Source organism: Aythya ferina (assembly GCF_964211825.1).
Source record: "Aythya ferina genome assembly, chromosome: Z".
In the NCBI taxonomy this organism is placed as follows: domain Eukaryota; kingdom Metazoa; phylum Chordata; class Aves; order Anseriformes; family Anatidae; genus Aythya; species Aythya ferina.
Window position 1 is genome coordinate 66312531 of NC_140299.1, and position 124694 is coordinate 66437224.

Below are 124694 nucleotides of genomic sequence, written 5' to 3' on the forward strand. Positions count from 1 at the left end.
ATAAATTCTCATCGGACTCCATGTTGAATGCTACAAAGGAGAAAAATATATACAATTTAATAGTCTTATCTCTTTACATTTGAGGAAAAGTAGATGTAGACTTGATATAAATATTAATGTAGCACCTTCAGGCAAAGACAGTGCACTTTAGAAACCTTAATTATAATCTCAGAGAGATTTTTTTTCCAATAAACTGTCTGGTATTGCTGTGTGAATGACTTCAGATAGTGAATTTTCCCTCAGTTTCACTAGTAAATTAAAATAGCTAAGCAGCAAAACAGGGACAAGACTTCATAGTAGTTTTAGAAGTAAACCTCACTTTAAGGTTGGTGACAGAATAGCTTTGTATAATAACAAGGGAGCATATCCCCAGCAAACCTGAAAACATTTTTTATGTATAGGAGTGAGTTGAAATTTAAGACAAGTCATATGAATAAAAAGAAAAATCCCCCCCCCCCCCCTAAATTTTAGCTAAATTCTCTTATTCATTGAAACTAAATCAAAGCAGCTTATTCCAGAATCTTGATCTGACTGATAAAGTTCCATTTTTTTTTTTTTTTTTTTTTTCCTGTTATTGATTTGAATTAGGCTATTACTTTGGGAATTTCACTCTAGGAGAGTCTCTCAGAAAGCTATAGTGATATTTCAGCTTTAGAGAATGATGTTAAAAAACAAACAGTTCTGAGATTACATCCATCTGGATTTAAGTGAGAAAGTCTGATAATGGAGAGAGACAAAATCCTGTATCTGGAAATCAATGGTAGAAATATAAACCTTGAAATAAAGGGTTGATAATGTATCTTTTTCCAACATAGATATTCAATTCCATCATATGCACTCGGTATCCTTCTAGCAGATTAGGCCACCAGTAACTCCATTTCAGGGTTACTGGAAGGAGTGTTGTAATCAGCAATACAGAGGAGATCATGTTGGACCTGAAAGTTCTTCTGTTCCTTAATTTCATGATTCTGTCTGAAGTTAAAGATAAGTATGTATTTTCATTATGTATGAATTATTATTACATTATTATGTAAGCTTAAGCTGCTTGGACATAGTTACTTAGTGGATAAGCAGTATGTTTTATCCACTTTATTTGCCCAGAGAGGTTGTGGATGCCCCATCCCTAGATATTCAAGACCAGGTTAGATGAGGCCCTGGGCAACCTGATGTAGATGGCATCCCTGTCTATGGTGGGGGGGTTGGAGCCATTTAGTTAAAGTCATTTCGTTAAAGTTTACCAGTTAAATTGGAAAATAAGCTTACTGGATTTTGGTAAACATTTCAGTGAAGAGGCAAATTTAAGACTGAATCACATATACTTCTGTTTCCGTATTAGGTACATTTTGAAGTGGGGCTTCACAGTGTTGTTATTTCACCACACATTGTCCAGTGTGTTCTTCATATATTCTGCAACTGATTATCAAATTCACCTATCAATGGTAATATCCGACACTTCTGTATTTATATATTTTCTCTAACAATATATACTTTCTAAAATTTTCACCTGTATTTTATTTCTTACATTAATTCTTGTGGAAATACAAATTATACATCTATTTATAAAATATGGGGAGTTTATAACAGAAGTTCAAATAGTTTTGTCAAGTTGCCTGTACTGGAACCCTCAGTCCCAAGTACCACAAAATAATTGCAAGCTTCAGAGAAACGTCTGATTGCTTTAAAATGCTGGAGGTTTTAAAAAATAGAAATGCTGATCTGCCAATGTTTTATGTTAAATTTTGAAGAATTCTGGGGAATATATTCCTTGATGTTATATATTTTTATAACAACCATTATAATTGGAAGATGATGATGATGATGATGATGATTATATTACTGGACTGGTAATATTCAGTATCTAAGGGTTTGTAAAAAAGTTTGAGAATATTTCAATATTCTTCAAAGACAGAAGAAAAAAATCAGGTTGAATAGTCTTGATGCTACTAATCATTCCAAGTACTGATGTGGATCTGCCAATGTGGGGAATGTTCATATTTGTCTAAATACCTCTACTATATTTTTAACTTCCTGGAGGTTTTGGCAAAAGCAGAATATACTGCTTTAAAGAGGAAGTGCATATGTAAACTTAAATGATAAAAGATTATGAATGATGTCTATTACTGTCCCCAAAGGACATTTTTTTTTTTTTTTTTAAGAAAGAAAAAATGTAAGAATATTCCAAGTATAAAACCATTAACTGTTTTGATTGGTCTTCTATGATTTTCTAGATTTTCTAGAGATATTTAAATTTACCTTTTTTGGAAATGAAAGGAATGGAACTGGAGCTTTGTAGGAAGAAGGAGATATTTATGACTATCGCAGTTTCGGTTATATTTTAGCAAACTTTTTAATTAAAATTTTCTTTTTCTTTTTAACCTCCCTCCCCTCCTCTTTTATTCCTTAAGACTTTGACAGAAGTTCTGCTATTTTAGTGTGTGCAACTGAAGGCTTCTTCTACATAAAATACCACTATTTTAAATAAAATTATATCTTATGGTCAGCTTTAGAAAACTGCAGATTTTTTGAGTGGTTCTTACTTAACTAGGGATAGCAGCATTGAAGACATAAGAATATAGATGTGACCATCACAGAGTCATAATAACATGGATTAAAAAAAAACGCAAAGGCATGAGTTTAGGCTTGGAGTGGTCCTTATTTAATGAATAGCTCCAGTCTCTTTTACTCCTTAGTCATAACCTCTTTCTCTTTTGTGCACGTGTCTAATTCTTGTTTTTCATTGCATTTTTGTTTCTAGTACAGTCATTAGAGTAGGATTATTAAAAACCATGTGTGATATAGATCTCATTGACATTGTGGGCTGTGTGTCAGAGCCAAGAAAGGGGCTACATATGTAACCAAAAAAACCCCACCAAAACCCAACAAACAAACAAACAAACAAACAAAAAAAAAAACAATAAAAAAACGATAACCTGCCAATATCACTCTCAGCAATTGCTTTACCTTTTAAATAATCAAACTATGATGATGCTTACACTTTCATATCTCTGCAGCATGAGGTCTCTGGATCTCACCCAAAACTGCTCCTATTATTTCTCCATAAAGGGTCTCCTTGCCTTTTGTAAGGACTAAGCTGAAATATAGACATTCACTCCCAAGTTTTCCACATTAGAAATTCTCTTCCTAACACTGACTGTGGAAATTATTCTGAAGTCTTTTGGGTGGAATGACCAATTAAACTTGTTTGAGTGGCAGGCACTGGACCTTTTTTACATAAATACAAGTTACAAGTGAGGTAGGTGGAGAATCAATGAATTTAATTTTAATGAAAATTCCTGTGGAGAGTTATTTGAAATCATATTTCATCTCTTAAATGGAAGATTAACTGTTTTCCTGTTGCTCTTAATGTTTATAGGATATGAGTCAATACACAGAATAAGATCTTTTCTGGGGGAAAAAGACACCAATACAGTTTGGGAAAGAATAAAGAATGAGAAGAATTATTTCACCCTCAGTGTCTTAGACAGCAGTTCTTCAAGCCAATTTCCCACCTGTGGCAGGATGCAACTTTTTAACTGGATGATCCCTGCTCACTCTCACCAGCTCCTTGTGGAGGTGCAGAATGCAAGCAGTATACTTAGAAGGGTTTGCTGCAAGCCTGAGGCTCTTCAGGAAACCTAGCTATAGTGAACTTGTCCTCCTGGTTCTGGAAACTTTGCTGATGTATATGTTGTTTACCTCTGCAGTTTCAGCAAGAGTCTGTAAAAGCCATTTCTCTTGTGCTTTGCCACCAAGAGGGCATTTCTGCAACGTTACCTCTGGATCATCTGTCAAAGTCACTGCTGTGCCACATCCTTATCATGATGAGTCAATACCACATAGCAGATAGCTTCCCCTTACCATGGGGTCAGTTTGATTTTGCTGCTTGGACAGAGCTGACTACTGGTATTCCTGTATCCCCTGCTGTACAATGTCAGTCTAAATATTTCCAAGGATACTAAACACATTTTCCAACTAGCTGATCCTCTATTTGTTGAGAAACATTGATGACAACTGTTTTCTCTAGAGAGTTTGTCCCTCTGAATTTTTGAACAATTTAATGGAGCATCTCCTTATTTCCTCCTTTTCCCCAGAAGATGCCAAAGAACTTTTCTTCCTATGTCTGTGCTTTCTTCCAGTACCCAGAAACAGTTGGTAACAAGATCTCTGCAATTTCTTTTGTTTAGAAGCACTGCTTTCTTTGTGTTTCATAATGGGGAAATGGCATACCCTTTTGACAGCCCGCGTGTGGGTGAACATGCAGAGCTGAGAGACATCCTTTTCTTTAGGCCTGATGAAATTTAAACATTTTGGTGATATTCTTCCAGTCTGGGAAGATCTGAATGATTTTGAATTGCTCTGATATTTGTTTGAAATGTATCACTGAATCACAAAACTGAACAATTCAAATAACATTGTACAGAATGGTTCATAACAATGAATGTTTACAGCTAGCACAGGCTACTGATTCTTACTGTCCCACTTTTTGTTTAATTAAGTCTTTTTACATTTCTTGAAGCTGAAGTTTCACAAATAAATAAATGCAAAATGATGTAAAGCAGTGTCTTTCCTCAAAATTTTGTGTCAGTTAAAGTATAAAAATGGTGGTTATTGCCACAGATAAATCCTAAAATCTTCTAATGAAATTTTATTTTTATATTGCTAATCTTTGCCACTGAAGTATCTCTCCTGTAAACTGTCCTATAAGATTCTCTCTTCTGTTTAAAATAAACAAAACAGTTTTTAACCAAAACATTTTCAAGAAAATAAATAATATAAGCATTATCAGACACTTCACAAGTAAATCATTTAACATTTTAAAAATGCTCTAAGAAAAAAGACACACTGCTATTGAATTTCCTAGAGTGGTGATAAAATCAACTCAAAAAGAGTGTGACCTATTTATGTGTATAGAGTCATTTCATTTTAGAATAATGGAACTGCTGCCTTTATTTAGCAGATTTATGCAAGATTGCAAGCTCAAAATCCAGGGATTCTATTACATTTATTTATCTTTTATCTTTTGAAGGACTGACTAGAAAAATCTTACTTGATCAGACTTACTTGTGTTCACTGTTAGATTATATTTTGAAATTAAAAAAAGTAGCATACTAGTTGAATGACTAGTAAGATAGTTGATAATTTTGATTGTATTAATACTAAGTTACAAACTACTTACATATATATTTTTATTATTTTTTTTTTCTGTAAGTTGTATACACCGGCTGTTTTTCACTATAGAAAATAAATACTTATTGGTTAAGCTTTCTGCCATTTTGCTCTGGTCACTATATCAAAGCAGTGCCATTCATATAATATGATGAGAAAATTGGAACAAAGCATTTTATTTCCTTGTTCTCATGGAATCTGTAAATATAGGTTGACTTTGATTTCTTTCTTAGCATGGGTTGTAATGGATTTCAAAAAACTACCCTCCAATCCTTGACTCATACATAAGTAAGAGCTAAAGACTTACAAGTACTTTGAAATTCTAAAGTACATTATATTGAAAATTAATGACATTTTTTTAAATGTGTTTGACAATATCTAGTGCAGTTTTTCTCCCTTCTCTCCTTAAAGTAGAATAGATGGATAAGTTCTCTGCCTCTCAAAATTAAATTTCTGGTCATGAAGACAGATAAAATACATGTCTGTTTGTAAATACTTTTATGTCTTTACTGTGATTCTTATAATTTAGTAACCTCATTTTGTATGATATACTAGCATAAAAGACTCTGCACTTCATAGTGGCAATGACTCTAGTCAACTTCTTGAAGTGAGAGTCTCTTAGGTTACCTTCCTTTTTTTTTTTTTTTTTTTTTTTTTTTTTTTTTTTTTTTTTTTTTTTTTGCTGTGTTACTGGTAACCTTTTTTCCAGGTTGGAAACAGATAGGAAATTGGAATGTGAAGGTGTTTATAAATGAAGTAAGAGAATGCTGACTTTAATAATAATTAAAATTGGCATTTATCTGAATTTATAAAGAAAAAAGTTTTGGTTAGGAGAAGCCCAATCAATAGGAAGAATCTTTACTCAGTGTGTGTTGCTGAATAAAATTTGTTGTGAATTCCCAAAATTGTAGTGAGAAAATTGGTCTATGCATAGAACATATAGATCTATATCTAGTCTGGGGCAAGTTCAATAATAATTTTATTGGCTAGCTGTGGGCTACATGGATATATGACTTACTCCCGGGCTTTTGAATTCCTGTAATCTGTTTGCTTGAACTTTATAGCACTTCAGAGATTAGCCAGTCCTCTAACTTTATGACAGAGTGGCTGAGGGAGCTGGGTTTGTTCAGCCTGGAGAAAAGGAGGCTCAAGGGTGACCTTATTGCTCTTTATAAGTACATTAAAGGAGGCTATAGCGAGGTGGGGAGTGGTCTATTCTCCCAAGTGCTTAGTGACAGGACAAGGGGGAACGGGCTAAAGTTGCACCAGGAGTGTTTTAGGTTCGATATTAGGAAGAACGTCTTTACTGAGAGGGTTGTTAGGCATTGGAATGGGCTGCCCAGGGAAGTGGTGGAGTCACCATCCCTGGAGGTCTTTAAAAGATGTTTAGATGTTGAACTTAGCAATATGGTTTAGTGGAGGACTTGTTAGTGTTAGGTCAGAGGTTGGACTTGATGATCTTGAGGTCTCTTCCAGACAATTCTGTGATTCCTCTTTAGTCCTTGCTAGGCTGAACAAACCTCATATTTTAACTCTTTCTTCATATGTTAAGTTTTTCAGTCCTCTAATCCTTTGGTATCTCTCCTCTGCTATACCCTCCAGTTTTTCAATATCTCTCTTGAACTAGGGGAGCGACAGTGGACATAGGACTTGAGATACACCCTGGAAAATGCCAAGCAGAATTAGATAACCATGGCCCTTGGTGTGTTGACTGTACTGCTGCTGATGTGGTCCAGGATAAGGCTGGTTGTTGATGTTGTCAGAATTCACTGCTAGATCAACTTCAGCTTGCTGTTGTCTGAGTAATTTATAAAGATATTTAAAAATGCTGAAACCAGTACTGACTCTGAGGAGCTATGCTTACCACCAGATGCCAGTTTGAATTTGAGCCACTGGTCACTACTTTTGCGCTCAGACATTCATCTTGTTTTCCATGCTTCTGGTGCTCCAAATCTCCAGTCAATATCTTATAATCATGTCATCAAGGATGTTGTGGAAGTCTCTGTGTCAAAAACCTTGTTAAAAGCAAGGTAAGTGATGCACGCAGTTCTCCTCTCACTCACTGATGTCTCATCCTGCTCAGCAGGAGAGGAAATGAATTTGTTTGTATCTCTGGACCAGAAGGCATGACAAATCTGTCAGGGTCTCAACAAGGTTAAACTTTTACAGATAATTTGTCGAGGAATCACTAGAGGCTTGGCAAAAAAACACCCATTCTACATAAAACAAAACAAAAATGATAGAGAGGAAGAGCAGAGAGATAGAAACAGGGGTGGAAATAGAGAGATATCACTACCAGTGGATGCTGTCTGGACTTGTTCACTTCGGGTTCTCGGGTGGCAGGTGTGAACCAGGGTGCTCTAGAATTTTAAAGCTTAGTCCCTGCCTCTTTGGGCAGGTCCTGGAGTCCTCTGCAACCTTACCCTTTCACAGGCATGCATGTTTCACATCAGGGAATGTTCAGGAAATGTGATAGTTCTCAGGGTCCACCGCGGTCTTCTGCATCCCTTCCTATTTCAGGCACAAAAATTGTCAAACGGCTTACTTTTGCTGATGTGGTGAAATGTGGAAATAAGTCGAGAGAGACAGTGCCCCACCTCCACGAGGCCCGCTCCCTCACCTTAGTTCCCTTTCAAGGTGGATAACACATAATAAAAACCGTGTTGTGTTTGCCTGGAGCTTTACTCCACAAAGGAGAAACTTCTTTCATTGTAGAAGACAATCAGGCTGACTACACATGATTTATACAAATTTATGCTGGTTATTCCCGCTTTCCTGTGTCTGGAAGCAGCTTCCATGAGGACCTGCATCATAATTTTTCCAGGGACAGAAGTTAGACTGAATTGCCTGTAGTTTCCCAGATCACCCTTTTTGAACCTTTTGTAGGTGGGTGTGATATTTGCATGTTTCATGTCACCCAGTACTTTCCCTGATCTCCATGACCTTTACAAGCTGATAGAAAGAAGATAGATTTTGAAAGATATCAGCTAATTGACATGTGATATTGTGATATACTGTAGTACTTTTCTGCAATGGTACTTAGTAGAAATGTTGGTCCATTGCCAAGAAGTGTGTAATTCAGTCAATTCAAATTTTGTCTGAATTACTGCATTCAGAATCATCTGTGTTTTTTTTTTTTTTTTCTTTTTTTTTCTTTTTTTTTCTTTTTTTTCCTTCTGGAACTTCAGAGGAAAAACACATTCTTGAGCACAGGTTTCTGGAGGCCCAGCAACAGGAGTCCAAACAAATGTCACACTTAACAAAACAGAAGTTATGTAGTCTACCTGGAACACATGTTCCTTCTAGAAAGACAGGCAGAAGATAACTTATAAAAAACTTATATTGATTTGTTTTCTATTGCTCTGTTTTTACTGTTAAAGAATGCTCTTTAACTCATAATTAGTAATGGTCTCGTCATTTCTTTATTCCTGAAATGTAGACAGTGAATTGATGTTGTGTCCTCCTCCAGTGGGACAGTCAAGTGTTTTAAGTTAATGCATTAATTAAAAAATGTCACTTCACTATATATCATGCATTTAGAAACTTTAGAATTTTTGTTTGTTTGTTCTCCCATCGTTTGATTAGGAAAGATTTAAATGTTTTTACTGTTGCAGATATTTCCCATGTCCATTACTCTCAATTATCAATCTTTGGCTTGTTAAAACTTTTTGATATGTTTGAGGTGTGGTTTAGTACACCAAAAATGCAGACTACTTTTTGTCATCTGCATATTTTTGTAATAATTTGACATGTATTAGAATACCTGAGAAATTTACCATAAACTGTTAAAGTTTTATAACATAATACATACAAGTTTACATATTTAACTGACCTACCAAATCATGAAGAAATGAGCTACATAGTTCAGCTAAGTTCTGATTACTCTAAGTCTCATATATTCTGATGGAGGGGAATTCTTTTACTCTTAATTGACTATAGAGATGGTACAATTTATTTCTTACTCTTAAGTCTGAAGATCAAGGATGAGAAAGTCATGTTACCCCTGTGGAGACTGAATCATGTGAAACTAGTTTCAAAGTAAGAGAAATATTACAGATATCTTGAAGGCCAAGTTTGTTTGATTTTCTCAACACTCCTGACTTAATTGTGTCTTTTTATTAACCCTGACAAAGTAAAGGCCTTGTTGGTTTCCTGTTGACAACTCACTCTCAACATGAAATGAAGTAGGTAAAACATATATAATATATCTGAAGATATATATATATTGCATGTATTAATGTTTTATTATTGATATAATATTATATATATATGTATCTACATCTATATATACATACACATATACAAACAAATTTACAGGCTATAAATATGAGCTTTTTACAGTGAAAAAGCTTATTTACCTTTTACTTCCATCTTCAAGACAGTTTCTAGAATATGTGGAAAGGATCCAGATACTGAAATATCTGACCCACGCTAGGGTGATTGTGGAATTCACTTCTGCCAGAGCGAAGAAGGAGATGGCTTATTTCTAACTGGTTAGGTACAATACAGAAAATCACTTAAAAAATTAAAGAAATGCATATGGATGTTAATGCGACAGTTGAACCTTTCAAATTCTTTGGCACTTTATTCTTCTGCTGCCTTTCGTTGCACTTGCTTTATTTTAAGAAGCAGACCTATAAGTGAATCATAAAGAGTAACATTAATTTGTCATAGGCATGTCAGGATATTTTATATAGTCTCATATATAGTTGGAATTACAGATTCAGAAAAAAAATATTTCTATTGGTTGATGGCTGGGACTATGACAGTACTGTAATGGCTTCTGTGCTTGTTACTGCTAAGCTTTGATTGTTTGCATATGTGAAGGTTTTTATTTTTTTTTCTTGATCATCATATGAAAGCTTTTATTATTGCACAGTTGAATGGAGGAAAAAGAGGCAGAGTGAAGCAGATTTACATGAACTAATAGAAGAATCTGGTCTGATAGTAAGTTCTGATCTACACTTTTGCAACTGTTTAGTACTGCTATACAGATGGACTTCTGTGTATCTATTAACCTACTTTTTTTTCTCCCTTTGGTGATGTCATTCTGTGTTCTTGCTCAGCATTCTTGCATAGTTTTACAGTTTTTAAGATATAGTCCAAAGTTACTTCTGGACTTGCTTGTACCAAATGATGGTTTTTAGTGCATTTTCTTTAAATTTTCATGAAATAGATAAGAAATTCTAAAATAGATGATTGATAATGGAAATTAATAGAAACAGTGAATACATTTTAAGGTAATACCAAGCCCTAATAGGAGGTACAGAGAGTTTCATCTGAAAATAAGATTACTGTATGCAGTTGTAAAAACATCTTATAAAATTATCTATGAAGAAGAAAACCAATATGCACTTCTCAGGTTTTCATACACCTCAAGTTAGTTTATTTGTAAGTCTCCTTTTGTATATGTTTTTAGAGAAAGTGAAGAAAATACCAGTCATGAAATTTTATCACATCTGTAGATGTTATCTGGATATTTTTAACTTGTAAAATGCATGTTAGGATTTCACAAGATATTTACCATATCACTTTTTTCAAATGATTTCTTCTGTTAGTAAGAAGGTTGCTTATAGAACAAGAAAAAATATGTGTGATCTTGATGTAAAGAAAGAAAGTTTCCTTGCAAAACTTTAAAGGAGAAAGATTAGGCTACAAATAAATGCCACAATATTTAGAGCATTTGAAACTGAAACTTTGGTGCGTACTATGGTACTTTCAATACAATCCCTCAACACAGTAGTTTTTCCTATACGAGAACTCTTAGAGCACATTGCAAAACCCAGCTAATTTTCCAGGCTTTGACAAGATAGGAGGCTTATGGGGGTGACTACTGGTGACAGAGAGGAGAGGATGAAAATTGTTTTACATTAGTTATTGCATGCTGGCACTCTGTAGGAGTTGTCAGAGCTGAAGTAACAATTGTACTTTTTAATTGAGATTAAGGGTGCCTAACGGCTTACAGATGAGCTGATGTAGCTTCAGATATGCAAACAAAAAGATATTTTTAGCATGTATTGGGTTTCTCAGGGAATTGTTCATGTAAAGAAAAAGGTTGCTTTTCTTATTGATATAGACAAAACCACAGGGTTTATTTGCAGAACAAGCTGTGTATGGGAGATGAATAAATTGCTTTTCTCACCATAGAGAAGCATGTAACACCAGAGAGGATTGCTTTCTTCTGTGCCAGGACAGAGGCACTAGGAAAAAGTAGCTTAATGCTTCACTTTTAATCTCTGAGATTTCTGTGCTGTGATTTAGCAAGGTGCTTGTGTTAAAACTGATGTTAAAACTGATGTTAAAACTGATGCAGGGCTGCCTCCAAGCCAGTTAAAGATCCTTCCGGGCAACCTACATGATATGTTCAGAATGGGTGATTACAGTATATCAGTGGAAGATTGTGGTATTGGGTCAGACCTGTGCTACCCCTGTCATAACTGTATTTCCAACAGATAGAGTCACAGACTCATAGAATGGGAATGAGAAGAGACCCACAGGGATTATTAAATCCAACTCTTGACTCCACTTAGGACAACCTGAGTTAAACTATATATCTCAGAGTATTGGCCAAATACATCTGGAACACCAACAGACTTGGGGCCATGACAACTTCCCTGGGAGCCTGTTCTAGTACCCAGCCACGCTCTCAATTGAAAAACTTTTTCCTACCATCCTATCTGAACTCATGTCACTTGCTCGTCTTAAATTGGTGGTGATTGTCCAGTGTTCTAAAATATCAAGACCTGTAAAGGCCTCTGTACCCACAAGGAGGTCAATGGATCCTCCTAATTTAGTATTTTCAACAAACTTACTTAGTGTGCTCTCAAACCCTGTTTTCAGTCTTTGATAAAATCGCTGAAATCGCCCTTGAGTTGAGCCTGCTGTATTAGTGAGGCTGCCAGCCTGATGTTACCTCATTTACTACAAAGTATATAAATAAACACCCAAAGAGTGAGCCTGAGCTTCAAGCAATCTTTTACCCATTGTATTTTGTACGTCTATACTTTTACAGAAGGATACTGTGAGAGAAAACATCAAAAGTTATGCCAAAATAGTAAGAATAAAAAACAACCACTTCCACTGCTTTCCCTTCATCCAGTAGGTAGGTAACTTTTGTCATAAAAGGAAATTAAGTTACAAAGGCAAGGAGGGTATGATTTAGGTCTTTGTGAACACAGATACACTAGTTTTTGTATCAAAACAGAATTTCTCTGCTTGCTACTTGCACTAGGACTTGTTGACCATTTTCTGCTTCTCAGTGTTGTCTGCATAAAGTGTAAAGGTTGTGTTGGTTTTGGTCATCATGTCAGGAAAATAATCAAGGAACAGTTTCCAGTCAGTTCTTTTCCCAAGTTATAAACAGTGGATACCTGAACTCACAGTAGGAGCACTTTTTCACCTTTTGAAGAAAATAAGTATGCTTTTTGATTCTTTTTGACTTTGGCCTTATTCTTTTGGAAACGCTAGCCATATCTAATGTTCTCATGTGCTCAGATTCTCTCTTTTTTTTTTTTTTTTTTTTTTTTGTAGGTTGACTGGATCCACCTGGTGTTTATAATGTGTATGTTGTTGTCTGTTACTAACTATGAGACAGAAAGATTTATCTGAGGCCATAAAGATAAAGATAAGTGGAGACATTTTAATAATAATTTTTCACATTCAAGCTGCTGAGTTGGGAGTAAGTACTGATGAGGGGACATATAATAGGATTAACATAAAACATTCTGAGTGCAATATATAAGAAGAACAGTCCTATTTTATGTGACATTATTGGTGACAGCTTTCCGGTGCATAAGTCATTGAGCTGTAGTTTTAAATTTACAGGCCCACTGTGAGATATGCATAGGATACCTCTTCTCCACATACCAATGGCAGTTAAAGAAGGAAAAAGTTTCAAGAGGTGGAAACATTTTTGATTGTGGCTTTTGAAAACCAAATGAAATAATAAAATATGTTTAATGATAATGACCACAAGTGATGTCCTCTGCTGGAAAGGTTTTTAAGGCCTAACTAGTCATTTGGAGTGGTCAGTTTCATAGAATCTGAGTTGGAAAGGGACCCACAAGGATCACTGAGTCCAACTCCTGGGTCTGCAAAGGACTACCAAAAAAATAAAAAAAAACAAAAAAATAAATCAGATCAGGTGTCTGACCAGAGTTCCTGAACTCCAGCAGGCATGGTGCCATGACCACCTCCCTGTGTAAGCTGTTCCAGTGCCTGAGTACTCTCTTGGTGAAAAATCTTTTTCTTGATATCCAGCCTGAATCTGTCATGACTTGAAGCCGTTCCCTTGGGTCCTATCCCTAGTCACCATAGAGAAGAGATCAGCAATTTGGTTACCAGAAGTGCCCTAAAGTCACAATAACAAGCCTTCAGATCGAGCTCCAGAATAGCATAAGATTCCTCTAGCTCCTCTGTCATATGGCTGCCCTATCAGAAACACCCTAGGACATGTCAAAAGGCACAAGATAATTACAAGTGGGTAAGCTAATCAATAACTAGTTTTGATTCAAGTTACCTTTTATTCATATTCATGCACTTTTGGAGCTTTCCAGAGTGCTACATGTTGAAAACATGAATCAATATAATGTAATCTCTTTTGCTTTAATAATTTTGCCTTCCCTTTCCTCTTTCCTTTTTCTTCTTTTCTCTTTCCTTCTTTCTCCTTTCTTTTATTTTTTTTTCCTTTCTCCTTTCTCCTTTCTCCTCCTTCCTTTTCCCTTTCATCTTTTCTCTCTCCCCTCCCCCCCCCCTTTTTTTCCCCCTTTCCTTTTCCCCTTTTCTATCAAATAATAAAAGAAAATAAACTATGTTCTGGAAAGTAAGTTTTCTTTTTAAATTTCAGAAGAAGTGAATACATGAACAATTTCATTCCATCTAAATATCATCCAGATTTATACCATACTCAATGGGAATAAGTCAAAATACTTATACATGCCATCAATAGACTAGCTGGCTTGAAAAATTTTGAAAATTGTTGCATAGGATTTTTGTTATTCCTGACTAGTAAATCTAACATGTGGGAAGGACACAGACTCCAGATGGCTCATGCAAACCAGGTAGATATGAAACCTGAAAATGAATAGAGAGAAATTTTTTAGTTTGTACTTTTTAATTAAAATAATCAAGAAAATACTTCTGGATACTTTTGTCCCACTGTGTCCAAATTCTGTTCTGTTGCGTTGCAGTCTTTAAAGTCATTCACAGAAGTGTAATCAAAATCCAGAGAGCAAAATCAAAATTGATCCAATATTAATTTGTTTATTAATATCAACTCAGTATTGCTCAATGTTTTCTCAATACTAGTATGATAAGCATTAGTTCACCTGATTTGAACAAAACATGAAATTTTTACCATCATTTACTGGTCTGGATTTTCATAGCGTTTGAGATTCTGACATGGATGAACAATAATAAGTTGGGGGAAAAAAAGACTGAAGTCAATAAGAAGGAAATAGAAATAATAATTTATTAAAGCAGTCTACTTCTGGAAGAAATATGATTCTAATTTGACTGTGCATTTCAGAACAGCACAATCACCTAAGTACTGGACTGCTGTTTAGCTCTTTTGGAGCAGTGCCAAGCCACTACATCACCTGTGCTTTACCTCAGACCTCCGTTCACACACAAAAATGCATTGGGATAGCTAAAGCATCAGAAAATTTGACTTTCCTATAAGAAGAGGCAAACATGAATGCCATTAATGATTGTTCTATTAAAAAAAAAAACAACACACTGCACTGTGTGTACTCTGCAGACCCATTCTTTTGTAGAAAGTCTGATTTGGAAATGAAAAAACATGTATATGTATATATGTTCTTCTTTTAGTATCAATTTAACAGTTTCTCTGGTTTCAGTAGGCAACTTCATCCTTTTTTTAAAATTATTATTATTTCATTATTATTCTTATTATTGTGAATATATAATTATTAGTTTTATTACTATTTGTTCACATGTGTTATAAAAGTAGCCTTATCTGTGTCTGGCATTTGCAACTTGTTTCAAGTCTTATATAAAAGGTAGAAAAATGAACATTTTGAATGCTTTTTTTTTTTTTTTTTTTTTTTCTTCTTATACAATGTTTCTATTCTAGTGTCTGAAAGGCAATGTTATTTAATGTACAGTTTAAAATGTTTTATATCAAGTTGAGCCTTATGTTGACACATTTCATTAAATCTGCAAGACTTTCCTTCTTGCCCCATTAAATACCATCATGGAAATTACCAGTCTGTGGCTTAAAGTCTTAAAGTTATATCACTAATAATTGAGCAGTTTCTTTCAATATCAAGTATAATTTAAAATGAAACATAGCAATTTTCTCTGCCAATTTCAAATCTTGTAGCTGGAAATGGTCCCAAAATTGCAAAATTCTTTTCCATCTGACAAACATTGATTTTCAATGATGTGATCCAGCTAAGAAATAAAACCAAAACCAAACAGAAGTAGCAAAATGCCAAGGAGTGAATGAATGATATTTAGAGGATTAAACCAAGACAAACAAAGCAATTCAGTCTGTTCACATAAGTGAATTAAAATATATCCTGGTTTGTTAAGTTTTCAGTCAGACAAAAGTATAATTGCAGTTTTGTCTGTATCAGACTTTCACGTTCAACTATACAGTCACAGAATAAATATAATCCATACAGAATTTAAGAAGCCACTCTCTGACATACTGAGTTTGGTTCCCAAAATATGAATGTGTTTACATCTTTTCAGCCATTGAGAAAAATGATTAATCCTCTTTCTAACAACGCACCCCCCACCCCCCACAAATTAGCTTGCTTTTCAACAACAAACAACCCATATGGTATTTCAAGATGAATTTTAAAATTTGTGTGAGCTGACTTATCCAAGTGGATAGTAACCGTCTGGTCTTCTCAATAAATCAATATGCATCAAGCAATGTAGATAGAATTCTAAAAGCAAAAGAAAGTACTTGCAGTTGCTAAGCTTCTTAGCCACTATTTAGTCAAAAGGCATTGAGCTCAAATAATGTCTTTTATACTTTCAATAAACCTGGTACTGAAATACACACTATTTGTGTGTATTTCATTTATTTCATTTATATCATTTCATTTATGATAGTCATGAAAGCTCCTTACAGTCAAACAAATTGGCCATCAGAGTCAGCATTTGTTATTATAAAATGATCTAAGTTATTATGTTATTGATTCTTATGCTGAAGTGAGAGTTTCCCTTGAGTGATACTGCAGCATCTAATGTTATAGCCTCAAAGCTGATATCTCTGAGGATGATAAACATGTCACATGCTTTACAGGTCCTCAAATTTACTCTTTAAAGAAGAACCACTGTTTCAGTATTGTCATGGTTGGAAGAAAAAATTGTCTCCCAAAGATGACATATCTAAGACATGATAAAATAAATCCAGTCAGAGGCCAGTCACTGACTGTGTACCCAGGGCTCAGTACTGTGGCAAGTTCTCTTCACAGAATCATAGAATAGAATCATAGAATCATTAAGGTTGGAAAAGACCTTCAAGATGGTTTGGTCCAACCATCACCCTGCTACCAATGTCACCCACTAAACATCAATATCTTTATCATTCATCTGGACAAGGGGATTGAGTGCAACCTCAGTAAGTTTGCAGATGTCTGTAGAGTAATTGCCTAAAGTAACTAGGAAAATTAAACTAATTAAACTAATATTCACATAATGTTCACAGAAAATGTACAACATTGAAGAAGCTTTTAGGGTAGGGCATAGCTGCATTACCTGAGCGTTCCCTAGGCTTCCAACCTTAGATGTTATTGCACTAGGGGGACCTGGTGTGCTGACTCTGAGGAACAGTACAGAACAGAGAGTGAAGTGGAGACACCACAGCTAGGCTCTGACAAGAGGAAGACTCGATTGTTCTTGTGCACACTGAGATTGATAAGGGCCAAAGACCTGTCATGTTTTTGACAAAATGCTGTACACTAGTGAACTTTTTCTCATTATAATATCATTATAATACCAAAACAAACTTTGATCCCAAAAATTACCTGCCTCCAAGGTGTGACAACACCTCATTGAGCATGGACTCTGAATTTCTCAGAGCCTATACCTTTAAACGAAAACAAGAAAACTTTTTACCAATCATAACCAAGATATGCTTGACTAGAGTCACTCAAGCTCCACCTAAAAGGTAGAAAATAATATAAATTGGCTTAAGAGAAAGGGGATGTTAGGGAAGATACCATTATGAGGGAAGATACTAACACGAAGGACACTTTCTGAATTCTGGGATCAGCCTATGGGCTCTTCCTCCCACATTGGGATGTCGTGGGGTAAGATTTGAACACTTGGTTATACCAGATGTCTCTGTGGAAACTTAGAAATCTCTAGAGTCTTTGTGCTTTTTGATATGTTAATAGCCAGGCTGTGTACCTGTGTATTTCATGCGTGCTAGCTTGCTTTTGCAGACAGTGAATTTATCCCTGGCAATCCAAAGAACCTATTTACCTGTTGCTGTAATAAATTGCACTTAATTGCATTATTCCTAGCTGTGATAGTTCTCATTGAAAGCAAATAGAGTGAGGGCAAGCTATGTTGTTGGTGATCCACGACGGTGATAGTTCACTACACTGAATCCTCCTTCCCCTCTCCTCCCCTCCTCTCTTCTCCCCTCTCCTTCCCTCTCCTTCTTCTCTCCCTTCTCTTTTTTTTATTATTTTCTTTTTCCTTTTTATTTTTTTAAAGGAAATGCAAAACCCTTTCGCTGCATATCTGAGTGAGAAACATGAATATGAAGGAACGTTTGGTCTCAGAATACAGTAAATATCTTGCAGTGAGTAGACCATAAAGTTCAATTTCCTGAGATGCTGCTTCTGGTTCAGTTCTGCACAGGAGAACCCTTTAAATTTTCATTGGTAGCTTTCACTTAAACAAAATCGAATATATTAGATAACACCTTCTTTAATTTCTTCCTGACCTGCCCTTCAGCTAACTTCTCATCTGTGGTCTCATCATTCTTCCTACTCAACTATTATATTGCTAATATTGCATTTTACCATAAGGGTCATTATGACTGAAAGAAAATGACACTTTATGTAGAGAAATGCAGCAGTGTTAGCCAACCAGTGAGAACTTCCCACCCTCAACCTCATGACAGTCAATTAAGCAACACAGAATTGCACATGCCTCTGGTAAATTATATGCATTTGATAAGGTGTTGTAAAAAAATCTGAAATAATGTATGAATGTAAAATTTTACTGTGGGAACTTTGTGATCTTTTAATATTTGAATCACAAGCTAAAGAAGAAAATTCCTTCTATAGCCTGGACAGGACTGAATACAAATGAATTATTTGCATTTGTCCACCTGGGCACAGAATAGCAGTTTTCTGAGCTATTTGTATTCCTTGTGTGTCTTGATAATGATGAATGTTCCAAGGGGTTTTATTTCCCATTCTTAGAATAAAATGTTCCTTTAGATCTTCTGTGGGATGTTACAGGCTCTTACCCATTACGTATTAAGAAAATGTTTAACTTGGTGATGAAAAGCTCTCAATTTAAAAAAAAATTAAATTCACTGTGGTAAAAGTTACATAATATAGCTATTTTATTTTTTTTTAATTGTTGTTATTTTCATAGCACTTCATTTGTACTAAGGAGCTTATTCCCAGTGATAACTAAGGATGAAATCTAGGTCAGACCCTGTACTGTTTGGCATCCTATATACACATATGTCCAATGTTTGATAATCATCACCTGAGTTGAATTCTAATATTATCTATGTGGTGAGTGTATGACTGGAGTGGGACCATGGAATTAACAAAATATCCACTTAGATTTTCTCTGAAAAGATGGGCTATGATAACAACAAAGACTGAAACTTGCAAAGAAGTCTCATGTCTGAGTTAGAAAACGATTTTGCATTGTAGGCTGTTGACATTGCATGCCATTTTTCAGCTTTGTGAGTGAAGTGATTTCTATAATTTATTAAACCATTCTGTATTAATACAAATAAACAAAACAAAACAAATTAACAAAAACAAAACCAAACCCAACCACCACCACCACCAAAATCAACCCCCCCCCCAAAAAAGAAACACCACAAACAAACAAACAAACAAAAAAACCTCAACAAATAGAAATTATAATTAAGGCACTACAGAGAAATCATTTTGGGACTAATTTTAATCAACTTTTCGACTATTGTGAATTTTTATTTTTAAATATTTCTGTTAGGGCTGTAAAAGTATGTTCCTTCTTCAGGTTTGGAGAATACAGGAGGATTCATTTCCACTGCTCCCTGAAATAGGTGTGTTTTAAAGGAAAATATTTTTTGTTTGTTTGTTTGTTTTTGAGAGTAAGGAAGTTGTGATACAAGCAACATTGGAAAGAGATGTGCTAATCCTAGTTTAGGTAAAGTGGTGGGGGATAGAGAGAATGATATTGACTAGAGAATTCAATTTTTTTTGGGCGGGATAATTAATAAAAGCTTTGATAATTCACAAAGTCTTTAAGCTGAAGCTGGGTGACTCCATATGATAGTGATTTGGAAGGCATACATGTGGGGTTATATCTGTTACTCCACCCACCAACTGGACAACTAGCAAATTGGTATATGCCATTCCCATTCTCTAATATTTTCTCTGGTATTTAAGTCAAAGTTGGACTACAACAGTTTTGGAAAGCAGTTTCATAGGGACTTAAAATCTGAAGTGAAATTCAAGTGAAATAGAGATCTGTTCAATAGTATGAGCTATATCCATGAAGGACCTTCTAGGTTAAAAGCAAATTTTTAACATCATTTATGACATTATGGGAAATCAGTTTAATGATTCACAAGAAATACATGAAATATGATAATGTTTTCTGTTGGTGACTAACCTTTTTTCCCCTTTGATCCAGGACAACTTCAGGAATATCATCTGGTATAGGTAATTATCTGTGAATAAAGGCCATGAAGGCATGAATAAGCAATGTCAGGAGGAGAAAGTAAGGATAATGGTCAGGTAATGCTTCACTGATGACAAAATATATCTTCTCTTTCTTATAGTCATATGTTTCAAAGAGAACTTGAGTTCTTCTGCTGATCTCTTCCTTGCCTTTTTCCTACTTAGTCCTGGGGCTCTAAGTAGAAATAATATTAAGTAATACTATTTTTTTTTTCTTTCAGATTGGGAGTATATATTGCTTTTAAGCAGCAGATTTCAGTTTATTTATTAGATTTTTAGATATATTTTTTTTTTCCACTTTACTCAAAGGGTTTTGTGATAATATCTTCAGAGTTTGCGAGATGATTTCAAATTATCTTTTCAACAGTTTTTCAGTTGACTTACTACTCTCTCTCTCTCCTCAAATAGAGTTCCTTACAAAAATATATCTAACCTTGCTACTTTTCAGGCAGGAAAAGCAGAAGCAGATGTAATGATGAGCAGCTTATAAAGTCCAAATTTAGTGATGGAAATAAGTACTCCCATTTATAGATCAATGCAAAATCAAACCAAACTGGACATCAGAAATATTGATGAAGGTATATGAATATATTATTTTGTTGTGGTTTAAACCATCAGGCAGCTAGGCACCACACAGTTCTTTGCGTATTCACCCCACTAGAATCACAGAGTCATAGAATGTTTTCAGTTGGAAGGGGCCTCAGATATTATCCAGTTCCACCCCCCTTGCCATGGGCAAGGACACCTTCCTCCAGACCAGGTTGCTCAAAGCCCTATCCAACCTGACCTTGAACACTTCCAGAGACACACCATCCACAGTTTCTCTGGGCAACCTGGTCGAATGCCTCACCACTCCCAGAGTAAAGAACTTCTTCTTAATGTCTAATCTAAATCTACCTTTTTTTAGTTTAAAGGTCCCGTCTCCCTCCCCCACCTCCCCCCCACCCGACACATACAAACACACAGTGGGATGGTGGAGAGAATCGGGAAAAAAAAATAGGTAAAAACTCATGAGTTGATAAAGACAGATTAATAGGACAGAAAAGAAGAGGAATAATAATATGTGAGTACACAAAGCAGGTGATGCTCAATGCAGTTGCTTTGTACCCAGTTGGTACCCAATTGCCTAGCAGAGCCTGAGCAGCAGCCTTCACCACCCAGACAATTTATTGTTCAGCATGACATCATATGATATGGAATATCACTTTGGACAATTTGGGTCACCTTTCCTGGCTCTATCATTTCCCAGCTTCTTCTGCACTTGCACTTGTGTCTCCTTGCTGATTTTTTCAGCACAAGAAGCTGAAAAAGTCTTGGGTCTATGTAAGCACTGCTCTGCAGCAACTGAAACGTCAGTGTCTTATCAGCATTATTCTCATCCTAAATTCAAAATGAAACACCATACCAGCTTCTCAGAAGAAAATCAACTCTATCCCACCTGAAACCATGTCATAGGGAATATTATTTGGTGCTCTGATACTCAATGACTCAATGAGAATGGCAGGTTCTCAGTAACTCCCTAGATTTGACTTTTACTCATTTGCCTTGCATCTGCGAATAACTTAAGGAAATTGATAAAAGTCCTTTTTCCCTTCCTTTGTATGGCCTGGATTGAATTAAAATCTCATTACAGATGAGATTGGCGTCTTTCTCTAATTCTCTCCAGATTTCAGAAGTTATTGCTAGTCAGCTAGAGTTTTGCCTCAGTTTGTATTACTGGGTGGGCTGGTGCAAAAGGCGGGTATCCACCTCTGAAAGAAGGCTCAAATTAGTGTAGCAAGAGTTCTGTTCTTTGTTCTATGTAATCTTTGTGTTAATGTGTTTGGCTTACAGCTGAAAGTGTGTTTCTTCTGACTGAGAGTTATCAAATGGAGCTGAGCCTCAGATTGGAGACAGTAAATAATATTTAATGCAATAAATAAAAACACTAAATAACTTTTTCTCATAGTATAGTTAGCTCCATGGGACAAGTTAAATAAAATAACTTGTGTGTCAGTGATATAAGTATACAGCTCTTGGTGGTCACAGGAAATATTCCCTAGAATGATAAAAGCGTATTTTCATTTGAGATTTTTGTGACAATCAGGTCCACCCTTTCTGTTGCCTGTCACATTGGCAGGTCTCAGTAAAATTCCCCTGATCAGATATGTCTTCAATTCTTCAATTATTTGGCGGGGACAGAGAAGGTAGTCCAGCATTTTGTATTTTCTGTCTTCCTTTTTGCTTAGGAGCCAATCAGACTTAGAACTATGAAAGAACTGATGAAAGAGAATGAAAAAAATGAAATGTCATGGGAAACTGTCATTCTTCTAATTCTAACTACTCTGAGACATGTCTCATGTGTTGTGCTGTAGGGAGGTGCCAGCCCATTTTTACAGAGTGGTCAGTGAACCATGGTTCTTAGAAAGCTTAATGCAAAGTAGGTCTGGCTACATTGCATAGTTACTCAGAACCTGGGCAAAATGGAAGGAAAGAAAAAGGCAAAAGCCAGGACGACTGTTTGTGTTCTTATGTACTGGTTACTGTTGCTGTTCAGCTCTCTTTCTGTTTGGTGTGAAATGTCTCTTACAAGTGACAAGAGCTGACAACAGTATGTAGGTGATCACTACACAGAATGTGCAAACACTGAAGATTGGTGAAAACAGTTATGTTGTTTTATATCTGACAGGTTAACCTTCTCTGAGTGCTTATACTGAGGGGCACAGCATAGTTCATTTTCACTCCCTAGCAGAAGACCTCCTGGCTGGTTGTCAGGAAAGTCAATGGGCCATAGAAGTTATTGTAGAAGAGCTTCACAGTAGGTGTGATGTCAAATACTATTGATTCGGTATCCATTAGACAGACTAACTGAAGTAAACAGAGGGAGGAATGGATGATTTTGTGTAAAAACTACAATGATAACTACTAATAACTACAATGATAACTACTAATGTCATGTTGAATTCATGTTAGGAAGATGGTGTTCATTTTAAAAGACTTAAATTTAGATGTCTAAATATACATGTGAGGTAAGGAAGTCTTAGAAGCCTTGTAAGCTGGTAGGCATTGCAGATGTGAGCTGAAGGTGCTCTCGATTGATTACGCAGATTGTATTGATTAGATGCCTGTCTTGACTATAATAAGAGCTAGGGAAGAGCAAGTCTAAGAGTAATTGTCTTAGTCTGGAGTTGTTATGTTAAGACTTCTATGGAGTACAGTGTCTCATATTATTCAGTTACCTGCAAGCTGACTAAATTAAATGGTTGAGGTCACTGCACTATTGCAAAAAGAAAGAATTTGGAGAATATTTTAGAAACAAAAACAGACCATCACACCTTTACCATGTTATGCAAAGAGACAAGTGTCAGTTGAGTTAAGGATGACTACATCACAAGGTGAGTCTTGCTAGGTGCAGATGGCATTTGTGCAGTGATGTTACTAGGGATGCAAAGGTTATGGAGACTAAGGAACATGTATCATTTTTCTTTTTGTTGATATGCACATTTTGAGGTTGGGTCACGGAACCTGAGAATACAGAAATGAATGAAGAATTTCAAGATGTTTTAGTTTTATTACAAGTACATGAAATTCATTTGAAAAGTATGGATCTTGAGCAGTCCCTGTGAGAAGTAAAAATAGGAAGAAACAGCCAAATGCAAATATCACCTTCTGTGTAAAAGGCTGTGATTTTGGACCACGCTTTTGAGCTGTACCATTTAACCAGCCAGCTGCAGTGATAATGACAGCCAAAAGTAAATGTTGTAAGAAACAGAAGTTAATTCTTAGGTAAAAAAGATCCTTGTTTTTTGTATTGCCCCCCTTGCCCCCCGCCCCCAATTCTAAACCTAGTGTAATTAGCAATACAGTATTGAAATATCAAATTAAAAAATTTAACTCCAATAATATATACAGTAGGAAAAATTTGTAAGTTTGCTTAAGACCCAAACTAAAAGACTCATCAAATGAAGCAAGATTTATTTTTTCTGCATCACATTTTTTCGTACAAGGTGAAATCTGTAAATAAGAAAAACAACCCTGAAAAAGTCTCTAAATATTACTTTTTGCAGCAAACTGTTTACACTATGGATTGTTTGGTGTCTGAATGTAGTCTTGAGAGTAAAATATTACTCATATTTAATACTAAAAATATCTATATGTCTAAATAAAAACTGAAAAGCACTTGCATTTTTAAAATTGATGTGGATTATAGATGAATTTAACTTTTAAAAAGAAACACATTGAGTGTACAAAACGGGCTCAGAGGATTTAAGAATTAACAAGGTCCTAGGAGTGAGAAAGAAGATACTGAGGGTAGGAAATCAACAAAAGAGATTGAACATTGATCAAAAACTCTGAAACTGAATCTCTTCTAACCTAACAAATACTGTTGACAAATGAAATATCCATAGATTATGTCATAATAAATACTCATTTAATTTTATATCACTATATAAGACCATATGGAAAGCTTCAATAACAGCTGTTTTCCAGTCATTACTCCATGTGAAAATGTTCCCTGAACATTTATAGAGTGTCTCGTGATTAGAGCTTTCAGGGCTTAGTTTTTATTTACTCAAATGCTTTCATTTGCCATTAAGAATACTCATTTTAAATGCAGCTACTCCCTTAATTATGGTGCCAACAATGTGACTGACAGAAGAATTAATTCTGACTGTGGTGAGTGGGTATGTGAGGTGAGTTGTAAAAAGGACAAGGGCAGGCACTATCCAAACCCTGCTCCTCACACACCATTTTCTTCTGTTTTTTATTTAGTCAAAATTGAGGTATTTTAAATGAAATGTTGGCTTTCTGGGATCTGTTTGGGGGCTATGTCTTGACTTGAAATTCTACTTGGAGAAAGAAAAAGATTGGAGTGTCAAAATGATTGAAATGGTCTGGTTTGACTTTGTGGACCAGAAATTTTCAATTTTTTGTTTCAAAGATTTTGTTTCTGTGCATCCTTCCCTTACTCCTCAGCCCTCCCACTGTGTTTTTTTCTTTTTTTTTTTTTTTCTTTCTTTTTTTTTTTTTAACTTTAGTGTATGTACCTGAATATTATGTACTTTAACTCCTTTATCCAGACTAAGCTCTGAACTATTTTGATAAATGTCTTTCTGACTAAATCTTAAGTATCTCCAGTGATAAGGATTTCACACCTGACCTGCATAGGTTATTCCAAAGGTTAATTGTGAATGGAAAGCTTTTCTTAACACCTAAAGTAAACCTTCCAAGCTTGTTACTTGAACTGTCAGTAGTGGAACTAAAAATGTTGTTGTCAGCCATTTCTTTTGGAGCTGTGAAGTGTATTGTTGTGTCCCTGTTCTTTCTATCTATCTTTTCGGGTGAAAGTAACATAAAATACAATTTAAAAACCCAAAGTTGGAGTAAAATATGATATTACATACAAGTGTATTCATTTATGTACCAGAGCAATTGCTCTGGAAGCATATGATAGGGCAACATTTTTTGTCCAGGAAAACAGTTCATATGTCTTTTCCTTTCTGTCAAGAAGGAACCTATGTATTTTTAAGTAGTTGACAGGCTTCCTTGCCAAAGTGGAAGCCTGGACTTAAACGATATGAATTTATCTGGGTCTGGTTTTCTCATCTCACTGCCATTTCAAGTGCAAGTTGTCTTCATTTTATCACAGCAAAAGGAAAACTTATATCAATTGTCCATTTCTTTTTTACTTCCAAAACAGTTCACAGTTAGGTCACTGAATCAGAAAAAAGTAATAACACTGCATTATTTAATTGACCAATGAATATCAAGTATTCAAATATTTAATGGAGTGTCTAGTTTACAGACATGCTCAGGTTAGGTTTGTTTCCTTGGTTTAAAAACCCTCTCTTCTCAAACAATTTCTGAGCATATTCTGAGTATATAATAATGATTGTGATAAGTTCCAATGACATGTTCTTAAGGCTAAATTTTATGGAGAAGTAGCTTGAACTTAATGATATGATCAGCACTGATTTTAGTGTTGATTTGGATGACATTTGGCAGACAAGCTCACCATACTCTTTAAAATTGCACTTTGTGCCATATGGGAGATTATAAATTCACATATATAGTAATTTAATGCTGCAGCTAATCATCTTTCACATTCAAGTAAAAAGAAATCATGGCAGGTTTTCAAATGTTTTACAAATTGTCTCTTTTCAAGGAAAGGGCAACATTATCTTTAGTAGTGTCACAACATTTTTATTGCTAAAACTGATGGATAATTTTATCTTCATTTTTGGATTTTATGTTATATTACTGAGATATTTAAAGGAGTAAACATGAATAGAAAGTTTTTATTTATTTTTATTTTTATTTTTGTCAGTAAAATGCAACGGTTAGTGTTTCACTGGTAACTGTATTTATAGTTCATATAAAGTCATCTGTGAATTCCTGCAACAAGGCCAGATCCAAACCCAGTATGATCCAAAGTACTTTTTCTGAACAAGTGAGCAGGTTGTAATGTTATTATATATCTGTCATCTGTTCTAAGTATTTACCTATCTGTTTTTGGGTGACTTTGTCTAATTGCAGCTTCTGAACATTTGAAGTATTTGTGTCCTAATTTGATAAATTAAATAATGTTCTGTGCCTTTTCTTTGTATAGAACCTTCTAGTTATATTATTACCTCATAGATAAATAAAGCAATAAAGCAGACTAGGCTCTTCTGATTGCATGAGAAGTCTGTATAATTTAAATGTTTGTTGTTGTTGTTGTTGTTGTTGGATCACCTTAACAATCTTATGCCTTTTCTACATCTCTGGATATTGACACCAGAACTGAATATGATATAGCTGTAATGACAGAAGACTTGGAGAGACAAGTCCAAGACAGAAGACTTGGAGAGATCAAAGTTATTCTCTGTGTTTTCTTGATCAAAGTTATTCTCTGTGTTTTCTTGTGTATGATGCAGAGAATGAGTAAGTTAAAAATGGAACCTTAATAGGGAATTTTCTGTGTTTTTTGAGCTTGCAAGTTGATGAAAAAAAGTCTGGATGAAATTTTAAGCTGGAGGATGACTTAGACCAGCTAATCAGTAAGCATGTTGAATTCTTATCACTGAAAGACACAGATGAAGAATAAAAGGTGTAACCATGCTGAAATTATGTATCACTGTGACAAAGGTATGCAAAAACTACATTTCAGTATAATTTACCTGACCAAGGAACTTTGTTTACTAAGGGTATTTGGTTCTATCTGCTGAGTGTTAAAGAAGAAGCAGTCAGATCATAGATCATTCTTCCAAATAGCACTTTCAGGCATTGAAAAAACGGTATTAGCCAAAGATCTTATAGAAAGCCTGCTGAAGTCTTTCCATTGATTTCTGATCAGATTAGAAGTGGAATCCTATGTTTGAGTGCTAAACAAAAATTATTGTGAGAAAAAAATTATGTGTCTTTGTATCCCACGTATCCAAACAATTTCAGGGAAATTATGGCTCTACAAATGTGTTGATATGTGTTGATTACTTGAAAGTAGTGTGAATCTAATGTTTACTTTAATAGTTTTATCAACCGACTTCATTACAGATTATTCTGAGTTGGCCTCAAGTGAAAACTAACCAAAAATTTATATTCAAGTCTCTGGACTTAAGTGCAGATATAACGTGGTGCCTATCAGAGGTAACTGAGAACATCTAAAGCATTGCCAGACCTAAAAACTCACAGAAAATTTAAGGAAGTTAAGATCGGTGTTTTTAAGTATTTTAAAGTTAAGGTTCAGTATTTCAGCAACAGAAAATAGTAGAGTCTGTTTGCAGATGATGTTTTAGAGTTTAACCTATTCTGATGAGAAGTTTTTAGCTTCCAGGTTTATTCAAAATATTATCAATTTTTTTTTTTTTTGATTGAACACAAGGATGCTACAAAAATTTGCTGTTTACCAATGATTGGCTATCACAGAGCACAATACTACAGAGAGTACATAATTATAGTAATTACAGAATGAAATATATTACAAACATTAAGTATGTATCACCCCCACCCTTTATTTTTTTTTTGCATTTTCTTTAACCTCCAGCTATCATGTAATTATTTGTGCTCTTGTGCAGTACAATTCTTAGCTCCTATGACTTTATCATAAGATGTTATTTCTATTCTATTCAGAAAGGATTCAATACCTCATGACTAACAGTAGTCCTTGTAGCTGCATTGACTTCATGAGAATTACACACATTTACACAAGCTTCTATCTCCATGTCCCAGTTTGTGTCAGTCTGATATAGACCAGACATTCATCATGTGTTTCAAGTATGGCTTTCAAGAATCTCCTACATGTTGTGTGAATTGTGAAGTACATACAAGGCAGAAGAGAGAACACTGGTGTTTTCCTCTCTGTTGAAGAAAAATAGCTTGTATCTGCATTGTCTTGAAAGTATGTGTTGCATTTATATTGCCTGAGTGTCTTGTATTTAATAAAAAAATAGAGTAAATGTTCTGTTTTAAAATATGTGTTACAAGCATGTCTTAGTCAAATGCAGGATCTGCGATATATGTACATATATATTTGGTTTCTTTTCAGGCAACATATGTATGCTATGTATTTGGTAATCCAATAGTTGTTATGGTTGTCTGACTCTTTGTGAAATATCAGTTGCAAGTTCAGCAGCTTTTGCAGTTGTGGTGCACAGTACTGATAGCTGATATTCTGGGTTGGGGCAGTAGCTGGCTACTGCCCTAGCTTGCCTTGCTCATTCATTTCCTCCTGCTTGGAGCTGCCAGATCTCTCCTTTCCTGTGAATTAATTTTGTAAAAAGTGGGCGGGCTTCCCGCCCACTTTTTTGTAAAAGTGCGGGCTTCCAAAAAAAGGTGAAATGTATTTCATATCCTATTACAGTTCAGAAGCAATAGAATGTATCCATGATTGAGTCTCAAAAATACACAAAATTACTTTTTTTTTTTTCTTCCCATACATGTGAGTGGTATACAAACCAGTGAAGATCTACGGCATTTCATGCTTGCAACAAAAACAATAACCCAGTTTAGGAACTCCCATCTGTCCCACATGTAATTAACATAAAACTTTTTTTTCAAATAACCAGGTGGCAAACAACAAGTGTATTGTGTACATATTGTCTTCCAAATATGTTGCTCCTATGTCTTGGCTGCCAGGGAATGCCAGTTGTAGCATAAATATGTCATTAATAATTTGTCAGCTTGCCCTACTAATGACAGAAACTGTGACTGTCAAAAATAATTTAAAAAGATTTCTTAACTAATATCTGTCACTTAGAAGTTCATCGAAGAGTCATTTTTAATAAGCAAAAAATACAGCACTGTTTGGAAGTAAGCTATGTAATACAATGTTGGAAATACTAGTGCATTTATTTGAACGAAACATCAGTGAATATAGCCCAGGTAAGTTGAATACCCTGCACAGAAATTCAGTTTAATTGAGCTTTACTATCCCTGCTCCCATCCCACTCCTCTACTGATTACACCTTGTACTATCAGAATGAAAGTCAGGATTTACATTAGAGATGAAACATATCACTATTTTCTGGTGCGGGAAGAGCACGTAGGCTCTATTTTCATTAAATAAAAGATGACTTACAATCTTTAAAAAACACTCCCCACTTTTTGAAGTTTGTTTTCATGTATTAAAATAAATGTCAAAGAAGGAAAAAAGAATGAGATGTGGGACTAGAGTCACCCTTGTTGTGGTTCAATTGGTCTCAGTTTGGTATGCTGATTATGATTATTTGGTATGCTGACTTATGCCTGAAGACTGTAGGATAAGGATAAAAACAGGCTGTATTACCTGTTCACTGACACATGCAGCATTGGGAATAAACATGATGAAAGAGAGATACGCAGATACTTGCAGGGCATCTGGGATTATGGAGAAGTGGTGGCGTGGTTCCCATGGCTAGAGAGTTTCAATGGAAGGATACAGGTCCTTTAGGAAGGACAGGCATGGGACATGAGGAAGGGATGTTTTCATCTGTGTCAATGACAGCTGGAGTGCATTGAGTTCTGCATCTGTCTTTTTCAGTTATGTTATAGTGGGTGATATTACCTTCTAAATATATTTACTACAGAGGAAGATTAGGTGAGTGTCTTAGACTAGATGGCTGGTTTGAAAAGACTAGCTGGATTGACTGTCAATTTAACTGCAATTTCTGGCTTAGATTTTAAGTTGGATTTTCTTTTCATATTGATTTATGGAGTGCTAGGAATAAAAAAGTAGGTAAGGACTTCTCCAATAGACTGGGCTCATCAATATACATTAATCAGGCAGAAATGATTCATCTCTTTCTTGTGTATAAAGTAAACTAAATGAAGATGTTGATGGCTTAGAAGTACACTGAGCTTTTCCTGTCCAGGGCTAGCAATATAAATTTGTTATGAAGGATCTCTCAATAAGGAATAAGACTTTTATTTATTTATTTATTTATTTGTGAATGGATCATGTATTAAATTTAAAAACAGACTGAGGGTGAGAATTTATTAGGGAAAAAACAGTACCTAGCAGCAATCTGGTTTGAATTGACTTAATTTGGAGGCAAAAAGTCTACCCACTTCTGTCAAATGCAAGTTTTCCTCTTCAGTTTATAAATAAAGTAAGAAGTTTTTTTTTCTAATTAAAGGGTGAATGTTGGAAAAAAAAATCACCGTGAAAACAACACCCTGATGTTTGTAAAACTTTTACTCATTGTGTAGCTATACATTTTGATAATTGTGTAAATATCTTATTTAACTCTGGAGCTAAGAAATACAGTTTCCTCCCTTTACTCCCCTGCACAGGCTTCATGTTGGAAATACAGGCAAAGAAAGAACAGCAAGGAAAATACGTCCATGAGTAAACACATCCAGACAAAAGAGAAAAAGAATGACTTATACATAACAAATGAAAGAAATGATAATTGCATGTATTTCCTGAGTCACTTTGAAGTGTAATTTGCCAGATAAAGTATAAAATGATATCTTTTGTCAAATTCATAGGAAAAAATATTCATATGATGTTCTGCACTTGTGTTTTTTTTTTTTGTTTTGTTTTTTGTTTTTTTTTCCTTCACATAAAAGCAAATTCATTAAATCCTGCTGATTTCAATAAAATGAAACAAGCAGGAAATAAAGTTGAAATATACCATACAGCTTGTTATAAATTTTCTGAATATTTGTTCCAGGGAAATAAAGTTACCTAGCTTCCTTCCCGTGCAAGGATGAGTAAGTTTACTTTGGAGGTTTTTGTGAAGGCAGACTGCTAAATGTGAAGGGAGTGATAATATAAGTTGAAAAGGAAAAAAAAACTCTAAAAGCAAGTGTAATATCTTAATGATTAGCTAATCATCATAATTTCTTTCTATGATAAATTGGAAGCAACACTATTGGGACTTAAAAGCTTGGTCATTTATTCATTTATTTGGTAAAGAAACATAGATAACATAGTTATGGGAATTTTCAGATAATAATTTACTGGCTATTTCCATTTTCAAAATTTAGTTTCTCACTTATCTAGTTTTTTTTTCTGTTTTTTTTTTTTTTTTTTTTTTTTTTTTTTTTTTTTTGGCAACTCGAAGTTTATTAAATATCTCTAGTGAGCTGTTTTGAGGATTGTTTCTGAGTGATTTTAAACTTTCTTTTGAACAGTAATGATAAGCATATATATAAGATATGATTTGTTCTATATAATGTAAATATCTTGAAATATTAGCCGTTTTGAGGAATCTCATCACTTACATCATATAAGTACACTGTTACTGCTGTTTAAGTAAACTTTTTTTTTTTTTTTTTTCCTTCAGAATTAGATTCATGAAAATTTTAGTACTGTACTAATATTCCTAGTTATGTACTAATATTCCTACATGATAGTATAAAGATATACAGAGAAACATCTGAATGGAGCCAGTGTAGTTTATCATAAGGTCTTTTCTGCTATTAAACATTAAAGAAATTAAAAAAAAAAAAAAACAATAGCTAGTTACTTGTAGGGCAAATTTATTATTATTATTGTTATTGTTATTATTATTGTTATTATTGTTATTATAAATTATATATACATATATAATGCTTCAAGTACCAATAACTATCACGTTTAATTCGGAGGTCATCTTCTTTGAACATCTGGAGACAGACTGAGACTCAAATTCATTAAGAATATCCAGTTACAGATCTTGTTGAAATTTGTAGTGCGGTGTGCTGTAACTTAACTCAACTTCGTATCTGCTCATTATTTAATGGCAGTTTTGGAGCTGTCCCTGAGGCAGTACAATTGCTGACCAAAGTAAAACATGAAATAATCTAAAAGGAAATTAAACTCTTTTATATAAAGCTTCAGAATCATGTGCAGAGCTCAGAATCACTGTGGGGAATTTCCCATGAGGCAAATGTCTTCCCCAGTTGATGAAAACAATTTTGACTACTGAAAGATGAAGAAAAAAGGTTTACTAAGAAAAAACAAAAAGTTAAGTAAAGGACTTAGTAAAGATATCTGATCTAAAATATGCACAAATATTTTAAAGCAGAAAGGTGTACTTTAACATTAAAAACTGTAGAGCACTTTTCTAAAATTCTTCTAGTCCTTTAAATTATTGATATTTTAATGCATTAAAAAGTCAAAGATATTTATGGCTGCTGGATTCTCCCAGAAAAATTCTCTAGAGAATTGAGAGATATGTTGAAGTACAGTAAGAATAAGCTTTCTGCTTAAAAATCAATGGCAAGTTAGACTTAATAACTGTAATAAAAATAAGAAAAATGCTCTGCAGGCAGAAAAAAAAAAAAAAAAAAAAAAAACAAAAACAAACAAAACAAACAAACAAACAAACAAAAAAAGCCAACAGTGTTTGCTACAAAACTCTGTTTGCTTCATTATTTTTTTCCTTACTCCAGAAATCAATAGATCCCTTCTTATTTGCAACCCATCTCATCAAAAAATATACGTCTCCATCTTTTATCAGTCTGCTGCAAATTCACCTATTCATGTGCTTTTTAGGACTTTGCTGTTGTTGCTGGGGGGTGTCTGTCACAATTTCCTTCTCAACAGTTATCCGCAGCATGGATAACTATCCATAGACCTATTGAGCCCAGCAGGAGGGCAGATATTATGGGCAGATATTATACTGGAGACATCTGTTTCATCTAGTCCTTGATGCCACCTTTCCTGATTTTGAAGGCCTTCAGTGGATTCATAGGATTAAAGAGATGCAGACAAAAAAGAATTACGTGCTTTCTCCTTCCCAGTTGCTGTGTATACAGGTGTACCTGAGATAGATATTTCTTACAGTCTTAAGATTGTCATGAATTTCCCATGGTGTCTTTCCAAAGACACCAAGAAATAACAGTATCTGGAAAGCTGTTAATGGTACTGACATGAGCCTTCCCTCAGCCTTTGCAAATGCTTCACTTCTTGGGCCATTTGATTTTTCTGTTAGGGAGAGCCATAAACTACAGTTGTGGCTATAGAATTTTATAGTGCTTTCTTTTAAAAATATGGTGGTTTGTAGTACTGGTCATTTCCTAATAAGGAAGGAAAATAGCTCATTAGAGTTAATATCTCGTTTTATACCCAAATCACAAAGCACAAACTACTCACGGATTTCACTTCCGCAGTGCAACTCTTTCCTGTTCTATGCAGTGCTTATCCAAGTGTGTTGTAGGACTGTTGATAAAGTAATTTGAAACTGGCTTGGTTAGGGGTAAAGCAGTTTCATAAAAATTAAGAAAAAATAAATGTGAGACCATAATATACATATTTTTTATTCTACATGTGTTTTCTGGGGACTGTACTGATGATAAAATGGACTCTTGGTGAAGTCACTGTTTGAACTGTGCAAGAGAAGTAGCCTTGACTCATTTTTTCACTGAGGCAAGCAGTGAAAAATGAACGATATCTTTGTCCATTAATAACATCCCCTCTGAACCATAAATATTTTGATATCTGGAAATTAAGCCATTAGAGACCCAGCATACCTGAATAGAATATATTTCTTCAAATATGCAAGGAAATATCGCACTGGGTTTTATTGGAGGTTGATTATAGAATCACAAAATGATAGAATGGCTTGAGTTGGAAGGGACCTTAAAGACCATCTAATTCCAACCCCCTTGCCAAGGGACATTTTCCACTGTATTAGGTTGCTCAAAGCTCCATCCAGCCTGACCTTGAACACTTTAAGGGATCCACAACTTCTCTGGACAAGCCTCACCCTTACTCAGGGTAAAGAATTTCATCTTTACATGTATATCTGATCTAAATGTACCCTCTTTTAGTTTAAAGCTGCTACCCCTTGTCCTGGCAAAAAGTCTCTTCCTATCTTTCCTGTAGGCTCCCTTTTTTTACTGAAAGATAATTGAAGGTCTCCTGGAGTCTTCTCTTATCCAGGCTAAACATCTCCATCTCTCTCAGCCTTTCTGTGTAGGAGAAACGTGTTCCAGCACTATGGTCAATTTCACGATCCTCCTCTGGACCTGCCTAATAGGTACATTTTTCTCTTGTGCTTGGTAATCTTATAATATTTTATTTGAATACCCAAAACGTGATTGTGAAGTTCCATTCACTTAATTTAAAACAAACAAATAAACAAACCACCCTAAATGGCCTTTCCTTGGACAAGGGCGTCTTAATTTGACACATTATTTCTTTCTCTTATACTTGGTCGTTGATGGGAAGTAGAGAATTTTTCTTTTTCCTTCTCTCTGTGCTTCCGTGCAGCCTTATTGTTTCTTTGGTTTCTTTTTCTCCCCATTCCCCTTCCCTTTCATTAAACCATTCTCATCTCCAACCTTGAGCTCTTTGTGCTGTAGTTTCTCCCCCATTTTAAAAGCCACTCCTCTGTGTTCACAAGAAGTGAAATAATTTGAATTCCTACCTTACTTTTTAAATGATTTTCAAATAGCTTCAGCAAGGTCTGTGGGACACCAGAACACCCAAATCATTGCCATCTCCCCTGGGTGATTTGTAGCACCCATGACATGAGTGTGATGTATTAGATACAAAATTTGTGGAAAGGTTTAGGTGAAGTGGTCGGACTTAAGTGTTTCCCCCTGCTATTTGTAGAGGTGCTGATATCTCTGAGAAAAGCAAACTCTTGGAGCTCAGGCAATTTCCCAGACAGACAGATGATGAGATCTTTGTCTCCAAAGAGCTTTTCCCCATAAAAAGAAAGCGGTTTGTGCCTTTTGCAAGGCATTGGCTTCTAGCCAATGAGCTGGTGAATGTGGAGGAGGATACGATAGTTGGGTTGGAAGTGACTGCAGAGGTTTCTGCTTGAAGCTCCCGCTCAAAGCAGAGTCAGACGCAGTGTTTGAGGGCTTTATCCCGTGCCATCTCCAAGCCCTGCCATGGATGAGGCTGCACGCTCTTTCTGGGGCCGATGGCGTATATGAATATGAACTTAATAATAAGAATTAATATTCTTAATATGAATAAGATATATTCATATGTGCTTGATCTATGAATATTTTTTCACTTTACAGAACATCTCATTTTCAGAATTGCACTTAGTTATTCTTTCCACTGGAAGTATATGCTTATGAAAACTTATGCAAGAAAACAGGAGCACTGTAGAAATTTTCAAAGGATATTGCTGAAAAAATAAATTTCATAAAGCCAGTAACATCTAGAAAAAGTTGCAAGAACCTTTACAGTGATCTCAGTAGATCATGACAAAAGCTGGAATCAGCTGACAGCGTTATAAAGAGTATATTACCTATAGTAAGTGTCTAATCTAAGCAGCAAATGTATTGACTAAAGTGATTCTATCCTTTTAAAACTTATTGTTATTGAAGTTGTAGTGTGCTTAACAGTTCTTTCACTGCTCTCATCTCTGATGGCAGGAGTGAATTTGCAGTCAAGGTTTATTGTGCATTATAACACCACATACTTCTGGTCTATTGGAGTTATATCATGATGTTAAAGAGTATTAGCTCATATAGTGGAAAACAAATTCTAAAAATGCAGGTATTGTAAGAGCTGAACTAAAATGAAACCTTTCTGTGTTACTTCTGTCTGTTTAAGGAAAATACTGTGATGTACTCTAACACAGGCAGACTTGCCCATGACTGTATGTGCAGCTATCTACTAATAAAATATATATTAAAATGCATTGCTGTTACTTAGAATTTTATGTTGGAGTAAATAAATACTTGCACTTTTCATGCCAACCACTCACTTTAGTCAATGGTGATAATATAGTACTACTCTTTAAAAAGAGTAGTACTATATTATCACCATTGACTAAAGTGAGTGGTTGGCATGAAAAGTGCCAACTTTTTTTTTTTTTTTTTTTTTTTTTTTTTTTTTTTTGGTATCTCTAAATACTAGTTATGGCTTTATGGAAAATTTTCAAATTTTCCTTTTCAGCTGTGTCTCAGAGCAGGGGTTTATTTTTCAAAGAACTCAAAGAACTCTCTAGCTACATAAATAGTTTCTATCATATATTGTTATTTTAAAGATATGTATACTTATATCTAGTACTTAGGTAACTAGGAATGTCAGTCTTAGACTATCTTAAGAAATTGCGTATAAAACGTTTATTGAGACTCTAGATTAGTCAGATTAGTTCATCTAGTTTTTAGAAACAAATAATCACCAAAGTGATTATTTCTTATATAGTGTGATTTAAGGTTAGAGGGAAAAAGTGGGTGGGTTGTCCCAGACTACACAAAGCAACAAGACCTTACCCCATCCGCTCATTGCCTTCAGGATACAAAGAGGGCTTGTGGCTAAAAAATTGGACACATATGAGGACACAAGGAAAATGAAAGAAGGTAGAGCTGCTATTCTCCTTAACAGCATTTTCTTTTCATTACTTGAAGAAAAATTGCTTGTCTGTATAAAGGGGAAAGAACAATGTCAGATTTACTTTGAGTATAAAATAAACATTCACAGGAGATTCATTTTTTTTTTTTTTTTAAGAAACTACAGAAAGAAAATAAGTATGAAATAGGTAAGTAAATTTTACTAAAGAGCAAAAAATCTATTTTATGATTGCATTTCTTTTTCTTTATACATCCCAGAACTCTTATTCCAGAAATAATATATCTTCTATATAAATATTATAATTATATATTAAAATATATTTATATACATTATATCTTATTATATTTATACATTATATATACATTATATTTAATACATGATATATTAAAGTATATTTGTATACATTATGTATTAAAGTATACATCTTTAAATAGTTTTGTTTTACCCACGTGTGTGTATTTTTTCCATATGTTAATCAAGTTTCTGCAACTCTTACATCTGAATGGTAGAAAATTTAAAAAAAAAAAGGTATTCTGGAATGTGAAATATGTGAAATCTTATGTAAAACTATGTTTAATTGTTATTGAAAAGGAAAAAAAAATACCACTCTATCTCATGCCCCTGAAAACATGTGAAACAACATGCAGAAAGGGGAGAATAACTGTATTACTATATTTTACATAATATCCCAATTATACTAATGCTTATCACAGAATCACAGAATTTTCTAGGTTGGAAGAGACCTCAAGGTCATCGAGTCCAACCTCCAACCTAACGCTAACAGCCCTCCACTAAACCATATCCCTAAGCTCTACATCTAAGCGTCTTTTGAAGACTTCCAGGGATGGTGACTCCACCACTTCCCTGGGCAGCCTGTTCCAATGCCTCACAACCCTTTCTGTAAAGAAGTTCTTCCTAACATCTAACCTAAAACTCCCCTGGCTCAACTTAAGCCCATTCCCCCTCGTCCTGTCACCAGGCACGTGGGAGAACAGGCCAACCCCCACCTCTCTACAGCCTCCTTTAAGGTATCTGTAAAGAGCAATAAGGTCACCCCTGAGCCTCCTCTTCTCCAGGCTGAACAAGCCCAGCTCCCTCAGCCGCTCCTCGTAGCACTTGTTCTCCAGGCCCCTCACCAGCTTCGTCGCCCTTCTCTGCACCCGCTCAAGCACCTCGATGTCCTTCTTGTAGCGAGGGGCCCAAAACTGAACACAGTACTCGAGGTGCGGCCTCACCAGAGCTGAGTACAGGGGGACGATCACCTCCCTAGCCCTGCTGGTCACGCTGTTCCTAATACAAGCCAGGATGCCGTTGGCCTTCTTGGCCACCTGAGCACACTGCTGGCTCATATTCAGCCGACTGTCCACCATCACTCCCAGGTCCTTCTCTGCCTGGCAGCTTTCCAACCATTCCTCTCCCAGCCTGTAGCTCTGCTCGGGGTTATTGCGCCCCAGGTGCAGGACCCGGCACTTGGCCTTGTTAAACTTCATGCAGTTGACCTCAGCCCATCGGTGCAGCCTATCCAGATCCTCCTGCAGAGCTTTCCTACCCTCAAGCAGATCGACACACGCACCTAACTTGGTGTCATCTGCGAACTTACTGAGGGTGCACTCGATGCCCTCGTCCAGATCATCGATGAAGATATTAAAGAGGACCGGCCCCAGCACCGAGCCCTGGGGGACGCCACTAGTGACCGGCCTCCAACTGGACTTGGCTCCATTCACCACGACTCTTTGGGCCCGGCTATCCAGCCAGTTTCTAACCCAACGAAGCGTGCGCCAGTCCAAGCCAAGAGCAGCCAGTTTCTTGAGGAGAATGCTGTGGGAGACGGTGTCAAAAGCCTTGCTGAAGTCAAGGTAGACCACATCCACAGCCTTTCCCTCATCCACCCAGCGCGTCACTCTGTCATAGAAGGAGATCAGGTTCGTCAAGCATGACCTGCCTTTCATAAAGCCATGCTGACTGGGCCTGATCGCCTGCTTCCCCTTCAAGTGCTGCATGATGACTCTCAGGAGGATCTGCTCCATGAGCTTTCCTGGCACTGAGGTCAAACTGACAGGCCTGTAGTTTCCTGGGTCTGCCCTCCGGCCCTTCTTGTAGATGGGCGTCACGTTTGCTAGCCGCCAGTCGATTGGGACCTCCCCCGATAGCCAGGACTGTTGATAAATGATGGACAGCGGCTTGGCCAGCTCCTCTGCCAGTTCCCTCAGTACCCTTGGGTGGATCCCATCTGGCCCCATCCACTTGTGCACATCTAAGTGCCGTAGCAGGTCACCAACCAGTTCTTCATGGATAATGAGGGCCACATCCTGCTCCCCATCCCCTTCCACCAGCTCAGGGTACTGGGTATCCAGAGAACATCCGGTATTGCCGCTAAAGACTGAGGCAAAGAAGGCATTGAGCACCTCCACCTTTTCCTCATCTCTTGTAACTAAGTTTCCCCCCGCATCCAGTAAAGGATGGAGATTCTCCTTAGTCCTCCTTTTTGTGTTGATGTATTTATAGAAACGTTTTTTGTTATCTTTAACGGCAGTAGCCAGATTGAGCTCCAGATGAGCTTTGGCCTTCCTAATTTTGTCCCTGCACAGCCTCGCTACTTCTTTAAAGTCCTCCTTAGTGGCCTGCCCACTTTTCCAAAGCTTATAAACCCTCTTTTTCCTCCTAAGATCAAGCCACAATTCTCTGTTGAGCCAGGCCGGTCTTCTTCCCCGCCAGCTCGTCTTTGGGCACGTGGGAACAGACCGTTCCTGCGCCATTAAGACTTCCCTCTTGAAGAGCGCCCAGCCTTCCTGGACCCCTCTGCCCTTCAGAACCGCCTCCCAAGGGACTCCACCAACCAATGTCCTGAGCAGCTCAAAGTCAGCCCTCCGAAAGTCCAATACAGCGGTTTTACTGGTCCCCTTCCTGGCCTCGCCAAGAATAGTGAACTCCACCATTGCGTGGTCACTCTGCCCTAGACAGCTCCCGACGATCACGTCCTCCACCAGTCCTCTGTTTGTGAAGAGAAGGTCTAGCGGGGCACCTCCCCTGGTAGGCTCACTAACCAGCTGCGTCAGGAAGCTATCTTCCACGCTCTCCAGAAACCTCCTAGACTGCTTTCTCAGGGCTGTGTTGTGCTTCCAGGATATGTCAGGGAAGTTGAAGTCCCCCACGAGTACAAGAGCTGATGATTTTGCAACCTCTGTCAGCTGCCTGTAGAATTCCTCATCCGTCTCCTCATCCTGGTTCGGCGGTCTATAGCAGACCCCGACCAGGACACTAGCCTTGTTGTCCCTGCCGATCCTAACCCAAAGGGACTCGACCTTGTCATTCCCAACCTCGAGTTCTACAGCCTCGAAAGACTCTCTAATATAGAGAGCCACACCACCACCCCTTCTATACTGCCTGTCCCTTCTATAGAGCTTATAGCCAGGCATTGCAGCACTCCAGTCATGAGACTGGTCCCACCACGTCTCCGTGATGGCAACCAAGTCGTAGCCTGCCTGCCGCACGATGGCTTCCAGCTCCTCCTGTTTGTTACCCATGCTGCGTGCATTGGTGTAGATGCACTTCAGCTGGGCCATTGCCTTATCCTCCGGCCTTGCCATTGTTCCCCCTGGCACAGCCCCAACAATCCTAGCCTCAGCCCCATCCCCCTTCCTACCTAGTTTAAAGCCCTCTCAATGAGCCCTGCCAGTTCCTGGCCCAGGATCCAGTGTGCTTTCTCTCTAACAGTACCTTTTATTCTGAAAGAAATTTTCTGTGTTGTCACCTGGAAAAGATGCAATAACCTAAAGATTCTTTGGTCCTGTAACTACAACTTTACCTCTTCTTGTAGTGTAAAAGGCTGGTAGTTACATCTAATTAGAAAACATTAAAATGCTGACTCAGAAAAATAATGAAACTTGATTACATTTTATATAAGGCATAATATCTCAGAACTACTTTCTACACTTCACATTGGTTTCTAACTTGATCAACAAGCAAAATGTTTTGAATGTTTAATGAAGTATTTGTTTTCCTAAGAGTATTTTAATTTCCTGAGACTGATTGTTAAAAATAAAACTTCCTTTATCAAACAGAAAGTTGAATTTTATTTTTATTACTTTAATTTACTTTTTAGTAAGTTTTATGGCTCACATTTTTGTGGTAGTAGATGTCAAATGGACTGTGTTAAGGTGAAGGATGAATATTAAAAAATAGCCTTTATAAATTAATATATATATATATATTAAGATTTACCCTCTAATAGCATATTTTAAACTTTAAGTCCTTTTCCACTTTTATTAACTCAACCATCAAGATGCTGTAATAAAGAACTTTTCCTCTTTATTACAGAATTAGCTTTTTCACATCTTTGTTCTGGAATAAATGTTAATTTCAGTTATGATCCAGTTCACAAAGATACTTGCTTTCTGCCAGCAGTTCACTCAAACATATGCAGTTTTATAGGAGAGCAGAGGGAGACATTACACACAAAGAGAAATGTATAGTAAACATCATACTGGCAGTAGGGATTTTGTAGATGAAGAGAAAATGCATGGCTTACATAAGAACGTGAGATAATTTGAAAAGTAGTAATTTTGTGGAATAAGTGCACTATTTATTTATTTATTTTTCCCAGAATACCAAAAAATTACATTTCAAAAGGTTTAATTTTAAAATTGCTTTATCACACAGCAATAATTCACACTAAAACACAGGTACTATGATTACTTCCTGACTCACCTACCTAAAACTCAAATACTACTGCCAAACAAGAGCCTGTTCTAGGCTGATGCACTACATATCAGCTGTAATGAGACCCAATCACTTGCAATGCAATTATTCAAACCATGAAAAAAAAAAGGTTAATTATGTAAAACCATCTTCTAGGATTCTTACGATCACCTGTTAGAAACTGCACAAAGTATAATACTTCAATTTTAAGATTACATTTCTATAAAATGTTTTTGTAATTATTCTTTTGAATAATTAATATGTATGAATATGATCTTAGTAATATGAATATATGGGAAGAATACACAACTTTGTGCACTGTTGACGGAGCCAGTTAATATTTTTATTTGCAGTGATTAATTTCCACTGGCATTTATATGCTTGTGTTTTCTCTAATTGGTATTCACACAACTCTACTGACAGTAAATTTTATGTACTGAAAGTGTAAGACTTGGAGACATTGAAGAAACTCTTGGTAGAGAAAACTCTTGGTAGAAAAAGGAAAATGTTTGGGTCCTAATTTTCCAAAAAGATTTTAAACCACATTTGAAACCACATTTTCAGGTGATCTGCTTTTCAAGTGTGTGCAGACTTTCTAATGGGTAGATACCGCTCACTGATGTAAAATTGAGTTCAACATTCACTGCATGGTGATCAAAGGAAAAATATAGACACTCATTGTGACTTGAGGATTTAAGAAAATCCTACCCGCATTCTATATATATGGATATAACTATATATTATTATATAATAATATAATTTGGATATATATATATATCCAAATAAATTACATTCATGCATAGAATACATGCAATAACTAACTTCATATCTCAGAAATTTTCTTCCAGACTGTGAAAGCATATATATATATGATGTTGTGTGAATACACAGTAAAACTCCACCTGCAGCATGTTCCCATTTTCCTTCAATTATCCTCTCCATGAAACCTCAGTATTGATCTGTTGTCACTTGAGGGAGTCGTTGTCAGGATCACCATGCTGCCCACAGTAATAGTGTAACTGCTATTATGCATCTGAGTACCCTTGCTCAGACAGTCTGAACAAGTGCTCAACAGGTCTGTGGTAAGACTCCTTGTCATTCAGTGGGTACTCTTCAACTGTCAGATATTCAACTGTCAGATATAGGAGTTATTCTGTGATTTGTACAATGTAAAATTACAAAAGTAGGTTTCAAAATAAATGAGTATTTATTTATGCATTTATTTCTTTATTGTGGGTAGATTCACAAGAATGATGGCTTGTGATCTTTTATTTTAATTTAATTTTTACTTACCTTCACAGTATCCTTTCCATACACATAAGTCACACTGTACTTGTGTAGGTTGGGCCATTTCCAGGAACTTATGTCTAAGAAATAATGTAGCATTTAAATCTTTCTTTGTTGAACAACTGTCTCTCCTATTTTACAATTAAAAACTTAAATAATCTGTGAAGAATCTTGTGCTTTTTCTCATGTCTACCAATCCTTACTAGCATGCAAAATCATTAATAACTTAGAGTATTCCCCATTGTTATGTGGCATTGAAAATAATAAATAGATATCTCTCCAATTTGACAAAAATTCAAATGAATTGCAAACAATTCAGAATAGGTCATGCCTGCATTTTAAATGAAGTCTTAACAGGGAATAATTTGTCTTCATAAATGCTTTTAAATTGTCACTGCTCTGAAGTGCTCCCAAGGGCTAGGAGCTTTGTCTCTTGAATGTTCTAGCTAATCTAAAAGCTGCAAAGGATTTTGTGTTATATAAAGCTCCCTTATATTTCCTGTTAATAAAGTGAAGAACAGTGGTGGATTTTAACAGCCATACTAGGTTAAAAGGCATCCATAAGATGTGATTACACAGCTTCAGTCTCCTTGGGTGTCAGTCTCCCTGCAGTTGTTGGACTAAACATGGTAGCTAGTATATGCCTCTTGATCTGTTGGGTTAGACCAAAGAAAAGTAAACAGTGTGAGAGAGACTTCTCTTGAATCAACAGGCTGAGATTGTTGCATGGGGAACAGATATTGAAACAGAGCTTTTCTCTGTAACTAACAGAAAATGAATGAGGAAAGTTAATTTAGCAATTATTTATAAAAAGGTATATATGCTTTTCCAGGAAAACCCCAGGAAAATGCACTGGTTTATATACGAGTACTGCAGTGCTCAGTAAACAAACTTCAAGATTTCTTCAGGTTTTGTGTTCAATCCAACAAGGTGCTGATCTCTCATCTGAAATGGATACCACTGGGAAAGACAGTCAATGCTTTTCAAGGTCACTCTTGTTTGGACTGTTTGTTACATTGACCCACAGTTGTTTGCATAATCATAGAATGGGTTGGTTTGGAAAGGACCTCAAAGATTCTTTCCTTTCCAAGATATAGCTTGGAACCCCCTGCTATAGGCAGGGATACCACCCACTCACTAACCAGATCAGCTTGGTCAAGGCCCCATCGAACCTGACCTTGAACACTTTCATTGATGGATCATCCACATCTTCTCTGGGCAACTTGTTCCAGTGCCTCACCACCCTCTAAGGAAAGACTTCCAAACATCTAGTTTAAATTTTAATTTAATAATTTTAATTAAAAAAAAATATTTTAATTTAAATCCATTCCCTCTTGTCCTGTCACTGTAAGAAGTTTATTACATGCCCAAGTAAGAAGTTTCTTGTTATCATTTTTAATAACACCTCCCTTTAAGTATTGAAAGGCTGCAAGGAGGTCTCCCTGGAGTATTCCTTTTTTCAGACTGAACATCCCAGGCTCTCTTAGTCATTCTTCATCAGAGAGGTGCTCCAGTCTTCTGACCATCTTTATGGCCTTCCTCTGGACCTTCTCAAAGTCTTTGGCTTAGTGGGCGGTATTTATACTACAATAAATATTCACAAAAACAATGAAGATTCAAATAGAAATTTTGCTTTAAAAACTATTTTTTCCCCAATAATAAGATGAAAAACTGTCTTTTACATATGTTGGAAATATTTATTCAGTTATTTCATTTCCATTCACATTCAATTCTTATTATCCTTTAACGAACATTTCACCTGAAATATGGTTTGTTTTCGTTTTTAAATGTATTAAATTAAACGCTTCTAAATGTACAGTTTAATTCATATCCATTGACTTTTAGCCACAAATTTATTCAAATAGTTTGAAAAATATGAAGTAGTGTTGTCACTTACAAAGCTTAAACTATTTTACTCTTTGTTTACAGGAGAAGACTGCTTTGAGATGAACGAACTGGCTTGTAACTAGAAAATATTTGCTTTTCCTGAAACCATTCCAGGCTCTTCTGATATGGAGAAAAGTGTTTTGAAGTAAAACCATATTCATATAAAACAGTCTGGGAATCTGCCACAACAACAACAAAAGATAGCAGAAACTTGTGACTTCTCATCAGGGTCTATGTACAATGGACTTTAGTACCTTAACTTTAAGCAATCCCACAGGAAAATTTAATCAAATAATTACAAATATCCTACAGATCTAATCACTGTTGATGTTTAGAACATCACATAAATAGAAAATCTGTATCACTTGCAATTTAAAATAATTTAGTGAAAAAAAGGAACATCGTGTGAAGAGAAACAAACTTTACATGTATGGCTTTCCCTACTGCTCGTTAAATACTTGCAGCATTTTCTTCAGATAGCTATTCCTTTTAGACAAGACGTCAGCATATCCTTATTCTGAAATACCATTGCATCTCTCAGGGAAGCATATTCCGTATTTCTCTTGTTGCCCCCTTATGTTGGACATACAGACACTGAAGTCTGAAAAACAACCAGAAAACACAAACAACAACAACAAAAAAGACAAACCAAACCAAACCAAAAAACACAGGCAGTACATTAAAGAAGTGCTTTTGACTCCTAAAAAAGCAACCTCCCACACCTACAAGATGTTTTCTTCTAAACACAAATAATTTGTTTCTTATTTGACAATGCAGCTGCTCCTGTCCTGCATTCATAGAAACATACATATCTATCTATCTATCTACCTATCTATCTGTCTATCTATCTATTCACATAAATATTCTTGATTTCTATATTACTGTGGTCAGTTATCACCCTTTTTGTCTCCTTTAATTAATTGAATGATTTTTCATTTTGAAGCACTCTTTTCTAGGGAGAAAGCATACTCTTAATGTAAGATTTAACATAATATCAAATAGATTACAATCTACTTATTTTCTGAGCTATACAATTAAAAGAGAATGAATAGTGCTATGGACTACATTTTCTGTCCTTATTATTCAGTCTCCGATCATGCAGTGTATTCACTGGAGGCCGTAGGGAGAGAGAAGCATAGCAGAGTAAGTCCTCAGATCTCAGGGAATGGTTGCCCTTAGTACATGCTATTCTATAATGGGATGAAAAAGAAACATAAAATAATGTCAAGCCAAAGAAAATGCGACAGATCCTTGGTTATTTAAGTCAAGAGATTACACATGACAAAATAATCTCTAGGAGTACGCTCATTTTTGATCTTTCTCAGACCCTATGATGCTTCTACATTTCTCTTGTTAAACTGTAAACAACTAAAATTGATGAACTTAATATCGGATCAGTTCCAGAATACAGTAATAAATGCTAAATTATTCCCAGCGCATACTTTGCTATGTTGACTGGAGGGAAAACTGTAGTTACAGTATTTTCCTCATGATCTTGTGGACAAAGGCTGATTGCTCAGTACATATTGGACCACTTTTAGAAACATATAGAAATGCAGAGTGGTGTTCCTATCCCCTCCCTCCTCCCTCCTCCTCCTTTCCCTCTCTTCCTCTCCTTCTCTCCCCTCCCTTCCCTCCCACCTCCATCTCCCCCCTCCCCCTTTCATTTCTTTAAGTCAAAATGGCTTCTGTGTTCTCTTCTGTGTTATGGGATTAGTTTAGGAAAACAAAATGCACCAAAATGCACCATGTAACTCCTCAGTTTGTTCCTAAGCATTACAGTTCAGAACTAAAATGAAGCAATACCCTTGAGTGCAATAAGATGCACTGGGAGAGAGAAAAACAAGCTGGGTTCTAAAACCCTTAAATCACAGAAGAATGTCTGGTGTTGAAAATCTTTCTTCATTATTTAAACAGTCATTAAGAGCATACATAATTTGTTTTTATTTATTTATTTGTTATTTTTTTCAGTAGGAATTTCTTTTTAGTTAGGCTAAAATAGAGTCTTCTGTACATGTTCACTAACTAATGATAGACAATATTTAGCAAACTAAATTTTACCAGTTTAATACTAACCTAGATTAATAAACATGTGTTATATATTACCTTAAAGACAATTGATGAGTAATAGCTCTAAGGAATACTAGTGAATGTAAAGACTGTTTTTCTGTTAATGATATTATATTATTAATAATAAATAAATCAATAGATCAATAGATCAAATCAAATAAAAACAAACCAACCAACCACCACCACCAAAAACAGACAGCCTCCCCAGGCAAACTCCAAAGGCACATGGTCTTGAAAATTACATCATTTTTTTTTGCTGTGTCCTTCACAAAAATAGAAAACATTGACTAATACAACAATTAGAATTACTGCTTTTCTCAGATGACTGAGATTTGTAGTTATGTCTTTTAGGGCTCCAATCCAACAAATCACTTAAGAGCATGGTGAAAGTTAGGCTTATGCTTAAGAGCTTTTCTGGATCGGGGCCTAAGTTAGGTATATTCACATTTCATGACTGAGAAATGGAAATTAATTTACTTAAGAGCTGTTAGGAAATTTTGTACCCTAGTACAGAAAAGAGTTGTACTAGGTTGATTGGCATGCAATACTCCATTTATTTTAAGCAGCAGTTACTGACTACTGTTGGAGAGAGGGTACTGTACTTGGTTGAATAAATAATTTGACATTGTGCTTCATATTCTATCCTGTTCATAAAAAATAAAATAAAATAAAATAAAATAAAATAAAATAAAATAAAATAAAATAAAATAAAATAAAATAAAATAAAATAAAATAAAATAAAATAAAATAAAAGTGTTCCTATGCAGTGTGACTCTCAATTGTTAACAGAATATCTCAACTGAGAGTAATTTTGACAAAGCATCGTGGCTGAGACATTTTCATTACATAACAATAATGTTAAGATGAATGTAAATATTAAAAGAATAAAAATTCTCACTGGTTTTCTAATCAAGCATTTATTAATCTGTTTTATGTGAATTTCTGTAAGCCTGAGGAAGTGCAGTTTGCTTCACTAGTAGCATAGTATTAAAACTTATTGTAACATTTCTGTGTTTACACAAACATTAACGGGAGCTTCAGGAGAAAAACTGTTTCTACTGAAGTGAAAAACAAACTCTGTCTGTATTTAATTGGGCATGACTTCACCTTTAGAAATTCTATTCTCAGCACACCTTTCCTAATTTAAAAACATAATAAAATGAGTAGCTCAAAGAGAACTACAGTGTGACAGTAACATCCAATATGGCACTGGTATTCCAGATGACTAAAAAAAAACCCTTTAATTTCTTTCTCCCCTTCATGACTTCACTATTCTTCAAATTCGTATTTTCAAAAGCCTGAAGGGAAAAGAAGAACTTAGCAGCATGAGATGGAATTCATCATAAATGCAAGCTAAGAAGGGAGGGATTTCAGAGCTCTATAGGCATTGCGGAAGAACTTTTGATCCTCTGTTATGTAGAGTTCAGTTTGAAGCATTTACTTTGGTGCCCAAAAGCTCGAAATATACAGTCCTAAATATTTGACAATACTAAAAATCAAAGCATTCAAGTAACACTCGCTCCACATCTGACAACAATTCCATGTACATAATTTGATGAAATTTTCTAGTAACATGCTTTATAATGTCCCTTTTGTAACCTTCATATTTATCACATTTAAATACATCATTCTGGAAAAGTCTTAAAATTAAGTTTAATTCCTACCTTTGCTTAAAGTTTCTCAAAACTGTATATATGAGGAGCTTGTAATACCTTCTGATAAATAACTGAACTGCTCTGGTGCTTAATTACTACAGATGTTTGTTCCTGAATTGCAACAAATCACTTTTTGCTGCTGTGTTATACAGAGCTGAACATAGTACTATAGGATATATTTATTTATTTATTTATTTATGTTTCTTTCTTGTTATTAAACCAAAGTGAAATACTTACTAGAATAATCTAGTTTTGGCTAACACTTGGAAATTTTTGTTTAAAAAAAACAAGAAAAAAAAAAAAACAACACAATTTTGTATCATTCAAGTTGACATAGAGCTTTGCTTGTTAGGACACTGTGTCTCAAAAGTCATTTTCCCTTTTATAGGCAAATCATTTTATGCCACTTTGCTGAGAACAAGGAATATTTAAAATAATGTCAGTATAACATGATATTTTCCCTTCCATCAACTCTGATGTTTTGTTGGATACTATATTATTGTGCTGTCGTTCCCAGGATGAAATGATTGACATATGAATCATTTTTATTTTGACCCAGGAAAAATTGGAAAATGATAAGTTTGTCTAAAGGATTTATCTTCAGAGGAGCAGAAAGTATAAAATAATCTTAAAATGTTCTTTAATGATGCTTCTTTATATGCAATGCAACACAAGAAAGCCATGACCTAATACTCTACTATAAGCTATGTTTAAATGTAACATTAATAAGACATGAATATGTGTCACCAAAACAGAGAGTAACGTAGGTGGCCACTATATATGCAACTATGTTTCAATACGTCAGACATTTGATGCAGCAGTTATTATACCATGTTTTTTTTTTTTTTTTTTTTTTTTTTTTTTTTTCCCTTATAGCCTTGTAGTTATACATAAAACTATTATCTGGGGCTCCAGTTTTGTGACAGACCTTAGGAAGCAAATCCTGTTCAGGATGCTGACTGTTCTTTTGTCTTTAGGTTGCTCTCATTACATATGTATGTAACTGCTGATGACTAACAACCCTATCTTTCCTAATACATCCTCATAATAAAATCATCTGCCCTGAAACAGTAAATTTTTGCTTCTTTGGGTTTTGCCCTTTCAGATATATTTCTTTTGGGGGGACAAGAATACAAGAATAATATTACATATCACCAAATACGTCTATCTTAAAAAGGGAAGAAATGCAAGTCAGAACAGCGTCTGTCTGTTTCTGATTACTGCCTCTTGCACCGAGCTGCTTTAAACTGGGAAATATGTTTTACAGATCTGCTGAGAAAGAGCATTTCCTGGATTCAGTGTAACATACTTCTAATTACATAGAATAGAGGGAATTAAAAGATCAAATCATCAGAGATTTGCTTTCCCAATCTACCTTCCCAAATTTGCTTTAAAATAAATTCACACTGCCTGCAGATATGAAGAAGCTGAGTAAAACAAAACCCCTCTGATTTCCAAATCATCATGATTTAAAGAGCTATAATTCATATTTATTGAATAAGAAATGACAGAAAAAAGCAAGCACAAGCATTTAATAGAGTCTCTATGTACATTAAGCTTTTATCCTTTGCTAAAAGCCCTTCACCTTATCCTTTCATTGTATAGGCTGATGTAACATGTTTAAAGGAACTTGTATATTTTTAGAACCTTTTAAAAAAATAAGATTAGAAATAAATAATATTTTAGACGTAGGTGGTATGCCTGGAGACTTTTCTGCAATGTATAAAGAATGTTCATTTTTAAAAAGCAAAGTAATTTATTGAAAGCAGAATGTTAAACACTACTAAGTCTGTATGTTACTAGCCCTGATGATAAAGGATAGATCTTAGCAAGCAACTTCCACTTTTTATGTAATTACTAAATTAGGAGATGAAAGAAACACAGTCATTATAGTTGAATGTGAGTAATGCTAAAATGTGAGTAATAGTAAAATGTGAAAAAATCTGATTTTCACAACTGATTCAAGTCTGCTTTGCAGTCTGACTTAAAGAACATAAATGAAAGTTAATGAGAAACGGCAAAATATTGTGAGTCTGATGGGGAATTATAAGATAGGAATTCATTGAAATATTATTTTAAAATCCTCAACAGTTATCTGGAGAAGGGTGTTGACATTTATAGGTGATAGGAAAGATCTAAAACTTCTGCAAAGACAGGGGAATAATTTAAAGGTTTACTAGAATAAAGAAGATTTTTTTCAAGAATAAATCTTTAAAGAAGGTAATTTAAAAATCTAGAAAACACAATATTTCATTACAGAAAGAATGCTTTGTTCATCTAAATGTATTTGGTACTGCCATATTAAAACTGGAGGTATCTGGCCATAGGAAAGCTAGAAGAATGGCACTGCTGGGATAGATGATTATTACCCTGCATCTGATGTGTAGAGCAACTGTGAAATTAGGCCTGCTGTGTTACAGAAATTCTTAGTAGATGTATGTGAGCACCAGGCACAGGTCACAAACTCATAGGATCCTAGCCTATGCAACAGCTAAGGAAAACCTCACCCATGGAAACAGTATTAAAGACCACACCAGTCCCTGTACTTGAGCTAGAACCTGCTACTGCTAGTTCACTAGCTAGAAGGGCTAGTGAAAAGATATCTCTTGAACTCTCAGGAATGGAAGATTTTACAGGTTTTATTCTGAGGAGCACCAATACCTAATCACATTTTCTCTTGGATGTCTATTATAGCTCTTTCCCTCAGAGCTCTGCCTACCTTTCATGGGAAAGTTGCCGGGTTCAGTAATAGTTCAGCATTCAAAACAACTTGTGTGAAGGTTGAAATTGGACCTGATATCTATAATTTTCTTCCATCTCCTGCCTACCAAGGAACTGTTCTAAACACCAAGTAAGTTTTCTGTCTGGAGGGACTCGTATTGTCAGTCTTTCCTGTTGCATTTATTCCAGATTTTATCTTTCTATTAAATATCCTTTGTGGCACAGAAAAAAAGTTAGAATGAAAAAAGTAAGTAAGATGTTGGCACAGAGCTGTGATAAAACAAACCTGAAAGTGAGGTAGTACACAGCTATTTAAATATTAAGCAGTCATGTCTAGTAGATTTATGCAGAGATTAGGGGAGATAAATGAAAGTATTTTAGTTAGGGAAATTATTTGAAAACACGGTAGGAGAATGTATTGGTTTGTTGATAATATACCAGTGAAACTAGATAAAATGATATTGCTTTGAGATATTTAAAATTAAATCTGAAAAACATGGCAAATATGCAATAATGCAGTCCTGATTTGGGATTACACAAAATTTGCATAACATACCTATTTTCAAACGTACATACCTTTATAATTAGAGCCAGTGAATTTCCCTGTATTAAAGAATTACTTTGCTACCTATATGAACGCAAGACTCAACTGCAGTAACCACTAGAGAGTTGAAAGAATGACTATCCTGGCTGTGAACAAAGATCATATGGAGGGTCTGACAGTAACTGGCAGCAGAAAATGAAAAGCATAAAAGAAGAAAACAAATATTAGGTGATACTAATTTTCAGAGCTTACATGGTTCAATAAAACATCTTCTATTTGCAACTGTTTTTAGTGGTTTCACTTCATACAATCTGGTATGACATTAAAATACCTTGAGGTGTTCTGAATACTAAAAAAAATATGATTCAGAGCTTCCCTTTTCCTGATGTTGTTTATTTACATCTGAAGCTCTAGCTTTTTTGCCAAGCACTTTAGACCATTAAGAAGATGAATACTGAATACTTTTCCTATAGCAAAGAAATCAATTCTCATTGTAGAAAACACTTTTTATTCTGTGCTTTGAATACTGGAGTACTGATATCCCTGAGGTGACAGTATTGTAGGGTCTATCACTTATAACAATGAAAAAAAAGACTATTTTATAGGAAAACATCCTCAGACTGATTTCTTAGTATTGTGATATTAAGTGTTACCTTTGTGGCCAATTACTGTGAAGCTATTGATTATCATAGATTTATATTAGATTTAAATCTAATCTACTAGATTTAAATCTAATCTAATCTACTCTACATTTTTCTATTAATTTCTCCCCCCACAACTAAAAAGAATAGATTTACAAAAAGATGTAGTCTTCAGATTTATACATCAGATTTATATATATATATATATATAAATATATATCAGAATCACAGAATCATATTGGTTGGAAGAGACCTCCAAGATCACCGAGTCCAACCTCTGACCTAACACTAACAAGTCCTCCACTAAACCGTATCACTAAGCTCTACATCTAAACATCTTCTAAAGACATCCAGCAATGGTGACTCAACCACTTCCCTTTATATAAAATGAGTGCTTAGGCTTGTTAAGGAATTATTTATATCTAATCTGATGGCTTCTTAAAAATTTACTAGAGGCACAGACTAGTGGGGTAGTCTTATTTGCTATGACATTCTGGATTATTGCAGGAATACAACTTGATATGTCTTCTGCTTTCCAAGGGGTGCCCTTCAGTGTCAACAGTTCTTTGTGGGACTGGAAACACTTTACTGTAGATGTCTGATCATAAAATCAGTGAAATGAAATGCATAAAAATGAGTTCAGATGTGAATTTTTATTAATCTGCAAAAAACATAAGTTAAATTGCCTATTAAATATGCACATATTTATGAAGAGGTCCATACAAATGTTAGAATAGACATTGTATCATACTAGTAGTAACTTTGGCAAAGTCAATTCAAAAAGAGTCAAAAAGAGTCAAAAGATTCAAAACACAGCATTTCTACTGAAACTCTCTAAATATTAATTGTGGATGTTCCATACTTTTACGTCAACACTTTAGACCATGTCTTTACAAAATGTAGAACTGAGATTCATGGGATAAAAAGTTTCTACCAGTAATATTTACTAAATATTTGCAAAATTGTGCATTTTCTATGTCTATTGTGAATTCAATTTCTGCATGGAATGACTCTTTAATTATCAAATTTCTAGCAAACTGCCTTTTTTTTTTCCTAATGCAGGAACTGTTGGACTCATTACTTCCAATCAAATCTAAGGGTTCTATAATTCAATATGTCATCTAAGGTTATTCAAATAAAGCACAGTCAACATGAAGCATGGTGGGACTTTTATGACTTTTGTGCACATTAACTTGCTTTTGCAGCAAATCTTGTCAATGACTTCTGGCAGAACTATTGGCAAGAAGTTGATCACTCACTATACAGTTTCTGCTTCTATGTCTAGTAGAAGGCAAAACAGACCTACTGTGAACAAATTGTTCCTTTTCTATTTCTTGGAGGGACTGGTATTCTACATACACATAGTATGTTGCTTCACAACTGAAGGGGAGTTGGAGACATATTCAATTACTTTTCTATTTCCCTCTTCATTTTCCTGATAAAATGAATTTGTAAATGTACTACATTGAATGTCAAATTCTGATGATACTTATGTTTCTACTATTCCAGGACTTTTACAATGCTCTCATAAAACATACAAGATTCTTTCATATTACTTTTACAGATATTTTTACTGTATATTTTATAGGAGTTGGACTCAGGTCTTGTGGGTCCCTTCCTACTTGGGATATTCTATGTTTCTATGATATACCAACTTTCAATAGAAGTCTGTTCTGTGAAAATTTAGTCCAAACAATGTATTTTTCTCCATTAGGCTCATGAACGGTAACATCTTTATTCTTTTTTTTTTGTTTGTATTTTTTGTTGTTGTTTATTTGTTTTGTTTTTGCTTTAATTAGGTATATACTTAGCTGGACAATGACTTGCTGAAGTCTTCTTGTCTGCAAGGGAATGTATAACACTCCTTTATACTTCACACACACACAAACACAAACAAACAAACAAACAAACAAAAATCATCCCCTGATACCAAGCAAGAAACATGATCTAAAATACTCTGTGATTATTGTTACAAAAACTGGTTAATTTATTATACTGGAATAACTTGAATGTGACCCTTTCCAACAGGCACATATTAGGGTATTCTCTTCCCCCCCCCCCCCCCCCTACTTTTTCCCCCCCTACTACTCCTTTTTTTTTTTTTTTTTTTTCTTATCTTTACTTGAAATTTGTTAAAATTGGCTTGTAGGTTTGCAGAATGGAAATGGGAAAGTACCTGAATTTTGAGTACACATTCTAACTTTTTCAACAGTAACTGAAGCTCTTTTTTGTGTCTTTGGTGTTGGTACAGCTCTAGGCAGGCCTCTCATGACAAATAAATGCAGCAAAGATATACACACATCTTTGCACTAGGAACAATGGAGAGCATATGGGATGGACATTACTGTCCAGATGTCTATTGCTTAGCATTTTATCCAGTTATGAAACTGTGGCTATGACAATTTTCTGCCACCTTTTGTTTGACTTTCACATAGATTGTTAAGTAAATAGACTTATGAACTACCTTATTGTTGTGCACTCTTAAAACTGTTATGTCCTGTTATTATAGTCAAGGATTTAAAACTCAGTGCTTTTGTGTGAAGAAATATATATTTTTGAAATATTAAAAGGAAGCGGAGAGGAGAGCTTTTACTAAAGGATTGCATTTTTATCTGCCTTTTAGTTGACATGAAAGCAAAGACACCTCACAAAGCACAAGGATAGAACATCTGAGTCATTGGGTACGAGCTCTAATAACTCCTGAAGAACAGTCAGATACTAATTTTAAAGAGTCTGTCACATGCTGTACCAAAGAAATGTAATGAATCACAACTGAATAACACCCAACAGCATCTTTTCTCTGAGGATCTCAAAGTACATTACCAACTTTTAATTATCCAAGACTTACAAGGTCCTAGCGATATTGATAGGCATGAATTTACCTTGCAACAGATGGTTAATTTGGAAGATGATTTGTAAGGTGCTGTTACGATACTGCAAATCTATGACAGTTTGAATACTCTCAGTTAAGCAGATCTTACCTTTCAGTTTGTGGGGTGGAGAATCCTGTGTTGGTAGGGAAAATATCAAATGATGGAGAGTCCTATTGTATGAAAGAACGTTAAGTCAGTTAAATAATCAGGTCTTCTCTCCTCTGATAATTTTTCCAAAATTCTGACAAATTTTTAATTGTGTTCTTGAGGGTAGCATTTCTTTCTGATATGTAATGTTTTCCTTTCTGAAGAGCAATATATCTGAAGTCTACTGACAGACACAGATGAAATTCGATTGGGTTTCAAGCCAACTTTATAAACTGTCACCTGGGTCCATTTGAACTGAAAAGAACGTTCTGATCTTCATCTAAAAACCTGTTATTATAAAAGACTATTTTATATCATGGAATCACAGAATCACAGACTGGTTGAGTTTGAAAGGTAAGTCTGGAGGTCATCTTATCCAACACCACTGTGCAGGCAGGGCCACCCAGACCAGGTTGTCCAGGACTGTGTTTAGGTGGCTTTTGAAAATCAACAACAGAGACTCCACATCTCTGACCAATTTGTTCCGTATGCCATTAAACATTCACTGACAAATATTTCACTCGATGGTATACACAGTCTATGGTAATACCATCTTCTGATCTTTGCCTGTGATTCCTCACTCTGCAGTACAAGTAAGTACACAAACTGTAAGAAGAAAATAATTTCATGAATTATTTTCATTATGGGCTCTGGCTTCAGATCCTATAGAGGATTGCTGTGGGAAGTTCTCTGTTCTTTTGAACCACTCACTGTGAAGTTGATCATAGAATCATAGATACAATAGAAGGAAGGGATGCCATCCTAAGGGACCTGGACAAGCTTGAGAAGTGAGCCCATGTGAACCTAATGAAGTTCAACAAGTCTAAGTGTAAGATGTTACACTTGGGTTGGGGCAATCCCAGATATGAGTACAGACTGGGAGAAGAACTCATTGAGAGCAGTCCTGCAGAGAAAGACTTGGTAGTTCTAAGGGATGAAAAGCTCGACATGAGCCAGCAGTGCGTGCTTGCAGCCCAGAAGGCCAACTGCATCCTGGACTGTGTCACCAGAGGGGTGGCAGGCAGGTCAAAGGAGGGGATTGTCCCACTCTGCTCTGCCCTTGGAGGGCCTCACTTGGAGTACTGCATCCAGACCCCAGCAAAAGAAGGGTGTGGGGCTGTTAGAACAGGTCCAGGGGAGGGACATGAAGATGATCAAGAGGCTCAAGCACCTCTCTTACGAAGAAAAACTGAGAGCTGGGGATGTTCAGCTACAGGAGAAGGCTCTGGGTTGACCTCATTGCATCTTTTCACAGAATCACAGAATCACAGAATTGTCTAGGTTGGAAGAGACCTCAAAATCATTGAGTTCAACCTCTGACCTAACACTAACAAGTCCTCCACTAAACCATATCGCTAAGTTCAACATCTAACCATCTTTTAAAGACCTCCAGGGATGGTGACTCCACCATTTCCCTGGGCAGCCCATTCCAATGTCTAACAACCCTCTCAGTAAAGAAGTTCTTCCTAATATCCAACCTAAAACACTCCTGGTGCAACTTTAGCCCACTCCCCCTCATCCTGCCACCAGGCACGTGGGAGAATAGACCAACCCCCATATCGTTACAGCCTCCTTTAATGTACTTATAAAGAGCGATAAGGTCACTCCTGAGCCTCCTATTCTCCAGGCTGAACAAGCCCAGCTCCCTCAGCCTCTCCTCGTAGGACTTGTTCTCCAGACCACTCACCAGCTTCATCGCTCTTCTCTGGACTCGCTTGAGCACCTCGATATCCTTCTTGTAGCGAGGGGCCCAAAACTGAACACAGTATTCGAGGTGAGGCCTCACCGGAGCTGAGTACAGGGGGACAATCACTTCCCTAGCCCTGCTGGCCACACTGTTTCTTATACAAGCCAGGATGCTGTTGGCCTTCTTGGCCACCTGAGCACACTGCTGGATCATATTCAGCCAACTATCAACCAATACTCCCAGGTCCTTCTCCACCTGCCAGCTTTCCAACCACTCCTCTCCCAGAGTGTAGCCCTGCTTGGGGTTATTGTGCCACAGGTGCAGGACCCGGCACTTGGCCTTGTTAAACTTCATGCAGTTGACCTCATCCCATTAGTTCAGCCTATCTAGATCCTCCTGCAGAGCCTTCCCACCCTCGAGCAGATCGACACACGCACCTAACTTGGTGTCATCTGCAAACTTACTGAGGGTGCACTCAATGCCCTCGTCCAGATCATCGATGAAGATATTAAAGAGGACAGGCCTCAGTACTGAGCCCTGGGGAATGCCACTAGTGACCGGCCTCCAACTGGATTTGACTCCATTCACCACAACTCTTTGGGCCTGGCTATCCAGCCAGTTTCTAACCCAAAGAAGCGTGCGCCAGTCCAAGCCACGAGCAGCCAGTTTCTTGAGGAGAATGCTGTGGGAAACGGTGTCAAAAGCCTTACTGAAATTAAGGTAGACCACATCCACAGCCTTTCCCTCATGCACCAAGGGCGTCACTTTGTCATAGAAGGAGATCAGGTTCATCAAACAGGACCTGCCTTTCATAAACCCATGCTGATTGGGCTTGATCACAGTTCTCTCAGTATCCTCAGGTGGATCCCATCTGGCCCCATCGATTTGCATATATCCAAGAAATCATACTTATTTCAGTACTTATAGGGGGCTTATTAAAAAGATGGAGACCAACTTTTTCACGGTCAGATAATGGAAAATGGGAATGGTTATAAACTAAAAGAGGGGAAATTTAAATTAGAAGTTAGGAAGAAACTCTTCACTCAGAGTGTGGTGACACATTGGAACAGGTTGTTCAGAGAGGTTGTGGATGCCCCATCCCTGGAGTTATTCAAGTCCAGGTTGAATGAGGCCCTGGGCAACATGATCTAGTGGGTGACATCCATGGCAGGGAGGTTGGAACTAGTTGGATGTCACCCACTAGACCATGTAGATCATTTTATTAATTTTAGACTAAGTCTCACCCATCAGTGTTGAAATTTAGTCTACAGTATGTGGTCACATACATGTATAACAAATATGCAGAACAGGTGGGTTGAAAACAAAAAGTTGAGAAGTTAATTCTTAATTTTGAGGGCTTGTGTTCCTGCATGAAATTAAATGAAACAATACATTTCATTTTAAGAAGGCTTCAATTAAGAGAGCTTTAATTCAGAATATCAAAGCTTCTCTAAAAATCCATTTTCAAACCTGTTCTCTGCTAAATTTTAAAGCCCTAATAACAATTCAAGGTTTTCTTTCTGAGACCTTCCAGTTCAAATTTTCAAAGTAACAGACATAGTTAATGAAACATCTTTTTCATTTTTTTTAAAGAACTCTTACATATTTTTTTCAGCTCTAGATTTGTCACAATGGCTTATATATTGAGTAGGAAATACAGTTGAATTCAAACATAAATTCTAGCTGATACACTGCTACAAATTTTGAAAATCTGAGAAAGATATTTATTAGTTCTCCATGTTTATATTGTATATTTATTTTATTTTATTTTATTTTATTTTATTTTATTTTATTTTATTTTATTTTATTTTATTTTATTTTATTTTATTTTATTTTATTTTATTTTATTTTATTTTATTTTATTATTTTATTTTTATTTATTTATTTTTTCCCCCTCCCTTTCCCCTCCTGTAGGGAGATTTGGGTGTTGAATGCATACAATGAGTCTGACTGATGACATATTTTGTAGTGAGAAGAGTCTCCAAAGTAAGAAAATCAGGACTGCGAAGTTCCATGCAACAAACTGAGATACATTGGGTGATGTAGACTAGCTTTATACTGTTCTTTGTTAGACAATGTCAGAATGGCAGAGGCCATCCTCCCACTAGGGCGTCTCAGTTAACTTCTAATTTTGATTTCGTGCCTGTGCAGACTATGCTTGCACGTCTGTGTATTCCCAGAGGAATGGGAGTTGTGAGAGTAGAGGGTTGTGAGATTACAGCTGTCAGTTCTGCTGAAGCATGGTAGCTAAGTGGGGCTTCAATAAGCTATTCAGTTGGAAGCCACTCAGCAACATCTGGTAGCTGCTTTAACTGGATGGCTATATTACTTCCCACCCCCCCACTCTCCCATTTTAGAAAAACAAAGGTAGTTCTGCATCTTTTTGTTAACTGCCTTAAATGTGACTTTCACACCTGATGCTTCCTTTTCTTATTTCTGCCATTACTCTCCTTGTAATTATTTTAAATAGGCTCTTATTCCCTAGATCCCAGATCTCTGTCAAACAGGAGGTGGTGTTAGATACATGCTAACTTAGGTACATACAAACTTATATGAAGCTGTCAAAATGCTAGTCATTTACTGCAGTTTCTGTTACAATATGTTTTATTAAACATAAGCTATTAAATTATCTGTTACTGTCTCTTTGCTGAAAACTGCAAAGAAATGCAGTCATTTTCAGTGACTTTTAATAAAAACTGAAGAATGATGATTACGGTTTTTAAGTACTTGTACTATAGCCCAGCACACCACTTAGGTAATTGCACTGTGTGTGTTTTGTTCATTTCTTGATTGTCAAGAGGTGACTTTACAATGCTCATACTGTTGAACTTAAAGCAATAAATTGGATTGTTCTTGGAAAATGGCATTGGTTTGTTTTTTATTGAGCTTTGACTATGCAGTGTTTTCTGCTACCATATTTAAAAGGTTATTCATATAAATGTAAACAGTGTTATACAGTGATGAACATTACCTATGAGACCTGAACTGACATGTAACTCTTCTGACACTGACTTTTACTATAAATTCACAACACAGACTGAGAACCTTGGAAATTCATTTATTGTTTGAATGAATAGTGCCTGTCTATGAGTAAAAAGGCAGTATTACATAAGTACTGAAGTAATTGTCATTTCATAGAAATGTGTAGTTTGACACAAAACCCAATGGTTATGATTTCTATTCTCTGTTCTTATCCATATATAACATGCCTGAACCTTAAAGTAAATATTGGTGCTATGTGTCTACACAAAGTACAATCTAAAAAGTTTGTTTAAATGTCTTAGGTAAAACTTCTGTGACTCACACTAAAAAATTAAATCCATTAGAATACTTTATAGATGACTTTTTCTTTTTCTTTTTCTTTTTCTTTTTTCTTTTTCTTTTTCTTTTTCTTTTTCTTTTTCTTTTTCTTTTTCTTTTTCTTTTTCTTTTTCTTTTTCTTTTTCTTTTTCTTTTTCTTTTTCTTTTTCTTTTTCTTTTTCTTGTTTGTGTAATTGTCTGTTTCCAAAGCACTTTCATTTTGTCTTCAGAAGGGTGAGAAATCTTTGCAAGCTGGCCAGATCCCAGCATTATATAAGAACCTTGGACTTCCTGGGCTGCTTTAGACCTGTCTATCCAAAGCCCCATTACAAACAGGGAGTACCCATGAAATAAGATAATGGAACAGATATATCGTAATATTATTTATTCAGAAACCAGAGATTGGCTGCTCAGGAACTTCCTGCACCTGAAGTTTCTTTCTGAGCAAATTTAAGAAGTTAGGAAGAAACTCTCTCAAGGATAATCCCCAGTAGGCTTTCTAAACCTTCCATCAGAAAGAAAGGTAATGGACATTATTAATGGAGTGATATAGGTCAAGGTAAACTTGTGGACTAACAGTTTGAAGATTTTGTATTGTGGTTCTGCCTTTCTTCAGCCATGTCTTCACACCTTCTTTCTGCAACCAAATCTCTTCCTATGTTGGTATATTTAAAAACAACAATATATTTTAAATTATGTTTAGTTTATGATTTATTTATTTATATTATATATAAGAATATATATAAATAAATAACTAAATATAGAACTATATTTAGTTATTATTTAGTTTATTATTTAGTTAAATTTAGTTAATTTAAAATTGCATTGTTTCTAAGTTCTGTTTTTTAGTGAACAAAGAAAATGTCCTAGTATATATCTGAAAGAACAAGCTATGCAAATGGAGGAAATTAAAGGAACTAGTGATGGAGGGAGGAAACTAGGCTGATGTAAGTAGATAATATATAACCAATATATAGTATAAATAGTATAGTACAATATATAGTACAGTATGGTATGGTATGGTATGGTATGGTATGGTATGGTATGGTATGGTATGGTATGGTATGGTATGGTATGGTACGGTACGGTACGGTATGGGTTGGTATGGGTTGGTATGGTATGGGTTGGTATGGGTTGGTATGGTATAGTAAAGTAAAGAACAATTAAAGAATCAGTTCATATCATCCCTTTAACAATGTAACAAATGTATGATATTTAGCTAGAATAATTAACATCAGTTAACAAAAATGTGTTTTTAAGTATTTTGTATTGTTTTTGCATTTATATTTTTGTCCATAAACTTAGCTTTAGTTACAGTGAAATGTAATTAAGACATATGCCAGGTCATATTTCTCTAAAAGACAGGGGTTCTTCTGTCCTTTCTCTTTTTTTTTCTATTTTTTTTCCTTTTATCATTTTATTTTCCTTTTTGACCCCCTTTCCTTTTTTTTTTTTTATTTTTTTTATTTTTCCCTTTTTCGTTTTTTTTTTTTTTCTTTTTCTCTCTCTCTCTCTCTCTTTTTTTTTTTTTTTTTTTTTTTTTTTCACTGTATAAACAAGTTGCTTTATGTTTTTTTTTTTGCTGTTTTTATCCTAAACTATATGTACCTAAGATGAGTTAGAAACTAGATGGATCTATAACTTTGCAGTTACTACTGTCCAGTAAATGAGATTTCTACCTAGTCTTTTCACTGGGTTAGTGAGGATAATTAATTGATGAACCAATTTTCTTCCAGCAAGGAATGGCTAAGCATATACACTAAGCAGAGCGGGAATCAGATATTAAGACACTAATTTGCTATGAAAGTGCAGCACTTTGTGATGTACTGAACCCACTAAAGCCCCTGGCATTTAATTAATGTTATAGACATTATAACAGCTAGCATTACACTAAGATTATAGAGGTATATAATACAAACATCATAGAATAAAACCTAAAAAGAAGTAAGTGTGATTTGTTCATTGTATTCATAATGAACTTTAAAGTAAAATGTATTTCACACCCTGGTTTTATTTTGATAAAGCAACTTTTACTACGGCTTTCCTGCAAACTTCTCGGAAATATTGAAAGATATAATTTCATTACATATAGCATTGCGTTGGGATCTGTTAGGCAATATATCTGCTTGAGTTTCTTCTATTGAGATTTTTTTGGCAGCCATAGGTAATGAGTTTTTTTAATGTCCTTTCCTCCTTTGTAGGGTCAGATGGTTTTCAAAGCATGATAGGAAGGAATACCCACTCATTTATTTCTGTGTTTTATGTCTTTTGATTGAAATGAGTAGTTAGTGTTTCAGATTTGTATTGTATTTGGTATCTACTGTGCAGTTGAGTTGGACAGCTAATGAAACCAACAAAGGGGATGAACTAAAACCACATGAAACATGTCACTTATCTTTCCCCCATTTGTGTTTTTACAGTGATATAAGTTTGTTCATGCCTTTATCTTCCTACCTTTCCTGAATGTTATTACTGGACTACAGATATAAACTAGATACTTAGAGGTTTGCAGGGGTCAATTACTTTGAGAAAGAAGATGTCATGGGTAGGGACTTCTCATAAAATGGAGATTCACTCTATTCACTTAGGAGTTATTTTTCTCTTTGCTAATGCTCCTTTCTGAATGTTTTATTTATTTATTGTCCCTAGAGACAATAGATTCAAATTATCTAAATCTGTCTGAATTACTTTGTCTCTGTGCACTGAATATGTGAGCTCTGTGGACTCCTATGTGTGCTTCCCATGCCTCCTCTCTGCAGTCCTGGAGGCTGAATTTCTGTTATTTGTTACTGCAATGGACCATCCTGCATCAGATTTTCTACCCAGAGAAATTTGCTCTTTAGAGAGTTTTTATCACAGAGCCCAGACACACAAAATATTAAATAAACTATTTTGATGCCTGTGAAACAGGACCGCTATCCACCAACACATGACACCATGCAGAATCAGGACCTAAATACTTCATTAGAGGGTGGTTTTGGGATCTTGTTTCATTTCATCTTTAAACTAAATAAAAGTAAAATAAATAGTTTAAATGAATGCTATTGCTTCCTGTTTACAGCATTCTTCCCAGCATGGCTTTAAACATTTATTATTCTGTCCCTTTTAAGATATGCTGGCACATTTTTATGACTATGTTAAGCAAACCTTCAAGGCAGCAGACAAGACGGATATTATTCTGAGATTAAGGAAGGAAAATGAGAAAAAGGGATATGAACAAAGAGCAGACTGGAAAGGAAGAGGATCTTATTCACTTTCCACTGCTGGAGCAAACTGCAGCCCCTATTGTGTGTGCTCTGAAAGTGATTATCTCCAGTCACTGAGTCTAATCTGCTGATTCACTGGCTTTTTCTCATCAGAAAGGAGACATTAAAAGCCATTAATATCCATTATAGCAAAGATCCACACCAAAAAGGCCATTAACTAATCTGTGTTAAAATATTTGTTGGATAAATTTTTCTTCCCAAACACATTTTGAGGTGATTATTTACTTGTTCATAATACTTTTTTTTTTTTTTTTTTTTTTTTTTTTTTTTTTTAAGGGGGCTTCACAGCTATTGTGGAAATGAAATGTAGCTGGCACTGCAGATCTGTGTGCTATCACTTTGATTCCATGCATTGAAGGATTACGATTTTGAAACCACAGATGTCTGGGGCTTGGCTAATAACAGACAGGATTGTCAGCTGTCCTGTGTCAAGGATAACTGCATCTCCCTGGGAAACAGAGACTGAAGAGCCAGAGCTACATCTTCATGCTGTGAGATTTCTAATTAACTGCAGCACCCAAAACAGGCCAGTCTGAAATCAATATATTAAACCTCTATCAATGGAAAAAAATATATATCTCAGACCCACTCCTAATTTAGCAAATGGAAAAATGTATTAGAATTAGAAAATTATATTTCATCATCTTGCAGAGCCTGCTCAATAGTTTTCTAGGATTTGTTAGGAATAAGCTTTGTTTCTCTGCAGTTTCACAGAAGTTGTTCCTCTCCATTTATCACACAGTTATTATATAAAATGCTTAAGTAATTGTGCTGTATAATAGGTAGCAGTTCCTGATGTGCATAACGTATGACAATGTAGAGAAAGCAATACAATGTTACAGCACAGTATCAGATTTTAGTCAGTTTTTGATTAGCGTTCAATAGACTTTTCAAAATCTCATGACAGGAACAACAGTCTGCTGTGCTAATGGGAGTGCATTCCCATGCCCTCCCCATGGTATTGCTGATGCGTGCCTCCTTTGGTCACCTCTTACATCACTGAGGAGCCCAGGCAGGTTTTTCAGCCTCTGTCCAAGCCCAGGCTGGACAGAAGTGAAACAGTATGTGACTTAGACTTTCAAATTCCTCCTGCAGCATTTGAGTTCATTTGAATCCATCAGTGCAGTGTTAGCTGTGTAACTGAAGATAGCCTGTATGTGAGTGCAAAATAATATAACCATTTGAGACCTTTATTTCTTGTTGCACTGTTGTATGTATTGTGTCCTGAATTTTGTAGTCTTCCTGCTTAGCCACATAGTTTGCTGCTATGACCATCTCTATCAGTGGCTTTGCTCTGGATTTCTATTTCATCTGCATTTGAGAATTATTTGATTGTAGTTTCTCAAGTTGTTCATAGGATCAGCTTTAGTTCAATAGGAGATCACCTTTCCCTCCTGTTCAGGCCAACACCCTCAGGATGATGACACATTTCTAGATCAGCTATGTCAGTGAGCAACCTGAGAGGGCATTTCCCAGGAACTGGACCATGGAACCACTTCTCTGGAAGGAGTGACCCAACCTTTTTCAGAACTAAATGCATAATTCATTTCTTTCATTAAAACTCTCCTTAAGCAAGATTTTTTTCGTTCTCTTCCCACCTATACAGTGGGAAGCAGATATGGATGCTATACCATATGCTTTCTTGTACACTTATAGACAAAGACTAAACATACCTATGTATCAATCAACCTACGTACCATCGGAGAAAACAGTGTTATACTGCTAGTCTATACAGCTATAAAGTGCTAGTTTGAGACACTTATTATCTGATCAAGTAACAATGACAGATTATATAAATAGTTGGTAATATATGATTAAGCATGCATAAAATTAATGTCTAATACTTAGATTCTTTTTTTTTTCTTTTTTTCTTTTTTTCTTTTCATTGGGTTACTTATACACATGAAAAACAGAAAACATGCAAAATTGTATATGTAGTGTTATGTGATGTTTAATGTTAATGTCACATAGGTTATTATAGGAGTACATTTCTGGGAGAAACTGTACTTCTTATTAATAGGGTATATCAAACTTATAGGACACTGCTCTGATTGCTCTTCTGTCAGTAAAAAAAAAAAAAAAGTTAGGTCAGAGGAAAAAACAAAAATTTCAATTACATTTACAGCAGCAGCTGAAGGGGAACAAAATCAATGAAAGGAGCATACTTATTAGAGACCTGCAGTTGCCATAAAACTGAAACTAAATCACACTGACAGTGTCTGAACTCCAGATAAATTGCTTTGAATTCAGAATGGGAGCCTGGAGAAATAATGGAAATGATATTGCAGTTGTTGAAGAAAAGGGTAGAACTTTTTATATCCGCTGCTTCTCTAGATCTTATTGGTATTTCAGGGATCAAACACTGATTTGTTCTCTGTTTATTATTTTTTGTATAGGGACTCCTATTGTTTCTCTAACAGATGAAACAGTGCTGTCAATTGCCTTGGCACCAACTGGTTAGAGAATTATGTGGTTTTTAGGGATGAGATATTTTCTCTTGGTAACAGTTCAAGGTGACTCACAGCTAAGCCTCAGTTCTTTTTTTTTTTTTTTTTTAAAAAATCAAGAGATGTTTCTTTTTTTTTTTTTTTTTTTTTTTTCTTTTTTTTTTAAAAAAGATGAACAGACAACAAAACACAGGAGAGGGAAACAGTCACAATCAGATGACCAGTTCAAACTTACTCTTCCTCTCAATAACTCATCTAGGAATACAGCTCATTTGCTATGACATCCACATGACATCCACATTGAATTAGATCCTCTGTGGCTTCTTGTGATTTTATTTTATTTATTTATTTATTTAACCTAGGACAAACACTTTTTCTAAATTCACTGTAATTGTTGGATAATTTGACAGAAAGGTTCAAATATTTAGTTGTCATATTAATTGCTTTAACTCCATAATTTGTTTTTTGGAACACCCTTGAAGAAAGATGTTGTAGGATAGATTTTACACTATTTTTATTTTCTTTAGTCCTCTTTTTGATGTAAGTTTCTTGCATGGGCATTGGTTACAAGATTCTCTTCAAGGTGCCCTGGGTAATAGGCCAGCTAAAATTCTCAGGACACTTGTGTACAGAGGGTATAAGAGAAGGTGGGAATCTAACACACTTTAACAGGGGAAGTACCAAGGCCATTTTAGACTTTTTTTTTCTTTTTCTTTTTAACTGTGTTGCAATGTGTAGTCATAATAATGATGACGTAATGCTCCACACCAGCATTGTGACCTCAGTGTTGTGCTTTCCAGGTTATTGATATTATTGTTAATCCATTTAAAACTATCTGCTTTGTTATGATTTTTTATTTTTTATGCGATTTTGTAAAGCATATTGTACATATTAGCTGTTGTTATAATATAGATTTTTACACAGGCATGTGGTGTTAAGAAAACCAATGTATTACCCAATTTTATTGATGTTGAGATAGTTCATCTAGAGTTGCACAGATTTCATGTAAAATCTGTGTGGAAAAAGGAACCTAAGCTCTGAAGAAAAATCCTATCCACTATACATTGAAATGAACTTTAAGCTGTAATACTGTGCACAGGAAAAAGCAGTTTAAATGCAGTATGCATTATGAATTCAATGAGACTAAAAACTACCTTTATCAATTAGGTAACTATTATACACATTCTTTTTATACTATTATATGTTGCACCTACTTTTTATACCTTATTATACAGGTTATACTAGAAAACAAACAAACATATAGTGTGAATTATCTTCATGTGCATATGCGTACACACTAGGAATTCAGGAAAGCTGGACAATAAGCTTCTTCTTTCATTTGATTTCCTTAAAGTGTTCAGGAAGATTTGGGTTCAAGATAGCTTTCTTTAGCTTTCTTTTTTTTTTTGCTTCTAGGAAAAGAACTTTTGGACTTCTTTTGGTTTTCTTTGGTCTTCAAGGTCTTCTTTGTTGGCATTTCAACCTGAAATTCAGTACAGCAGACCACTCACTGTAACCTAAGATTTATTTTTATTCATATCTTAGACTAATTTTGCAGTTTAAAAGACTTCCACAATAAAAGTTCTATTCTTGTGTTAATAATTTTCTGGAAAAAATGCGGGAAGTGTGCCAGCCTGTTGTATTTATATTTTACAATTTTAAGAGATTTTTTTTTTATATATATATATTTTTTTTCCCCCTTCAGAGTAAAAAATAATGGTAATCTCACCAGTAAATATGGAGTATTTCATCATCTGTTTCTTGTAAAATTAATAGCTCATACATGTTAAAGTGTTATCATGAAAATAATTTAATAGGGAGCTATTACTGATACTGTGAGCTAATTCATGGTATTAATTTCTGAGTTGTAGATTATTGTAGGTTATATTCATGAATTTCAGAATAGTTGATTATATGTTTTCAATGTGCTTTACTCTATTTGTAGATATAGAAAGTGAAGTTATCTTGTTAGAAATTTTGGCTAAGGTATACTTGCATGCAGTTAGTATCCCCATAAAAATGATGCAGTTTCTTTGTTGAAGAAGGGATTATTTACAAGAGTTGCGTAAGTTCCTGGTTAGTTTGAGATGGTGAATTAATTGTATGTGAATGACTAGTAAGTGCAGGTGTTTGAGTGCACATATGTTGAACATTTTATCCATGAATGTGTGTGTTCACATGCAGTAGTTATCAATTTAGTGGAGGAAATAAACAATTTGATTAATCTGAAAAATATGCTACTCTTTTTATTTACTGGAAAACAATGTGCAGACATTCAGGACTCTTTCATTTGGAATTAAATTCACAATTCTTTTTGTATTACTTAACTTTGATTCTTTGAGTTGTGCCAGATCATGATCTATGTTTTGATGTATGTTTCAGATCCTTTATGTTTCAAATGAGTTCAGTCCTAAATTCTGGAGTCAAGTCAACCTTGTAATTATACACAGACATGGTTAGGCTGTTATTTGTGTTTGTTAATTTATTTATATAAATCTTGGTTTATGATTCTACTTTGTACTTACAAATGAGTTAGGATGGTAGAATATTTCATAAACACTCTTTCAAGAAGATATATTTTATGCTTTTTTAAAGACAGACTTGAGATCTTTAAAGGAACTGTTTTAAGAACTGCATTCCAGGAGCAGATTAAAAACAAACAAACAAAAAACAAAACAAAACAAAACAAAAAAAAAAAACAACAAAAAAAAACAAGCTTGAATTTACAAACTGTTATAATAAGATATTTATATGCTTTGAAAGAGTTTGGATCCATCTGCATTGATCATCTCCACCAGAACCAAGTGATACTCTGATACCCTTTTTATTTTTCTCATCTTTTCTTGTGTTCGTTTCTCATACCACTTCTTTTCTTCATCTGACAGTAGTGAAACACAATAATAAACTGTTGGCATTCACAGTTATGCACTGAAGAACACAGCCATAAGGTTATTAAAGAGCAGATTTTACTAGGCTGAGTGAGACTGCAAGTTAGTCTTTCTTATTAACCTCTATAGGCTGGAGAAAATGTTTATTTTCCATCTGGAAGCCATAGCAGAGTTGTTGCTAAAAGCAACAAGTCCTCAATATACACATTAGAGCTCAGTTAAAAATTAATAAATAAATAAATGAAAAGATGAAGGAGATTATCCATATGAAAAAAATAAAATGACTCGTCTTCTAGGACATGGAACGTGTCATGGCTTTATTTTCCATTATTCTTAAGAGCCTGGTCCATTTACACCACAGCTGGACAGAAATTAATTTTTGATTCTATTGCTAGAAAAGTGGCTAATTAAGACTGGAATTGAGATTAGGAATTACAGTTTAAAAAAAAAAAAAAGTCAAAAATACCCATTTAGTGTGAAGACCAGCCCCATAACTCCCCTGTAACTTAGAATGATGGGAGACTAGTGAGGGCTTTGTAGATCACTATCAGTGGAAGCAATTTGAGGCTGTAATGAACACCGGAATGCTGCGTGACTTGCCATATGAAATGTTTTTGGGCATTTACAAATAATACCTAAGTATTCACAATGCTTCAGAAACTAGAGAATGCTTCAGGCAATGCTTCAGTCTTTCCAGCTACATGTTATTCATCAGGTTTTACCTATTAATGTTAGATATTGAATCCACTGGAAAAGAAATACAATTCTTAAAATATACTGTTATAATTTTTCTTCTTTCAGCGATCATCAGAAAGCTCTAATAGTTTCAAGGAACACTATGTTGAAGAAAAACTAATTTGAAGAAGAAGCTGCTCTGATTTCAACCTTTGCTGATTCCTGAGGTGAACCCCATATCAAGTAGAAACTTTTGGTTGAATATGTTTATTAAAAGCAGTAGAAATAATAATTAATTCCACTAAATGTTCTACCATCTATTTTTTCAGATGGACTCCAAAAATGGAGAAAATAATGATCTAACACAAGGAAAATATGTGTCAGAAGATTTAAGATGACAAATGTGTGAAAAAAAGCTAAATGTTAATCATCTAAATCAAAAAAATCTTGTAAGCAAGAAGATGCAGCATGGTCTCCTGTAGGATGGGTAGGATATCTTTTAGCATCATACAGATCTCCTTCACAGTTAGATGAGACATACACTGTCTTCAAAACACATTTTTCTACCTCCTCTCCAAAACTGCAACTATCTGAAGGAATTATCTAAGTATTTAATATGTATCTTTAAGTACAGTATGTTGAGCCAAATTAATACTTTAGCTGTTTTTGTATATCTGGTGAAATTGAAAGTATTTTCCATTAATCTCACAACTCCTTCCTTCAAATTCCATAAGACAAGCTCAGAATAGCTAAAATAAGTGAGGATTTTCTCTTTTACTGCAGCTAGTTTCTAAGAAAAATCTATCCTCTCTCTGATATAAAGAAAAAATTGAAAATAAGTAGTTGAAGGAGATTATTATTATTATTATTATTATTATTATTATTATTATTATTATTATTATAATTATAATTATATAATTATATTAATATTAAATAATAATAATAATAATAATAATAATAATAATAATAATAATAATAATAATAATTACCCTTCAGGAGTACTAGAATATTGGAAGTGGATCTTTATTTCTCCAGAGCTGAGGAAATCCAGTTCAGCCAAGTTCTACTAAATCATGTTGCATTTAAAAGCATTTATGTTGCTCAGAGGGAAAGCATAATTTACTGAATTGAATGAGCAACCCCTTTACAGAAAGCAGATCGTCCATTAAAACATGGAAGAAAGGGAGAAAGACATAGGTGAAAATGATGAAAATATATATGCCAGCAGTTTATATTAACATTTGCTTTATAATTTAGCTGGCACACATTCTGGTGAATATTTGATGTCACAGATCCAATACAGAGGGGCATGGAAGAGAGAAGTATTTCTGATTGTGTATAGACACAAGTAGTACTTGTATGATAAATTGCTGAATTGTAGTATAAACAATTATACCAATTTACTGTGTGATTTTAACTTTCTTTTGTATTCTGCCTTGTTTGTCTGGATTTGTCTTGTCTGTATTTGTTCCTATAGTTGCAAGCCAGAGCTGGTCTGCCTGGTGAAATACAACAATCTGTTGCATGACAAAATAAAATGGGTTCATGTAAGATGCCCACAATTTGAATCTCACAGGTTAATCTCATGATATTTCTGTGCAAAAATAAGTTCTGAAGGAATGTATGGCTGGCCTCTTGGGCCTGCCCTTCAAAATTATTTACACACCTAATGATACAGTCAGATATGTGGCAGGACTTTTTTTGTCTCTGGCCTACCCCAATGAAAGGATTTAGGTGTCTGAACACTTCTGTAAATTCTGCAGTCCTTACCTGTCCTTACCTGTCTTTAGAAATAAAAGTTTTTAGTTTTAAAAGCATTTGAAACCTAATGTGCTTCATAAGAAAACAGAAAAATCATGCCAGCAGTTGAAGAGGGAAAAAACAAACAAGTGGTGTTTGAATTTAATTGATATTTCCTCAATTCAGCAAACTAATCTTATGTCTTCCAGATACTTACTGGCAATATCTTACTATTGCTTATCTGAAATTCCCCAATATAAGACAGGTTATGTATTAGTTCAGTCTTTCAGCCTCTGCCTGAGGGTGGAGTAATTGTAATTTATGCTGCACTGTATCGAGTCCTCAACCTTGTAGAGAAACTGGAAGCTAAAAGTGGAAATAACACTAGTGTATAACATGTATGTGTGTGGCCTGATCTCTAGTTAATGAAGACTTGTCCTTGATGCCTGCTGATTTAAACCAGCTGAGTATCTGGCTCCTAAATATGTTTATTTTTGTGATTTTAGTGATTTCACACTCAGCAATATATGCTGAATTTGGAAAGATTTATTCAGCTAAAGGTGTTCACTAAAAAACCTTGAAACATTCATGGAAGAAACAATTACTTTCATTCAGGTAAATGCATCAATAAAAGAAATTAGTTTGAGAAAATCTTAATAATTTAATTTAACAATCTTCTTCTTATTATTATTATCACTGCTTGTACCTGAAAAATCGGAGGGTATTTTTATTACTGAAATTGCCACCAGCCAGCCATTGGAATGAGAGAAAAGTCATCACAAAGGGTATGCTTTTCTCATAGTCTGAAACGCAAATACAGTTAATAACATTTTTTTATGTATTACCATTTCTCTTTTATTTAGTTTAAAAACCAATTTTACATTTCATTACATATAACAATATACCATCAATCTTATTTTCAACAATATATAACAATATACCATCAGTCTTATATTCTTGTAATTTCTAATTACAAAACCTAGTGATAGCATATAGTACAGAGGCTAAACATGCAATACTGAAAGAAACAAAATGTAAAATACCCCCATTTTTTTTGTATCCATGCTTGGATATGTGGGTGACATTTTAATATGAAGAAATATAAAGCTAGTAACAGTGTTTAATATAAAAAATATAAATATACTTTATATATATATATATATAAACAAATATTCTTCCAGGAAAATTGTAAATTCTCTCAAATCTGGGGAGATTTGCTTAACATCTGTTCTGTATCTTGATTTTGTGCAAGGTGGAAAGAAAAAAACAACATGTAACTGGGCTATATGAGAACTATATGAGATCTTAGGATCCCTGTCTTTCTCTTACTATCACTTTTCAGTAAGGAGCAGAAATACAATGACATCAAACAAACAAAAAACCAAAAAAATTAATCTTCAAATCCTTGAATCTTATACCTGAATATGTATATGTATTAAAGTTATATGCAAACCAGAATGCCTACTTGCTTTTTGCTCTTATAAATACAATCTACAAGAGTATTACCACAGTTAGTCTGTTCTAAATTGAAAAATTTACTGGTATCTCTTCATTGTCAACAACACAGTAGTGTCTCTTCTTGTTGTGGGCACAAAGGAGCAACACAGACAAAGGTGATGCTGATATCAAAAATAGCTATATAAGAGCATAGAAATATGTGAATGTCCATATTGATTCATGCTACGGGTCCATAAAGAATCATATTCTGTCTCTGATTAGAAAAGAAAGGGTAAAAATGGCAAATGCATCTGGTTTACCCTAATAATTTTGCCCTATTAAGTGCCCATCTCAGGGCATTTCCTGACTATTTGTCTACTTAGTAAACCTCAGTAGATTTGAAAAATTTTATATTCATAATATTCTTTGTCAAGAAAATTTGAGAGATAATTCTTTAAAAGCCCATAGAAAATACAGTCAGAGTGTTAAAACAGGACAACTTTATTTGTTCACGCTTTTGAAAAACTCTGTCATTTGTAAGGTTGGCTCTTTGTTTTGAAAAGTAATGCTGTCTCTTCTGAAATAAACTAAACTTATCTATGCATATACTAGTTCTGTCCATTAGTATGGTGGCTACTGATCTTGTTTTCTCTTCTTTTATTCATTTATTTAAATATTTTTGGTAATTTAAACACTGTATTTCTATAGTTTATTCATTAATATGCTTCTGTTAATTTGCTGACCACATCAAAGACAAATACAAGCAAAACAAGCAAATAAACAATTAAAACTTCTGATTGTCAGTCTGTCCAAGAAGTTCTTCAAAAACTTTATTTAAATAGGATTACTTATAATAGTAAGGTACTGCTCACTGCAAGCAAAACTTGCAGTATCATTTCTATGCATGCGATTAACAATGAAGAAATCTCACTGAAATGAAGTATGTGCTACAAGTGTTTGTCTTGACTTAAGTTCTTATAAAGTTATTTTTTTTTTTTCCCTGTTCCCTATCATCTGAGTCAAAATGTGAATTATTTTTCTTTTAAAAGAAACTTTGGTCTGTACTTTGGTACAGAATTTCAAATAAACTTAATAGACCTAATCTGCACGAGTGTTTCTGAGAACTTCAGAAGATACTAGCCTCATACCCAAGGGGAAATTTTATGGAAAATTTATTTCCATAAAATTTGAAAATCTCCCACTTTTCCCTAGAAAAATATATTTATTATTTTACAACTTAATTCAATATTACTGTTTGGAGTATGAAGAAGTCTATTTAACAATAAGGCTCCAATGCAGAGTGGATCTACATGTTCACTGATAGTAATCCATATGTTGTTACTTGCTTAAAATATACTTTGTGATGTGATACTAAAAAGAAAGTAAAAGAAAACACTCCAGTAAAGAAAACAAAAAAATGGCAAAATCATTTAGCTAAGTAACTTATTTACTTAATCTCAGAGTTAAATGGTGTGAATTTAGCAACAAGGGTTAAAATAAAAGGAAAATATTTCAGGCTTGTTTCTTAACATAATAATCTTGACTATCCTGTCCCATCCATCTTGAAAGGGGCAAGCACTCCTTTTATCAATGCCAAGCTCAATAAACTCACCAGGCTCACTGTGGGCAGGAACAGGAAGTGCTGTGATGCCTTCCTGTGACGGACAGGGTCCTTATGCTCTTCTTCACCTGGAGTTGAGGTCTCTGTGTGCAGGTGTTCTCAGAGCTAATGATGCTTAGAGTCACATTAGAGGCATTTTTTCCTCATACAGATGAAGAGAGAAAAAAGTTGACTTAGAGCAATCCATCTCTCTTTTCTCTTCCTCCCACCTCTACTTTTTCCTGACACTTGGCTTTTCTGAGGTTTCAGTATTATATTAACTGAAATTAAGCAGAACATTTTCCAAAGCTACAGACAGCAAAGCAGACCTATAACTCAGAGATGGGCAGTCTTTACATCTTCCTGCTGATCTGTTTAAATACGTTAGGAATGGGCAATGAAAATTGTCTCTGGCACCTTCTCTGCCTGTTGTAGAAGGGCGGAAACCCATAGCAAACCAAAGCACACACAGCAGCTCTTGCCAATTGTGGAGCTTCCAGAACTTTTGTAATTTTATGGAGACTAGCTGCCAAAGACTAGGAAAGCCAGAACTACAATTAAAAACTTGCATCTATGCACAGTCTAGAAGGAATGTGTTATTAGTAATGATGGCTACAAACAGGTCAGGAGGAAAAAAAAAAAAAAGCACCTGAGAAAATTCGACAAATAGAAGCAAGAAGAAGCAAGAATTCATAACAAATAAGGGGTTGGGGATGGGTGAGGAGGGATGGAGTGTAGGAGGATAGAGGAAAAAATAAAGAGGCAAAGGGAGGTAAGATCATTCTTGTGGAAAAGAGGCAAGAATGTCTGTAATACAAATTTGTGTTAGGCAGAAGAACTTCAAAAACAGAATGATAGCCTGCTATTAAACTTTTAAACCTTCCTGCTATGAGATGCTTCTTCCTCTCTCTCTCCCAGTATTTTGTCAAGACAGATGAATCATGGTCAACTTGCTTCAGCTAAAATAAACCTTGAAATTTAGAGCTTCAGTATTCACACTTTTTTTTTTTTTTTTTTTTTTTTTTTTTTTTTTGTTTGTTTGTTTGTTTCCTCTTGTGTTGTCAAAAAGGAAGGATTTATACTTCCTGAGATTAATGTACAACCAAACTCAGGTATTCATAGCTGAATATTTGTCATTTTGAAAAATAATAATAATAAAAAGATGTAGACTAACCAGCAAGGTAAATGTATCCTTGTGGCCTTTGAGGCTAATGGTTTTGGTCCTGCTTTTTATTTTAAATAAGTGGGAAATGTGTTCAAGGGAGCAAAATTATACGGACATCTGTATGGCCATAGAGTATTAAACTATAAATTTTCTCTCTGTTGCAAACACAGGAGAATAAAAGGTGTAAAGTAACTATTTTTAGTGCATGAATAAATGAGAAAAAAATGTATTTGGAAAGAAAAGAAAAATAATGGTGACAAGTTAAGGTTTAGAAAAAAAAAGTTATTTTCTATTTTGACTGTATAGGGAAAAAGAAACAAACCACAGAAGAAATCGGCCACATAGAAAAGAATATTTTAATGTTTGACTTATATATGTTGTTTATGAATGAAAAGATTCCTTAAAACAAGTGTAAGAATAGTTTTTAATATAACCACTTTGAGAACTGTTTACAGTGCTCACGTCAAGTATAGGATACTGCATGAAAAAAAGTACTAATAAGAAAATTATTTTGGAGGCTGGCATGTCTTCAAACAGCCATGCTGCTATGATATCTCTCAGAACAGAATTTATCTTCTGATTGCTTATATATAACCTTATGTTTCCCTCCAGGAAAGAGAAATAATGATGTTAACGGGTTGATAACCCTGGAAGGTCTGAGACCCTGAAGTGCCTGTAAACCTCAGAGTAAGCTGAGTGCATAGCACGCTGCAGCTGTTGCACTGGATGATGAAGAAACAGGTTTGTACAGGGTCTTCCGACTACTATGACTACTGCCAACATGGGTGCTGCAAGGAGGTAGGCTCCAGTGACGACACCCAAATACAAAAAGCTTCTCAATGTTGTCTCTTCTGATACTGTTGTAGATGAAAAAATATTTCTGTTGGTCATGGATTACAATGGGTTATACCACAGGACAATGCATCATTGTGTTGCTTAATGAGAGTCAAGGTTGAGGCCCTGTATCCCTGCTCCTCTCAACAGCAAATCAACCATGAACCAAGGTGCTTGTTGCAGCATTGCAGCTGGTCAGGCTTGCTAGTTGATGCAAAATAACTTTTCTCTCAGTGTAGAAGAGGATGTTTGTACCCATGTGATAGAAAATACAGATCTAAGCTCAGAAGGTTTTAAAAAATGAAAAAAAGAGGTACTTTTTTTTGGGGGTCCAGGGGTTTATTTCATCCTTTTACATGAACATTCACAAGATAAATCTGCCTCTGTTGCACTATACCACACAGCAGGAAATGATCTGGAATTAATCTTACTATGAATGTTATCAGAACAGATATTTTCCATGTGATATTTAATATTCCAGCAAACTTACTAATCATTCAGGTAGTGTGAACTATTTCTGAATTGAAAAGGAATACAAGGTAACTCTGTTATTACCACAGACTTGTTTTTACCAGCTGTATGTGTTATTTAAAGCTAGATTGTGTGTAAAATAGCTGGGCATGAAAGGGTATGACAAACAAAACTTGATTATATGTCAGACCTTTAAATAAAATAAATTCTGCTTAGTTGAATGTGCACATGTGAATTAGTCATTTGGTATTTAAGTTTAACTAACATAGTAATCAATTTAAAGGCTCCAGACATTTGAGATTTTATTTATCCATTTATTTCCTACTGCCCATCTGGTGTGCATGCCAGAAATGGTAATGTTCTATCAGCCAAATGAGAAAAGGAGAAAAAAAAGAGACTCACTGTGTAATATTCACTCCATAAGGAGTGAACATTACACTCTGGAACCTCTCAGCTGTAATTCAGTCCCATTGCCTTTTTTTTTTTTTTTTTTTTTTTTTAATGTGATGAGGATAAAAAATTTGCATTTCAGATTATTTATAAAATATTTAAAGATTCTGGAAAATGTTCTATTTAAATGCACATAGTACTCTTGTCTGCCTCTCATAATGTATCAGATTGATCTAGTAAAAATTATACAAATGACTATTCTTAATTTGGAGATTTGTATCTTCATAGTAAGTGTCCATGACTCACATTCCAGGCAATAGAATTAAAGATAGATAGCAGTTTGCAGGAATCAGTTCTGTTCTTCTAAAAGTGATGATTGAAACCTCAAAACCAGAAACTAGGAGTGAGCCCACTGAAACCCACACAGCCAAAGGAGCAAATAATGGTCCACTTCAATAACAGCTCAATTTACACCTGTTCAACAGCTGAAACAATTGTGGAACACACCCATGCTGGAAATGGTCTATATTTTAAACTAATTAATAATGTAAAATACTGAGAGTCCTCAAAGCATGTCTTGAAAGTATGCCATCCCACCACTGGCCAAATGCCAAGGGAACCACAAAACTCTGGTATCCTCACTCTTGACCAATGACCAAATGCTTAGCCAGTCTATGCTAAATGGAAGAAGACCTAGCTTCAGGAGAAAGGCTAGAAAGGACTTCTTTCAGATAAGTTAGCCTTCAGATTATTGTTTGCACTTTGAGAGAAACATAAAGGATTGACATACTTTAGATCAAGAAAAGAAGATAACACAGTTTTTCATTTCAGGTAGCTTCCAGAGTCTTCTCACAGAGGCCAGCCCTGCAGAATCACTTACCAAAACCTTACCACACAAACCCAATACACCTTTACTTTACTTTAGTAAAGTACTTTAGTACCACACCGTTAGCTGCAGGATGAAAGTTTGGGGAATGGCAACTGTGTTTTCTTAGAAAGCTTATTGCTGCTTTAGTTTTGAACAAAAACAATGTTGTAAATTGTAATGGGTACCTCACTGACTAAAAAGAATAAAGCTTGATATGCACAGCTCTCTTTTTTATGTTTCAAGGTCTAACACAGGAAGTTCTGAGCTCTAGGAGATACTTTTAAAGTGGTCTGTACAAGCACACAGGCTGTGCAAGTACTACTTCATATCCTCCTGGGTGCTGTGCTACAGTAAGTAACATTTAACTGGAGGTCATGGGCTGTGCTCCTGCAGTCAAATACTTAACTTCATTTGTTGTTGAGTATTAGGTTTTCAAAGGAATATATTCAAAAGCTGTTACAAACCAGAGGTGACTATGGGATGGAGATTTTCTGAAAATGTGTAGTTGTTAGTGAAAAATAGAAGAATTTAATAATCTAAGTAGCCTCTGTTAATCAAACTTGTTTGTAGTCTTTTACTTTTAGAACTGCCCTGAGAAGAAACGGAAACTAAAACAGTTTCTTTTGTGTGTACACATATTGAACAAACATAGTCGTTTAGGAATGTATTTGAAAGATTGTTTTAGATTTTAATAGTTTCTCATTGGAGTTATTTTTTTTTTTTTAATTGCTATAGGTAACTAATCTTACTTTGCATACCTCTTTGGCTAATGTCATAAAGGACAGTTGTATCATAAATTTATATAATGGATACATCTTGTTAAGAGTTCTATTCATGGCTTTTAAAGTCAGAGAGCAGAAGAGAACTGTGCATAAGATGAGAGTACGAGATGCTTTATGGAATATAAGGAATCTTGGACAACCTGTAAATATCTGTACAAGCCATTGACTCTAAGTACTGAGAAACAGGCAAAGTGAGAAACAGATCTCTTCAACAGATCTGCCAGTCAGTAGAGGAAGGCACAGGGAGCCAGTACTCACTACACCATTTCAAATGGAGCTGTGTGTAGAGCACTCCTACTGCTCCTGCGTAACACCAAGGGGCATAGTTTAAAGCCATAGAAACAACCAAAATGTTATGAAATAACCTGAATAGATTCTTGCTCTTTATACAGGTCTCTGCAGTTTCACCTCAGTGGCAAAACGTGTTTAGATAAGGCTAAACGAGTAAGTCGGGGAAAAACATATTTCTATGTTCATTGTTCAAGAATTTGTGCATTTATTCTCAGATAAATCTGAGATTATTCTTTTACAGAGTGTAACAGTGATTAAATAAATAAAATTCATACCTAAGTACAAAATTCATACACCAGTCATGTTCCCCCTTGTGTCTAGTAACGGCTGCAGATTCTCCTTGGCCTTCTTATTACTGATAATATAAGAACATTTTTTGTTATTTTTTTCCACAGTGGTCAGGTTGATCTCATACCGGGCTTTAGCCTTTCTGCTTTTCTCTCTGCATATGCTGGCGACTTCCTTGTGCTCTCCCAAGTTGCTTGTCCCTACTTCCACTGGACATAAACTCTCTTTTTCTCCCAGATACTCACCAATAGTTCCCTGTTCAGCCATGTCAGTCTTCTTCCCCAATGACTCGTCTTACAGTAGGGTAGTTGGATCTTTATAATGCCTTCTAACCCAAGCCATTCTATTATTCTATGATTCTATCATCTATTAGTGCTATATATGTGGATATATATGGTATACTGGAAAAGCAATCACCAAAAAACAAATAACAAACAAACACACAAAAAAAATAAAAACAGTGGATGAATTTAATATCAAAAACAAATACAAGAGATGTTCTTTGTATTGAATATATACCTTTCTGACTTCATGCTGCCATAGGAATTTGGAATTGATAGTGTTGTCATCAGCCTTTCTATAACTAAGTCATATTTTCCTTCTTCATTAGTGACTTCTGCCCCATTATACCTCAAAATAAAGATTTATTTTATGTTATGCCATTACTGTTTCCCTTTCAGTTCCAATTTTATGAATGTATTGGAATGTAAATTTGTATTGGCTGACTGCTGTTTTTCTTTTCTTTTTCTTTTTTTCATCCATGTCTTGTAGTGGTGGAGTGTTTGTTTTTATTAATCATTCCTGCATTTCACATCTGTTCCCATACACAGTCTGGGGTAAGGCAGACAGCTAAGGCAGGGTGCATTGAGGATAAAACCTGTGTGTTTCTTATTGATTGTATTTATTTTCTATGATCAAAACTGCACTATGAAATCAAGAGTTAATTCAAGTGACAGGTGCAAGAGTGCGTGTTTTTAGCTTACAGTGCACTTCTGTAAGGCAGAAAATGAAGGCAATGGACATCTGAATCAGGCATATAGGAGCAGAATTAAATTCTCTGTAATATAGTCCTAATGTTACCAAGTCACAGTAATAAGATTAGCCTTGACTGCATAGCTTACCTAACATGGTTTAAAAACCTTTGGTGTGCAATTAATTTGTGCTAGCTAGTATTTTAAAAATCATGGAGTGAGTTCTTCTCTTATGTTACTTCACTGATTTCAGCAGAATGACACAAGGAATTTGGTACTAAAAATTTACTTTTTAAAGTTTCTATTACATTTTGATATTTGCAGGAGTTATGGCACTTTAAGTGCTGCTGATACTTCAGATACAGAAGTATTCTAAATATACAGATACATATGTTTCAGCTGCTAAGTTCAGAGTTAGAATCAATAGCTGAGATACAAAGAGAGAACAAGATTTTTGATCAGGTTCACAGTCTATTCATTTCCCTTCTGTGAGAGTGTAAAAATTTGCTTCTTCTTCTGGTCTTCAATGAAGAAGCTCTTCACACAACGTTGAAATAAACTGAGGTAGCCACTGCACAGAGTCCAAAAGCATAAAATAACTTCAAAATACAGAAGCCAAATTAATTAAGGATAGAACCATCCATAATTTTTCCAAGGAAATGGTCTGAAGATAACTTCCAACTTATAATATCCTTAAACCTCTGATAGCAAAAATGTATCTCAATGGAAGGTTCATGTTTCATTTATTTGTTTGTTTTCCATGTTAGCTCTGTTTCGTATATGCCTTCTTTCACTGTTCACTATTAGAGGTATTATAGTGTAGTAGATGAGATCTGCATTGCACCGCTCAGATACAATGTCCATCAGTGAATTATATACATAAGAAATGTACTGTATGGATGCATACAAATTCAAAAGCAACATTTAATTCCAATTCATGACATAAAGAAAGTCATTAAAACACTCACTCCCATGTTTCACCATATCTAAACTGTTTACAGGATGAGATGAACAATGGAAAATTTGAAGATCTTAATTTTGAACTGACTTCCAGATATAATAAGAGGAGAGGACGGCATTTTATAAACAGACTAGTTATACATTGCCAGCTAATCAAAATGCAAGGAAATGACCTATGTTTTCTGTGGTCCTCCTTTTTCTGTTCACATATGTAAAAAAGACTTTTTTATTGTCTCCTACAGACCTGGCCAGCTTCATCTCTAATTGGGCTTTGGCCACATGAATTTTCTCCCTACAAAGGTGAACAACATCCCTGTAGACCTTCCATGTTGCCTGACGCTGCTTCCAGCAGCTATACACTTTTTATGCCTAAGCTCCAGAAGAAGATCCCTGATCAGCCAAGCCAGCCTTCTACCCAGCTCGCTTGACTTCTGATATTTTGGAATTGCCTGATGCAGTGCTTTTAGGAGGCAGTGCTTATCGACTGACCAGCACTGATGGGTGTTGATGCCTTCAAAAGCAGTTTCCCAGGGGACCTTACTAACTAGTTCCCTGAGCAGCCTGAAGTCTGCTCTCCCCATATCCAGGGCTGAAGTTTTGGTGGCACTTTTCATCCTGTCACCAAAAATTTTAAACTCAACTGCTTCCTTGTCACTATGACCCAAATGGCCGCCAATTTCCATGTCCCCCAAAAGACCCTCTCTGTTCTCAAGCAACAGATCTAGGAGGGCACCTTTCCTAGTTGCGTCCCTTAGCACCTACACCAAGAAGTTGTTTTAAGAACCTCCTGGACCTGTTTGTGTTGGCTTGTGATATTGCCAGTTAACTCCTGTCAAAGTGAAGTCCCCCATAAGGGCAAGAGCAATTGATCCTGAGGTATTAATCTTGATCTTAGTTCCTCAAAGAAAAATTCATCGGTGTTGTCATCCTGGCCGGGTGGTTTGCAATAGATTTCCAATGATGACATACATTTTGTTTGTTTGTACCCTAATCCTTACCCAGAGACTCTCAACTTTGCCATTACCAACTGCAAGCTCCACACAGTCCAGCCCCTCCTTTACATACAGCAGCACTCTCTCCCTCCCCTTTCCCCCTCCCCCCTCCCCCATTTCACCTGCCCTGCCCAGCCCTCCTGAAGAGCCTGTAACTGTCTATTGAAACTCAGCAGTCACAGGACTCATCCCACCAGATTTCAATTATGCCGCTGATATCATAGCTCTGGGACTGAGCCAAGACTTCTAGCTCCTCTAGTTTATTCTTTATGCTGCATGCATTAGTGTAGAAGCACTTCAACTGCATCTCTTTGTACGCAGCACCTTGTGGAGCTGACCGAAGGACCTCACTAGCACACTTTCCCTCTGTTTCTGGCATGTCATCCCATAGCTTATCACCAGCAGGCCTGTTTTTATCCCTTTCCCCTTTCATCTCTAGTTTAAAGCCCTATCTATCAGCCCTGCTAACTCCTGGGCAAAAATCCTTTTCCATCTCTGAGAGAGGTACATCCCATGCAGTGCCAGCAGGCCTGGTGTCATGTAGACCTTCTTGTGATCAAGAAATCCAAAGTTCTTCTGCTGGCACAAGTCTCAGAGGCATGCATCGATCTGTTGAGTCTGCTTGTTAATGTTGATCCATGCTAATGGAAGGACAGAGGCAAACACAATTTGTGCCCCTGATCGTCCAACTCCCCTTCCACGGCAGGGTTGCCACTCACTAGATCAGGTTGCCCAGGGTGTTGTCCAACCTGGTCTTGAATATTTTCAGGAACGAGGCATCCGCAATGCAGGGGGAAACATGACTAGTGGGTGTAAGGAAAAGGCCGAAGTTCTTAATGCCTTCTTTACACCTGTCTTTACTAGCCAGACCACTTATTCTCAGGGTACTCAGCCTCACAACCTGGAAGTCTGGGACAGGGAGCAGAATAAACCCCCTACAGTTCAGGTGGAGACAGAGACCTGTTGCTCCATCTGGACAGTCACAAGTACATGAGGCCAGATGGGATCACCTGAGGGTGCTGAGGGAGTTGGCTGATGTGACTGATGAGCCTCTTTCCATCATCTATCAGTGGTCATGGCAATCTGGAGAAGTCCTAGACAACAGGAGACTTGATAATTTGACACCCCTCTACAAGAACGGGTCAGGAGGACCCTGTCTTCTACAGACCTGTCAGCCTGAGCTTGGTGCCAGTAAATGTGATGGAACAGGTCATCTTGAATGCAATTGCACAACATATGTGGGACAACTTGGGGATCAGGTCCAGTTAACATGGGTTCATGAGTCCTGACTGACCAACCTAATCTTCTATGACCAGGAAAAACTGCCTAGTGGATGAGGAAAGGTTGTTGATATAGTCTACCTAGACTTCAGCAAAGCCATTGACACAGTTTCTCATTGTTTTCTGGTGGAGAAACTGACAGCCAGTGGTTTGGACAGGTATACTCTTTCCTGGGTTAAAAAATGGCTGGATAGCCATAGTGGTGGTGAATGTATTGAAATCTAGCAGGCAAAGAGTCACAATTGTGTTCCCCAAGGTCAGTGTTGAGGCCCATCCTCTTTGATGTCTTAACTGATGATTTGGATGAGGGAATAGAGGAGACCCTCAGTAAATCTCTCAGGCAGCAAATCTCTCTGGTCTGGAGAGATTATCTGGATGACAAGCAGGTGCCTCAACATCTCTCGGTGAGAAGTGCCCAGTTACTAAAATCATTCTTGCCTTTTTTTTTTTTTTTTTTTTTTTTGGCACTGGCTCTGATGTGGCTGGGCCAACTTTTTGTTAGCTCTTTTCTAGGTCTTTATTGTTACTCACACAATCTCCTCTTTCCAGACCTAGTGCACTAGTTGTGTAGGGGTACTTTGGGGGCCTTGATTACAAAAATTTCTGATTTTTTCAGTTTCTATTTAGAAAAAGGAAGGGACTAATGAGTCAAGTGTCCATTTCCCTTCTGCAAAGCCTCAGCAGGAGGCAAGCACCTAGCTATTTTTTCATTAATCCAGCTAGCCCCAACAACTCATGTATGCATTTTCTAAGACAAAGAGCACATAATGTGAAAGGAAAAAAAAGAAAAAAAGAGAAAAAAGGAAAAGAAAAAAAGAATGTGTATGGGAAAAATAAGTATGGACAGGATTAGCAGGATTCAATGGGCAGTGAATATTTCTACCCTATGTCCTCTGCTGTTGGCAGAAAATAGCTTAGAGGAAAGGAATTACTTCCATGCAGATTCTGTATCCACACTGATTTTGTGGGAAGAGGAAAGGCGAGCATAAGCTGAATGTTGAAGGGAAAACAAAATGTGATAAAAATGAAAAGAGCTGGATGGTAGCTGTAAGAAGTATCAAACAAACAAATAAACAAAAAAGAATTCAGAAGAAAGTAAGTTTTGAAAATACAAGTGGTAGCGTCTTGCTGACACTTCGTGTTTCATAGTATTAAACCAGTGTGACACTGAAGCAGGTCTTTTTTCTCTGAAAGAGTACTTACTTTCAGCTTATTAAGAAATTCTATTTTGAAGTTACCTCATTTATCTTCGATCTTTAATCTTCAAGTTATCTTTAATCTTACTCTTTCTTTTATTTATATTTATAGTTTAAATTCAACCAACCTGTGAAGAAACAAGTTCCTTTGAAACCATCAAATCAGATCACTTTGCATTTGTGTGTAGAGTGTAAGGTACTCTCACTACTTCTGCATGACACTATTTTTGTTCTGTCTTAATATATGGGATTAGAATAGAATGTTGAAAGGATTTGGAACTAGAAGTAATTAAGTATGTAATGAAACAAAAGGAGAAAATAGTAGGTAAGGAAGTACTGAAACAATACTTTGGAGAGTATGCTTAGTAAAAAATAGGAGAAGGGAGGGACTTGGAAAAGCGAGGAAAAAGGCAGAGGAACAGGTGCTGTAGGTATGTCTAAACGCATGAGAGAGACAGGAGTTAATATTTTCACAGACTTTGCACACTTCCGCAGGAAAGCCTTCACAGGATCGCACTACAAAACAAACATTACATCTCATCTGGACCCTCTTGTCAATATAAGTAAGTAAAGCAAACTCCCACTGCTTATTATTCTTATCTTCTTTTGCTTATATAAAATGTATGCAACATGATTCTTTTAAAGAAACAGTTGGTAATTTTAGGAAAATGTTGTTTTCCCATGTAACTGATGATAGGTCCTGTGTAGAATGTGCAGAAAAAGAACAAAATAAGAATACAAAAATAATGCATATTCTTGTCTTGTTGTTTAAAAAACTTATTTTTTTTTAGCCGTAAACAATGTTTATAACTTAGTTTTAACCATATAACCATATAACTTAGTTTTTAACCATAACCATAGTTTTAACTTTAGATGCATATATATATATATATAAATATATACATATAATATATGTAAGTATAGTAGTAGGTATATGTATTAGGATAGGCAAGTATATACATATATATGTATTCTAACCTCCAAACTTCTTTCTTCTCCTATATGGAAACTTTTCTTGCTAACAGTTTGTCTCATATGTTTAAGGGATTCTTGGCTATGGGAGTCAGATCACTTGGTTTCAAGAAGAAATGCATCACACAAAAACCCAGCAACACGGTTAAAATGAATGATGCTCCACAATCTTTTATTTCATGCCTGAATTGACTGCAAAACTAGGTCTTTGATGTGCAATCAAAATAAACTCTTGCAGCACTAGACCATAGCATAAGGGGATAATCAGGTGAGGAGGGTGCTGGGAAGGTGTCTGATACCAGCAGCATCCGCTCTGGGGATGCTCAGGGAGGGAGGGAACCTGCACAGCACTGGGCAGCCCATGCCACCTCTCACCTGACCTCATGGATTCATGATTGTTGTTCAAGAAGCTCTTACTGTATGGAAAAAGAGAAACAGTCTTAAGTAATAGGGTACTTTCTATTTTTTTTTCTTCCTTCCTTCCTTCCTTCCTTCCTTCCTTCCTTCCTTCCTTCCTTCCTTCCTTCCTTCCTTCCTTCCTTCCTTCCTTCCTTCCTTCCTTCCTTCCTTCCTTCCTTCCTTCCTTCCTTCCTTCCTTCCTTCCTTCCTTCCTTCCTCCCTCCCTCCCTCCCTCCCTCCCTCCCTCCCTCCCTCCCTCCCTCCCTCCCTCCCTCCCTCCCTCCCTCCCTCCCTCCCTCCCTCCCTCCCTTCCTTCCTTCCTTCCTTCCTTCCTTCCTTCCTTCCTTCCTTCCTTCCTTCCTTCCTTCCTTCCTTCCTTCCTTCCTTCCTTCCTTCCCTCCTTCCCTCCTTCCTTCCTTCCCTCCTTCCTTCCTTCCTTCCTTCCTTCCTTCCTTCCTTCCTTCCTTCCTTCCTTCCTTCCTTCCTTCCTTCCTTCCTTCCTTCCTTCCTTCCTTCCTTCCTTCCTTCCTTCCTTCCTTCCTTCCTTCCTTCCTTCCCTCCTTCCTTCCTTCCTTCCTTCCTTCCTTCCTTCCTTCCTTCCTTCCTTCCTTCCTTCCTTCCTTCCTTCCTTCCTTCCTTCCTTCCTTCCTTCCTTCCTCCCTCCCTCCCTCCCTCCCTCCCTCCCTCCCTCCCTCCCTCCCTCCCTCCCTCCCTCCCTCCCTCCCTCTCTTTCTTTCTTTCTTTCTTTCTTTCTTTCTTTCTTTCTTTCTTTCTTTCTTTCTTTCTTTCTTTCTTTCTTTCTTTCTTTCTTTCTTTCTTTCTTTCTTTCTTTCTTTCTTTCTTGTTGTCTTGTTTTTGTTGTTTGTGTTTGCCCCTTCCCTCCCTTGTTTGTCCCCTTGTCTCCCTTTTCTTGTGAGTCCATCAAGTTTGTCACTATTTTATGGTGTACACAACTAACCAGATGCAAAATTTTCAGTCTATACAATAGCAAATAAACTAAACAGGCAGTGCATACTCACCGCATAATAGCAATGGGTGAATATTTTCCTGGGAATGACAAACAGTGTTTTCAGCTCCTTCCTCCTCAAAGGTAAGAGGAGGGAATAAAAAGGTAGAAATAAGAAGAAATAAAAGGGGTTATGACACATTACATTTCTAACTGGAGGACCAAAATTCTTCTTAGTACTCTCAGTGCAGCTTATACTCATGTCCTCATATATCAGCTTATATCATATCCTAGTTACAACCTTTGTCTCAGACCCTTTTAAGGTGGCTGTTCTGTACCCAAGGTCCAGCACCCTCTTACTGGTGCAACAGTTTCAGGGAAACATGTTCAACGCTAGGATGTCTCATCATTTAGCTTCCTTGTTACTGACCTAGCAAGGCGTAGAGGAAAGAAAACAGAGCATCAGCGAAGATGCCCACATTCAAAAAAAAACAAACAACTATTCTATATTTATGCTTTCTGACCATTTTAATTACTACATATTACTGTCAGCTATCCCACGACTGCTCAAACACAGCACAAATAGAATGGGCTCTCCAGCCTCACTCACTATGTTCAGGATCATCCTTACTTATTTTATCATTTGTTCAGCCAAAAACACTTGTATACTAAACACAACAAGTTGTTTGAAACTAAGAGGGTAGGTTTAGATTAGAGATAAGGAAGAAATTCTGCACTCACATGATGGTGAGGCACTGGACCATGTTGTCCAGAGAAGTTGTGGATGCCCCATCCTTGGAGGTGTTCAAGGCCAGGTTGGTTGAGGACAACCTAGTCGCATGAAAGGTTTCCAGTCCTTGGTGGGGGGGTTGGAACTGGATGTTGTTTAAGGTCCTGTCAAAATAGCGGCATTCAATAAGTCAATTATTTAGAAAACAGCTGATCAATAAACCTCTTCGGAATGTATTGTTTTACATTTGGATTTCAGTCTGTTTTATTGATTACAATGATATTGCTTTGTCTGCATGGTGTACAAATTACGTTCAGTATGTTCTGAAGTCTACAGATTAATATAAAATTGTAGAACTTACTGAATTGATTTTAAGTTTTTTAAGATTTATTTATTTATATATTTATTTATTTATTTTACTACAGTAAGAAACATTTTGTTTATATTTACTCTCTGATTCGTTTCAGGAAAGTAAAGAAATACATATTTCTTTGTCATTTTTTGTGGAATAACCCAGTCTTTTTCTTTAGAAGTTTGTTTTTTTTGTTTTTGTTTTATTTAATTTTAGTTCTGTCTAGTGACAATCTATATAAATATATAGATTTATTATTTATATCTGACATATTCTGGAAGCACAATACAGCCCAGAGAAAGCAGTCTAGGAGGTTTCTGGAGAGCATGGAAGATAGCTTCCTGACGCAGCTGGTTAGTGAACCTACCAGGGGTGGTGCCCCGCTAGACCTTCTCTTCACAAACAGAGAAGGACTGGTGGAGGATGTGATTGTCGGGAACTGTCTTGGGCAGAGTGACCACAAAATGGTGGAGTTCACTATTCTTGGCGAGGCCAGGAAGGGGACCAGTAAAACCGCTGTATTGGACTTTAGGAGGGCTGACTTTGAGCTGCTCAGGACACTAGTTGGTGGAGTCCCTTGGGAGGCGGTTCTGAAGGGCAGAGGAGTCCAGGAAGGCTGGGCGCTCTTCAAGAGGGAAATCTTAATGGCGCAGGAACGGTCTGTCCCCACGTGCCCAAAGACGAGCCGGCGGGGAAGAAGACCAGCCTGGCTGAACAGAGAATTGTGGCTTGAGCTTAGGAGAAAAAAGAGGGTTTATAATCTTTGGAAAAGTGGGCAGGCCACTAGGGAGGACTTTAAGGATGTTGCGAGGCTGTGCAGGGACAAAATTAGGAAGGCCAAAGCTCATCTGGAGCTCAATCTGGCTGCTGCCGTTAAAGATAACAAAAAATGTTCTTATAAATACATCAACACAAAAAGGAGGACTAAGGAGAATCTCCATCCTTCACTGGATGCGGGGGGAAACTTAGTTACAAGAGATGAAGAAAAGGCGGAGGTGCTCAATGCCTTCTTTGCCTCAGTCTTTAGTGGCAATACCGGTTGTTCTCTGGATACTCAGTACCCTGAGCTGGTGGAAGGGGATGGGGAGCAGGATGTGGCCCTCACTATCCATGAAGAACTGGTTGGTGACCTGCTACGGCACTTGGATGTGCACAAGTGGATGGGGCCAGATGGGATCCACCCAAGGGTACTGAGACAACTGGCAGAGGAGCTGGCCAAGCCACTGTCCATCATTTATCAGCAGTCCTGGCAATTGGGGGAGGTCCCAGTTGACTGGCGGCTAGCAAATGTGACGCCCATCTACAAGAAGGGTCGGAGGGCAGACCCGGGAAACTACAGGCCTGTCAGTTTGACCTCAGTTCCAGGGAAGCTCATGGAGCAGATCCTCCTGAGAGTCATCACACAGCACTTGCAGGGCAAACAGGCGATCAGGCCCAGTCAGCATGGGTTTGTGAAAGGCAGGTCCTGCTTGATGAACCTGATCTCCTTCTATGACAAAGTGACACGCTGGGTGGATGAGGGAAAGGCTGTGGATGTAGTCTACCTTGACTTCAGCAAGGCTTTTGACACCGTTTCCCACAGCATTCTCCTCAAGAAACTGGCTGCTCTTGGCTTGGACTGGTGCACGCTTCGTTGGGTTAGAAACTGGCTGGATAGCCGGGCCCAAAGAGTCGTGGTGAATGGAGCCAAGTCCAGTTGGAGGCCAGTCACTAGTGGCATTCCCCAGGGCTCGGTGCTGGGGCCGGTCCTCTTTAATATCTTCATCGATGATCTGGACGAGGGCATTGAGTGCACCCTCAGTAAGTTTGCAGATGACACCAAGTTAGGTGCGTGTGTCGATCTGCTTGAGGGTAGGAAAGCTCTGCAGGAGGATCTGGGTAGGCTGGGCAACTGCATGAAGTTTAACAAGGCCAAGTGCCGGGTCCTGCACCTGGGGCGCAATAACCCCAAGCAGAGCTACAGGCTGGGAGAGGAATGGTTGGAAAGCTGCCAGGCAGAGAAGGACCTGGGAGTGATGGTGGACAGTCGGCTGAATATGAGCCAGCAGTGTGCTCAGGTGGCCAAGAAGGCCAACGGCATCCTGGCTTGTATCAGGAACAGTGTGACCAGCAGGGCTAGGGAGGTGATCGTCCCCCTGTACTCAGCTCTGGTGAGGCTGCACCTCGAGTACTGTGTTCAGTTTTGGGCCCCTCACTACCAGAAGGATATCGAGGTGCTTGAGCGGGTCCAGAGAAGGGCGACGAAGCTGGTGAGGGGCCTGGAGAACAAGTCCTACGAGGAGAGGCTGAAGGAGCTGGGCTTGTTCAGTCTGGAGAAGAGGAGGCTCAGGGGCGACCTTATCGCTCTCTATAGGTACCTCAAGGGAGGCTGTAGCGAGGTGGGGGTTGGTTTGTTCTCCCACGTGCCTGGTGACAGGACGAGGGGGAATGGGCTTAAGTTGTGCCGGGGGAGTTTTAGGTTAGATGTTAGGAAGAACTTCTTTACTGAAAGGGTTGTGAGGCATTGGACCAGGCTGCCCAGGGAAATGGTGGAGTCACCATCCCTGGAAGTCTTCAAAAGACGTTTAGATGTAGAGCTTAGGGATATGGTTTAGTGGGAACTGCTAGTGTTAGGTCAGAGGTTGAACTCGATGATCTTGAGGTCTCTTCCAACCTAGAAATTCTGTGATTCTGTGATTCTGTGATTTATTCTCTGATTATTTTGTGATTCCGCAAGGCATATAAATGCCACTTGGGTTTTATTAGGAAGAAGACATTTTAATATTCCAGGATTCATGCTGAAGATAGTGTTATATTTTGTATTGCTGTAAATAAATAGTTTAGCGTAAATAGTTTACACAATCATACATACAGAACCTCTCATGCTCTCATGCTTTTACAACTCTAGCAGAGATGGAAACTGAGTTGTTTGAATGTATATGTTCCTGCTGTTCCATATTGGAAACACAGGTTATTAATGTTTTATTGGTGTCTTTCAAGCAGTATTCTTTATACAAAAAGTTCTCAAAAAGATCATTATAAAAGCTGTCTGGCCTCACGATTTAACAATACTGAGTGGGTGTTTCCTACATAATAATGTAAAAGTGCTGCACAAACGACAGGATGTTAAATTCCAGACAGTGTGAGATAGTTGAAGAAACAAAGAAAAAGGTCCCTGAAATACAATAGATGAAAATGTAATGAAAATGTTCCCTCACAGCAGAACTTTGTCCTATAGGATTTAATCACTGTTACACTCTGTAAAAGAATAATCTCAGATTTGTCTGAGAATAAATGCACAAATTCTTGAACAATGAACATAGAAATATATTTTTCCCCGACTTACTCGTTTAGCCCTATCTAAACATGTTTTACATAATAAACATTCCCCATTTTACATAATAAACATGCCCCATCCCTGGAGGTATTCAAGGCCAGGTTGGATACTTTATTGGATCTGCTTAAAATATTATAGGACGTGCAAGATATATGAGGTAGAATATGTTTGTCCTACCAAATTTCCACCCAGTTTGTCACATTTTCAATTCTGGTATGTAAAATACTGAAGTTATACCTTCATATCTTGTAGATATGTTATTAAAATAGAAAATCTGATACAATTATTTTTTCATAGTTGTGATTTTAATTGTCATGTTACTTTAAAATTTTGTTTATAGGAAAAGTATAACACACAGGTAGGTTACTGGATCAATTCAGACTAATCTTTTTTTTGTCATCTATAGTGGGCTCTATTTGAAAATAAAAGGGAAAACATAAGATGAAAGTCTGAAATGTCTTTCAAGCTTCAAATTCTTTCAGAAGCCAATTTAGCACACTGTTAGTAGGTGCTATGGAAATTCTCCTGTAAACTAAACTGTAATGACTGTCTGTATTAGTACTCTGAAATGATCAGGCCACTGACTTATTTTCAGACATGTGTGCTGATGGCAAGTAACACATAAGTTATTTATCTTTTTATTCATTTATTTATTTATTAACATGGTCAAAGTACATATTTATCTAATGCCTTTCTTATTTCTTCTGTACTTTTTTTTTTTTTTTTTCTTCATTTTGGGTGTGAAGTTGCTTAAAATTTATCTTTGTATAAAGAAGCACCAATCTATGTCATTGTGAGAGGTTAAAACTATGCAGGGTTGTAGAGTTACTAAATTTGCTCTAAACATGGTTAATCATGCCTTTGATGCTACCAGATCTTATTCAGACTGAAGTGAATTGCACTGAGATCTCACACATTGCATGACTAAGATTTCACCAATTTACTTTAAGTTAGAACTTGATCATTTACTTGATATAAATAATCCAGTGTATTATTAAGTGTTCACATTCACTTAGTGGTCAATGGATTTTATTGGAGTGGTCCAGTTCTATTTCTGTGACAGAATTTTCTGAGTAAACCTAAAATGAAGCTGAACAAATAGATTTCTGTTACTTTGGTTCATGTTTAGGGGGTTTGAACATCCCTGGTGTGTTGAGCTGGGATTCTGACTCCTATTAGACAAGAATACTATGTGTAAAAAGCCTTAAGCAAAGACAGACATCTCTAAAGCACCAGCACTACATTACCTACATATCCCAAAGGATACATTTACAGTTCTGTGACATGAATGGCAACTTAGTAAAGTCTAAAGCAGCCAACTTCACTGCAATGGTGGGAACAAAAAACTATTTTTTAATTAATTTTTATTTTAGACACAGAAGAAGTTAACATTTGAATTGACTTTCTGTATTGCTTCAGACTGACATTAAGAAGTTCTTGGTGGTTTAGATATTACATTTTGCATCCTGTTTCAGAAGAGTAATCGTGAGTCCGTTGTGTATACACCACATTGGTTACACAGCACAGTTACGTGAGAGCTGTAAAATTTGCATTCTCAACATTACTAAAAAGTAAAAACAAACATGTGATGCTGCACTTTGACCAAAACTGTATGTCCAAATAGTAGAATAGAAAACTAGTTAAAAATGCTTAGTATACTGCACTGTACAGAGTAGAATACCTTATAAAATTTTAAGTGAACTGCAAAAAGTTTGTACTTATTTTTCTAATGTTCTCCAACCAAAATTCTGACCCAAGGTTAACAGTAACAGTGTTATGGCAAGCATCACTGTAATGTGTTTTGCTATAATAAAATTTTCTCACTTCAGTTTTAAAAGTAAAATTTATCTTGTGTTTTAGACTATCAATCTTATCAAAAACCAAAACCAAACAAAACAAAACAACAAAAAAAGACAGCACTAGTCCAAAGTTGAAACTCAAATTTATTATGTGAATGTAGTATTACAAGTATGAATGTAAAACAACTGCAACATGTAAAGGTATCTCCTTGTTTAAATTTCTACAGAGGCATATCTCCAAACAGATAATTAGTTTGACATTTTAAGTCAGATACTTGTGATGAGTTCTATAATGGAGCAAATCCTAAATCTACTGGAACTGTGCTTTGTTGTATACTGGCAAACCAAGCCTACAGTCAATATTTGTGACCTTTGGCTGAGATTTCATTTCTGCAGTGCTCAGTGGAAATGAAAAGTTTGCACGACCTGAAGAAAGTCTTAAATCATGTTCCACAGGAAATCATGGCAAGCAATTGTCAAATTTCACACAGAATTGTGTGGAAGATGTTGAAAATGGAGTTCTAGATTCAGTGACGTCCAGACTCACACTCAGTTGACATCATATATCTGCTCTCAGCTGTGCAAACCCCACAAGACAACCCAGCAAAAATCTGTTACATATTAAATGCATCAAAATTCTTACTTAAGTGGCCAAAGTTGAACAGATATCCTAGGGAAATTAAAGGTATATTTTCCATTTCTTTCCATTTTGTCAGACTGACTATTGTATCTATATACAAACTTCATGTCTCTATTGTGCTTAAAGGCACAGTTTTCCTATCCCCTTCTTTCTGCTTTTTCTGCTTAGATTCATATTTGTCTCATTCCTGCTCCGTCTGAGCGGATAGGTATGTGAGAAAAGCAGATATCCTATGAAACCTATTTGATATTTTGTTTCACATGAGAAACTTGCACAATTTATGCTAGACCTATCAAATAGGTCTTTGTAAATTGTATTCCTTCCTGTGTTAATGGCAGACAATACTCAGCACTATCCTGAAACTGCCAACATAATTTGTCTTTTCTTCTCTGTCTTTATCATTTTTATTTTTTATTAAACAAACAAACAAAAAAAACCAACAAAACAAAACAAAACAAAAAACTACACATTCACATGATTTTCTGTGGCACCAGAAAAATTGTTGTTGTGAAGAGAGCAGCAGAGACTTGAAACTTGAAGCAGAGACACTTGAAAACCTGCTTTTGAAAATGATGTTTTTCACCACTTTGCATTTGTGAGCAGGTGTTTAGCTAGGGAGTTTCTACTAGTAAGCTTCATGTTCTGCCTTCTTGACTCTATATGTCATTAGAAGGAACTGAAGCTGTAAGCCTGCCACTGCATCTTCTTTTCTGATGTGATCCAGAAGACAGGCAAGAATGCAGAATAGACTACTGAGTTAACAGGAAGATGGTTAGAGTAGACTGATACAACTGTTTTAGGAGTGCCCAAAGATATACTGATTTAAGTGGACTTTCAAGAGCATTACTGCCTGATCCATTCATCTATCTATGTGATGGCACAGACACCCTTGCACTTGTAGTGTCAGTGAACTCAAATGCATTAATCAACACTGCTTACTTTCTATATTACTAAACCAGACTCTTTCTATTGTCATCAAGAGACAATCCAAGAAATCACAGAGACTCTGAATTTTACTGGAGACTTTAAATCTTATATTTTCATTCCAATATATGAAAATAAAAGGAACTATGTGATTTGCACAGTTTGTCTGTGATGCACCCATTTCTAAGCAGATCTTAGAATTACTGAGTTAATACCTAGTAAGGCCAATCATTTCTACCTCAGTATCCATAGCAACAGATTCAGAAATAAGGTAGCAGAATATAGAATATAGATACTATCCAGAGATCCCCTATTAAGAATTTATTTATTTATTTATTTATTTATTTATTTATTTATTCCCCCCTTGGGAAATTAGTTGTTAATCCACCTTGAGTGAGATAGTAGTTCTCTGGAAATGATCCTCAGACTCAGTGCTCAAGTGAAATGCAGTTCTGGGTAAAATATTTTCTAGATTTTCCTGAATCCATTGCAATAATTCTTCTAGCCTGATGTAGAATGCTGCAGAGTGTCTGCCTGAAAATAGCCTATCAGTTTCTAAAGACTTCCTTTATATTCAGAAATTTACTGGACCTGTAAGAGAATTGTAAACATAGAAAGATTATGAACCCCTTTGAGGGATGTGCTTTGCATATCTGTTAATTTATTGACCACATCATAGCAAATGTATTCCGCCCACCTATTTCATGGCATGAAAATTTAGAAGAATTTTAGAATTTGTTTAGGTGAAAAAATCAGCACACTTCAATTGACCTGACAGATTTCTAAATGTAAAAATGAAAATATTCCTGAAGTTTAAAATCTACCTGTTGTACACAAACATTCATCAGACACTAGATTATTGAGAAATTGATGGCTTTTGATATCAGTTAGCATTTTCTCTTACCTCTTTCTAAACATGAAAAAACAAAGTTTACAGATTTAATTACAGCTTCAATGTCTTTTCTAAGAATCACACACAACAGGGCTGGGCCATATCTGTAGTTATTTCCAAGTTTTCATGAACACAGAAAAGAGGATTTGAACAGGTGATTTAGAGCTTGATTCAGAAGCTTTTGAAATTAATGGAAAATTTCTAGTAGTAGACGTAGCCATTTTTGGACAAGCCATCTAATAAGTGAGAATTTGATAAGCAAAATATAATATAATATAATGTAATATAATGTAATATAATATAATATATATTTTTTCTAACCAATTCATTTCTTTTTATATCTTAAAATATTTAAGGACTTGAAGATTCTTGCATAATGGCTCTATTGTATAACATATTTCCACTATTTTTATTATAAATATTTTGGTCCCAACATTTCTGAGCAGTTCTTGACTGTTGATTTTCAATGTCTGCTTTCATTATCTTACATCTCACTGCAGAAGCTATCAATCTCTATCAGATTCCAAAGTGTTATAGAGAAAGCTTTTAATTTCTCCATTCCCTACCAAACAAAAAAAGGATAGCAAAAGAAAAGTGCTCCACTCAATCTGTTTTGAAAGAATTATTTTCATCACTTATAGAATTAGCTTGATATTTCTGTTTGGGAAAAACACATTTCAAAGTAAAACTAAATTTCAGACTTTTTTGAATATACATTTCTTCAGGAAAATCTAAAATAATTTATGGAAATTCTATATATTTTTTTAGCTTTAGTTCTGTAGTAATTATATTTCTGGAATGTACTTTAGTGATTTCACACAGAGAAACTCAAGGTAAGGTATCATAGGTCTGGAGTTTCTATTTTATGCAATTGAAATAGTCCTCTCAAGGGAGTTTAAATGGAAGAAGAACAGGTGTTTTGACTTGATGGTAAACCAGCAAGCTGATTACGGCATTAAGGCATTAATTAATTAATTAATTAATTAATTAATTAAGGCATGTTATAACCAGAAATCATTCCCCAACAAAAGATCAAGAGTAGAAGAAGAGAGTACAAAATGACTATGAAGAATTTTTAATGTTAACATATCACTCTTTAAGGTAACATTAATGCAGGAGTTAGTCAATTTTTATTCCATATATAGACATACAAGTATTGATTTTATTATAGCTTAATGAAGCTATATCCTCCCCTCTTCTTCCCTCCCCACCCCTCCCCTTCCACTGCCCCTCTCCCTCCCCCTCCTTCTCCCTCTTTTTATTTTCTGCTTTTTAAGGATAGGAAGTCATTATTTCATATTAATTGTGTAAGATCCTTGGAAAAATTCTGAAGGTTTTGACAACTAAAAACAGTGATGACACTGATGAAATGTTTTTGATTACCTGTATGCTCTAGAATACCAACCATCATTGAAAATACAGAAACAAATGAGAAATGCAGAAAAAAAATATATAAACTGTTACTGATTGGGAGAAAAAAGCAAGGAGGAGGAATTACACTGGAGTCAAAATCCAATGAGTATGTTCATCAACTGAAGCTGAGCATAGGTTTCTGGATGTTTTATAGAACGTTCCAGGAAGCTGTTATATTTTTTAGAATTATTACTGTACTATATACATATATATATATACATATATATATGTATACATATATATATGTACTGTACAACTTTGTAACTAGAACCAAGATTCCAACTAAAGTAGTTCATCTACTGTCAGTTTGACCTCAGTGCCAGGGAAGCTCATGGAGCAGATTATCTTGAGAGTCATCACGCAGCACTTGCAGGGCAAGCAGGCAATCAGGCCCAGTCAGCATGGCTTTATGAAAGGCAGGTCGTGCTTGACGAACCTGATCTCCTTCTATGACAAAGTGACGCACTTGGTGGATGAGGGAAAGGCTGTGGATGTAGTCTACCTTGACTTCAGCAAGGCTTTTGACACCGTTTCCCACAGCATTCTCCTCAAGAAACTGGCTGCTCTTGGCTTGGACTGGCGCACGCTTCGTTGGGTTAGAAACTGGCTGGATAGCCGGGCCCAAAGAGTTGTGGTGAATGGACTCGAATCCAGTTGGAGGCCAGTCACTAGTGGCGTCCCCCAGGGCTCGGTGCTAGGGCCGGTCCTCTTTAATATCTTCATCGATGATCTGGATGAGGGCATTGAGTGCACCCTCAGCAAGTTTGCATATGACACCAAGTTAGGTGTATCTGTTGATCTGCTTGAGGGTAGGAAGGCTCTGCAGGAGGATCTGGATAGGCTGGGCCTATGGGCTGAGGTCAACTGCATGAAGTTCAACAAGGCCAAGTGCCGGGTCCTGCACCTGGGGTGCAACAACCCCAAGCAGAGCTACAGACTGGGAGAGGAATGGTGGGAAAGCTGGCAGGCAGAGAAGGACCTGGGAGTTTTGGTTGATAGTTGGCTGAATATGGCCAGCAGTGTGCTCAGGTGGCCAAGAAGGCCAACAGCATCCTGGCTTGTATAAGAAACAGTGTGATCAGCAGGTCTAGGGAGGTGATCGTCCCCCTGTACTCAGCTCTGGTGAGGCCGCACCTCGAGTACTGTGTTCAGTTTTGGGCCCCTCACTACAAGAAGGACATTGAGGTGCTTGAGCGAGTCCAGAGAAGGGCGACGAAGCTGGTGAGGGGCCTGGAGAACAAGTCCTACGAGGAGCGGCTGAGGGAGCTGGGCTTGTTCAGCCTGGAGAAAAGGAGGCTCAGGGGTGACCTTATCGCAGGTACCTTAAAGGAGGCTGTAGCGAGGTGGGGATTGGTCTATTCCTCCACGTGCCTGGTGACAGGACGATGGGGAATGGGCTAAAGCTGCACCAGGGGAGTTTTAGGTTGGATGTAAGGAAGAACTTCTTTACCGAAAGGGTTGTTAGACATTGGAACGGGCTGCCCAAGGAAGTGGTGGAGTCACCATCCCTGGAGGTCTTTAAAAGACGTTTAGATATAGAGCTTAGGGATATGGTTTAGTGGAGGACTGTTAGTGTTAGGTCAGAGGTTGGACTCAATGATCTTGAGGTCTCTTCCAACCTAGACAATTCTGTGATTCTCTGATTCTGTGATCTGAAAACAGAATTCTACTGAATGCTAAAGGATAATTTCCCTTGCAATTCCAAATGATAAGCAATACCTTCTATCCCTGACTTTCATTATTCTTGTTTGTATCATTTTAAATAACTCATTTTTCTTAATGTTATCTCTGTTCTTTTTTCCATGAATGACTCCATATTTTTGATAAAGAAATTACAGTGATGGATTGGAGGAAAAAGTGATGAAATAGAAATCTAGTTCTATTTTATGCAGCAATACTTAAAAAATGGTTGTATTTGTGTGCCCTAAAGTTATATGATGTTGTTCACATTGCAATACAGAAAGCATTTAAATTCTGATAGATAACCATGGCCTCTTTTTTACTCTCTACTCTTCATTATAATAATGTATCATGTTTTTCTAGATGCTCAGGCAAGTTTGGTGACTCCAGATGTTACTATTTTCTTTCTTAAAGCCTGAATGTCATTTGTAAGATAAACTAAATAAGACTTACCTACTGTATCAGAAATGCTGTATGTGGATGTTTATGTGGGACCATCACATGACCACATCAAAAATATATCACACTGAGAAAAGGGTTTAAAATCCAGTTATGATTTCCGTGGTTTGCTAGGGATAAATCTGAACTTCACCAGTGGTAACCCTGAAAGAATTATTCCTAGGAAAATTATTCCTGAATGTTTCCTAGCATGGGCCAAGATATATTATTCTATGCTATTCATTAAAATGATAAATTTCGCTCTGTCTATAACCATTCTGTTCTAAACCATCTTAGCCTAGCAGAGAAATCTAGACACTTTGAAAGAAGTTATAAAGAAAAAAAACATATATGTATTAAGATAGTTTGGTCATATGTTGACTTTGTATTCGGAACTGTTTCTATAAACTAGAATCACTCCCGCAGAGCTCTGTGAGTCAACTATCCATATTCATGAATTTTGTTCCAAAATATTATTTTAGGGGTCTATAAAAAATATGAAGATTAGTTTTACAAAATGGAAATTGTTGGCCCTGTCATAAATGTATATCATATTAAAATCTAAGCATCAATTTAACAGTAAGGAATCTTGGGACATTCCAACTTGCCTCATTTGTAACTTCTCCAGTCCAATTGACTGCTGTTCATTGTCAAAGGAGAGATACATGTATAATAAATGCAGGGCTTCATGGGAGTCTGTCCAGAACTGAGAACAGACATATAAATGTGTGTTTCAATAAAGTTATGCTCAATATATGCATAAAACACATCTTTAGAAGTGAAAGTGGAAAAGTCAGTGGAAAAGAACATACGTTACTGTATTTTCAGATTTATCAAACTTTTGAGAGCTTACCTAAGACTAACATTGCAAAAAAGGATTAGAATTCAAAATAATTTGGCAAATAGTGTAGTCAGATGTAAAATCAACCTAAAATATGTAAGAGTAAGAAGAATTACCCAGGAAATTTGCGGTGAATCATAAGCAGAACATGACATGACTCAGACCTGTCAGTCTATTGCAAAGCCTTTGAGCGCTAAACATATTGCACTTCCAACTTTTTCTACAGAGTGCACTTCAAGGAAGATGTGGGATTCAGAGAAGATCCATGAAATGCCATAATATCTGGAGAAATTTGAAGTTTGGGTTGTCTCCTAATGCAAAATAATAGATCCAAGTAATTAATGCTCTCTGTTATCACTGAGTGGCGGACAAGAAAGCATGAATTAAAATGACAGGAAAGAAAGTTTAGACAAGGTAACTTTTTTTTTCAACTGAGTAGCTGCTTTCATTTACTCACTGGAGGTTTTTGGAACTTCTTAGCCAGGGATGTCATAGATATCATTAATACCTTCTTGGATTTACCAAGGCTCCCTTCAGTCCTATTTTCTTGGATTCAGTAACATAATCTCTTTTATTTTTCAGGATGTGTAAGAATGATTTGGTTATCCAAAAAAGCAGCAGAATATAGGCTTGTTTAGTGTATTTTTAGGTACTCAGGAAGCTCTAGAATTGCCTATCAGTGAATGTTAAGGCTTCTACTAATCTGTTCCCCAAACGTATTAATTAAAATATTATCTTAATTACCTTTTGAAATAATGCAACTGTCTTTGGCAGAGACACACACACTTTCAATAGCATCATCATTACTTTTTCCTTTTAAACTCTAGTACAAAAATTAATACTGCAGGAATTCTGCTGTAGATTATAAGATCATAAAACTCATTCATAAATGAATCATAAATTTTTTCAGTCATTAACATCTGTTGTTTGCATGTGTCCTGCATACCACCTGGCCTTTTGTTGCACATAAGAAAGATACTTGAAAATTAATAACATCTCTTTTGCAGGATAAATCCCAATAACTCTCAATAGAGTTAACAAAAAGAACAAGAAAGCAAAGATCTATTTATGGAGATAGGTGTTTATGAGGAACAAAATCCTTATAAAAAAACATTTGTTCTGATGTTCTTATTACAATGTCTGTATTAAGTATAGTTTTGTGTACAAAAGAGTAATACTTCAATCTATATTTTTATAATTTTATTTTTATATTTTTGAGAAAAAAAAGGAAAACAAACAAACAAAAACAATGGTATGAAAGTTCTCAGGTGTGATAGTGGTGGAAGAAAAAATGCAAATGAGAGTTCATTGCTGTTTGCACATACTTGTCTTGCCTTGTGCAAGGAGTCTGAACTCATTTAGAGATTTCATCACATTTAGATGAAGATTCTTACTTCCAAAAATTTTGTTTAGTATCTGAAATTTCTAATCCTTCTTGCATTTGTCTGTGTGCATTTCACAGTACTTTGGTGCTTCCTTTCCTCACCTGCACACAGACATTTATTTTATAGCTGTTAACAAGGCTTTCGTTGTGGTAAATCTCACCAAGATCTTACAAGAGGATATGTGGATTTTCTGAGTTGGAAGTATGAGTCCTTTGGAGTAAAACCCTTCGACACATGGATTAGTATGAAAGCCTCACTTGGCTGTTGAAGGGAAAGACAATTTGTAAAATACAGTGACATCCTTGTGATATATGTTGGCTTGTTTAACCTTTTGTTATGAAGTAAGCATAATCTAATAAAAATATTAGTATTTTCCATCCTAATGGCAAATTGGGAACATTTATATCTTCGGATTCACACAACACATAGATTTAAAAGAGAATATTTCCTGGTACTAAATTTCAGTTAAAGAATGAGATTTTAAGGCCAGGCTATAGATTTGTTAAAATAGAGCTGTTGGTAGAAGAACAGTCTTAAAATGCATATATTAATGAAGAAGATGTTTGACAAAAATGCAAAATATTTTCCTATATACTTTATACATTCTTATGTGTACTAAAGCATGATTTAAATGTGGATAATACACAGAGAGAGTGGTTTAATGGAGCTTTTTTTCCTCCCCTGTGCCAGTCCTACCCCAAACTCACCATGGCCAGAGAAGCATGTATTCCTACCATTCATATCTTGTCTGAGCAGTTTGAAAGTTTCACTCCCCTTTTCTCCTCTTAGATTTTGTCTGTACACTTTCATTTTCATAATCATCATGTAATAAAAATGGAAACAGAACTTTATGAGACATTTTTAATGGAGAAAATTACAAATACTACCTAGCAAAGATATTGCTTAAATCATTTTGCTAATGCAAAATGTTTATTTAATCCCTTTTCTTACAGCTAAAGCATTTGGGAAAACAGACCACTAGAGACTGAGTCAAGACGTTTTTACTAAGAGACCAATATTCTCAATTCTGCACAGGCTATACCAACAGCATATAAAAAACCAGAACAAAAGCCTACTTTTGCTGTCAATAGTGTGTTTTGAGAACCTTATCTAAACTACTAGTATTGGAGTTTTATTCTTAATGTGGATTTTAAATTTTGAGAGAACTTTTTATTATTATTTTATTTTATTTTATTTTATTTTATTTTATTTTATTTTATTTTATTTTATTTTATTTTATTTTATTTTATTTTATTTTATTTTATTTTATTTTTCTTCCAAAAAATCTTGTTATATACTGAGAGTATATTTCCGTGGTATAAAATGTAATGTCAAGGTTTGATTCTTTGAGCATGTAAGTGCTACACATTATTTTTGGAGCAGAGGAATTATAGATATCTGTAGATATTTATTAATTGGCATAAGAACAAGACAAAAAGAGCTGAAAATAATAAACACGTCCTTGGCTCCTATGACACCTATTTGGTCTTATAGACTGAGAAGTTCAATCTAACAAACATTACAGTACTTTATATCATGGGATTATATATTTATGATATATGTGTGACCCTGAGCTACTAAATAACTGCAGAGGTGGAGGATTTTGAAAGATAACAATGCTAAAGATGAATCATGCACAAGAAAAGAAATAATAGCAGTATGGTAATGGTATAATAAGTGTAAATAGTCACCAGAATTAACAGCCTGATTAGTTACTGATTTATTCATTTATTATCTATACTTCAATGTGTATATGAAGTGTAGTCTGCTGGACGGATTGTATTTTATGCTCTGCATAATGACTGGAGTATCAGGCTGTCTAACTTGGTGTAAAACCTAGCAATATCACAGGGGAGTTCATCTTCCAGCTTGGGATCAGGTCTGTTAGGTAAAACTTAGCATTATACTGCCAAAAGCTAAAGAAACTACCATACATGCTTATGATTTTGCTATCTGTTGTTGTACATGCAGAGCTATACCACAATATCTATACCACAATATGTGATATACCATATATACTCATATATATATACCAGAGCTGTACACGGTCCATGGGGCTTGACGGGCTTCACGTCAGAGTGCTGAAGGAGTTAGAGGATGTTATGGGTGGGCATCAAAACAATTTACTGAAGGTTTTAGGAGTCTGGGGAATTCCTTGCTGACTGGAAGCTAGCCCCTCTTAAGCAGATATACAAGAAGGGTATGAGGGAAGACCGAGGAAGCTATGGACCTGTTAGTCTAATCTCACTCCCCTGGGAAACTTATGGAGAAAATTATCCTGAGTGGAACTGAAACATTTAGTGAGCAATGTTATTATCAGTTATTGAAGGCAAAGTTTTTGAAGTTATTACCACGCAATACAGTTTTGTGAAGGAACAGTCTTACTTTAGATTTCATCTTCTTTCATGATAAGGTCAGTGGGTAGCTTAGTGGGTGAAGGGAGGATTGTGGATGTAATCTTTCTGAATTTTCAGTAAGGTCTTTGATATCATCTCTCACATCACCTGTCTGGACAGATTGTCCAGCTGTGAGATAAACAGTTTCATGCAACACTGGGTGATGAGCTGGCTCAATGGTAGAGTTCAAAGAGTCTTAATGTTGGGTAGCATATGTTCACTAGTGATGTTTACCAGAGCTGAATTCTAGGGAAGATTGTGTTCAACATTTTTATCAATGATATGGATGCAGAATTTGAATGCATTCTTAAGATTTTTGCTGATGATACTAAACAGGGAGGTACTGTTGGCTTCCTGGGGAGGGACAAGATGACTGGCAGAGTGATCTAGACAAAAAGAGCATAGGGCAATCATCAATGGTATGAAATTCAACAAAGTTAAATGAGGTGTTCTGTACCTGAGATGAAGTAATGCTGGGCACAGATAGAGTGGGAGTGGCTGGAGAGAAGCCCTGCAAAAAGGCGCCTGGGGGTGACACAGTAGGCTCAACATGAGCCAGCAGTGTGTCCTGGCAGCCAAGGAAGCAAAACATTTTTTCAGATACATTAAACACAACTTAAACAGACAATCAAAAGAGATGATTCTCCCACTACATTTAATATTGGTGCAGGCTCATCTTGAATATTGTGTGAAGTTCTGTGCTCCACAATATAAAAAGTTAAGATATTTGAATGTATTCAGAGGAGGACAACAAAACTGGTAAAAGGCTGGAGGGCATGTCTTATGAAGAGGGGCTGAAGTCAGTTAGGTTGTCCAGTTTGGAGAAAAGGAGGTGAAGTCATTGCTCTCTACGACTTTGTGAAGAGAGGAAGTGGAGAGAGAGTTACTGATCTCTTCTCCTTGGTAGCTAATGATAGGATGCATGTGGATGGCACAAAGTGGTGCCAGGGAAGGTTCAGATTTGATATAAGGAAATAAACATCTCTTTACCACAACGGTGGTCAAACACTGAGACAGGCTTTCTAGCAAGGTAGTTCCTTCTAGGGTTCCTTCACTGCCTTGAGTGTTCCTTCTAGGGCCCTAGGAGGAAGGAGGGTCCAAGACAGCTGGTCAATATTCAAGCATCATTTCCTCCAGTCTCGAGATCAGTGCATCCATATTTCCATTTCAAATGACAGCATTTCACTCCCTGTTGTTTTAAGTGGGGAAACGATTGTGTAGCTATGGAAAATTAATTTCAGAGCTATCCTCAGACTTCAGACACCATGGATTACCTGGAAAAGGAAAACACATGCAAGCAATACCTTCAGAAGTACATTTGAGGAGAAAAAAAAAAAAAAAAGAAGACAAGCTCATTGAATGGGCTCAAGGTAACAAAGAAGATGTTAAGATATTTAAAAATATCTTAACATGGTGTTATATCTTTTAAATGTGAAATTGGGGCTGGACTTTTAAATAGGATGAGGATAGATGCCTACTGAGACTTTTTCAAATGTTTATCTCTAAATAATCAAGATGCAATCATAAGGTGCTGTTGAAAACCCAGTTAAGAAACATTACAAATCTACTATTCTTATATAAACTTTTCTGAAAACAGATCAGGAAAGGAGTGTAATGATATGAAAGGAGTGTAGTGATAAACATATGAGATGACTTATCCAACTCTTTCTGAGGTCAAATGGATATATTGTGGTCAGCATTGTAAAAGGAATATAAGTGGACAATTAATACAGTAATATTTAAATTGTTTTTGGAAGTAGAACTGCTATTTGTGCAATTATAAAGAATTTGGTGAAAGGAATTACCTGACTTCCACAATTTAGGAGAATGGCCATATTAGATGTAACATTCTTTAGTTTATGAACCTTGAGATGGCTTAAATTGTTGAAATTTTGATAAATTTTTAAGGTCAGACTGCCAGGAACTATTTCACATTTAATGTTAAACAGAGTTGTATACATTTGTATAATGTTCATGGAGTTAGGGTTTCAAAAAGAACACCATAATGAAAAAAATGAAAAAATTAAACAGCTCCCCCCTCCGCAATTACACACCAAAAATGTGTTCTTCAAGACTGTGGTAATGAGCGATAGGGGCTTCGTGGTTTGATGCAGATTCCCCATGGTATTCCTTTGAACTGCTGAGATATTGTCAATTTCTCTCTCTCTCTATTTATTTATTTATTTTTTTTCATTTTAACACAAACCTTGCCACTCAGTGTAACCAGCTATTCAAAGCATGACATAAAATGGTGTAGTTTTAAAATACTTGTTAGTTTTCTTTGTACTCAAAAGCAGCAATATTAAAAACTGTAATAAACAAATTCGGAACTCAAACGCATTTTAATTTTACTGCTGTATACTTCAAGGGGTCCTGAAAAGAATATGCTGGAGAATTACATTCTTGTGTTGACCCTTTTTCTGTTTTCCTCTGCTTTATGAATTTTTGAAGTTTTTATATTTTTAAGACATGTCTATGGTTAAAATTCTTTTCAGGTATTGCCCCTCAAAAGATAAAAAAGCAAACCTTGTTATAATTTTTATTTTTATTTTTATTTTTACTTTAATTTTTATTTTTACTTTTATTTTTTGAACAGATAGATTACAACTGCAATTGTCTTGACTGATTCAGATGAGGCCAAAATCACTAAACAGATTACATTATATGTAAGTTGTTTATACTTATTAGCTGATCTTGAGATCCTCTCTTACATGACTGACATCAAATAACCAATTGACAAGTATTCTTGTCTGTATAAATAATAAAAGAGAGTTGTTTAAGTTACTTTGGCTATTATTTTCAAAAATAAAACTCCCTGTGTTTCATAAAAGGCATAAAGTTGCTTTGTAGGCTTCAAGTAACATTGCAAATGTTTGTTGGCCTCTGCAATACTCAATTCATTTGACTGATGCCGAATGGTCACAATACGTACTCATCTTTCTGTGAAAACAAGACAGAGTAGCTACAAGTATAGTAGCCAATAGTAGCATAAGTAAGACAACACATGTAAGAAGTGTAGTTTGTATCCTGGCAAATCTCCAGTAATTGTTTTCACATAGTCAGCCATTCCTAAAGAAGTAGTGAATAATATAAATGATTGTGATGTCTATGTTCCCATGACTAATATAATTATTAAACAGATTTTATAATAAATATATCCATATGTTAAATTTCCCATGAAGCACACTATACTCTACAAAGCACATTTTACCCTTTTTCCCTCCTGAAAACTTTCTGAATGTTTATGGTCAACCATACCAGAAAGTACTGGGACTCAGTATTAGTACCCATCTGTATGTTTGTTACAAAAAACATATAAAATTTATAATGCATAGGGCAATATATGATGTAATTTTCATATTTTAGGTTGCTCTATCATTATTATATAATTAGTTTTAAATAAAGTGAGTGGAGCAACTAATCCTGGGAACCACTTCCAGGGACATGAATGACAAGAAAATCCTCAGGAATACATGTAGACTGCATGGATTCACCAAGAAGAAATCATGCCTAGCCAACCTAATAAGCTTCTGTGATGAAATGACCAGACTCATGGATGAGGGGAGAACAGTGGATATTGTTTACATGGACCTCACGAAAGTCTTTGACACTGTCCCCTCTTAGACAAGTTGTTGTTGTAGGGGCTGGGTAGGCAGACAGTAAGGTTGGTTAAAAACTGGCTGACTGGCCAGCCACAGAGTGTGGTGATCAGTAGCACAAAGTCTAGCTGGAGATCAGTACTAGTGGTCAATACTGTATCCAATTCTGTTCAACTTCTTCATTAATTAAGGATCTCTACAGGCTGGAGAAAATGGTCTGACAGGAACCTCATGAAGTTCAACAAAGGGAAGTCCTGCAATCCCAGGCATCAGTACAGGCTGGGGGCCACCCAGCTGGAAAACAGTTTGGCAGAAAAAGGCCTGGGGGGTCCAGGTGGACACCAAGTTGAACATGAACCATCAGTAAGCCTTTTCTCACAAAGAAGGCTGATGGTATCCTGGTATGCCTTAAGGTATTACCAGAATGGGGAGGAAGTGATCCTTCCCCTCAGCTCAACACTGGTGAGGGCACACCTGGAGTAATGGTTTTGGGCTTCCCAGTACAAGAGATACATGGACATACTGGAGAGAGTCCAGTGAAGAGCCACAGAGGTTATGAGCCTGGAGAAGAGGAGGCTGAAGGGGGACCTCATCATGGTCTATAACATCCTTGCGAGGGGGAGTAGGGAGGCAGGCGACCTATTCTCTGTAAACATCAGTGATAGGACCCACAGGAATGGTGTTAAGCTGAGGCAGGGGAAGTTTAGGCTTGACATCAGACTGCTGTGAGGATGTGGTGAGGCACTGGAAAAGGTTGCCCAGAGAGGTTGTGGATATCCCATCCCTGGAGGTGTTCAAGACCAGGTTAGATGAGGCCCCGATCAATGTGATCTAGTGGGTGGTATCCCTGCCCATGGCAGGGGGATTGGAAATAGATGGACTTTGAAGTCCCTTCCAACCCAAGGCATTCCATGACTTTATGATTCTTTATGGTAGGGTGAGAGAGATGGGACTTTGAGCTTGAAGAAGAGTCAGTCAGTCTCACTAATGTCTATAAATACCTAAAGGGTGGATGCAAAGAGGTCTGAGCCAGACTCTGCCCAGTGGTGCCCAGTGGTGCCCCAGACAGGACAATGGAGAAAATGGGAACAATCTGAAACATAGGTGGTTCTGAACATCAGGAAGCATCTCTTTACTGCGTGAGTGACTGAGCGCTGCTAGGTTGCCCAGAGTATTGTGGAATACCCTTCTTAGAGGTATTCAAAAGCCATCTGATATGATCTTGAGCAAACAGCTCTGGGCAGCCTTGTCTGAGAAGAGACATTGGACAAGATGACATCCAGAGGTCCCTTCAAAACTCAAACATTCTGTGATTCTGTGATCTCAGTGTGATTTATTAATTCTGATTATAGTAATATTCTGTTATTTTGTGTATATAATTATCACTTCATAACAAACTATATTTATTCTTTTTCTTGGAATAATTTCAAAGATGGAAATGTTAATGCCTGTCTTTACAGAATCACAGAATTTTCTAGGTTGGAAGAGACCTCAAGGTCATCGAGTCCAACCTCCAACCTAACGCTAACAGCCCTCCACTAAACCATATCCCTAAGCTCTACATCTAAGCGTCTTTTGAAGACTTCCAGGGATGGTGACTCCACCACTTCCCTGGGCAGCCTGTTCCAATGCCTCACAACCCTTTCTGTAAAGAAGTTCTTCCTAACATCTAACCTAAAACTCCCCTGGCTCAACTTAAGCCCATTCCCCCTCGTCCTGTCACCAGGCACGTGGGAGAACAGGCCAACCCCCACCTCTCTACAGCCTCCTTTAAGGTATCTGTAAAGAGCAATAAGGTCACCCCTGAGCCTCCTCTTCTCCAGGCTGAACAAGCCCAGCTCCCTCAGCCGCTCCTCGTAGGACTTGTTCTCCAGGCCCCTCACCAGCTTCGTCGCCCTTCTCTGCACCCGCTCAAGCACCTCGATGTCCTTCTTGTAGCGAGGGGCCCAAAACTGAACACAGTACTCGAGGTGCGGCCTCACCAGAGCTGAGTACAGGGGGACGATCACCTCCCTAGCCCTGCTGGTCACGCTGTTCCTAATACAAGCCAGGATGCCGTTGGCCTTCTTGGCCACCTGAGCACACTGCTGGATCATATTCAGCCGACTGTCCACCATCACTCCCAGGTCCTTCTCTGCCTGGCAGCTTTCCAACCATTCCTCTCCCAGCCTGTAGCTCTGCTTGGGGTTATTGCGCCCCAGGTGCAGGACCCGGCACTTGGCCTTGTTAAACTTCATGCAGTTGACCTCAGCCCATCGGTGCAGCCTACCCAGATCCTCCTGCAGAGCTTTCCTACCCTCAAGCAGATCGACACACGCACCTAACTTGGTGTCATCTGCGAACTTACTGAGGGTGCACTCGATGCCCTCGTCCAGATCATCGATGAAGATATTAAAGAGGACCGGCCCCAGCACCGAGCCCTGGGGGACGCCACTAGTGACTGGCCTCCAACTGGACTTGGCTCCATTCACCACGACTCTTTGGGCCCGGCTATCCAGCCAGTTTCTAACCCAACGAAGCGTGCGCCAGTCCAAGCCAAGAGCAGCCAGTTTCTTGAGGAGAATGCTGTGGGAGACGGTGTCAAAAGCCTTGCTGAAGTCAAGGTAGACCACATCCACAGCCTTTCCCTCATCCACCCAGCGCGTCACTCTGTCATAGAAGGAGATCAGGTTCGTCAGGCATGACCTGCCTTTCATAAAGCCATGCTGACTGGGCCTGATCGCCTGCTTCCCCTTCAAGTGCTGCATGATGACTCTCAGGAGGATCTGCTCCATGAGCTTTCCTGGCACTGAGGTCAAACTGAAGGCCTGTAGTTTCCTGGGTCTGCCCTCCGGCCCTTCTTGTAGATGGGCGTCACGTTTGCTAGCCGCCAGTCGATTGGGACCTCCCCCGATAGCCAGGACTGTTGATAAATGATGGACAGCGGCTTGGCCAGCTCCTCTGCCAGTTCCCTCAGTACCCTTGGGTGGATCCCATCTGGCCCCATCGACTTGTGCACATCTAAGTGCCGTAGTAGGTCACCAACCAGTTCTTCATGGATAATGAGGGCCACATCCTGCTCCCCATCCCCTTCCACCAGCTCAGGGTACTGGGTATCCAGAGAACATCCGGTATTGCCGCTAAAGACTGAGGCAAAGAAGGCATTGAGCACCTCCGCCTTTTCCTCATCTCTTGTAACTAAGTTTCCCCCCGCATCCAGTGAAGGATGGAGATTCTCCTTAGTCCTCCTTTTTGTGTTGATGTATTTATAGAAACGTTTTTTGTTATCTTTAACGGCAGTAGCCAGATTGAGCTCCAGATGAGCTTTGGCCTTCCTAATTTTGTCCCTGCACAGCCTCGCTACTTCTTTAAAGTCCTCCTTAGTGGCCTGCCCACTTTTCCAAAGCTTATAAACCCTCTTTTTCCTCCTAAGATCAAGCCACAATTCTCTGTTGAGCCAGGCCGGTCTTCTTCCCCGCCAGCTCGTCTTTGGGCACGTGGGAACAGACCGTTCCTGCGCCATTAAGACTTCCCTCTTGAAGAGCGCCCAGCCTTCCTGGACCCCTCTGCCCTTCAGAACCGCCTCCCAAGGGACTCCACCAACCAATGTCCTGAGCAGCTCAAAGTCAGCCCTCCGAAAGTCCAATACAGCGGTTTTACTGGTCCCCTTCCTGGCCTCGCCAAGAATAGTGAACTCCACCATTGCGTGGTCACTCTGCCCTAGACAGCTCCCGACGATCACGTCCTCCACCAGTCCTTCTCTGTTTGTGAAGAGAAGGTCTAGCGGGGCACCTCCCCTGGTAGGCTCACTAACCAGCTGCGTCAGGAAGCTATCTTCCACGCTCTCCAGAAACCTCCTAGACTGCTTTCTCAGGGCTGTGTTGTGCTTCCAGGATATGTCAGGGAAGTTGAAGTCCCCCACGAGTACAAGAGCTGATGATTTTGCAACCTCTGTCAGCTGCCTGTAGAATTCCTCATCCGTCTCCTCATCCTGGTTCGGCGGTCTATAGCAGACCCCGACCAGGACACTAGCCTTGTTGTCCCTGCCGATCCTAACCCAAAGGGACTCGACCTTGTCATTCCCAACCTCGAGTTCTACAGCCTCGAAAGACTCTCTAATATAGAGAGCCACACCACCACCCCTTCTATGCTGCCTGTCCCTTCTATAGAGCTTATAGCCAGGCATTGCAGCACTCCAGTCATGAGACTGGTCCCACCACGTCTCCGTGATGGCAACCAAGTCGTAGCCTGCCTGCCTCACGATGGCTTCCAGCTCCTCCTGTTTGTTACCCATGCTGCGTGCATTGGTGTAGATGCACTTCAGCTGGGCCATTGCCTTATCCTCCGGCCTTGCCATTGTTCCCCCTGGCACAGCCCCAACAATCCTAGCCTCAGCCCCATCCCCCTTCCTACCTAGTTTAAAGCCCTCTCAATGAGCCCTGCCAGTTCCTGGCCCAGGATCCTTTTTCCCCTAAAAGATAGGGACCCGTCTGCGGCCATCAGGCCAGGTGCTGAGTAAAGTGCCCCATGATCAAAAAACCCAAGATTTCTGCGTTGGCACCAGCCCCGGAGCCACGTGTTTAACAGGTGGGCTTTCCGTGTCCTCTCTGAACTCCTCCCTGCCACCATAGGGATGGACGAAAACACCACCTGCACTCCCGCTCCATCCACTAACCGACCCATTCCCCTAAAGTCCCTTTTGATAGCCTTGAGGCTTCTCTCTTCGATGTTATCACTGCCCGCCTGGACTATCAAAAGGGGGTAATAGTCAGAGGGGCGTACCAGGTTAGGAAGCTTCCTGGCAACGTCCCTGACCCTGGCCCCAGGGAGACAGCAGACTTCCCTACGGGTAGGGTCCGGCCGACAAATAGGGCCCTCTGTTCCCCTAAGAATCGAGTCACCAACAACAATAACCCTCCTGTCTTTCTTGGTGGAGGCAGTCCTGAGGCGCGGAGTCGACCTCCTCGCCCCAGGCATCCTCCTGGGAACATTTGCTACCTCTTCCTCACACACCGGCCTCTCAATCTCTAGGGCCTCAAACCTGTTGTGTAAGGGCACCTGGGAAGGTGGGGCCGGAAGGGGAGAGCATTGCCTGCGATGTCGAGCAGGGACCTGTTTCCATTCCTCCTCAGCTCCCAGATCCCCTCCCTCTGCCCGACGGGGACAGGGCAGGGGGTCCGCCCCCATTTGGGGAGTCTCACCTCGGCACCTCCCCTTGAGGCCCTGCAGGGAGTTACTCCAGAAGTCTATCTCCCGCTCACCTCCCTGATGGCCCTCAACCTCTCCACCTCCTCCTTGAGCTCGGCCACCTTGCGGACCAGGTCATCCACCTGCTCGCACCTCACGCACGCAGTTTCTCTGCCTTCCGCCGATGGCAGCAACAGGCTCAGACACTCCTTGCATCCGGTGACCTGAACTGCGGCATTTTTTAACGGGTAGTCGGTCTGCGTGTGTACCGACTTTCTGGAGAGCGCGCCGTGTCTGGTGGCGACCATTATCGCCTAGTTACGGCTGTTGTTAACGAGGTGTTGTTTGTGTGTAGGGGGAGCGCTCTGCCCTTCCTGCGCGCCCTGCCTGCGCGAACTGCCGCGCCACTCCCTCTGACGCGCCACGCCCTGTTTGCCCGCCCTGTTCGCCGCGCTCCTGGTCGCTCGCGCTCCCTAGGGGCTGCTTTTGAAGGGCTGGGGAGGGGGCGCTGCTGGCTCCGCCTTCGCCTCGTCAGCCTCCCTCACGAGGGCTGCCGGGTCCTGGCGGCTCCCTCTAGTAGGCTCGATGCCGGACAAAATTAGCCCTGCCTGGCCCGATCCCCCGCTCCGCTGCAGAACGCGTCTGCCCCGGAGCCGATCGCCTCGGCAAATTTAAAGATGTTTAAATTATTATTATTATTATTATTATTATTATTATTATTATTATTATTATTATTTATTTATTTATTTATTTATTTTTTCAGGAGGGTGGCTTTGATTTATTAGATCTAATCTGATTATTTTGAATGCTTCAAGTTATTCTGGAGATTCTTTGACTTTTTACATTAATCTCTACTATAAGCAAAGGGAAAGATACAGTGTTCCAATAAGAATTAGAAAAATAATAAAACACCGTGTTTGCCTGCTGGGCTATGATAGATGACATGATACAAAAGAAAGAGAAGCTCTCACTGTCTGATTTCTGCATGGTTCAGATTGCTGTAGACAACACCTGAAGACAACGCTGGTATTAAGTAGGAAAAGTTCTAAAACCTGGTAGAATACAACTCTGCACTTTTTTTGAAACATCTGGACAAATAAAGGAATTATCTTTGTGAACTTGAAAATTAGTTATAGCTCTAATATCTTCAATGTCTTATGTCATGTATTATATACATACAAAGAAATAGATAGCTATACATTTATAATAAAGATTCCATGGAGTAAAAAAAAAAGACATTGCTAGTCGTTGTGCAAACGGGTGTATAACATGCCAAGATTTTTGTTGTCTTCTGTTTTATTGTTGTAGTTTTGCATCTTGTTATTATAGTACAAACAGAAATAAAATGATCTTTTTAAAGCCATGTTCTTAGTGAAATCTTATAATGACGGTAAATGTACATTATATTTATCCATGAAGTTTTCAAATAACAAAGGTACTTAACCTGAGCTCCAGATTACTTAACATAATTAATTATACAATTAATACAATTAAATTAACTTTTAGCAGCTTTAATATATAAAACAAAACAAACACCTCACAACTTGCTGTGGTTTAATCTGTCAGGCAGCTAAACACCACACAGCCATTCGCTTACTCCCTCCCCCACAGCTGGATGGAGAGGAGAAATTGAAAAAGGGTTTGAGTTTGGAAAAAGGGCTTGAGATAAAGACAGCCTAATAAGACAGTAAAGGATAACAACAACAACAACAAAAAATACAATACAAAAAAATATAAAATATGCAATGCACAATGTGATTGCTCACCACCAGCCAATTTATGCTCAGTCAGTTTCTTAGCAGTGGCCACACTCCAGCCAACCCCAGTTTTATTGTTCAGCCAATGTCCTATGTCTGGATATCCCTTCAGCTGGTCTGTGTTAGCTGCCCTGGCTATGTCTTGTCTCATCTTCTTGTGCTTCCCTAGTCTCCTCACTGGAAGGGCAGTATGAGGAAATGAAAAGTTCTGGACTAAGCGCAAGTGCTGCTCAACAACAACTAAGACCTCAGTGTGTTATCAACAATATTTTCCTCCTAAATCTGAAACATGATGTCATACAAGCCACTATGAAAAAAAATCATGACAAAACTCCACTGGAGATTAACCATTTGTCTGTCAAATAGGCCAAAATTTTTAAAAGATCTTCTTGGACATCTGGGCATTTAACAATGAGACTAAGGCAACGGGATCCCAGGTTTCACTAGTTCATGGATCTCATTTAAGGGGAGAGAGTCGGCTCACACCCTCCTCTGAACACAGTTGAGGATCAGATTGTTCTCACCTGAAGGTGTCATTGCAAAGTATTACCTAAATTATGTTATGAACTGGAGCATAAATAAATAAAAATGTGCCATTGTAAAGTGAAGGAAGATGTCACTGTGATTTTTTTTCCATTGTAATGTCTACATTTGGCATTGATGATTAAGTGTAAAGTCTGATTAGTAACTTAGTTTCCACTGATGGGCACAAAGAACAAGAAGAATGGGTATAGTTAACATTGCTTTTTTGCTTTTTTTTTTTTTTTTCTTTCTTTCTTGATTTTCAAAATGCCAACTTCTCTACTTACTGTTTTTGTGGCTTGTTGATTTGGTGCTTGCACACTTCAAGCTTTCAATTTTGGTCTGGTTTTCTGATCTGGTGTGGTGAATTACCTTAAGTAGTCTCTCTCCCCAAAATGTAGACTGACATTGAATATGTGTGTGAGAAGAATAGATCTGGGAAAGCTGTGTGTCATCCTAACTGATCAATCACTCATCTGGCAAGGGCATGAAGTCTGTTTTGCTGTGAGTACATGCTTCAGTGGTTTGACTGCTGGCTGCATATATTCTGCTTTCAGCAGTTATTTATCAATATCTAACAGTTGGTCTCCTGTTCCCCAGTCATTATTCTTACATTGTTCCACACAAACATTTACAAGTGGCTACCTCAAATATTTCCCCTAAAACGCAGTTTACTGTGTTTGCTGCACTTTGAATGAAAGGATGGAAAGCAGTATTTTTGGGAACATGCAGACAAAAAGAAACATTTTTTTGCAAATTAAAATGTATTACAAAAAGATTTGTAATATTTACTGTGTATATCTTCATACTTTTTTTTTTTTTTAATTCTAAGTCAAACTTCACTTCATTGATTTTTACCAAGAAGAAAATATAAACCTCTCTATTGTACAGAGAACAAGAGAAGATTCACTTCTATATAGAATCTCATTAATCTTGAATATCTTTATTACCTTTTTTCCTTAACAGATTTCTTATTCTCAGCCTTGAGTCATGTGTTAAAAGCTTAGCTATGCTGTTGGCAAGAAAAAGGAATTCCACTTACCTAAATTGTATAGTTCCTATACTGTAGAGGTTGCCCTTAAACATGATAACCTGTCTCAGCTTTAAACATGTTAGTCACTGAACTCTACCTTTCTTTATTCAGAGGCAGGCAAGAAGGATGATCAGCAGAATGGGATTGTTTCCACATCAGAAGAAAGCTGGAAAAAAATCAACTTCCTCTTTCCACAAGGGACATCAAATAAAGGTAGCAAGAATTAGTAAATTTTCTTGCCCAAGGACATTGTATGTGAAAAGATTGAGGTGCCCAAGAGGAGAATGAATAAGCACTTACTATTTAGTTCCAGGTTACTGCAGAGACAAACTCCCAATGGGCTCCATTTTCTACATGTCTACAGCTGCACAGACTGCATTATGCTGAGTTTTAGCCATGATTTTAAAAGCATGATATGAGACTTAAAATAAATATTAATGATTGTAACACCATATCTGGAGGGTAATTCTTGAATAAAATGAGTAGCACACTAAAAGTGATCAGTTGTCTTAAGATTCCATAGTGTTCCGTATGTTAAAAGTTTTTCATACTGATTATAATTTTGAATAATTTTTGTTTAGGAGGAGAGTAATAAGTCAGGAAAAAATAGTGAGTTGTCTTTTTATCTACTTGCATCTGTGTGAGAGTAGGTGTCCAAGAAACTTCCTTTCCTTTCCTTTCCTTTCCTTTCCTTTCCTTTCCTTTCCTTTCCTTTCCTTTCCTTTCCTTTCCTTTCCTTTCCTTTCCTTTCCTTTCCTTTCCTTTCCTTTCCTTTCCTTTCCTTTCCTTTCCTTTCCTTTCCTTTCCTTTCCTTTCCTTTCCTTTCCTTTCCTTTCCTTTCCTTTCCTTTCCTTTCCTTTCCTTTCCTTTCCTTTCCTTGCCTTGCCTTGCCTTGCCTTGCCTTGCCTTGCCTTGCCTTGCCTTGCCTTGCCTTGCCTTGCCTTGCCTTGCCTTGCCTTGCCTTGCCTTGCCTTGCCTTGCCTTGCCTTGCCTTGCCTTGCCTTGCCTTGCCTTGCCTTGCCTTGCCTTGCCTTGCCTTGCCTTGCCTTGCCTTGCCTTGCCTTGCCTTGCCTTCCGTCATTCGCTTCTAAGCTTGTTTAACATAATGATTCTATAACAGTTTTTGTAAAGAAAATTTATTTCTTATTGTGGCAGAAGTTATTTTCTTCTTTGTTTGACAAGAATTGTCTTTAGAAGTGAATATCTAGAACTGATCAGTATAGATGCTCTTAAATCATAAGTAGGGATAAGATGATAAATGTTTGTATACATAATGAAAACTTTGAATTGTTGCTTTGCAGCAACACCCTGTAGTGACACATACGTTAAAGAGAAAATCCTAGGCCCAACTAGGTTTTTGTAGACCTGCTTTTTCTCATGTAAGAATTGAACTTTTCTTCAAGCTATGTAAGAGAATGGTTACTTTCCACGAAATAAAAAGCTGGTGTCACATTAACAAGAAGCTTTAGTTTTTGGTCTCTGAAGCACCGAAGTACTTCATAACTTAGGAATTTTAACAATACAAGAACCACAGTCATAACTGTGTCCAGTGTTTGGGGTTAAAAGTTTACAGGTTTTATGCTGTCTGTGTGGTTATGTATTTGGGAGATTAGCCAAAACTAATTTTATCTATAAGATCTTTTAAAATTTGAATTATTACTACAATACTCAAACACTTTCTGTGTAATATCAATAACAATCACTGTTGTCTAAGTAGATTTTTGGGAGTCTGATATATTTTTATTAAGATAAAAAATCATCAGAACAAAATGCTGTAATTTCTATCTTTTCATATATTTCTATTACATATTTCTATCAATTATTGTTTGCTTATTTATTTTCTTTTCATTTTTGGATGGTAGAGATCAACATGAATGTTGCTTTTATTATACAAACTTTATTTTTTATTTTATTATTATTGTTATTATTTTTAAGTTTGTGTCTTTTTCTTTCTTTCTTCCAAACTGCCTAGCTGGGTAGAGAGGGAAACAGAAAATGATTTGGCTGTATTCTAATGTATTTGAAACGCATAGTTAATATATTCTCTAAATGTAATATTTAGTGTATCTGGCAAGGAGCCAGAAACGACATAGTACCTATACTGTTAATCAAGCTCATATGTGAGCTGTCCAAAGAAGGTATTGGTTTTGCTTAACTTTACTAGATAAAGATTATACACTGTACAGTTAGTTCCTTGTAGCCATGAGCCCTATATTTCCCTGCAAATAAAATTCAAACTTTTTAATTTAAAAAGTAAATTCAAAGAGTAGTAGTAATTTCCAAATTCTCCTTCCCATTTTGGATTTGTTTTTCTTGAAAACACACTGGAGAGCACTTTGTGTTCTCATACAGATAATGGAGATGAAATTTCTTTTTTTATTTTGTTCATTGTGTTTATGTTATTTCTTTGTATAACACATTTAAGTAAAAACTTACGTTTATTCTATTTCCTGTATTCTCCCCAGGAGATATAACTTTTTTCAAAGGTGGTTTATGGGAAGAGTGGCTGTTTTAATTTGTTGGATTAGATCACCACAGCCTAATGAAATTGTGTAAAATAATTATAGCTGTCAATACTTTGACATCTAGTTGAAGTTTATTCATTTTCTAGATTCTACTTGCATTGATGATATGTATTATCTGTAATTGTCCTGCACCTTGTAAAACAGCCATTGCAAAAATCTGCTAAGGCAGCTATTTGCACTGCATTACACTGAAAGTACAAAACACACAACAAGCGCATGCAAGCCCTTGACCTTCAGATGTTAACACAGAGCCTAATAGCTGACCTTGTTTTCCCCCATGACCTCTTCCACACACTTTCTGACTGCAGAACCTCCATAGCCCTTGCAGTGTCCTAGCAGTGATCGATCTGTATGTAGCAATCCGTCTTCGGAGTTTTGGTGCACCTGTGACAGACTACAGTAAGACAAATTTTGCCCTACACTTTACTAATGCAGGGAGAAGAAGTTGGCAATGCAGATGACTCTGCAAACAGTAGCAAAATTGGTATTAAAAAATAAAATAAAGCAGGAAAAAAAGAGCAAAGAGAAACTACTGCGTAGTGAGTGTAACCAGGGCATAACAAGTAAATCATTAACCAATTGCACTGGATAGAGATTTCTGGTATAATGAGTTATCTTTCTTAGATAAACAACAACACATAAACATGTTATAATTCTAGAATATGTTACTTTTTCCAGTGAAAATATTGCATTAATATTGCATTATGATGTTCACTCTTGTATTCTGATCCTATTATTTTCTTCTCTTACTAAGGCACAGTATCTCACAGGAGACAGTTATTTGGGGCTGTCTGTTAAATATGCCTTGCAGCTAACCCATATCTGAGGAGCTGTGTTGTGTTATTGTGTTAAATAATTATGGTTCCTGAAATGGGGTCACAGGACATCCCTGTAGTACAACATTAACAGTTCATACAGAGAATTAGCTCAAAAACCAAACCAAACCAAACCAAAACAAAAACAAACAAACAAAAAATCTGAGTACTTATAGTCTTTAACCCATTTACTGCTGCTTTCCATGAGTACATTCATACTTGCCTTTGCAGCTTCTAGAAAGTCATTGAATACTAGATCTGCAGCCATTAATCTCAATATGGTCTGGAAAAGAGAGAGCCTCTGATCTTTACTGAACTGGGTTTACCCTCCTGTACTGAACTTCACTCTTCTGGGTTCCCAACTGTCAGCTTGGTCATGCACGGAGAAAGAATCTGAGACAAATTTTGTGTGGAAAGTAGGATATGACATCCAGGCAGATTTAGCTATGTACATTGAATACAGTCAGTAAATGAGTTGGTGGAAAACTAGTAATTCTTGCTTTGTAGCTCTTTAAAGAAAAGACTGTAGCTACAGTTCCTAGTATGTATGTCACTAAAACACCTGTCTTTGCAAGACTTACATAGAGAGGATGAGCTGCAGCAGATCAAGAGGCTGTTTTGAAATGCTGTTATTTTGATAACATATGTCCTATAAAACACCTCCTGAGTGTGTGTAGTTTCTTGAAGTCTACTAGAAAACTTCCTTCTGAAAGAATTACACACACCTAAGATGTGTAGTGTGATTATATATATATTTATAATATATATATTTATAATATATATATTTAATATCATCATTGTAATATGTCTAATGAAATATTTCACATGTATTTCACATACTGCATGAAATAAACTCCCTGTTTGTATCAAATATTTTAAAATTTTATATAATATAATTGTATGCAAGGATATTATTAAGACAGTACACCATAAAAGAGAATGGTCATACCATATTATGCGCAACACTGCTGCCATGAAATCTTCAGTTTTGACATTAGGAAATACAAATTGCAATGAAGTATTCAGAAAAGCACTTAAATATGTTCCTATTGCACATTCTCAAATACAGACATTTTTCTTGAGCTATAGCCTAAAATTTTCTAGCATTTTTGCAGACTTCTGAAGTTCACAGCTTATTGTTACCAGCAGAATATGTGAACACTTGGACTAAGAATTTCCCATAGGAAAGTTTCCAAACCTTTATTTGAACCCTGTGTTTTCCCTCTTTCAGTTTCAGTATTATCTGCTGTGTTTTGGATTTGTGAGTAAAACCACTGATGTCTGTTTCTGAGAGGCCTGCACAGCCTCTACTGTCTCAGTTTACTGTCTACCAGCAAGTAAACTGGGGGTGGGCAAGAGACTAGAAGGGGACACAGCCAGGGCAGCCAACGAAAGGGACGTTACAGACCACGTAATGCCATGCTCAGCAACAAAACAGACAGATGGGAAGTTTAAGTAGGGTAACCGCCTCTTGTTTGGGAACTGTCTGGGAATCAGACTAATTATGGGAGGCAGTGAGTGATTGCTTTCCCTCCCTCCCTCCCTCCCTCCCTCCCTCCCTCCCTCCCTCCCTCCCTCCCTCCCTCCCTCCCTCCCTCCCTCCCTCCCTCCCTCCCTCCCTCCCTCCCTCCCTCCCTCCCTCCCTCCCTCCCTCCCTCCCTCCCTCCCTCCCTCCCTCCCTCCCTCCCTCCCTCCCTCCCTCCCTTCCTTCCTTCCTTCCTTCCTTCCTTCCTTCCTTCCTTCCTTCCTTCCTTCCTTCCTTCCTTCCTTCCTTCCTTTTTCTTCTTTCTTTCTTTATTTTTTTTTCCTTCTTCCACATATATCTCCTTGGTTTATTACACTCTATTTATCTCAGCCAATTAATTTTCTCACTTTTACTCTCCTTTTACTTTGCCCCTATCCCACTGTGGTGGTGGTGGAGGAGTGAGCAGTTGTGTGTTATGTAGTTGCCTTCCAAATTTAGCCCAATATATTTACCAAGAACCAAAAAACATATAATTCAATCATAGAATCATAGAATCTTTTAGTTTGGAAAAGACCTCCCAGATCATAAAGTCTAACTGTTTACCTAGCACTGCAATGTCTACTACTGAATCCTAAGCACCACATCAACACGTCATGTGAATACCTCCAGAGATGGCCTCTCAACTGCTTCCTTGGGCAGCCTGTTCCAATGCTTCACAAGTCTTTCAGTGAAGAAATTTTTCCTAATGTCCATCCTAAACCTCCCCTGGCACAACTTGAGGCCATTTCCTCTTGTTATGTTGCTTATTACTTGGGAGAATAGACTGATCTCCATCTCAATACAACCTCCTTTGAGGTTGTCTGATCAGTAGACAGGCTTCACAACCAGTGAAGTGTACTGTATACATCTTATGATAAATATAGAAAATCATAAATAACATTGTCCTTCCCTCCCCCAAACAAACAAACAAAGAAACAAAGCCAAAGAACCCAACCCTCTGGTAAGAAATTCTTATACATGTCAAATGTATACTTCATGAATTTGCTTGTCTTTTTACAAGTTGTGCTAGCCCAAGAGATATGGCAATATCTTTTTGAAAACCTTCTGTTTCCCCAAGGATTCTATATATAGGTATGTGAAATTTTGCTGGTGTTTCATCTAAGTTAAATTATGTAACAGTTTGAACAGTTGTCATCAAGGACTGAAGACAAAGCTCTTTTGAAGACAAATCTTTTATTAGGATGAGCTCAATAACATATAAGATGCATTCAGATTCTGGTCCTCCATTCTCATGGCTCTGTATAATGTAATTTTAATGTGAGGGAGCAGGTAATGGTTGGTATACAGAGAGATGAATGCTTTTGAGACCTTTATGATGCATAAATGCCTGACCTAATAAATTATGTGAAATTGAAAAACACAGTCTGTTTAGATGAGTTATAGTTAATCATATGGGAGAAAATATTTTTCCCCTTTGTTCATATTAATTTATTCTGATTCCTTTACTATTTCTCAACTTGCATTTTGGGTGTAATTAAACTATTACAGTCGTCTGTATGATAAACTTATTTAAAATATACTTTGAAAGCAGTCTTCTAAGATGTTTCAACCTGCAAGTTCTTTCATATTAAAATAATGTTGAGTTAAAATGGAAAAATAACAAGGCTTATAATTTTCCCCATTTTACACAGTGTAACAATTCAGATAAATTAAAACTAACGAACCAAATAACTAAATTCATAGTATATTTCAGAAAAATGTCATCATTGTTAATTCTAGAACTCCCAGGTGTCAAATTAAAAGCTTGTGTATTTCCTGAGAGGTGTGAAGCCATAGACATATAGCTACATCCTCCTTAAAGTAGTATAAACAACAATTTATTCCGAGAGGAATAAATCATCTTGGAGATGTGGATCACAAACTGTATTCTCTCTTTACATTATCCTTCTTTGTATGTGATGCTGAACAGAAAGCATAACACTTTGCTGATGTTTTCCTACCCAGCTGTCATGAAGATTTTTATGATGTCACAAAAAAGCCAAATCAGACAGATTTATGTGTGTAATTGACCTTTTAGTTTCCTATGTTTTCAATTCAAGCTCCTGTACCTTCCTCAAGACTTGCCACTTATTTATCCTCTGTTTCTCTGACTAAGAGTTATCTGTATCTTGTGAGGGAGTGGGAGGAAGAGGGATGATCAAACTAACAGTCCCCATTACCACAAAATAAAGAAAATATCTTGTGTTTGGTAACAAGACAAACACACAAATGCAGTAGTGTATCATCTTTGTGTATCATCACACAGATGCAGTAGTGTATCATCTTTTTCTCAGAGAATCTTTCAATGTCACTGCACCTGTGGTTAAGATGATTCTCTTCTGGGGAACAATAAGAAGCCCAGCCTTTCCCATGATACTTAGTATGTTCAGAGGTGAACCTGAAACTACTCTTTCCCCTATATTTTCTGTCAGCAATGCCCAATCTAATGATTGTATGGATTTCCTACAGGTGAATAATTGTGAATAATTGTAGGTATAGTGTCTCTCATCTGGATAGGAGATGATTAGACTATACAGTATCCCTGCTAAGATTTTCCTATTTTCCTATTTTCCTCTTAAAACTCTTAATTTTTGAAAAGTAGTCTGTACATTGACTGAGTTGAGAGGTCAGAAGCAGCTAACTATAATCAATCAAGCGAAACATTTTAATCATCTTAACAAAAAAAGCACCAACAGAGTAAAAGTACTTCTCCACAGAATATGAAAAACCAGATGAGTAAAATCTTCTCCTACTATATAGGGGGCTATAATTTATATTCTTACTCAACATCTCCATGAAAAACTATTCTGAAAACTATTTCCCCCATTTCAAATGAAGGTCCTAATTTCTGTGTCAACACTACATATTCCTTTCTATAACATTTTGTGGGAAGGAGCTATTCTTTTACATGATTAATTCCAGGATAAAATTTGCAGTTGGCAGCTTGAACGAACTGAAGCCTCGCTCCAGGATGCCATTAACCTTGCATATGTAGTATATTTAGAGCTATGAGTAAAGTCTTAGAGAATTCTCTATTGACTGCTTAGCCTAATCCCTAGGAACAAAGACACCCTGTTTTAACACCTGCTACCTTTCTGTCCTCCATGCTTCTGAGCTCCACAGCTTCTGAGCACCCAAAACTTCTGTCAGCTTTGGTACCGAATTGCATGAAGGCTAGCTCCAAGAAACATTTTCATTACATTTTGTATGTGATAAAGTGTTTCACTTTGGGCATTCAACCACCACAGTCGAGATTTCAGGGATTTAGGCTGCAAGTGTGTAACATTTTCCCTCTTCTCAGTTATTTTATTATTTTATTTTATTTTATTTTATTTTATTTTATTTTATTTTATTTTATTTTATTTTATTTTATTTTATTTTATTTTATTTTAATTTTTTATTTTTTTCCTGTAGGAATGGAAGAATTACATTTTCAGCCTGTCTCCAGTTGTATGTCACAGCCAGAAGTGATGAAACACAGCTCAGTCTTAGTTTTCTGGTTGTCCATTTTTGGGATAAGCAGTTTCATAGAAGTTTGGCACTTTTGTATAGCTGTGACTCATGCCTGCATATTAGGTGTTCTCTCTTCTCTGGACATACAGGTGGGGACACCTGGTACCTCTGCTCCAGTCTTGTGCTTCTGTATAAAATGTACATCCAGCTCATATAAAGGCTGATCTTGACATATGAAGAAATAGGACTATACATATCCCAAAGTATTTCATATCAAACAGGGAAATAAATCTAGTTAACTGCAGCAGTATTTAGCAGTTGAATATGGTGTGGTAGCTTACCAGATTGCATGCCTAGTACTCTTTCAAGTACTCAGGTTCTTGCTTCAGG

The 124694-nt window shown here is 36.8% G+C and overlaps 1 long non-coding RNA gene across 2 annotated transcripts; it reads left to right on the top strand.

Moving 5' to 3' along the window:
• The first annotated feature begins 60662 nt into the window (after positions 1-60662).
• On the top strand, positions 60663-116503 carry LOC311427661. 2 transcript variants are annotated; one of them, XR_014687465.1, is made up of 8 exons: positions 60663-60789; positions 61103-61213; positions 63809-64058; positions 69669-69769; positions 69872-70029; positions 76097-76225; positions 100376-100563; positions 116119-116503. It is a non-coding gene; the product is annotated as an uncharacterized lncRNA (long non-coding RNA). The 2 variants fall into 2 exon arrangements; XR_014687466.1 differs by lacking the exon at positions 63809-64058.
• Positions 116504-124694: the final 8191 nt, after the last annotated feature.